Source organism: Trichosurus vulpecula, chromosome 5, assembly GCF_011100635.1.
Source record: "Trichosurus vulpecula isolate mTriVul1 chromosome 5, mTriVul1.pri, whole genome shotgun sequence".
Taxonomy (NCBI): Eukaryota; Metazoa; Chordata; class Mammalia; order Diprotodontia; family Phalangeridae; genus Trichosurus; species Trichosurus vulpecula.
In genome coordinates, this window is record NC_050577.1 from 93529676 (window position 1) to 93651571 (window position 121896).

Genomic DNA, 121896 nt, shown 5'->3' on the forward strand with positions numbered 1-121896 from the left:
ATCTTGTGACTCCAAGGCCAGTGCTTTTTCCCCTTTTTCCCATGGAGCCTTTTTGATTTGCTTATGTTTCAAACCAAGCTTATGACCAAAACCTGCCTTGACTTTTGCCATGACTTGACTAAGAGCTCAATATGCAAATTCTTCTTTTCATATTTAAATGGGTGCTAAGGAGGAAAGGGAGAGAGATTAGAGATTTGTTGAACATTAGGCTTAATAAAAAATGTGATATTAAAGAATTATGCAAGGAAAGTAGCCTCAGTATTCCTAAATATCTCCTGATAGCAAAGATTTTTTTCTAAGTCATGATCTGAGGAGCACAGTACAGCTTAGTCTTTGAGGTTTAATCAGACGGCCAAGTTATAAGATGCTTTGGGGGCTGTAGTACTGTGAAATGAGCAAATCAAAGTTTAAAAGTCATTTTACATGAAATACTTATACCACCTTGTATTTGGGTTAATTTGGTAATTAGGTAATCGTGGTATTAGAATTAAAGTTAGGAGTTAGATGAAATGCAAAGAAAAAAAAGAAAATATAAATCTAATGAAACATTTTGAGCCTAATCTTTACCAAATTATAAGATAATTTTCTTTAGGTGATATTACCCCTTTATATATTTACCCAAAAAAAGCCTAAGATATCATATAGTATAGGGAACAATTCCTACACTAAGATGGACTAGATGACCTAATAGGTCTTTCTTTTTTCTCTAAATTTCTAGGATTCTCATGCTTTGAATATTGATGAACTCTTTGACTTGAACATTTTGTTTCTTCTAATTGTTCATCTTTTCCTGATAATTATAAGGTACACCAGGAGGATGGAATCAACCGTACCCTTTCTAAAAGGTGGATTTTTGAAACAGTAGACCTTATTTTGTTATAGTCAAAAATGCCCCTAGGCCTTTCTCTTCTCATTTCTCCCTCCTCCTATCAACCCTTTAAAAATAGCCCACCTTGAAAGAAAAGTTATTTTTTAAGTCCTGTTTTATTCTCTGAGGCAACTAGCTCATCCATGTTTTCTAATGGACAAAAGCTGATAGGATTCAGAAGAGAATTCAGTGTATAGAGGTGGAGTGGTGTGAAGATTTATTTAGTTTATGCCTAAAACAGCCACCAACAGATGCTTTGAGTAGTAGGTATGTGGGTCCTTAATAAATAATATTTGATGCTGACAGCAGGACCCAAATAGAATTCTTAGCAGCAAAGGAAAATCGGTGGCCTACAGGTCTTAATTTCCTAAATAAACCTGTTGCTTCCTTCTTCCACCCACCTTTCTTTAGCCAATTAAGAGAGAGGGGAGAAAACTATATTAAGCACCATATTTTATTTAGTAATCTATAAAAATGTAATGGTATCAAGTATCAATACTTAATATTTTAACAAATTTGTTTGAAGAAAGGATATAATATTTATGGGTAACTTTTTTCATGTTAATTCAGACATCCAGTTAGATTGTTAGAAAAGACTAACTGCAATTTGCTTATACCTACTTTTTCACTCAAATCTGGGCATTTGAATACAAAGGCATATTTTGGTTTGCTAGAGCATCTATATTTATCTTCCTGTCTAGGTGTCTGAGATGCCAAAGCCTGCCTTCATGAAACAGAACCTAGATGAACTTGGAATAGGAACATACCACAACATTGCCTTTATACATCCAGACACTCCTATCATTAAAGCCTTGAATATATTTGTAGAAAGACGGATATCAGCTTTGCCTGTTGTGGATGAGTCAGGTTTGTACATTTAACCATGGTAATGTGAATAGAAAAACTTTTATTACCTACAAGTGGAAAACAAATGTTTAATTATTGGCCACTTAGTTCTCGGTATCCTTATATACTTAGTATATCAAAGAAAGATTTATTAAATCTATGTAGGACAGGAAATCTGTCAAGTATCAGATGAGAGGTGCTCACTGCCTTCTCATATTATATTGTACTTGTGGCATATTGCATGCCTCACTATGGGATGTAAGGTCTTTGAGGGCAGTCTATTTGATTTTTTCTTTGTATACCCAGAGCTTAGCGTAGCATTTTATACAAAAACAGTTTGGCGGTTCTTTTGGTCTATACCTATAATTTCAGCAGCACAGAGACCTCCAATGAAGAAATTCCCTCTACCAAAGCAGATTGGCAGCTGCTTTTTAACTTGCGGTCTTAAAATGTTGTCCAAGGTCCTGAGAGGTTAAATTGACTTGCCCATCCAAGGTCTTACAACTTGTGTCAGAAAAGAACCTTGAATCCAGGTCTAAATGATTCCAAGGTAGTTCTCCATCTCCAACCCTGCGACTTCACTGCCTTATGAGTACTAAATAAATGTTTAAGCAAATTGAGTTAAATTGAAAATCAGAATTTATTATGTGGTAAGTAAACCCTGAATCCAAATAAGATGACCAGGAAAAGGATATTAGCTCCTTATTTCCATATTCTCTACTAAGATATGTAGTTTCATGACCATTTAAATAGATTTAATTTTTTGTTCCTAGTGACCCTATTTTGACATATCATATTAAGAAAATGAGCTTCTGATTTGTTTCTAATACATTTTTCTAATGTACATCTTCACTTCACTTCTAGGAAAAGTTGTAGATATTTATTCCAAATTTGATGTAATAGTAAGTATTTTTTACTTTCTCACAACTCATATCTAGAATGCATTTTAAAACCTAATTTAGCCACTAATTTATGCTTTTTGCTGCCATTTACCTCTTTTCTAAATGAAAACAGCCACTTTTATTAAATGAAATAATGTTAAAGCCCATTTATTTAAAATTCCTATGTTTATGTTTGATAATCGGTCTGTCCATGCATTCTTTTTTTATATTCTTTATGAGAAAGGGTGGGCTAGCATATATGTATTCCATAAGATGCTGTAATGGCACACTATTTTTAGTTGCATTGTGGGTCTGTTTAACCAACAGAATGTTGTTGAACATACCTTAGCAGTTTGGTAACTGTAGGCCTTTCTGGCTCAACTCTGAGACAAGCATTCATCGGTATGGATTTGAACCAGGGTGAGCCTTAAAGACCACAGAGAACTGCCTCCAGGTGCTCTATTCTCCATTAGTCTAGGAAACCCCAGGGTGGTTATAGGCAGGCTTGTCCCTGTCCCATTGTTCTCCCACCACTGACATTTTGTTCACTTCTTCACTAAGAGCTCTCGAGAGTTCATGAGAAGCCTCCAAGCTCATTCAGGTCTCTGGGAATTTCCTCTTGTGCTTAGTCTTATTGTTGGCTACCTATGGTTCCCCAAGCCCTCCACAGTATAAACCATTAACCTTAGAACAGTCAAAATTAATCCTAAGCAAGTGAATGACCCTTTGGCCCTGTGACAGCCTTCTGGCTAGTTAAGTTAATCCTGTGTGTACCTACTGGTCCATTGGTCTACGTTCCATCAGAGTATGATACTTTACCAGCAGCCAGAAAAGAAAACATTACATTGGAATAGGGGGCACAGAGTTGCTTTAATATTAGACACAAAATCATAGATATTCTCTAGTTATTATTGATCATAGCTATGCAGTAACAAATAATTTTGGCTGTATTATAAATTGGTAGAAACATTTTATTCTACTTTGGTACTTAATCATCAAAAAGCTGTTGCATTGTAGTTTTGGTTGTTTAAGTTACTAATTTTTTATCATTAGAGTGATTTGAAATCATAGGATTTGACTCTTAATTACTTTATCATAGAACCTTGCTGCTGAAAAAACATATAATAATCTAGATATCACAGTGACGCAAGCCCTTCAGCACCGTTCCCAATATTTTGAAGGTGTTGTGAAGTGCAGCAAGCTGGAAACACTGGAGACCATCGTGGATAGGATAGTAAAAGCAGAGGTGAGATCAATTTGTCTCTTTCTGTAGAATGTTTTTTTTTAGGTTAGCATGCAGGAGGCAGTGCTAAATAGTACTTCAGTTCCTTCTGAAACAATACAGACGATGGAAGGTAACCGTCAAAGTCAGTTTAAGACAAATATCTTTTCTTCTCATACCACAGTTGAATCCAAAATATTTAAAAGATTCTTTTCACAGTTTTAAAAAAAAGCTTTTGAGGAAGATAGTTACAGCACATATACATTGCATCAGGATATTTAAAAAATTAGAAGACATAAAATCTCAGAATTGCAAGAGACCTCTGAATCTGGCTCCCACCTAAAACATAAATGCTCAACAAGTATTCATTCAAATTCTACTCAGAAACCTCCAGTAGTAGGGAGATATAATGTATATAACATTAACTAAGGAAAGAATGATCCAATCATCTTCTGTGTTCCCACCAGTTTCTTCATCTCTAAATCTGGTATAGTATACACTCCTGCGACTTATAAATTCCACAACACTCAGCAGGTGCCTGTAAATCTAGAGAACCTTTCGAATTTTCTTTCACTTCGGGGATTTTCAAAACACCACTCTTTTCATGTCAAACCTGAGAAGAAATTATTTTTCAATGTATCATAATTCTGTAATTCTAAAATTTTTTAAAGTGTACCACTTAGGAAATAAGACCTTGTCATCAGCCTTTCGGGGAAAGGAGAAAAGTATGTCTCATCTGTAACAATCCATTAATTAGACAAAACAAATAATAATAAGTGATGCAGTGCGCTGTTTAGTCTGCTTTGATATCTCACTGTAACTGTCTTCCCATCCCATTCATGCCAATAGTTTTACGCGGAGTTAACTTTTAAAATCTGTCTCTAAAAGTGGAACACAGAGCATATGCTTCAGACGAAGTTCAGTCATATCTTTTAGGAATCTTTTGTAATCCATCTAAAATCCTTTCAGCATACTTACGAATTTTCATGAATTAACAAATGAATCAAAGGACATTTTTTATAAAAAACTATGTGCCAAGCACTTGCGTGTCTTCAAGAACCTCAGTCCAGATTTTCTTAGTTTGAAGTAATTCTCATAGTCTTAAATTCATCTTCCTTAATGTATTTAATGATAAATGGTATGTGATTTTTTGCCTTTACAACTGGAATCCAGTACCCAAAGCTACTTATTTTCCATTAATTTTCAACTGACTAGGGTTGTTTAATTTTTCATTAATGTCCTCAGAGATAATTACATTAAAATAAAGAGAAGAAGGCATCTCTAACTGTAAAAGCAGTAGCTCTTTCACAGATTCTCAGAGTTGGAAGGGACCTCAGAAAACATCTAGGCCAGCATGACCCAGTCTGCAAACACTCTACAAGTGGTCATCCATCTCTGTTTGAGGACCTCCAGTACGAGGTAGCCCATCACTGCTCAAGGCAGCCCAGCCTTGGACACCTGGAATTGTTTGGAAGTTTTTCCTGACATTCAACCTCCATTTGTCTCCTTACAACTTCTACATGTTGCCCTGAGTTCTGTCCTCTAATGTGCAGCAAAAACAGATCCATCCTCTCTTCCATGTGGCAACCCTTCAGACTCTTAAAGACAGTTGATAGCTCCCTACCTCTGCCTCCTACCCCTCTAAGTCTTCTCTTTATTTTTAATTAATTGTTTTAAAATATTTTTCTTATTAATGTTAAGTATCCTCTGCTCCTTCAGACAGTCCTCCTGGGCAGGTACTGAAGGTTTTCCACTATTCTGATCACATTCCTCTCCAATTTAATATCGCCCTTCCTAAACTGTGGCACCCAGAACTGAACACAATATTCTAGAGGTAATATTACCAAGGTGGAGAACAGTAGCACTATCACCTCCCTGCATTGCACTTGTTTTCTTGGCTGCCAGATCAAACCACTGACTCGTATGGAGCTTGCAGTCCACTAAAACCCCAGGATCTTTTTCAGACCAACTGTCTATGCACACCTCCCCCATATTATGAGCTCCAATATAAAACTTTGTGTTTTTTGTATTTAATTTAATCCTGCTAGATTTATCCCAGTATTCTATCCCATCAAGATCTTTTTGAATCTCGATTAAATAATATTTATAGCTTACCTTAATATAATACTTCAAGGATTGCAAAATGTTTTTTTCTATATTATCTTGTTTGATCTTCACAGCCCTTTGAGATAGTGGCTGTTATCTTCACCTTATAGATGAGGAAACAGATTTGAACCTATCTATGTCTGAGACTCCAGGTTGAGTGCTCTGGCAATTATACCATGCTATCTGTCCTCCAGTGTGTTAGCTGTCCCTCTCAGCTTTAAGTCACTTGTAGATTTGATAAACATGCCAACTATACCTTTCTCTAAGTCACTGATAAAATGTTACACAACACAGAGCCAAGCACAGACCCCTAGAGCTCTTCTTGCAAATAGATAGTAAACAATTCATGACTATTCTTTGGGTCTGGCCATTCAACCTAAATATACCTAAGTGTGTTATCATCTAGTCTATGTGTCTTTAGCTTGTCCACAAAAGTAGCATAAAAAACTTTTTTAAATGCTTTGCTAAGATCTAGGTAAACTGTATCTGCAACATTCCCCTGATCTACAAGTTGAGTAACCCTGCAGTAGAAGACATCGTACTAGTTTGGTATGGATTGTTCCCATCAAAGCTATGATAGCACTTTGTAGTTCCTTCTTCCTTTTCTAGATGTTCCCTTTATTATATTTCAAAAATTTGCCAAGAATCAAACTCAAGCCCATTGGCCTTTACTTTGCAGATTCTGTCATCTTCCCTTTTTTTGAAAATTAAGTTATCATTTACCTTTCTCCAGTCCTGTGGGACCTGTACATTCTCCAGGGGTTTTCAAAGGTCACTATACTGGAGAATCAGCTTCTGTCAATCCTTTCATTGCCCAGGAGGGTACTTCATCTGGGTTGCATGACTTGAGCTCGTCAAGGGCAGCTAGCAGCTCTTTTTATCTCCCTCCTTCTCTAGGGTATAAACTCTCTTTGGCAGAGAAAACAGAAACAAAATAAGAGATGAGTTGCTCTGTGTCTTCTTCCTTGTCGTTATCATTCTATCCACCCTGAGCAATAGCAGCTCCTTCCTGAAGGTCCTTTGTTTTCTGAAACATTCTGAGTTTTGCCATTCCTGTCATGCTGTGTTTTTTTTATTCATCCTTAGTTATCTTGTTTCCATCTTCTGTACATCTTTAAGATCTAAATTGGTAAGAAAAGAGAAATGCTTCATAATTGGGAAAATTTTAATTTTTAAAAAATCTAATTTGGTAGTTGAATTTCCTGTGTTCGCATATTGTTCTCATTAGACTTTTTTTTCACATGAGAGTTGTTGCTCTTTGTGTCTTCAGATTTTAATTCTTGAGCACTTCCCACCCCTCCTGGGCTTGCTTCCCCTGTAGAATTTTTATCTATGGGATTCTACCTTTCCTTTCTTTGAATATTTTGAAACCTCCCCCAAAATAGACTAGCGCTAACTTTTCTCTATTACGAATTCTAAGTTTTACACAAGACTGCCATCATTATCACTGCAGCAACCAGTTTCTGCTTGTGGGTGAATTCTAATTGGATTTCCCCTTGTTGGTTCCTTTACCTTTTGAAGTATGCAATGATCATCAAGGCGAGTTAAGGAATCATTAGCGGCTCGTTTTGGTCAAAAGCTCTCACAGCTATCCAGATATTAAAGATGCCTCGGCTATGCCTGGCTCGTGATCTGTTTCCTAAAGTCATGTATTTTCTCTTTCTGCACAGGTATACAGATGATCACTTTGATTTCCCTTTCTTGATCTTCACCTAAATGCTCTCTCTAGTGTGCTTTTCTAGCTCTGACTGCTGGATTTTCTCACAAGTATCTCTCTTCAATATACAATATTCTTTTTGCTCTTCCCCCTCACCCACCCACTCTTCTATTTCTTTTGAATGAGGTATGCCTTTCCAGAACTGTATTCTAGTTATGGGCCTCATCCCACCAAGTCTCAGTGACACCTACTAGATCAAACTTGCTTACCTGCATTAAGATCTTTAATTCACATTGTCATCTACACATCTGGAGTCCCTGGCTTTTCTTTTGGCTTTTATCTACTATGAATTTCTGGGTATTTCTACCACTCTTTGTCCTCCTACATTGTTGCTAAGCTCTGTGATATCTAGCTTGGTGGACATATTCGTAGACATATTTCTCCATTTTCCTTCCATTTTCAGTTTAAAGTCTTTTTTTAAATAAGATTTGCAAGACTCTAGGAAAATGCATTTTTTACTAGCATTTGTTCCCTGGCCAGGAATCTGTATTAAGCATATTAAGTTTTTCAGTTGATGATTTTTGTTGTGTTTTATTTTGTGGACTTCTAGACTTTCTGCATGATAAAGTTGATCAAGAATAAGATATCTTAATAAAGTTAATAAGAAAGAATTGAATTTTTGCCTAAAATTATCAACAACCTTGTCTTTTACTGCTTTAGAATCTTTTCTTCACTCTTTTGATGAGCTAGAAAAAGTAACTTTGCAACAATAATTTAATGTCTAAGTGAGTTGCTTGATTTCCACAGTTTGAAATACCGCATTTCAACTGGCTAATTTACGTTCTTAGATATCTGTATTAAGACTGAATGTTTGGCCAACCTGTGAATATTTAATACATGTGAATCCGATATTATGAACATGGAAAATTCCTACGTTGGGTCAAAATAGGAAATATATTTTGCAGTCAGCTTTAATTAGTGACATAATAAATTCTCTAACTGGGACACTTACCTGGGACCCTTAACCTCCACTAATTGAAAGCATAGTTACTTTAAATAATTGTTATAGAATCTTCAAATAGTCTACTGTGGGGAGACAATTTAAAGTCTTCTTCGAGCTCTTCTGTCCTGTATTACAGTTATTGAAGAGCTTTAGTTTAACCTGACTTATTACTTTTGAAATAAACTTGAGAGAAATTTTATGGTATTTGGCATGAGAAAGATGACCAAGTGATTAAGTATATTTTACCACCACCCCCCCCAAAAACTATTATATCAAAAGCATCACCAATATTATTACAGAAAAATATGTAAAAAAGAGGATTTCCCCCTTTTTTTCCTTCTCTTTCCCATGTTCCCCATTTTGTATCATGTGGGTATGACTGTTCAAATACAAGAGAAGAGGATCTCTAAAGTACCCTGACTGGTATGGGACCTTAGTCCTAAAGTCTTAACAGCTCTTTGAGTCAGAACAGAGTCAGTGTTTTGTACTCATTGGTAAGGATTTCTTTATTTTGCGTAGTGTTTCAAAATATCGTCCAGAACCAGGAAAAATTTTGGTAGTTTTTTGTTGTTGTTGTTTGTTTTCCTAAGGCATAAAAATGGATGTTATTATGAACCATTTCACTTCATAATGATTAATCAAACCTCTAAACAGTAAATATCAGAGAACTTTTTCTCAATATTGAGTTTCTTGACTGAAAGGCAATGTAAAATCAAGTAATCGAAGATATTTTATTTTATTATTTACTATTTGAATAATCATTTGGACATCTTTCCCATGTAAAGGGGTATACTGCTGAAGCAAGATACTATTTCTTAGAAATTAATAGAGGAACACATGCATTTCAAAGGAAGATAACTATGTCTTCTTTGTTCTGTGTATGAAATTACAATGTTTATCTCCTTTGGAGTTTCAAGGCATCTCAAATATAAATGTCAACTACATACTCCTGGCTAATTTTCTTACAAATAATTCAAGTAATTAATCAATGTTATCCTTAGATCTGAAGCCCTTTTTTGTTCTGTGAGTTACTATGTTCCTCTGAGTTGGTGACAATGTGTTCACCAGAATGCACGGAACTAAGGAATTTCCTTTCATTATTACACATTTTAAAATAAAAAAGCGCCAACATCCATGAACCTTTTTTTTTCTAATTTACAGGTTCATCGACTGGTGGTAGTAAATGAAGCAGATAGCATTGTGGGTATCATCTCACTGTCAGACATTCTACAAGCCCTGGTACTCACACCAGCAGGTACAGATGCTGACTTTTGCCTTTTCTCATAAGTTTGCAGGACTGGATGTAGCATACCATGGTGATCTCGTATTGTTGTAGCAAATAACTTTCCCATAAATCCCACCACTTATTAGTTGTTACTTTATTTTAACAAGACCCAAGTTTTATCAGTCTTTCTCATTTCTTTTGAGTTCATGCTTTATGTAGATGTAAAGCAAAGACTTACACAAAAATTGTAATTTTCAAGTATTGAGTTGATGCCCAGTAATTCCTAGGTGGCCTAAAGTATTTTTAAGATTTCTATCATACCCATTTCCATTAATAACAACTCACTTTTATATAACAGATTAAGATTTACAAAACACTTTCGTTACAACAACCTAGTGACATGCATGGTGTACCATTGTCCCCATTTTAAAGATAAGACTAAGGTGAGATGATTCATCCAAAGTCATATACTTGTGATATAATTGTCAGAGCCCAGATTTATGCCTGCGCACTGACTTTCACTATGCCACTTAGATCTCCTCAGTTTTATTTCACTTAGGAATGAATACTAGTTAGAAAACATGAAAATCAACCCTATTTTTATGAGAAAAAATGACTTGGTATATAACCAGAATGTCTTAATACTAACTTTTTCCCCATAATGAAATTTAAGGTACCTCCTACCAGACCAGAGATAATTATTACTTACCTCAGGAATCAGTCTCATTTTTTGGAGTAGCAAATAAATAGAAGGGAAGTGTTAGATGAGAGTTGGTTTTGTCTTGTTCCCATAAATTTAAAAACAGAAGAATGATTTTAGTGGTCAAAAGACCACCAGATCTTTCTTTCCCCCACCTTCTCTACTCCTGTATCAAACTAAAAATAATATAAGACCATACTATGTCCACATTAGTTGGAATTGTAAACAAAACAAAAATACAGTGACATGACAAGAACTTCATAGAAGTCATGGATTTCTATATATTTTTATAGCATTGCTTACCATTTGTTAAGAGCTCAGTAGTAAACTCACTCAAGAAAAACAGACTCCTACTCATGAACAACTCCTACATGCAAATGGATGGCAAGGGAGCCCCAAATCTAAAGCCCTATTCCTAGTGGAGGCAGCTGTCTTTTTGTTGCCCAGTTCATAATAACTAGAGAGTAAATGACCCAGAAAGGTAGAAAGTTAACAAGTTAGTGACTTTCACCTGGAATTATTTACCATCCTTCTCATTTGGTAGCACTCAAAATCAAGGGGAGCCATGTGCCAATAGCTGGACCTTGAATGTATTTTTCTCTAAGAAACAGTGTTATGAAAAGTGTTTAAGTAAAGATAAAATGGGATTATTACCATTATTACTTCAGGTACGTTATGGACCAATTAGACTTTTGTGGGCTTAACTGGAAACCATCATGTATAACACCTCTATAGGAAAATGGGTTCCATGTTCCAAGCAATCTACTTAGAAAGGAACTTAGAGAGTAAGAACCACTTGTCAGTTGTGCTTTGTCCATGATGAGCCAGCAGTGACTAAAGTGTTTTTGCATGCCCTTTGGTGATATCATGGTTATAAATTTTTCAAAAAATATCAAGTACTCTGATAAGTGTGTGTGTAAATTACATGCTTTTCACTAGACAAAATACGTAACACTCCAACCTACTTCTCTGCCATAGGGTTGCTTGTATAGGGTAGCCAGGTTTTCTTTTCAGTTATAAATAGAATATTCAACAGTAGGGTAGGGCAGAGAAATTATTTGTCAAGCTCCTTTTAGGAATTAGTCAAGTCTTTTTGCCAAAAGATGTTGTACACTGTAGTAGCACCTTTACAGCATCACCAAAAAATCTCCATTTGAATGACAAGAAACCTCTTAATTCCTGAGGCCGTCCATTCTGCTTTTGAACAACTCTACTTGTTTGGAAGTTTTTTTCCTTTCATCCAATCAAAATGTATCTCAGTGCTGCTCCCTACTGTTCCTAGTTCTTCTCTGTGGGGCCAAATCAAGTAAATTTAAACCCTATTCCACATGACAGCTTTTCAGATACTTTATCAGCCATCATGTTCCCCTACTCAGAGCTCCTTTTCTCCATTCTAAACATTCCTATTTCTTTCCCTGATCCTTGTATGATTCAGTCTCAAGTTCTCTAATTTCCTTTGTCATCATCCTCTGGATTTATTCCAGTTTTTCATTGCCCTTTCTTTCTACAGTGTGGAGCCTCTAACTAAACACAACATTACAGCTGTGGTTTGATTAAGAAAGAGTACAATAGGACTATTACCAACTACCTCACCACCTTCCAGTTCAGGATGCTACTGTTCTATTTATGCAGCAAAGGTTCCATTAGCTTTTTGGAGCTATCATATTGCACTGGCATCTCATACTGAACTTGCAACATACTAAAAATCTCAGATCTTTAACACATGATCTATTGACTAGCTGTGCCTGCTGTCTCTTATATCTGAAATGGATTTTTTTAACCAAGCTGAAGACTTTTGTCTCTTAAACCCAGTCATTATTTCATTAAGGATTTGCTCTTGGCCCTGGGATGCTCAACGTTTTTTATCAATAACTTGATAAAGGCACAAATAACATTTGCCAAATTTTCAGGTGACACAAAGCTAGGAAAAATGCCTAGCATATTGCATCACAGAATCAGAATCCCAAAAAATCTTCACAGGCTAGAATATCTCAGTGCAAAGGATAGATCCCTGGGGCATTCTGCTAGAGACCTCCCAGCAGTATGAAAATAAACTATTAATAACTAATCATTGGATCCAGTCATGTAAATGGTTCTAAATCTACCAACCTATAATATTATCTATATCACATTTCTGCATTTTGTTCACAAAGATGTCAAATATTTTGCCTAAATACGAGTATACTATGTCGATGGCATTCTTATCTACTAGCTAGAGTGGCCTTATTTATGTCCTCTTTTAACAGAGTTATTAGATGTAATTTGTTCTTGAAGAACCTATATTTATACTTATATAGAACTGCTTCCCTTTCTGAATGGTCTGAAACCATCCCTTTATAATATGTTCTTTAATTTATATATATATATATATATATATATATATATATATATATATATATATGTATATATGATGCATATGTTACATATAAATAATTTAAATACATAATTATAATACCAGATAGGATGTGAAAGTATAGTAAGAGGATACAGAGTCCTATGGTAATTCAAAAGAGGGAAACATTACTTTCAGCTGGAGACACTGAAAAAAGTTTCAGGGAGAAGACAATTTTGAACTTGTCTTAAAAAAGAGAATTAGGTGGATGGAGCTGAAGTTAGTGAGGGCATGAGGGAGACATCATTCCAAATAGAGAGAACCATGTAAGCAAAATTATAAACATAAGAAAACATAAAGTTTTATTTTACAAAATGGGTGGAGAATAAAGTTGAAAGGGAGTCTGGGCCCAAATCATGGAAGGGCTTGACTGCCAGGTTTAGAAGTTAGTACAGTATTTGGTGGTAGTGGGGAGCTATTGAAAGTTTTTGAGCACGGATTGATGTGACTAGAGCCATGTTTTTAGGAAGCTAAATCTTGTAGAGAGACCATTTTGGAGGCTAGTTGAAATATCCCAGGTGAAGGGTAATGGCAGCTTAAATGCATATGTTGTCAGTGGGGAACACATACAAAGGGCTGGATGTGAAAGATATTGTGAAAGCACAAACAGAACTTATAGGATCATTGCATTGAATATGGGGGTTGAGAGAGGAGGGAGCTAAAGAGAGCTCCAAGGTTTGAGCCTGCGTGCCTTAGAGGCTAGAAGTGACATAAATAAATATATGTGTGTTCCCATTACTTACAGTCAAATCATCACAGATACTCACACTATACCATAAAACTCATTTTCCCTGTATAATAACAGGTGCCAAACAAAAGGAAAGTGAAGCAGAATGACCACGGTGAACAGAGAAGCCTTCAGTGAATGTAGGGGAACGTGAACAAAGTTTCTGGGTCAAGTTTTTGCCTCATGAACACTGACTGCAATAGAAGAGAGTATTGGTTATGAGAATGTTGATCATGGTAGAGTGATGGGTAATGAGTCTTTATTTTCCCCAGTGATGTCTAACCCAAGCATGACAAAGAGAGCTTGATAGGTTTAAAGATTGTCTTGTATTAAAAAAAATATATGCATATATATTTCCAGACCTTTTCTGAAAGATTTAATATGCTGTCATCCTTTAAATTGTACTACGTCCTGAAATTCTATCATTTTTTGCAATTGAAAGAGCTGATTGATAGCTAAGAACATGTAAATGTGACATAAGGTGAGTGTATGGCATATTCCTAACCTAGTGCCTTATGTCAGAATACAGCAATATGTCATCACTGTTGCCCATCACTGTTGGAGAAAGTATTTGTGTGAAGAGAAAACTGTGTTTGAATGTGAAAGTCTTTGAACCTATTACCAAATCAGTTTAAGTTTTCATTAGATTTGTCATAAAAGCTGTACTTTGAATATAAATAGATTTACTTTAAAACTTTAATGAGTTTTGTGTTTAAATGTTGCATTCTGGACTAAAATGTAAAACAAGACTGATTTTAAAAACAGCTTTATTTATTTTTACTTTCATGGCAATTTTTTTACACATCTTTTGGTGGATAGTTAAAACTTCACCATATCCATTAATAAACTGTTGATTGTTATACAAAAATATGGCAGATTTCTCGTTATTTGTTTGGACCTGAAGAGATATGGCTTCCTGAATAGCCTTTATTAGACTTAAAAAGTTAACAGTTTCTAAAAGCATGCATTAAAACTTATTACTCTGTACTGTATTGTAAATAGGCAGCAGTTATTGAGGAAATGAAGTGCCAGAGAAATGTCTATTTTTTTTCTTGTGTATTGCAATGTAAAATCATGATGTTTGTATGACTGCTGATACAACTTTGTTTTTGTAAATTTTATTGTGGCATATACAGTATTGTCATACAGTTGCAAGGAAAGGAACATTTCCTAATGTAAATGCTCTGAAAATGTTGAGACTATATAATTGTAGATTTTCCTTTGCAGATTGAAGAAATTAAAACAAGTCCTACTATATTATTTTGTTAGAGAAGTTCTTAAAAATAATCACATATTTCTGCATGTATTGAATAAAATTCTACATGCCTTTTTTCACTCAAATATTTACCTCCATTTAAAGCAGCATTAGTCCTTTTGTCATCACTCCCTCCATCAAAAGAACCTTTTGTTGATTCCTTAATTCATAGTTTCTTTACCTTCCCATTATAAAACATGACTATATTTAAAATTGCCAAGAAAATTTTCTTGTAACAAGGTGCCAGTTTTTCTTTTCTTAGTAGAGCAAATCTTCTATTTGTGTCTCTGTTCTTGGTGTTTGTGTTTGTCTGTGTGCATGTTTGCTCTCACCTACACATTAATGCTTTGGAAAATAATCATAGCTGTTTAGGCTGAACACCAGTTGCATCCCTTCTTCAACTCGTGCATCCCAGAATACCTGTGCTGCTCTTTGTGAAGAGTAACATTTTTGTTTGTACAATCTGGCAGAGGCTGTATGGTCCATCTTTCCTTCTATGAGAAATGGTAGAACTATGGGGTTTTCTTTAATTAGCTTCTTTTTTTTTTTTTTTTTGGAGAGGAAGAAGCAAGAAAGCTAGGAAGCTGACACTGAACAACATAGTCTTGAAGCCTGGACAGTGCCTTAATCCAGATTTACTTCTGTGACAGCATTACAGCATCCCTCTCCCCCACCTCATGCCCCGAAAGTGATATTACTCAGAGCCTATAGTTCTTGTTTTTGAGGAAAGAATGAAGATGACTTCCCACTGTTGCTTAAGTAGGGAAGACTCTCCACATCAGAAAAGAGAAGTTAGAGCCATCTAAAAAGAAATCTATTAGCACCGACACTTTCCTTACCTTTCACTCGACCATCACAGGCAGCAGAGGGCTTTTAGTTTCTCTATGTTTAGTCATTAGGTCTAGTAGTTAACAGAATGTCAGGCTCATGTAAAAGTATAATGAAGATTTGCAGAAGTTATTGAGAATTGTTTTTAAAGTGAAGCATCTTTTTTTTTTTTAACCATTAAGGTCCATATGACAAATAGCTACTATTTTCTTTCTCCAGGAGAAGTAATGAGGTGTGCCATATAAATGGTAAGGACAAGGCATTTTATTCATCTTGTTTACCTGTGCATCTCTGGAAGTCAAATGGGTGAGCCTGTAAATACTTGTGCTGCCCCGCCCCCACCCCCGCCATTGTTTTTATTTGGGTTTATGTACAGGCCTCTGTCCTTCACATGGCTAAAATTATGTTTGCGTGTTACAAACGATAGTTACTTCCACGTTTTAATTTTTTATTCTGTCATCATCACCTTTCTTAGGTGACTAGGACAGGGGTTCATAACCTTTTTTTGTGTTGTAGGTCCTTTAGGCATTCTCATGAAACCTATGGACCCCTTCTCAGAACCATGTTTTTAAATGCATAAAATAATATGTTTACAAAGGAAACCAATTACATTGAAATTCAGTCATTCAGATTTTTTTAAACAATTCTATGGACCCCAGGCTAAAAGCCCCTGGGTCTAGGGTCTTAAAGTACATGCTTTTGGAGACTTGTGCAAAACAAGTTACATGTGTATCAAATACATTAACAACTCCACAAAGCCAGCCTAGAGAGAGCAGTTGGAAGCCAAGTGGTGCAGTTTCCCAGTGAAACAGGGCTCTAGAGAGCATCATCCAAGTTCTTGTTACCTACCCACAAAGATGAAACACTGAGTCAAAAACAAAAGTTCTCACCATCACCTTTAGCCACAGAGCATAAAGAAACAGGCATGGAACCTATGCTAAACAAAGATCAGGTTACTCATGTGTCTTCTTGCACCCAGTCCAACCTCTAAAAATTATTTTTCCTCTTCACCTCTCTGGGTCTCAGTTTTCCCATCTTTAAAATGAGGAAGTTGTACTAGATAACCTCTTATGTCTCTTCCTTCTATAAAAGTCTGTGAATCCTGTGAATTAATGTTGTATTAAACTTCACTGAACTAGTTATAGTTTTGATAATACACATCAAATCAAAATGTTCTTAAAATAACATCACAGGGACACATACAAACCATGGCTTTCAGTACAAAGATCACTAGGCAGTCTCTGGGGAATGGCGTTGCACCCTAACTACTCAACTAAAAAAATTCACTTCCCCTTGGAGGGAGAGAGCTATCAGAGAGCCTCTAGAGGAAACGGAATCATTGTGGGAACAGGCCAGAGATGAACTATTTGGGTCCACAGGGCCCTAACCCCTTATGTGCTTTCCTGTTCTCTAAGCACTTTCACAGGATTCCTACCCTATGCATTTCTATAGAGAGACAAATCTTTCCCTCTAGTATGGACACACTCTTAAGAGAAAATTTCCATCTGCAGCCAAGGCCTTTGGGAAATATCTGGAAATTAGACAGCAAATTCCACTCGACAATATTTTTGCCTTCACGGAGTACTATAAAACAGACACAAAGATTGTTCTTTTTCACATGAGATTACATTGCAAGAGTTCAATTTGCTAATTTTTAAACAAAGTAGACTTGTACTTACATAGCATACTTTCAAAAAATTCCCTTGAAGTTTTTTTCCTCTGCATAGTAGTGATAAGCATAGTTCCCTTTGATAAAGGATGTTCATACTTTCTTCTTGGTTATGTCATTTTTTTTCTTGCACAAAACAGTATATTAAAATTTTTATCTTTTGATGGCCCCATTATTGTGATAACTGCTTCAAAATTATGTTGTACAAATATTCACTAATAAAGTGGAATGAATTAAAATTACGATAAAGCTTGTTTGGATTAATAAGTGTGAACAAATGTATTGAATTGAACCCAAAGAAGGTATCTAGGTTCCTAGAGGGAAGATCTCAGTAGATAGGAGGGGACTTCAGGAGGCTTTTAAAAGGTCTGACATAAATAGTAAAAAGGTTCTCCCTAGGTGCTACTGAGAAAAAGGAAGCATGGAAGAGTATCAGCCTTGGATAAAGCTCCACTTAGAACATTTTTGTAGGTAAAAGTCATATACCAGTCCCCTTTAAATGAAGTGTATTCTTCTGGTAGGCATCACCTGGCTACTGCCTAATGGCATTTTACATAGTCGAGGTCCATTTCCTATCCAAAATACTTTTCACCTTCTCTCAAATGGTAATATCTTTCAAAGATGCCTCAGATTTTTCCTTAGGTTCCCACTGTAAATGCTAAATATTGCCCAGAAAAGGAGTATTTGAGGTAACGTGATGATGATGGAAGTCAGGACTTCCTAGTGAATTGGTACCAGCTACACAGAACTACTTTCCGAGGAAGCTTTTCATCGGAAATTAGAGGTTCAGAACAAAGCAAAAACAAAAAAAAGTGGAAATCTCAGGAGACTATACCAGAATGACACATTCAATGAAAAATTTACCAGGCCTTATCAGAACCAGAACTATTTAGAGACATACTTCCTGCCAGCTGGATTACTGGATACCTCACTTAAATCCATACCCATCCCAGAGCTGTCATCTCCCCTCACCCCTAGTGATTATCAGGACTCCACCACCATTACTACATTCCCCTCATGACGTACCATGAGGAATGCCTAAGTCAAATTCAGAGATCACAAAGAGGGCATATGCTGGCTACACCAGAGGTTGCCACCTTTCTCCCCATGACCCTAATAGTAAACTCTTTACTACTCTGCCCTAGTCTGTTTCCCCAGCACTCCCTGTATTGGAGCAATGGAAAGATTACTGGATTTAGGGACAGACAATCTGAATTCACTTACTATCTTAGGCAGACAACCTTTTGGGAACTCACTTTCTTCACTTAAATAGCAAGAGGATTAGACTAGATAACCTCTATAATCCCTTCAACCTTTGAATTGATGACCCTAGAATCTATGATCCTTTGTTCCTTCTATATTCTGGTGCTCAATGAAACTTATCTTTCTCCTAAAGATACCACATTTTGTAGCACTGCCCCCTTGTCCATTCTGCCTCCACAACACCTCACATTGTCCCCTTATCTCCACTCTCACCACAACCCCCATAGTTAAGGCCCTTGTCACCTCTCCCCTGAGCTACTATAATAACTTCTAGTTTCCACGCTTCAGTTTCCAATCTATCCTCCATTCAGCACAGGCCATATATGCTATATCACCCTCAGCTTAAAAAGTCCTAGGTACTCCTCTGTTTGGTGATTTCTCTTCAGCTTAACTTTCTAAGATGTTATGCATTGACATAGTCTATGCCATTTTTCACCTTGGTGCTTTTGCACAGACTTTCTACTAGGGCTAGAATGTGTTCTTTCCTTACCCCCACCCACTTAGAATCCTTACCCTTTTGCAAAACTCAGCTTAAGTTCCTCTCACCCTCCCAGATTACCTTGTATTGACTTTGCTTTTATTTTGTGTTTACTAATATGTGTATGTGTTGTCTCCTTCTGTGCTGTATAATGTAAAATCCTTGAGGTCAGGGACTATTTCATTTTATGCTCTTTATCCCCAGAAAGAAGTACAGGGCTTGGCTATGTGTTTAAAACACCTAATAGCTGGTTTTGAAATGATTCTTGATTGATCGATCCAATGCTAATTGTACCTTTTCTCATACACCCCTGATAGCCTGGGTCAAGAGGAAGAGCTGATAGAGACGTTTTCAGATCCTCTGGCACCATCACCCAGCAAACACCTCTTTTCCTTTAATATTTGTTCTATCTAATGCAAATCGTGTTGCTGATACTTGTGGACTTCTAGATCATGGTTCTACCAATCTACCTCAGCCCAGGGGTATGCTGGAACCAACTCAAACCAGCTCTAGAGAGTCAATTGCTGAATTTTCAGTATGAACATTTACACATTGGGAATTGGCAAATGCAACAAATCAGGACTTGATGTATTATTTTGTTGATTTCTAGATTTAAAGTGATGGAAAAGATGTTAATAATGAAAATTAAACTTAAAAGTATGTCATGTGTACTTTTTTTTGGATAGCCAATAGTTAAACATTTACCAACATACACACCCGTCTCAACTACACACAGTAGTTAGTTCTACCTTAGACATTACCACCACCACCTCTTCCAACCCCCTTACCTGAATTTGCCCCAACTACCCAGAGTTCCTAATTACAACCCTGAACCTCTAACACAAGAAGTCTGAGACATGCCATTTACACAGATTAACTGTGTATAGTCAAGGTAAGAAAGAAAATCATAGACTCGGGAATCATAATACATTGTGTAAGTAACCTTTATGTGTAGGGGAAGAAGGCCTTTGCAGTTAACATCAAGGAGATTTAGGGTCTGTTAAGTTCCTGAGACCTACCTTGGTCTTTCCTTATCAAAGTCTGGGGCCAGTACAGTGGGATGAGATGCATATCCATCAATTCTGCTCCACCTTCTGGGGTTGGGGTGGGGGGGAGATGGGGAATGAAAACTGTCCCCTCTGCCAGGTGAAAAAATAAAAAATGGGGTTGGGCTTGGAAGCCAGGAAGACATGAAGGCAGAAATAGAGCCCCAAAGCTCCAACAAGGAGTGGAAAATTCGAAATGGCATAATTCATTTACGATCCTCTAGATTTTCTAGGAAAATGTTAGCATATATGCACTTCCCTTTGGTTTTATTCCCCCTTCTGTCCTGCTTCTTTTCTTCATAGCCTTCCTGGATCTCTGCATTAAAGATAGCATTATAAGAAACACATTAGCTATGGAGATACATTCTCATAAGAAACATGAAGATATGGGGGGGTGGGCCAAAGGTAGAAAGGGGCAAGTTTCTGAGGTGCTCAAGAAGAGTGTCCTCGTGGGCTGCAAAAGTTTCAGGAGTTTCGCTGGCTGGGGTCCATGGCACCACTTCTCTGTTATTCTTTACCATTCACCATCAATTTGGGCCAAATAGAGATGAATGCTTCAGTCAATCATTAAGCATTTATTAGCCTCCAACTACAGGCCACATGGACAAACAGCCTCAGAATCAGGAAGTCTTGGGTTTCAGTCCTTTCTCCCACACAGATGGATTGTGTTTTCTTGGATAAGTCCCTCAATAGTCCCCAGGTAATTCTCTAAAATGGACTGATAGGAAAATAAAATAGTTCTTGCCCTCAAGATGCTTACTTTCTATCAAGGATGTACATATAAAAGAATATACAAAACATATACAATGTAAATATGAGGTAATTTGGGAGGGAGGGCATGGGACAGCTGAGGGGACCAGGAATGTCCGCATGTGGAAGGGGTCACTTGATCCCATCAGATTCTCCTCAAAAACTTACTTATCCTTTGAGCAGGTTTAAGAAGGAGGAAGTATGCATCAATCCAAATTATGCCTCACCACTCTTTTCTTCCAATGGCTTCGACAGAAATATAAATTCTGACCATAAAGATCAAGAAAAAATGAAGAAGTATGCTTAGGTCTGGATGCAGTATTTGGAGAGCAGGATAACACAAATTTCCCAATCAACCTAACCTCACCTTCAAAAACAATGTTCGTAAAGTAGTCCCGAGATAATAATTAGTAACCGACCAAAGGAGAGTTAGGACTTGAGACTTTCATGTGGTAGAGGTCATTCCTTCCTTCTCTAGAACCACACAATACTAACCCATGTTTGTATAAACTTTAAAAGGTTTAAAAAGTGCTTTCCTAACAACAACCCTCTGAGTTAAGGAGTGTTATAAGTCCTGTTTTGCAGATGAGAAAACAGCCTCAGAAGAGGCCCCATCACTTAGCTAGGGTCACACAGCTGGTAGGTTTCGGAACTAGGACTCAAGCCCAGGTCTTAAGTTTGACCAGTGGATAAATTATTACTTTTTGACACCTTAAAAAGAGAAGTTGTTTAGTTCGCTATTTTTAAAGTGTTATTTTCCTGATGCATTACACCAAGTCAGGGATAGACCCCTGTCCTCAAGAATCAAACAGTTTGGATTCATTCAAAGTAAATGCATACATTGAAACACTTTTTTAATGAGGGATAATTTGGATACTGCATAACTGTATAAGACAGTGCACCTGGAAATTCCATTTATTGTCCTACAAATTAGGTATTATGTATTGAAGTATTATTTTTGACATGGGTGCAGAATGTACTTTCTCCTAGTATTGCAATAGGCCTGGGAAAAGGACATTGCTTTCTTTCAACTGTGGTAATAAAATTACAGTCTTAGTAACTAGGGAACAGACTTTGGATAAGATAATGAGATGCTGTTCTAGACAATTGTTCCCTCAATAACTGTTTCCTCCTGCTACAGAGATTGCTGCCAAAGCTGCAGCTTGCTTTCAATTGAGTAATTATTTTAAAATGTGAGCTCTGCTGATCTCCTTGGGTATGATTCATTCAGCAATAAAGAAACATTTAATATTAGCACTATCACTTTGTGTGACCTTGGACGAGTCACTTCATTTCTCTAGACCTCAGTTTCCTCATCTGTAAGATAAGAGGGATGGACAAGACGACTTTGAAGGTTCTCTTTAACTCATGCACAAGGCAAAAGGCACTGGGCATCCTGCATAGAGTGATAGCCTCAGAAGCAGGAAGCCTTGGGTTTAGGTCCTTCCTCTCACACACCTTGACTCTTCCTGGATAAGTCCTTTAATTGTCCTGGGGCAATCCTCTGAAATGGAACGAATGCTAGTCTAGGAATTCTATACCATGAAATCACAGGGCTGGACCAAAGTAAAAAGAAAAATGCATAAGGCTAGATATGTGGAGGGAAGGTCAACAGGAAATAGGTCAGCTGCACAAATACAATACGAAATAAAACCTGGTACATAGGTATGAAAGAGAAGTGAACAAGGGATACTAAAATGGTGAGGAGGAAGAAATCACTCGTGACTAATGAGATCAGAGAAGGCATTAAAGATGATGTGATTTTGAGCAAGGATTGGAAGGAAGAAATAGGAGTAAGGACAACTTACCAGGTGAGGTAAGGGAATGAGCAAAGATAAGTAGGTGGGAAAGCATTGGACGTGTTGCGTGTGTGGCAAATAGTCTAGTTTTGCTGAGACTGAGCCTATGTGTAAGGAAGTCAGGGAGGAGAAGACTAAAAAAATCAGCTGGAGCCAAATGATGGACAACTTCAAAAGTCAGTCTATTAGCATTTGGACCTTATTCAGTAGACAGATTGAAAATATTAAATGCTTTTAAATAGAAGGGTAACAGGATAGAATTATGCATTAGGAAAATTAATCCGGCAGTACTGCATAGAGCTGGAAAGATTCGTTAGGAGGTATTGTAATAGTCTAGGCAGCTAGATGGCGCCATAGTGCACAGAGCACTGGGCCTGGAGTCAAATGTGGCCTCAGACACTTCGTTGCTGTGCTACCCTGGACAAGTCACTTAACCCTGTTTGCCTCAGTTTCCTCATCTGTAAAGTAAGCTGGAGAAAGAAATGGCAAACGTTCCAGTATGTTTGCCAAGAAAACCCTATTGTTGCCATGGCAATAGAGAAAGGGGAGAGATTTAAGAAACATGTCAGGCATAGAATTGACAGGCTTTGACGGCTGGATGTGAGGGATGAAGTAAGAGTCAAAAATGATTCCGAAGTTCTAAGCCTGGGCACCTGAGTAAATGACACGATCCACAGAAATAGGCAAGAAGAGGAAAGATGAGGAGCTTTGTCTCAAGATGTGCTGAGAATGAGGCGCCAGCGGGACCCTCGGGTAGATGTGTCCAGGAGACAGCTGGAAACGAAGGCCTGGAGCTTTGGGAGAAGGTTAGAACTAGAGATATCAGTTCGGAAATCATCCACGTAGAGGAATTAGCTACAGCTATAAGAGGAGAGCAGACGAGATCACAAAGGGACAAGTAGAGAGGCTAAGATCATAACTTTGGGGAGTATCCACAACAAGGGGATAGGAGGAGGCAGAGGATATAGGGGGAGGGGTAGGAAAGCAGTCAGGGAGGTCAAAAGGGAACCAGGAGACTACAGCGTCACGGAAGCCAAAAGAGCAGATGATATTCGGGAGGTTCTGATCCATCATGTCAAATACTATGACAGGTGAAAGGGAACAAAGAATGAAAAAGGGCTGTTGGATATGGTTGGTGCCTTCAAGAAGAGAGATTCAGTAAAACGGTGGTAAAAGGAGCCAGGTTACAAAGGGTTGAGAAATGAGTGAAGAGGAAGGAGGTGGAGGCAGCATAGCCGTCTCAGGGTCTAGTACTCTCACAAAACACCGGGGAGTGAAAGGAAGGAGTACTGGACAGTGGCTTGAGGGAGCTGCAGAGTCAAGAACGGATTTTTTTTAACTTTTTATTATTATTATTTATTTAGTACTTTTAGTGAGGACGGACGTTTTTAAAATGGTATAGTTGTGTGAACATACCTATCATGGAAGGAAAAGAGATCATGGAGACAGAATGAAGTTACAAGAAGGAGGAGAGACATTGATCAGGCAAGGGCCTTGATGAAGCCAGGTCCCAAAGGTGCGAAAAGGAGATGAGTTCAAGTGGACAGGTAAAGATCTAAACCTTGGACAGAAGAGAAAGAAGATAGAGTGGGTGAAAACAAACAAAAAAAAAGCCAACTTTGAAAAGAAGGTTGAGGGATGACTTTGATCTCAGTAAAAGAGGAGAAGGCTCATAATAATAAAAGCTAACATTTTACAGATGAGGAAAGAGTCAGACAGAAGTGACGTGATTTGTCCAGGACAAACTAGCTGGTGACAGAGGCTGGATTTGACCTCAGGTTTCCCTGACTGTAGATCCAGGGTTCTATCCACTGCACTGCTCAACTGCCCCGTGATGTTTCAGCTCATCGGCTGAAATTGCCAGGGGCAGGGTTAGGATTGGGGATTTTAAGGTAGAAGAAAAGGTTTGGAATGATCCTGTGGGTAAGGCTAGGACTGGAGACTCAGGCTATGGCAAATTTCCTTTCGGACAACATGGGCAAAAACCACTACACCAAGTTAGATATTAACCCCACTCCAGTTTCATTCTGACGCCACGTCATGGCAAGAAGGTAACCCCAAATCATATGACTGAACATAAATTCTGGCAGGTTTCTACTAAAATGCTTACTAAGATCTAACGGGCCTAGGAAGTCCTCTTCCCATGCTCAGCTCAGCTGCGATGAAATCACACAGGAGAACAGGTAAGAGAGATGAGGTTAGAATGTGTTAAACAAAGTATAAGGATATGTGTGCACTGTTACCCCTTTCCCAAACGTAAAGGAATTTTCTCCAATGGAATTAGAGGGTTACCTTGCCATTGGCTGGCCAAACGATTAGTAATTCTCCCAGTGGTCTTAAAAAGCAATCTTGTCAGCCCCAAGATTGGATGGAAGCAGGAAGCAGCTTTGTGGGTGGTGACCTCTGTGCCTCTATCAGAGGGCAACAGCGGGGACAGGGATTTCTCTCTTTTCCTTTCGTCTCATAAATAATGGTGTCTTACAATGGCACTGCTTGACCAGTAGAAGACACTATAGGCAACTCTGAAGTCAGAGGGAAAGAGGAACATGACTCCCATCAGCAGAGCATTCTAGAGAGAGCTAGTCCTAGCAGGTGGCATCTACAGAAGACACTGCACCCTACAGGGAACAGTCCCAAGGAGCAAAGGAGATGGCTACAAGGCATGTGACCATTGGCATCGGGGAGAGAATCAGTTATAGAAGAAGAGAATTAGCTTTGTGGGCTGTGGAGAGGACAGGTCTGTGGAGCCCAGCTGAGAGACCTGTCTCCCAGAGATGCTAAACCCAAGGGGAAGCCGCATGAAGACCCCACAAGATCAGAAAGAGCCCTGGGGCCCTACAGTGCCATAGCACTGTTGCTTTAACCACGGGTGTTTCCACCTCACTTCCAGTGTACTCTGCCCACTCATTCCATCAACAGACATTGTGTGAATTTGTGGGAGAGCACGCCCCAGGTTCATGGGGAGAATGTTTTGTAGCTATTGTACTTATTACACTATCTTAACAACTGCCTGTGCTCTGAGCTCTTTGTATCATCTGGCTCTTAAAGGTAGGTGCACTATTGATGGAATTTGATGGAGGACACCCAGGCGTAAGGGCACCCAACCTGCAACCTGTGAGTGCCATCTTGGGGTGCTGCTCTTCAATTTGAATGTCACTTTATTTTTTTCAGAACACTTTCTTTCACACCATCCTTGCTTCCAACAAGCCAGGAGGCAGGCAGTTCAGGGATTATCCCCGTTTTCCTGGTGAAGAAACTGAGATAGCCAGTGAGGGGACTTATCCAATATCCCCCACCTTGTTTATGACCATGACCACAGAATATTAGAGCTGGAAAGGACCTTAGAGATCAGCCACTCTAACACCCTCACCTTACACTTAAGGAAAGTGGGGCTCACAAAGTGATTTGCCTAATGGCACTTATGACGGAGCCAGGATTAGATCCCAGGTTTCCTGACTCTAAGCGTACTGTTTTTCCTAGGACACAGTGATGCCTGCTCACTTCTACCCCTGCCCCAGGTCTTTTCACTCCTAGCTTTCTGTTCTTTTCTTTTCACTACACCACCCTCAGATCATTAAGACGACAGCTACATATTTTTAAATACTTTTAAAATATCATTTCCAATTTTATATAACCAAGGTCTTCGACTATTTGGAAAGAGCATACCTTCTTTGGACAGTCAACTAGCACAACGAGTTTTTGCTCTGTTCCATTTAAAGGCTTCCAGGCTTACTAAAACCTAAACAGAAGGCACTTATGATAGGGAATGTAAAGACAGTGGAACTACTGTGTATGTGCACGTGTGTTGGTGGAGACGGGGAGGGCAAGGAGAGGATGTTTGTGGACTTGAATATTGTCTTACACAGGCTGACTTCACAGCCAGTTACACTATGTGCTTCTTCTCCCAGTATGGCTTCTTAATACAGCTGGTGGCAGAGAAAAAGGTCCAACTTGGATATAGGACAAAGAGGGAAGGGAAATTTAAAACTAATCAGAGAGAAACTAAGAATGGCTGAAGAATTTGCCTAGTAATGAGTCATCTGAACTCTGTGTGCACTGAAGCTCTTCAACTTTGGTTCCATTGATGGGAGGCCAAATGTGGTATTTCAATAAAAACCCAGAAGTAAGAATATATCGCAAGATTGACAGTCAAATAGCTTTTACCAGAACATTTGTAATAATTAGAACAAACTAGTGAAATTAAGGCCTTTCTCCTATTATCCCCACCGACAAGTATGTTTAAAAGCTGAGAAATAAAAAACTGGGGAAAGAATTTTGGGGGTGTTTGAATTTCAGGCTATCAGGTCAGGTGGGATCTCTTTATCATTAATTCATTTCCTTTTTATTTATTTTAACTTTAAAAAATATTAACCGCACTTGTCATTCTGAAATTTTATCCCGAATCATTTAGGAAGAGTCTAAAACGTGTTTCCCAAGTAACCAGAACCTACAGTTTCAGGTATACAGACCACTTTTATTTCCATTCTCATTCCATCCAATATCAGATTACATCTAATGTAAATAACCTGCATTTAAGTATACTCAATTTTCCCCTGACCTCTGGTAGAGTCTGATGCTCCATGACCTCATTTCAGGTTTTCTTGGCAAAGATACTGGAATAGTTTGCCTTTTCCTTCTCCAATTCATTTTACAAGTAAGGAACTGAGGCAAATAGGGTTAAGTGACTTGCCCATAGTCACACAAGTAGCAAGTGTCTGAGATCAGATCTGAACTTAGGAAGATAAGTCTTCTTCATTCCAGGCGTGCACTCCATCCACTTTGCCACCTAGCTGCCTCATTCCTTGACTTTAAGAAACTTCAACCTCAGTTCTAAGTTTGTACCATCCCTGTCTCCTACCCTAGCACGGGCATGTTAACAGAGTATGCCGTTTCTCCACTATCTAGGAAAGCATCATGTCATGCTACAAGGTGTATTGAATTGGTATGGCTGCCACTAACAAGTCATGTGACCTTAGGTAGATCGCTTCAGCCCTCTGGGCCTGGGGTTCCTTTGTCTATAAAATAAGGCGATTAGACATGAAGAATGCTAATTTCCTTTTTCAAAAGGTAGAGAAACCGTTGTGAAGAACTGCTATGCTTGACCTGATTCTGACCATCTCTATTTTTTTCTTGACTTCTTCAATACTTAGCCCATACCCCTGCTTCTGTAGCTCTTTCCCACTCTTCCCAACTGCTAATGCCCATCCCCACTCAGATAATTCTCCATCTACTCTGGATATATCCTGTATGTACCTAGTTATTCCCGTGTTGTTATTCCATGTTATTTCCATATTTCCCTTTAGAATGCAAGCTCTTTTAGGAGAGGAAGTGTTTTTGCCTTTTTTTTTTTTTTTTGGTATCCACATTGCTTAGCACAGTGCCTTAATAAGCTCTTAATAAATGATTACTCAATGCCCAAATAGAAAAAAAATGGAAACTTTGGAAAGAATGTCATAGGATCATCATATAATCACAGCTTTAGCATTAAAGGGACTTCAGAGATCATTTATTCCAATGCTTTCATTTTACAGATGAGAAAACTGAGGTCCACATAGATGAAGTGACTTGTCTGAGGACCCACAGGTAGCAAGTAACAAGGCCAGTACTGAAATACTTTTATATTCATTCCTAATTGCTTTCATTGTCTGTACATGTCTTTCTGAAGTCTAATTTGATCAATGAATTCCCTTTAAATTTGCATCGTTCTCTTTAGACAGTTCTGCCTTTCCTTGCGCACTGGAATTTTTTGTATTTATGTTATCAGAACTTTGTTGTTGAGAGTATCTCATCCTTCTTGGGATTACTTTCCCTATAGAATTTTAGGCCATAGGATCCAATCTATATTTCTTTTAAACTCTTTGAGGTTCTCCCAATATCTGCAAAGTTTCCCAAAGTGGGCAATGCCACCCCCTAGGGGGCACTGGAACTATGGGGAGGGAGAGGGGGATGAAATAGTAGCCACTGGTGCAATTAGGGGGTGTTGAATAAAAATAAGGGATCAGTGGAAGCATAAGGAAAGAGAAGAAAATTTTGAAAAACCATCTGTACATGTTTCATCTGTTGTGTAACAGAATTAAAGCGGTAGCAATTGCATTATTTTCCAGATAAACACACAAAATGCAAGTTATAACTGATTAGCAGTCAAGTCTACCAACATATCTTAGCAAGCAAGTGTTGGCAGGCGAGCGTCTCTCTCACTCTTGGGAAGTCTAGCATGTATTGGCAAGTGCATGTAATTACTTGTTTATGATATGATACTATATGGCTACATGATGAAATATCACGTCATCAAAATTTCAGTGCAGAAAAAACCCACACATTTACAATAAATTGTTAAATTTAAGATGTGTCATTTTAAAAAATATTTTATAGTTTTTTGAAAGGGCACAAATTTTTTTTTAAAAAAACCGTTAAAGGATTAAAGAAAGTAGATTTCCAGGGGGACACTGAATAATTTTTTTAAATGGGGCAGTAGGCCAAATAAGTTTGGGAACCTCTGATCCAGAGTGTATATCTGACTATGTCCACCATTCCTCTCCTTATCTCAAATTCTAAAATGGAGTGCCAGTGTAATACAGTAGAAAGAGTGGTAGATTTGGAATTGGAAAAACTGGGTTCTAAACCTGACCCTGTCTCAAAAATCTGTGGACTAACTGAATGTAGTAAAAGACGTGTCAGTTCTGGAAAGCAGCTATGAGTTCTATTTTCTACTGCCAGGGTCATGAAGTTCCAGTACAAATGCAGACTCAGTAATTCTGAATTGAAATGACTGTTCTACTTTATAGACTGAGATTTCCTAACAATCATAGAATTCCAAAGAACCTCTCCTCTTTTGATCTCCTCCTTTGGTTCATCTTCCTCCTCCCAACCTCTAAGTGTAGGTGAGTCCCAAGGAGAGATCTTCCTCTGCACTCTCTCCCTCAACGATCTTATCTACTCCCAGGGCTTCAATTAGTGTCTCTAAGCAGATGATTATAATAATCCAGTCCTATATCGCCAACCACTTGCCAGATGGCTACACCTGGACTTCCTGCCCACATCTCAAATTCAATATGTCCCAAACTGAACTCATCATAAACCTGTTCCTAGTCACCCAGACTCAAAATCTTTGAATTATCTTTGACTCTGTCCTCATTCTCACTTCACACACTCATGATTATTGGTTGATATCAATTAGCCATCTGGTCTCAATTAGCTTTTAGAAAGAGGCAATTACTAAAGTGTTTTGGTAATAGCTGGTATAAAATACTCCCCTAGAAGTCTGTGACCCACGCTTCCAATAAGACATAGAGTCCAAGGGAACGGGGCTCAAGTTTAGAGGGCGTATGAAGCAAAGGAATAAACTCACAACTCCTGATCTGCTGGAATATAAAGTTCCCTTCAAGGCTATATGGTGAGGCTTTTCTTCAGGGCTCTTGGGGGAGCTTGGATTCCACTTTACTCATCTTAAGAAGTCTGTATTTGGCTCTGAGTGCAGATACTGACACCAGCTGTTCTAGGGACACTGCTTAGGGTGCTGGTTTAAAATCCTGTGGACTCTTCAGAGCTCACAAGATCTTATTCTAACCAAGGAAGTGTATAGGTGAACATGGCCAAGGCGATTCCTTTTCAGGGCAGCTCTCTCTCTCCCCACCACCAGATACTCAGATTTTGATTTTAACTGGTTTTTATGCTGGTTCCAGAAGGCACGAACTAGTCTCTCAGCAAATCTGAACAGATTTCCTGTCACACCTAAGGAGATCCGGCCATAGTTCATACCTAGTGAACATACGAGCTATATTGTCACTACGTAAACGAGTCAGGGCTAAACAGGGTGACTAAACAAGGCACACTAGGTGACACAGTGGATAGAAGCTGGACTTGGAGTCAGGAAGACTCCTCTTCCTGAGTTCAAATTTGACCTTAGACACTTACTAGCTGTCCCTTAACCCTGTTTGCCTCAGTTTCCTCATCTGTAAAATGAACTGGAGAAGGAAATGGCAAACCACTGCAGTATCTTTTCCAAGAACACTCCAAATGTGAAGAAGAGTGGGACATAACCGAACAATTTCAGTCCTATCCTTATAGTATAGAGATTCAAGTTGTGCCTAGCCAGGGGGCGCTAGGGGGCGCCACAGTGCTGAGAGGAATAGGTCCAGTTTAGTCGGCGCTCAATCCAGCCTCACCCTCATCCTAGCTGTGTGATCCCAGGCAAGTCACTTAATCTCTCTTTGCCTCAGTTTCTTCATCTGTAAAATAGGGAAATAATAGTACTTACCTCCCAGGGACGTTGTGAGGATAAAATGAGATGATATTTGTAAAGCTCTTTGTAAACCTTAAATCACTTTATAAATGCTAGCTATTAATGTTACTTCTGGATATGCCCAGGGGAACAGTCAGATAGGGCTGTTTCTTTTCTTTTTTATGTATGACAACGGTACAGTGGAAGCAAATATTTACTGGATGACTCAGGTGACATCTGGGGCACTGCACTCATGAAACCAACTCAGACTGGCAGGTAACCTGCCTCTGTAAGCCTATGGGGAAAAAAAGTAAGGGAGTGTAGTTTATAATTTTACACATCTGTTGTTATGCCTTGATGTCTATGCAAAAGATCCTCTCTGTACACACCCACAAGCAGTCCTAATCCTCCAACCAACTTGGTTTCAAAGAGTTGGGGAAAGAAGAAATTCTGGATGAGCCAAGCTCTGAATGAATCTAGGGCATCATGTGAAATGGGGTTCAGGATTATTAATATATGGCCATCTTTAAAGCAGAAGCCCCTCTTCTGCCTCTAGGAAATCTACTCTGTCCACTCTCTATACTGATGATTCACAAGCAATTCTCCTGTGGCCACATGATTTACTTAACATTGTAAAGTAAAATTCCAAATAAAATAACCACCTTGAAACCTCCTGCTCACCCTCTCATTCCTTTGGATGTGCTTAGGGAACAATTTCATACCACTTCCTTATATAAGTAATGAAGGGGATAAGGAAGGTATATCACAGGACCACTCTTGGGGGCAGGCATTGCACTAGAAAGCAGGGGAAGCCGGGGTGGGGGGGAAGTACCAGGGGTTAAAATTGTCTCTGAACCTTTGCCACAGTCACTGAGATTTTTGAGAACTACTCCTGCACACTATCCAGACTTAGCACTCCACACTCTGGTTCCCTATTGGCTCCTCTAGTTCCCAGTCAGATCCAGCTGTCTAGCCAAGGCTCTCAGCATGGACCAGATGGCATATAGAAACACAAATCCCAGTAACCATTGAGGAGGCCAAGAACTCCTAGGTGGACTTTGAAATTAGGCCTAGAGTCCTGATTCCCAACATCAGTTGCTATTATCCCAAAGGGGCCATTCAATGACTCACCTTCACCCAGCAACAGCTAAGTATATCCATACTACTACCACCACCCTCCACCCCAGCCAAACTCTCTACCCCAAGGAAGGAAGAAAGTACAGTCACAATCCTCAAGGGGAAACCAGAGGAAGGAGAGAACACCCAAACTGGGTGCAGTCACATACAGACTTTGACAGGACTTTGTGACCAACATTCAAATCTCTGCCTCTGCCCTCCACCATCCTTTCCCAAGATTTTTACCAGGGCCGATATATTAACTCTAAGACTCTTGGGTAGTGGGAAAAAATGACACCCATCAGAGCCCAGACACCTGATGGGGTGGGCGAAAGGGGGTGATTCTCAGCAGTATTCTGTCACTTATCTGTTTCCCCAAAACTATTATCACCTCAGGCCCTGGAATAAATGATAATTAGAGAGCAGATAAGGAATGTTGGCAGGAGCACCCTGGCATGGGCACCAGTTAATAAGCAAAGTAGAAAATGAATACTTTCTTGCTAGAGAAAAAGGAGTGGGTATTATGCTAGTCGCAGAGATACTCTTCATGGATTTTCTTTTTCTTCAATCTACGGCATAGGAAGGGAAAGTGGGGAGGAGCAAAAGGAGTAGGAAAGTAGACCGGAGAAGCTATCTGTCTCTTCTTATGGCTGAGAAACAAATATACCTCTGGTGGCTGATGAAAAGAAAGACTGGGGAAGAACAGCCAGAAGAACTGCCAGAAGCTGAGGACAGCAGATGCAAGTATTTTTAATATTAAGTTGGCCTGAAGTCTCAGGAAGATTTGACTGTAAGATATGGTTTAGAGGAAGTTAGAAAGGAGCATCACAATAAAAATCTGGAGTTACATTGCATTATAATACAAGCCTGGAGTTAATTAAGTGCTGATTGATAATGATTAACGATTAGTGAAAAAGGTACTGAATTATATTTAAAGGTTCATTTTTTTAAACAGCTTCTGTTATACAAAATCACCTATTTGGCTGTTTAATATTTATAAGCTTGTTTCAAATAGTTCTATTTTCATGTAGCACCCCTCCTTTAGACTACTCCCCCAGTTCTCCAATTGGGTTGCAGAGGGTGGCTGCTAAACACCTCAAGTTCAAAGACTAAACCTTTGGGTCTGCACTCCTAAGCCACTACCAGGGAGTTTTCCATTCACAATAAGTCAGTAAACTTAATTGGCTCTTAGCCCAGTATAAAAGTAGTTACAAAATATTCTGTTCATCCACACACGTCACCCCCAAACCTGGGGGGCACTTCCACAAATGTAGACGTCATCCATGGAAAGTGTGAGCTAAAAGCTTGAGTTCAATAGCAGTGAGACACACAAGCAGCACACATGTGGCAAATGCAGATCACAACTCCTGATACTGCAGGATCTGGGAATCCTTCCTCTCTTCAGAGGCCTTGGGTGCAGCATTTCTGGGGGGCTCATACAAGTTCTCAGGGGCTGCTTCTATCTATAGTCTAACTCTCCTCTCTGCTGACAGTGATCACATTCTTTGAAACTGTTAACTCCCTTGAGTGTCTGTCTGTCTGTCTGTCTGTCTCTCTGTATTCCTATCTGTCTGGAGAATATGTCTTTGCCCCCTGCTAGATGTGGTGTCTGAAGATGGTCCAGAAGCTCCCCCTTCAAAGTTATATGGCCAAGATGCAAGGAGAGAGAGAGAAGGAGAATTTAGTTCTTCCTTTCACAGGTGTCTCAAGGTCCCCACAGGTAGCTCTGGTTTGCTCTCACTCTCAAACTGCTGAACTTAATCCAGGGTTTAAGTAGTTAAAGCCTTCAGAGTTGTAGCTAATGCATTTCATCAACCAATCATATCTCTCCTTTCTTGACTCAATCAGAGAGAATCAACTATCTCATAAAGGGATGATAGGACATTTTTCCTTGTTGAAATCTCAACAGTATGACTATATTCTATGACTACATCAACTAAGGCAGGGGTTGTGGTTCGTGTTAGGGGTAAGAGAATAATCACCTCTTCCTTCTCTTACATTTACAAAAGAGAAACAGTGAAGAAAAAATCCAGCAGATTTCTGGTAAAACATGCATGTTGAAGTTCTGAGGGCTTGAAAGTAGCCACAAAAGCCACATTATAATAATCTACTCTAATTTCAGTAAATGTACCTGGAAGGTTGGGATGGGGAGGAAGCAGCCTCTCAGATGCTAAAACTGCAAATGTAAAATTATGAAGTGACAGTGTATTTTAATCAAATTCAAAACTTAAGAAATTAATAAATTAAGGTACAAATTCTAAGAATGAATACTCCTGAAATTTACAGAATTTAATGGTCTAATACTGTGTTATCATTCCTGCTACTAACTGCTAGCTAGATTGCCCAGTTCTCCATATTGGATATGTTATGGTTATAATTTCTCAATGTCAATGAACAACAGGCTTAACAAACAATAGGCCCTAATGAGGACATCAGCCATCTGTTAAAAAAATAAACTATTTGGTTGAGAACATGCCCAACAATATGGGCACAATATAGTAATTTCTACTCTCCAACATTAGCCCTCCACAACATGGCTCCAACCTAGCTTTCCATACTTATTTCACATTAATTCCCTTTCACAGTCATTATAGTCCAGATAAAGTGGCCTAGCTAGCTGTTCCCTGAACAAAGCATTCCGCCTAGCATCCCCATGATTTTCCATAGGGCTGTCTCCCAAGCAGGGTATGAACTCCCTTCTCCCTCCTGTATCTCAGAATCCTTAGCTTCTTTCAAGGCTCAGATCAGGCACTACCCCCTACACAAGGCTTCTCCTCAGGCTCCCATTAGTTATTGTTCCCAGGTTCCTAGAATAACTTTGTATTTCATGTTGTGTACATCCAGTAGACTATGAACTGCTTGAGGGCAGGGACTATTTTTTTCCCTCAGACATGCAGTACCTAGTACAATGCCTTATATATACTAAGTATTCAATAAATGTTTCTTGAGTCGATTTAGTCCTGATGCCCACAAAAGTCCTATTCTGAATGACGAATTGCAATGTGGAAGCAATGCTACGATCTCAAGGACTGATACTAGAACACAGGCTCTATCTAGCAAGTTCTACTAAGCTGGAAATGTTCCTAGTGACAAATTCTCTCTTGTATAAGGACCAAACCAAGCTAAATAAAAAGTTGGCCACTAGGCAAAAAATCTTTGCAACTCAAAAAACAAAGAGAAAATACAGTCCTGCCCATTCCCAATCCCTAAACCTCAAGAAGGCAGCATGAAAAAGAAAACAGTAGAAAGAACACTGACCCCAGAGTCAGAGGATCTGGGTTCAAAGCCTGCTTCTCCACTTACTATCTGTATGACCCAGGGCAAGTGACTTAACCTTCCCGGTTAAATTCCAGTTTCCTCATCTGTCTAATGAAAGCGCTGGACGAGATGACCTCTGAAATGAGGTTGAGCAATGAAATAAGAGTGCCAGTGCTGGGGTCAGGAAAACCTGAGTTCAGATGTGGTGTGTGACCATGGCCAAGTCATTTAACCTATGTTTCCCTCAGTTTCCAGCCATCAGTGTGTCAGCCTCGTCGTCCCTGGAAAGTATACTGCCAAGGGAACTGAACTTATCCACGGTATTCAAAATTCCTCCGTTTGCTGTAACCAATGGTTCCACATATGGATGATGTGGTGCTGGCTGGTGACGAAACTGTGTTTTCTTGGTGTTCATTAATTTAGGCCAAAATTAGCACAGCAACAGAGAATCGATCCATACTTTGTTGCATCTCAGCTTCAGAGGCTGCATTGAATGCACAATCATCTGTGAACAAAAAAATCACGCACCAACTCTCCCTCCACTTTAGTCTTGGCTCGTAGCCTTTTTGAGGTTCTGAAGGAAAGTGTGGGACAGAAGAGGTATTAGACTGACTACCAAACAGAAGGTCTACAGAACTGTGGTGCTGACCTCATTGTTGTATGCCTGTGAAACCTGGACAGTCTACCAGCGCCATGCCAGGAAACTGAATCGCTTCCATTTGAATTGTCTTAGGAAGATTCTGAAGATCACCTGGCAAGATAAGGTACCAGACACTGAGGTCCTTTCTCAAGCTAAACTGCCAAGCACTCAAACTCTGCTACAGAAAGCACAACTCTGATGGGCTGGCCGTGCTGTTTGAATGCCAAAGGTACCCTGGCCTAAAAGACTATTTTATAGATAACTCATGCAAGGCAGGCACTCACATGACAGTCAGAAGAAGCAAGACAAGGACACTCTCAAGGTCTCTCTGCAGAACTTTGGAATCAATTGGGAGACACGGGAGACACGGGCAAAGGACTGTCCAGCGTGGCACGCCCACATTCAAGAAGGCGCTGCGCTCTATGAGCAAAGCAGAACTGCAGTATTGGTCAAAAGCAATGTGAGATGGGCACACTTAGAGAGAGCTCCGCTCCAAATGTTTACATGGACTATTTGTGCCCAACCCGTGGTAAAGCCTTCTGAGCTCGTATTGGCTTGATCAGCCGCAGCCGGACACACCGTACCTTGACTCCAACATAGCGGTATCATTTAAGTCTACTTCGAGAATGAAGGACAACAACCAATCAAGCCACCTCAGTTCCCTCACCTATAAGATGCGGGTAACAATAGCACCCACCTAACAGGATCATTGTGAGCATTGAATGAGAAAGTCATTGTGTGGCACTCAGCACGGTGCCTGGTACACAGTAAGCACTCCATAGATGTTCATTAGTATTATTAATTTATGTGTTGTTTATTTGTCCAAACTAAATCTGTAATCCTACAAAAGGAGTCAGAGTATGCTAAGAATTCCAGGACTAAAACTATCTAGATACATACATTTAACTACTGTACCCTAAATGTGAGTTATCCTTGCCCAATGACCAACAAGTCACCCAGCTGGTATGCGTGAGAGGCAGGACTTGAACCCGGGTCTTTCTGACTCCAGCACACAGCAAAACCCTGGAGCTACGGAGCCAAAAAGTTCAGTAACATATTTATGAGAATGATCTACCTATAAGTCAAAGACACTCTTAATGAAAATATAAGAAGGGAATAGGCAAATTTTTAAAAACTATTTTCTTCAGCAAACCACTCAGTTCCATGATGATGGAAAGGCACAGAGAATATATCCAAGAACCTGCTGTGCTTATTATTTACTAATAACTTGGTATATTGAAATACAGTCTGAAAGATCCTCCTCTAAAAGTGGCCTCCTGTGCATATGTTTAAATAATACCTTGAAGAGATCAAACCAAACTGATAACTTGGTTCAGTGATCTGCTTACCAATATGAGGCAAGGTATCAGATACAGAGATGTATGCATGCTAAAGGTGTTCACCATTGACCTGAAGGATTCCATCACGGAAAGGTCCTCCTGTTCCTGTTCTGGAACGATATTATATAAGTCCCAGAATACGACAGGGCCTCTTCAATGAGTTCCGCTCAAATGAGTTCAACACAGGAAAAACCAAATGGATGATGAATGCTTATTGTCTAGACTACAAAATGCAGTTAGATGGGTAACCCATTGAATTAGGCCATCAGTACATTTATCTTAGGCTGCTAATGGACAGTGGGCTCAGAATTGAATAGAGGGAAGAAAGTCACTGGATTGCATTTAGGAAATTATACAGCAATCTTAATAATACCACGATTCTCCCTGACATATGCAAAAAAAATTCTTTTCGACAGCACTTTTTTCCTGATGATGCTGTAAAGCTATGAATCATAGAATAGTCTCTGAAGAATCAAAACTGCAGGCGATCCAAAGGGCCAGAGAAAAAAGGTAGGTTTCAGTATATTACCAATATTGTCTTGCATGGCAAAAGTGGCTTAAAGATATTATCTAGGAAATATATGATTAGAAAAAGAGATGGACTGGTCATTTAACAAGGAGGAACAAAACAACAAAAGTGCCACTTTGATATTCACAGAATATCAAAAAGCTAAAAGTAAGGCCTTCAGAAATTGGGTAAATCCTTCACAGAGGATTTCTGGGAGGATATGGACAAGAGATGTATGGGATGAGCTGCATGCAGGTGGTTCTAATCTGCATTGTTGCAAGAACTGCCCACCTGGAAGAGATCACAGATCGACTGAAATGTCAGCCTGTTTGCTGATAACTTCCCAGTACATTTTGATGTCTAAGCAAACATTGAGCAGCATTTCATTACTAGCTTTAGCACTGCCTATGATATCTAAGGTGTCTGTTCTGTTTGTTTGTTTCTTTGCTTGACTCATTCATTTATGATTTATAACTCTCACCTACTTCCAAAAGGATTTCAGATAACAAGTAGAGTCAAAACATATGAAATGAGTAAATTTCAAAACAAAAACACAACAGGACAAAAAACCATCCAAAAAAGCAAAGATAGGTATGTCAGACACCTGGAATGAGTTAGTTACTGCAGCTAAACACTGAATGTGGCTTTGAGCTTTCTGGAAGCCGAGGCAAGTTAGGTTATATAGTTTTTATTGCCTGTTAAAAAGGAAACATACAAGGAAATAAATCTGAGAGAAAAGCTACACGTGCTGCTGCATTGTTCAATGAAGCAACAAAGTTTAGCAACAAAATCCCCTTGTTCAATTATTTTACAGCTCAATGACTTACAAAGGTGCTTTTATGGCACACCACATGCCAAATTTTCTAGAACTATAGACAGTTGGCTAATATTTTACTTGCGATTAATTTTAAAAGTCTCACCTTTTGGGGACTGACAGCCAAAATCCTCATTTATACAACAGTAAACAATCTATAACTTCTTATTTGAAGCATATACTTGAAATCAAAACTAATATTTCATCTCTCCTATTAGTGTATAAGGGCACACCACTGCTTTCTATCCTAAACCTTTTCCTCATTTGTCGTTGACATTGGTAATCCTGGCATTTGACTCGGTGAGGATTTACAAAGCCAGCTTAGATCTGCTGATTTCAATGGAAGGCTCTTTGTATAGCACACTGAAGTCACACTGCTTTCTTCCACTGACCTTGTGCTGTCTCTAAGACATTTCTTTGGTTTCTCTCCAGTTGGCTGTACCCCTCTCCTCTCTATAGCTGGCTCTCTTTTCTTCTAGGCTGGCTCTTTTAAGGTCAAGGTGGTAGGAAAACTTCTATCTTTAGTAGCATAAGTTGGGACCTACAGTTTTTCCTCTGGAGCCAGAGGAGTGATTGATACCTGTTTTGTTTAGTCTTTTAAATAAATGAAAGGCAACACTTTCTTTATCAAAAATCAAAGGCATAGGAAACTTACATTGGAATAAAGCACTTAAACATGAAAACACATACACACCTCTGTAGACAAACTGACAAGAAATAAGATACTACTGTAAAGAGAATTAAGCTACATAGAATATTTTGAAAGCCAAGTCTAGAAGAGATCTCAAAATCACAGTGTTATAAGATTTACTAAGTCTCACAATTAGGGAGAATTCAAATATGTAAACCAAACCTTTCTAGCCTTTATTCTAATAATGTCTGGAAAATATCCAGTGAAGAAGTTATGACCTTCCTAATAAAGTGTTTTGTGAACTTAACTGACATAACAGTCAAACTGTTGCTTCAGTGTTTAAAAACAAATACCTTTTATTTAAGTTTGAACCAACCATATCTTGTCCTTCCTTCAGACTTGGCGAGTAAGTGACATGCTTTAATTCTACCCTGTAAAAGTGAGAGGTGATGCCTGTCTACAGACTTTACAAGAATATTCTCTCCTAACAGAGCGCTTAACAGAAAATCTTGACAATTGAGTTCAGAATGAAAATGAAGAATTCCACTTGATTTTCCCCCTAATATCATATTACAACTGCTCTAACCTTGGCTTTGTAAATATAAATTTGAAGACAATTTGCTCTACATTCCAGTTATTCTGGGGTATCACTATACTAGGAACTTGTTAGCATTGCTAGTTTTATGATCACAACCGTACTGCTAATCCTAGGTCATGAAAAGGACTGGGTGAGAGGCTATAGAGGATCAATGCAAATATGGCACTGCTACAACGAAAGCAAATGAAAGGTCACATCTGACTCACAAACATCCTATTTGTACACAATGGACAACGTACATTGTTGGATCAATTTCACTTATTTTTAATGAATGTATCAGACATGTTAAAAGTTAAAGTATAGTAAATCTACCACTTCCCTCCATATGCATGGTCAGTTGTTTTCTAAAACAAATTAAATTTGGCATTTTTTCTTTTGACCAACTTGTGTAGGCCATTAATTTAGCATCTTGCTATTCTTCAGTTCCTTGCAAAATGATTTTCCCCAAATTAATTGCTGCAGACATTAATTATAAAAATCTGCCATCTCATTTCATATTGTCTTTTCTTTTAAAAGTTATATTTAGTTAATACCTGAGATGTAGTTAATCTTCCATAAATCAATTTAATCCACACATTTTCATTTCCTGTGTATATAGAAGTGTGCTAGGTGCCATGGGGGATACAAAGAAGCCTTCATGTTCCCTGTTCTTAAGTGACTTACAACCTAATTAAAAGACAAAAAAGTAAAAAGTGAAATAACAACAAAAAAAGAGTAAACAACGATTAAGGGCAACAATAGAATAGAGCTATAAAACAGTACAAGATTAATTGCCAAATGCATTATATGGCTAATAGTTGTTCTAATTGGCACATAGTAGGGTTTTGATAAATGCTTTATCTATAAGAGGTTGGAGAAAGGAAAAGTCACTTCATCCTAGGAAAGCCTTTGCCTAAGAATAGGTATCTGAGGCATTCATTTTGAGAGATGGGTAGAGAGTTTGGTTAAGGAGGGGAAATGACATTTCAGGTGGGTGGGAGAGTTATAATAGACAAAAGCAAAGCAGCAGGAAAGTGGAAGTCTTTTCAACAGAGAGTGTGGATCAGCCAGGTAAAGAATTTGGGAAGGGGAGAACTGGAAAGAAATATGAAGAAGGCAAGGTAGAAGCAGGCTGGGCAGTACTTTGCTATGATTTAATGAACCCATTTTCAAAAATAACATTTTATTGATATCTTTTGTTTTCATATCTTGTATTTTCCAATGTAGCTATCTTCTTTCCCCCCTGCATTCCTTCTAACAAAGAATAAAAAAAAGGGGAAAAAGTTAATCAAAACTAACATGTTAAAAAAAAAAGTCTAACATTACACATCAGTGAACCAATTCTTATTAACACTATTGTGTAAATTTCGTCAGGCTCAGCTGAATTAAAAGAAATTGTTAAGCATGCTTACCAGGAAACATCGAAAGGAAAAAAAAAAAAAGAAACCTAAACATTATTTTGCAAAACAAAAGACTGATATAAAAAAAAAGGAAAGCTTTTGAATTGAGGGGGGAGGGAAAGGGTCCTAAGATTTAGGTAGAGGTTCCCTTCATGAGGGTATCTTTTTAATATAGGGCTAAGAGGTATTCATCTATCATGGATCACAGATTCACCAGAAGGAAAAAAAAAAAACCTCTCAATTAGGGGCCCACATATGTACAAAGCAACTTTTACTTTCAGTAACCATTTTTAAAAGTAAGTATATAATATTTTTGCAGCACATAGCATTTGGAACAGGTATCTTTAAACAACTTGAAGAATCATGTACAGGAGATAAAGAACAAAAGAAAGCATTACTACAGGCAATGTAAAACTTTGTTCAATAAATACAAAATTTAACATATATATATGTTTGCTCATGATTCCTAAAAGTCTTTGAGAGATAAACAAAGATAGAGAAGGAAAGAGTACAGTAATTACCCTAGTTAAGAATAGCTATTATAAATGTCTTAATCAAGCAAGCAATTATTAAACATCCATTATATATATATATATATATATATATATGTATGTATGTATGTATGTATGTATGTATGTCAGGCACCACACTCAAGTTAGGGTTAGAAACACAATTACAATTAGAATTTTTTTTTTAGAATCCACAGTAATTTTTCAGTACTTTTTCCCATTTAACCTCTTCTTCCCTTCCCCTTTGAACTGTCCTTTGTAACAAAGAAAATAAAACGACTAACAAAGCAACAAGCCTGACATTTGGTACATTCTACAGGGTGTCCCTAAAATCTGGACACATAGAAAATCTCATTAACATCTCATTAACCATTTCACCGAAGACTCTGTGTTATTCAGAGACTTCTTTTCTGGGGTATGCTAAAGGAGAAGGTGTACTCAATGAAAATCACAGATGCAACATACTTGAATGCATAAAGAGTGAATGTGCTAAAATTGATAGCAATGTGGGGTTATTGCATGGAAATCACATGAATCTTGTGAAGCGCATTAAATACCTTTACATCACAAATGATGGAAATAATATTGAAGATGTTATCTGTTAACATTCCAATTAAATAAAATGTTGTTGAAATTTTCATTCATTTCGTTTCGTGAAAATATGCATTTTTGCCTATGTGTCCAGACTTTAGGAACACCCTATCTCCAATCTTCTACTTCTCTATAAAGAGAAGAAAAGTATGTTACATCCTCTGTTCTTCAGAACAAGATTGTTTGTTCCAATTAATTTTAGTTGTCTTTTAGTGATGTTTTCATTTATATCATTGTCTTCTTGATTCTATATTTTTAAATTTGCTTTACTTCAAACAAGCCTTCCCATGCTTCTGTGAATTCCTTGTATTTGTAGTTACTTATGGTGCAATAATATTTAATTATATTCATTATGCTACAGTTTCACACAATCATAGAACTTCAGAGTTGGAAGGGATCTCCATGGCCATCTAGTCTAGCCTATACCTGACAAAGAAACTCTATTAAAATACTAACAAGTGTTCATCCAGTCTTTACTTAAAAACCTCCATTTAAGGAGGAATTCTTTATCTCCTAAGGTATCCTGTTTCACTTTTGAACAGTCTTTAAAGTAAACTAATACAGAATACTAGTAGGACTCCAAAGTGTTCTCCTTCAATGCCTTGTTGTGACAAGGAGATGACCTTGACTGACATCCAGTATAGCTAAAGATGTGGAGGCTCATCTCCAGCAGGTCAGCCACTAGGTGATGAATTATTTGGCCATAATGACCCTTAAAACAAAGCAAAATAAAAAAATATCAGTTCTTCATAAACTCCTCATACTTCCAGGTAGATTCATGGAAAATAAAGTGGTGAGTAATAAGGAGAGCATAACTTCGACACTGTCTCTAAAAGTTAGTTTAACTGTTACTATATCAGATGAGAGATCTTAGTCCAAAAGTGAACAGGTTGGCATGCTGATGAAAGAACTCAAATACATCTGTATCAACATTCTCATTATAAATAAAACTAGAAGACAATAAAGAAATTGAAACTAAATGCACGGTAGAATTTGTTTCATTGAGCACTTAAAGGCAAAGAGAAACCCATGACATGATACTTTTGGTCACCTCAAATAAGTGGAAAGGCCACTATGAAAACAATTGCAGCTTATGTGTCAATATCTATTGCAGAAGATGAAAGAGTAAATGTGCTCTACAAAGCACTCAACCTACAAATCTCTCTCTCTCGTTACTTGGTGACTTCAAAACGAATGTGAGCATGGGATGTGAACAATAGTGAAAAAAAATAAGATTTATAGACTAAGAAGTTTCATGCCTGCATGTCCTGAATATTTTCTTCAAAAAGATAGTAAGAAAGTGCTGGACATGGCAAACATCTTATTACTGATATAGGAATCATTTCCACATTAGCTGTCTGGGTGAAATCAGATCATCAACTAGTAGAAACAAAGGTCAAATACCAACATCAAATTAGAAGAATGGAAAAAGGAACATGTACAAGGTACCACTGTTATCTCAGGCTCAATGGGTAGTGTTTTGACCAATCACATTTACTCAACAGTGAACCAGTTAACAAGGAGCTCATAGAATAATAGTCTGCCTCTATGTGTAAAAAAAAAAAATAAAGAAGATGGAAGATTACTCATATTAATTATTGATCAGATCTGGAACTAACTTCTGAGTCAAATGTAACAGAAAATGAATTTATTAGTTTCTTAAGTGAGAGTTATGCAATGGAAAGCCCCTCAGGGAGGAAGGTAATACCTAAAATTAAGAAAATTAAAAGGCCGGAATTTAAGAAAAATTGATTCCAGAAATCTACAGACTAATACAGGAATCAAACTTCCTTAAAGGAAATTCATCAAAGTTGAGGAAAACTGTAGCTATTAGCATTCAGGCATCTATAAATATGATGAAGACATAAGGGTGATTTTAGTGTGTGATGATGCTAATTTTCTGGCTCCTGGTTTCAGCTTAATGCTTAGGTGCTGATGTATCAAGGAATGAAGATAATTCTAATGATCTCTAGTGCCACCAATCTTTATCAATCATTCAACAAGCACTTATTAAATATCCACGCTGGGCCAGGCACTGTTATGAGCTGGGAGTTGGGAGGAGAGCAAAATAGTCCCAAGAGAACAAATAGCCTAATATTATACTCAAATTTAGGTCTCTCTAATATTCAGGTCTGGATGAAATTTAGTGTAATTTCTGTACCAGTTCCCTTTTCCCCTTCCTCCACCCCCCTTTCCTTTCCCAGCCCCAAAATATAACATTCCATTATCCAAAACAAAACAAAAACAAAACCCCACCCTACATAAGTTAGAAACAACAACAAAAAAAAAGTTAGCTGCTTCCTTCAGATGTTTCAGTTGTTTAGATACATTGCAAGATTGAAGGGTTATAATTCTATATTCTCCAAAGAATGATTTTTATTAGGCAGTTTTTCAAGTAAGAATGGAGATGGCAATGATTACAGATTCTTCTTTCTCATTTTAATCCAGTATAATAAAGAAAGTTCAGAGAACTATCTCTTGGATTCTGGAGAACCATATGTTTGCATAGATTACAAGAAAATTTCAGAGGAAATTAACAGAATTTTTTCTGCTGATGGCTCCTTGCTACCCTGAGGGTATGTAATTACTCTGAAAGCAGCCTCCTAAACACTTAATGCCCAAGACAGTAAGAGGTCCAAAGAAAATCAACCAGAAGGTGATAGGAGTGAAGTACTTCCTGTATATCCTAAAGTTCTGTTGGTCCATCAAAATACATTTAAAGACTGGTATTATAAGATATTGCATTATGTAATACCTACTTACTGAAGATCAAGTATTGGCTTCTTGAGGATACATTACTTACTTTCGACTATAACAACAAAAATATTTATTGATCTTTTAACTCTAGTCTGCATGGAGAAAAAGCAAGAGTGGAAAATTTAAAGTGTCTAAGTAAAGGAGACAATCTCTTCTAGCTATGTGTTGTTTTTCTTGTCTCAGGGGTAAATATTGCCCAGCTAACCTCTGACCTGCATGGGCAGTGTGAGGTAAGATAGGGTAGAGAATAAACATGTGGATGTTGCATTTGATAATGGTTAATTTCTGAAAGTTTTAGTTTGTGTGTTTGTGTGTGTATGTGTGTGTTTATATAGACTTTCTTCTACCCTGAAAAAGTCACTACAACTAAAGACACAGTGCCTCTGATTTCTGACAGTTATGAATCTATTCAATTAAAAAAGTATTTATTAAGTATATAATATGTGCCAGGCACTGTGTTAAGCACTAGAAATACAAAGACAAACACAAAACAGATGGTTCCCTTAAGAAGCTTATATTCTATTGGGGAGAAATAACATGTATACATAAAGTTAAATACAAATACAAAGTAATTTCCAGGGAGAAGGCAGAGATCTAATATTAAAGGCTAATTTACTGACAATAGAATAGAAGTTATAGAAAGCATAATGAAAGGGTGGAGTGGGATAAGGACATGGGCGGAATGTGGATAATATGGATGAATATGAGGTAGTGGGGAGATTTCCAACCTAAGTGGTAGACAATAAAGAATCAGAATTACAAAGATTCTAAGTAGAGTCATAGTAGCAGTGGTAATGGTGAGAAATTATGTTGTATAAATGAAGAAATTCCAGCAGCCTGACCTAATTAAACAAGCTGTTGACAGCTTAAAAAAAAATAGGAAATGGATAAAAGACTATACATTGATTGAAAGTCATCATTTCCTAAGAAAATCTAACTAATGAAAATCAATAACCACAATAAGGAAACCAATAAGGCTAGAAACCATCTGACCCAGGAAACATTTAATGTCCTTGCCAATTGATGAGATATGGCAACCAAGGGTAATAGTGGTATAGTACCCTACCCAGGTTGGTTCCATGAAAGACACCATGTGATGCTACATCCTGCATACTTGGAAAAAGATATGATTCCAGACTGGCTGAGACACAATGGAGAGAAGAAAAGTGGAGTGAAAAGCTAGGAGAAAAAGGAGCATGGAACAAACTGTAAATGGCTAACGGGGTCCTCAGAGCCATAGGTACTTGGAAAAAGCTGGCATCCCAACAAATCCTAGTGCCTATATGCCCAGATACTACTAAGAGCTGACTTCTTGGGTGAGATTGTCCTCTCCTCAGTTGTGCTGAGACTTCATTTTGCTCTTGAGTCATAGAGCCTCTTCATTCCTATGTGTTTTATTGTCTAAACTAATCTAAATAATAATTTTCCTAGTTATTGTTTCACTGCTTTTTCATTTTCCTGCTATCCATGATTATCTTTTATGTAATATGTATTTGGTGGGAGGGGAGCTAAATGGGCCAAGATTAAACTAACTGTTGTTACCCTCTGGGCCTAGAGTGGGACTACTTCTCACCAATGCTTAGCACAATGTCTGCCAGATAGCACTTAATAAGTGTTTATTGATTGATCAATCTGAAGAATCAAATCCTTATACTGAAAATATCTGATAGGTAATTTTGTTGTTATTCAGTTTTCAGTTGTGTCCAACTCTTTGTAACCTATCTGGGGTGTTCTTGGCAAAGATACTGGAGTGGTCTGCCTTTTCTTTCTCCAGCTCATTTTACAGAAGAGGAAGCTGAGGCGAACAGGGTTAAGTGACTTGTCCAGGGTCACACAGCTGATAAGTGTCTGAGGCCAGAATTGAATTCAGGAAGATAAATCTTCCTGATTCCAAGCCTGAAACTCTATTTACTTTGTCATCTAGCTGCCCTCTAATTTGTTATAGATAGACACAATTCTGGTCTTGAAATACCCCTTTTGCAAACAGAAGAACAATGTGATAGTCATAACCATCTTACTATTTTCCATAAGGATGGAAATTGCAGTCTCCCCTGGGGAGATGGAGTGGGGCATTCCAGAACATATTTAACTAAACGAATCCCTGCAGCATAGCCTTGTCTAATCTCTATGGCCCTGTTTAAACTTTTACACTGATTTAGAATCACTGTAACAATCTTCAGGCTTCAGCTAAAGTAGTCCTAAGAGAAAAGACATTTTCTCTGAAAACATGTATTAACAAAATAGGAAAAAGAGGACTAAGTATTAGGAATACAATTTAGAAAGAGAAATTCAACAAATTAACAAACGTAAAACAAACATGAAAATATTTTTGAAATACATAGATAAAAATAAAAAATCCAGAGAAATAATAAATAAAACCAAGATTAATAAATTGATAAGATGTTAGCTAACAAAAAAAGAGAAAAATAAAATTATTTAAGTAAAAAAAGTGAACAAGGTAAATCCACAAAAGAGGAAATTATAATAACTATCAAATGCTATTACACACAATTTATGCCAGTTAAATTGAGAATTTAAAAGGAAATACATGATTATGTACAGAAATATAAAATACTAAATTAACAAAACAAGAGAGATCTTAATTTAAGAAAGAAAAATCAATTAAATCATAGGATAACTACTAAAGAAAGTTCCTCTGGACCATATGGACTTCATGAATGAATTCTATATATAAAGCCTTCAAACAATAATTCATACTTGTATTATACAAGTCATTCTCAATAACTTAGAAAGAAGGCACTCTACCAAACCCCTTTTTATGTGACAAAAAAATAGTCCTGATACTCAAACTGAGGAAATTACAAACCAATTTAACTACTTTTTTAAGTATAATCTCACTCATTTCCCAAATATGTAGAGAACTGAGTCAAATTTATAATAATACAAGACATTTCCCAATTGATAAATAATCAAAGGATAGGAACAGGCATTTTTCAGATGAAGAAATCAAAACTATCTGTAGGCAGAGTAAGGAGTGCTCTAAATCACTTTTGACTAGTGAAATGCAAACTAAAATATCTCTGAGATACCACCTCACACCTATCAGATTGGCTAAAATGACAAAAAAGGAAAATGATAAATGTCAGAGAAGATGTGGGAAAATTGGGACACTAATGCACTGTTGGTGGAATTGTGAACAGATCCAACCATTTTGGAGAACAATTTGGAACTATGCCCAAAGGGCTATAAAACTGTGCGTACCCTTTGATCCAGCAATACCACTACTAGGTCTGTATCCCAAAGAGACCATAAAAAAGGGAAAAGGACCTACATGTGCAAAAATAGTTATAGCAGCCCCTTTCATGATGGCAAAATATTGGAAATTGAGAGGATGCCCATCAATGGAGGAGTGGCTGAACAAGCTGTGGTATATGAATGCAGAAGAATACTACTGTGCAGTAATAAAGGATGTACAGGCAGATTTCAGAAAAACCTGAAAAGGCTTATATGAACTGCTGCAAAGTGAAACAAACAGAACCAGGAAAACATTGTACACAGTAACAGCAACATTGTGTGACGATCAACTATGAATGACTCAGCTCTTCTCAGCAACACAATGATCCAAGACAACAAGTACAAAGGAGTCATGAATGAAAATGCTATCCATACCCAGACAAAGAAATGATGGATGCTGAATACAGATCAAAACATATTTTTTCACTTACTTTATTCTTTCTCATTTTCTTCCTTTTGATTCTGTTTCTTCTTTCACAACTGTGACTAATATGGAAATATTTTTACACGATAGCACATGTATAAAATATAACAAACTGCCTACCATTTTCAAAAGAGGGGAGGGGAGGAAAAAGAAAAATTTGGAATTCAAAATCTTGTAAAAATGAATGCTAAAAATTTTCTTGACATGTAATTGAGGAAAGAAATAAAATACTATTTAAAAATAAATACAATCTCAGCATAAAGACTACAGAAATTTAAAAAACTCATGGAGGAAAGTTGTTGAAGATAATGAGTATTACCCTCATAAAACACTGAGAAAATGGAAAAATAGAATAAAGGGGAAAAAGTTCATAGAAAGCATGACAAGTGAGCCAATTAAGCAAAATCATCTAGAGAGCATTTAACAACGAAACTATGAGGACAAAAAATAGATTAAAAAGTGGAAATGATCTATCAAGATTACTATAGCAAACTATTTTTTCTGTCAATTACAATGGATCTATCAACACGTGAACTATAACATTAGTCTCCGACATACTGCAAGAAACAGAAACAGCACCAAAGAAAACAAAGATGAGAAGAGTAGCTGACTGGAGCAATGGTGAACACAGGAGGTCTATGCTGGAGGCAACACAATTATGAGAGTGTTAAGGGATCATTTTTCTAGATCTTTAAAAGAGGAGGGGATACCAAAGGTTTGGGGGAAATCTCAGACAATTTTTTTAAAGGCAACTGAGAAAATGTCAATAATTGTTGTTGTTGTTGTTCAGTCACATCTGACTCTTCATGAGTCTGATGGTTTGGGGTTTTTTTTTGCAAAGATGCCAGAGTGACTTGCCATTTCCTTCTCCAGCTCATTTTACAAATTGAGGCAAACAAGATTAAGTGACTTGCCCACAGTTACCCAGCTAGTTAGTATCTGGGTCTACATTTGAACTCAGAGTCCCGAGTCCAGACTCAGCACTCTATCCACTTCACCATCTAGCCACCTCAAAATTGTTTAGCCACATACTTATTTTCCCATTTCTGCAATTATAAAAATAAACACATTTTGAGGGCATCCTTGACGAAGGTAGTAGAAGGAGAAAAAAGGAAGAGGAAGGGGAGGAGGAAGAGGAGGTAGAGAAGGAAAAGAAGAAAAGAAGAATAGCATTTATATGGTGCTTTAAGTTTTACAAAGTGATTTACAAATATTATCTAATTTTATCCTCACAATAACCCTGGAAAGTAGGTGCTATTACTATCCTTGTTTTACAGAGGAGGAAACTGAGGCAAACAGAGGTTAAATAAGTATTTAAGGTTGGATTTGAACTTGGACTGACATAGACTTTTGCAAATGATATTTTATCAGTTCACATCTCTGTATTCGCTCAATTGACTGAAAGGTGCAAAGAAAATTCTCACTGTACTTGTTTGCTGACTATTTAAAAAGCATTGCATTGGCGGAGCCAAGATGGTGGTTTGAAAACAGGGACTCATTTAAGTTCTCCCCCAAATCCCTCCTAACACCTGTAAAAAAAGACTCTAAACAAATTCTAGAGCTACAGAACCCATGAAATAACAGAAGGAAACAAGTCTCCAGCCCAAGATGGCCTGATTAGTTGCTGGGAAGGATCTACTGCACCGTGCTGGGGGCGGAGCACAGCCCAACATAGGCCATGCCAGGACAGACCGAGCCATAATAGACCTGGTGGAGCAGGTCAGTGGGAAAACTGCTGAATCTCGGTGAGGGAAGTGCATGGTCTGGTCATAGCCCTAGGGCTGCAGAGGTGGCTGCAGCAGCAGCAGCAGTGGCAGTAGCAGTAGCAGCAGCAGCAGCAATAGCGGCAGTAATGGCGGCTGCTTCTGGAGCCCCTGGCCCACATGGGAGGAACCAAGTGGCTGATCAGAGCGGGAGTACAGAGATGGCTTTGCTGGAGCTGAGGCAAGGTTCTCGTGCTTTGCCCTACTTGGATATGGGTTGCGGTCCTGGTTGGTGGTTCTTCGGGGAGGAGCTCTGGTGTGGCAGAGCTTTGTGACGGCTGCGGAGAGGGAGTCCTCCTGGTGCTTACATTGCCAAAAGGAGTATCTGCACTCACAGACCACAGCACAGGCCAGGAGAGGAGCATCATACTACCTCAGAATAGAAGTAGCTCTGAAAATAGCAGCACAAAACCCCTGAAACTTGGGACAAAGTACCCTCTACTCTGAAAGCAGTCATACCCTGACAAAAAACTCAAAAGTCAAGTATTTGGCTGGGAAAATGAACAAGCAGTGTAAAAGGACTCAGACTATAGAATCTTTCTTTGGTGACAAAGAATATCAAAACATACAGCTAGAATAAGTCAACAAGGTCAAAGATCCTACATCAGAAGCCTCCAAGAACAATATAAATTGGTCTCGGGCCATGGAAGAGCTCAAAAAGGATTTGGAAAATCAAATAAGAGAAGTAGAGGAAAAACTGGGAAGAGAAATGAGAGTGATGCGAGAAAATCATGAAAAACAAGTCAACAACATGCTAAAGGAGACCCAAAAAAATACTGAAGAAAATAATACATTAAAAAATAGACTAACCGAAGTGGCAAAACAGGTCCAAAAAGCCAATGAGGAGAAGAATGCCTTAAAAGGCAGAATTAGCCAAATAGAAAAGGAGGTCCAAAAGACTATTGAAGAAAACACTACCTTAAAAATTAGAATGGAGCAAGTGGAAGCTAGCGACTTTATGACAAATCAAGAAATTATAAAACAGAACTAAAAGAATGAAAAAATGGAAGACAATGTGAAATATCTCATTGGAAAAACCACTGACCTGAAGAACAGATCCAGGAGAGATAATTAAAAATGTATTGGATTACCTGAAAGCTATGATTTTAAAAAGAGCCTAGACATCATCTTTCAAGAAATCATCATGGAAAACTACCCTGATATTCTAGAGCCAGAGGGTAAAATAGAAATTGAAAGAATCCACCAATTGCCTCTTGAAAAAGGTCCCTAAAAGAAAACTCCTAGAAATATTGTAGCCAAATTCCAGAGTTTCCAGGTCAAGGAGAAAATATTGCAAGCAGCCAAAAAGAAACAATTTGAGTATTGTGGAAACAAAATCAGGATAACACAAGATCTAGCAGCTTCTACATTAAGGGATTGAAGGGCTTGGAATATGATATTCTGGAGGTCAAAGGATGGAGGATTAAAACCAAGAATCATCTACCAGCAAAACTGAGTATAATACTCCAGGGCAAAATATGAATTTTCAATAAAATAAAAGACTTTCAAGCATTCTTGATGAAAAGACCAGAGCTGAATAGAAAATTTGACTTACAAATACAAGAATCAAGAGAAGCATAAAAGGGTAAACAGGAAAGAGAAATCATAAGGCACTTACTAAAGTTGAACTGTTTTGTTTATGTTCCTACATGGAAAGATGATTTTGTAACTCATGAGACCTTTCTCAGTATTAGGGTAGTTGAAGGGAATATACATATATATAAACAGAGGGCACAGGGTGAGTTGAATATGAAAGGATGATATCTAAAAAATAAAATTAAGGGGTGAGAGGAATATATTGGGAGGAGAAAGGGATAAATAGAATGGGATAAATTATCTCACATAGAAGTGGCAAGAAAAAGCTGTTGTAATAGAAGAGAAGAGGGTGTAGGTGAAAGGGAATGAGTGAATCTTGTTCTCATCAGATTTGGCTTAAGGAGGCAATAACATACACATTCAATTGGGTATCTTACCCTACAGGAAAGTATGGGGGAAAGGGATGGAGGAGGGGATGATAGAAGGGAGAGGAGATTGGGGGAGGAGGTAGTCAAAACCAAACACTTTTGAAAAGGAACAGGGTCGGCCTCTTCCTCTCGGTCCCATATTGAACCTGAGTTGGAGGCAGTGAGTCCAGTCTCAAAATGGAGGTAAAACAGCCATCCGGCTGCCCCTACGGAGGGGAGGAGGGTCATGATCCAAAGTAACCAGAGCAGTTGAGAAAACTGTTTATTGGTGGCTTGAGCTTTGAAACTAAGGATGATAGTTTAAGAGAACACTTTGAAAAATGGGGCACCCTCACAGATTGTGTGGTGATGAGAGATCCCCAAACAAAACGTTCCAGAGGCTTTGGCTTCGTGACTTATTCTTGTGTAGAAGAGGTAGATGCAGCAATGTGTGCTAGGCCACATAAGGTTGATGGGCATGTAGTGGAACCAAAGAGAGCTGTTTCTAGAGAGGATTCTGTAAAACCTGGTGCACATCTAACTGTGAAGAAAATTTTTGTTGGAGGTATTAAAGAAGATACAGAAGAATATAATTTAAGAGACTACTTTGAAAAGTATGGCAAGATCAAAACTATAGAAGTTATGGAAGATCGATAGAGTGGAAAGAAGAGAGGATTTGCTTTTGTAACTTTTGATGATCATGATACAGTTGACAAAATTGTTGTTCAGAAATATCATACTATTAATGGGCATAACTGTGAAGTGAAAAAGGCCCTTTCAAAGCAAGAGATGCAATCTGCTGGCTCACAAAGAGGTCGTGGAGGTGGCTCAGGCAATTTTATGGGTCGAGGAGGAAACTTTGGAGGTGGTGGAGGAAACTTTGGCTGTGGAGGAAACTTTGGTGGAAGAGGTGGTTATGGTGGTAGTGGTGGTGGTGGAAGCAGAGGCAGTTATGGAGGTGGAGATGGTGGATATAATGGATTTGGTGGTGATGGTAGCAACTAGGGAGGTGGTCCTGGCTACAGTAGTAGAGGGGGTTGTGGTGGTGGTGGAGGACCTGGATATGGAAACCAAGGTGGTGGAGGAGTATATGATAGTTACAATGAAGGAGGAAATTTTGGTGGTGGTAACTATGGTGGCAGTGGAAACTATAATAAAGGGGGACAGGATAGGATGGAGGGAAACATAGTCTTTCACAACATGATTATTGTGGAAGTGTTTTGCATAATCATACATGTGTGGCCTACGTTGAATTGCTTACCTTCTCAAGGAAGGTGGGTGGAGAGGGAAGAAGGGAGAGAATTTGGAACTCAAAGGTCTGAAAACAAATGTTTAAAAAAAAGTTGTTTTTACATGCAACTGGGAAATAAGATATACAGGCAATGGGGTACAGAAATCTACCTTGCCCTACAAGAAAGTAAGGGGAAAAGGGAAAGGGGGGTGGGGTGATAGAAGGGAGGACAGACTGGGGAAAGGAGCAATTAGAATTTATGCCATCTTAGGGTGGGGGGGAGGTAGAAATGGGGAGAAAATCTGTAACTCAAAATATTGTGGAAATCAATGTTGAAAACTAAAAATATTAAATAATAAAAAATAAAATAAAAAAAAAGAAATTATGAGCAGGCAGATTTCAGAAAAACCTGGAAAGACTTACATGAACTGATGCTGAGTGAAGTGAGCTGAATTAAGAGAACATTGTACACAATAACAGCAACATTGTACAATGACTAACTTTGATAGACTTATCTCTTCTCAGCAATACAACGATCTAAGACAACCCCAAAAGACCTGATGGAAAATGCCATCCATATCCAGAGAAAGAACTATGGAGTCTTGAATGCAGGTAGAAGAATACTATGTTCACTTTTTTTTTTTTATTTTCTGTGGATTTTGCCTTTTGTTCTGTTTCTTCTTTCACAACATGACTAATGTGGAAATATATTTAACATAATTACCTCCAAAAAAAAAAAAAAAAGCATTGCATTGAGCAAAAAAAAAAAAATCTCTCCTACAACAAATTTTCACTGTTGTATATGTTAAAAGAGAACAAGATTTTCTGAAAGATTCAACAAGAGATCACCTTCTAATTATCAAGAGCAAGTAAGGTATAAAACAAAAAGACATACTTATGACACAGGCATTTCCCACCTGTCATGAAGGATGCCCAGCAAAGATTCCAGATTGAAAAGGGATTCCCTATAGAGTAAGTTCCTTAAGATACTTCTGTTTATGAATGATATTGTGCTGATTATATCAAACTCAAGAACATTAAAGAGCCATCTAAATGAAATCAATAACAACTTAAAAGAGTTTGGCTTAACTATTCACAGAAGAAAAACCAAGTGGATGAAGAATGTCCATTTTCTGGACTGAGACATATAGTTAAATGGACAAGCCATAGAAGTGGTCCTTCAGTGGACAAATCCTGAGGATAAACAAGAGCTGGACATGGAAAAGAGCATACTGACTTTCATCTGTAAAACTACATGGCGCTTTTTAAGACCCCATGATCCTCCTTGAAACGAAAGGCAACCATTCTTAATAATATTGATATCATCCTTCAGTGATGCTGTGACTCATGGAATACCAGTTTCTGAAGATTTCAAATCACTGACCGTGCAAAGGACAATGTAGACAAGCTCTAGTGGGCATAAGCAGGCTATGGCATATTACCAGCAAAGATGTAGGCAGGGGAAGTGGTGTGAAGGTTATTGTCAGATTGCTATATGACCAGATGAGGATACAAAGAAAGAAGATAACTTATGGAAAATCTGTGTGGTTCACTGGTATCTATAGCATCAAGAGATCTAGAGGAAGCCCTCTCTTTCATGAAGACATGGACAAAAATTGCGCAGGACAAGAAAATACGCCTGCATTTACAAAACTGTCATTGGAGGGAGTACCCACCTCAATGAATTACAGATCCATTAAAGTATCAGAGAGTATTCACATTTTAGGAGAGTGGCTCTCAAGCTTTTTGGTCACGGGACTCCTTTATGCTTATAAAAATTATTGAGGACCTCAAAGAGCTTTTGTTTATATGGGTTATAGCTAGCAATAGTAACCATATCAAATTTAAAACCAATAAAATTTTAAAATATTTATTTCAGTTTAAATAATATGTATATTTTATTGTAAACATTTTTATGAAAAATATATTTTAAAAAATTCATGAGCTGAGTAGCATTGTTTACATATTTTTCAAAATGTCTTTAATGTCTGAATTAATAGAAGACAGCTAGATTTTCATATCTGCTTCTACATTCACTCAATCTCTTATGATTATGTTTTGGTTGAAGCACATGAAAAAAAGATCTGGCCTTATAGAGAAATGTAGCTGGAAAAGACAACAGTATATAGGCAAATATGTCTTAATATTTGTGTAAAAATAGTTTTGAACTCAAGGACCCTCTGAAAGGTCTTGGGGACCACAGACATCTATACTTTAAGAACCACTGTTTTAGGATAAAACTTTACACTTTATTGCTCTTGAGACTTCATATTTTTGGCTTTCCTTCTTTTATTCTTTACTTGAAGTATGTACTTCTGACTCATTTTCACCATACTGTCTCCTGTGCTACAAAAGAAAATTCAGTTCAATCAATTTAATTCCACAAACATTGAGCATATACAGAATGCAAAATATCCTGGTAGTGTCTAGTTTGACGCAACAACTAGCACTGATACAACTCTTTAGGTTTGCAAAGCACTTTCACCACATCCTGAAAAGATTATAATCTAGTTGGGGGCAGGGGTGGGGAATGGAAAGGGGTGATATAGGGGGCTGAGAAAAGAGAAGTACATAAATATTTGCATGCATAATAAATGCCATGAGAGGTACAAAATGCTTAAGGAGTCTCATAGAAGAGAGAGATGATTTGTGACTGCAGCTAGCATGGAGCAAGGAGCACTTGAACTGGACCTATGAAGGATAGATAGGATTTTAACACCTGAAACTTTTCCAACAGATTGTTAAGCGCTTCAATCCAAGGGAACAGCAGGAGGAAAGGTATAGAGATTGAAAAATGTTTTGGGAACAGTGAGAGGTCTGATTTAGGTTTACAATTCTGGAATGCACTTGGCACGTAATAGTGCATATATTAGGTATCTTGAAGATGGACACCGAGACCCATCTCAATTCCCTACTCCTCCCAGGGCCTGAAAGGGAGGTTTGTACGAAGTAGGTGGCGCAGTAGTTAGAAGGCCGGGCTTGGAGTCCGGCAGACTCAACTTCCTCACGTCACCCTGTTTGCCTCAGTTTCCTCATCTGTAAAACGAGCTGGAGAAGGAAATGACAGCCACTCCAGTATCTTCGCCAAGAAAACATCAAGTGAACAAAGTGTTTAATAATTTTTCTTTAGTTGTACGTGGGGGGGGGGGCATAAATCTAACTTAGGGTCATCTCATAAAGGTTCTTGGATGGCAGGTGCAGGGCTCCGCTTCAGTTTATTCGATGCTTCGGGAAGCCTGGTCTGGCAGAGTTGTGCCGGGGTCATCGGGGGATAAATGGACTCAAGGGCCAGGACACTGATTGGTGAGGCGGCCACCAGGCGCGGGTGAACGAGGCCTTTGACTGGGGATCGGCCCGGCTTCTTAGGTCAGAAAGCAAGGCCCCGTCCTGGAAGGCAAGGCTTTAGGGGACTTCCTGCTCGGAGCCAGGTGACTACAGGAGAAGCTATTTCCAGGCAGGCGCGCTAATAAGCCTAATGCGGCCGGCCGGAGCTAAGACCCACGTTTGTCGCAATGGCTTTCGTCAAATTATTAAACAGCGCCGTCGCATCCCCTCCCACTCCCCTACGCCAAGTCTGGCTCTCACGCTTCCACACGTAAACCGGCTATTTTTACAAGTCACCGACCGAGCAACCGCCCAATGATCCAGAGCGTCCTTATCGTAAGAGCCGCGCGCCTGGAGCCTTTTATGGACTCACCTGGCGCGCGCCGAACCAACCGCCCAACATTCCTCTCCAACCACCGTCGCGCTCGCTCCTCTCTGCCCCGCCCCCTCCGCTCTCCTTTCGCCAATCCCAGAGGAGCTCTCTTTTACCCCGCCCTACCCTCTCGCGTTTCAAAGCCTACTAACGCCACCGGCGCCCCACCGCGCGGCTGATGCCAGGAATTTATTTTTAGCTCGGAGGTGTCGAGACCAACTCACCGCCCAGTCCTCCGGAACCGCCTCCTTTCCGCTTGGCTTCCCCTAGCCCAATGGGAAAAGGAGTTTCCGTCGCGTCATTGCTCAAGTGGGTGGAAGGGCGCCCAATCAGCGCTCGGAAAGAAGAAGCGTAATTAATAAGCGGCGGAGAGGAGGGGGGTTGATGACGCAGCGAGTTTTGGTCGTGACTTTTTCTAGAAAATCTTAAGGAGCTTTTTTTCCTTTTAAACCCAGCCCACCTTACTTTTGGTGGAAAAGGAGCGGGCAGGGAAAGAACGATTGAGTGGGACTGTATGTGTATGTGTGTGCGTTTGGCGGCGGTGGTGGGGGAAGCCTGACACTCGGGTCACGTAGGGGAGGGGCCTAACCGGGAGGGAGAGGGTGGTGTCACGTGTGTGTGTTGTGGGGGGAGGGGGGTCGGTGTCTCGCGGTCGGTTCCGGGCGGTTGGGGGGGGGGAGTGAAGCGGGGGGAACTCAGGAGCGGGGGAGAGAGACCCAGCCCGAGCCCGCGCCAGCCCGCCCGCCGTCGCCGCCGCTTCTCCTCTGTATGTCGCTCTCCCCGGCCGCCGCTGCCGCCGTCGTCTCCAGCACCAGCAGGAGCCGCCGCCGCCGCGGTTGATGTGGTTTGGGCCGGGGCTGCGGAGTGTGAGAAGATGCCGCAGTCCAAGTCCCGGAAGATCGCTATCCTGGGGTACCGGTCCGTGGGTGAGTCAGTCGTCGATCTTACCCCCTCCCGCCTCCCGTTATGTCCCCCTCCCCCGGCCCAGTGTAGAGGGTTCTTCTCCTGGCGCCCTCCTCCAGCCCCCGATCCCCCCCGGAGGCGGCGTTGGCGGCCCCCGGGAAGTTTGCAGGCGCGGCGTGTCCATGTGCAGGGCGGGAGGGTGGGAGCCGAGGCCGCCTCCTGCCTCCACCCCCGGGCGGGGGCTGCAGCGCGTGTTTCATAACCAGGCGGCCCCGGCAACCACCATTTTGAGGGGAGAGTGGCCGCGGCGGCCCCGGCTCGGGGGGAAGGGGTGGATCCGGCCCGCGTTCCTCGGGTGCCCTGCACTTCCTCCCCGTCCCAGGGCCTGGGGAGCCGGGCAGCCCCGGGCCCCTTCCGCCTTTCCTCGCGTCTGGACAGACAGGTGGCGGGGCCGGCCCGGGTCGGCCTCGGGAGGCGGGGTGGGAGGAGGAAGAGGATGTGTCCGAGGAAGGGGTGGGTGTGGAAGAGGAAACTGCGGGGGGTGGGGGAGGGCGGTGCGTGGTTGGTTGGGGAGGGCCGGAGAGGCTCTCGGGCTGGAGCTGTCGTACTAGCATTTCCACCCCCTACCCACCCATCCCCCGGCCGCTCCTGAGTTATGGTGTTTCCCAAAAGGATGAAATCACTCTTACATTCTACGAACCCCTTCGTTTGGACCCCACTCTAAATTCCTTTTATCCCTGGCGACTGCTAATAACTTTTTAGATTTTAACAAAGATCTTTGTAAGTTGAAGAAAGAGACATATGCCCATTGTACATTTAACAAATTAAGTGATCTGAGACTTTAGTTTTATTAAATGGCCGTTGGCCCATTGTATTGGGCATCTTTGCAGGCCCCCCCCCCAAACCCTTTCTAGATTAAAAAAAATTTTTTTTTAACCTGGGAACTACTTGGACCCTACCAAATTCAAGACCTGTATAATGTAGAAACACTTAAATAGGAAAAAAATAAATTCTGGTATCCAGAATTAAAAGGTAAAATCTCTAATACCTTGAATGACACTAAAAATTATCTTTTCCTTAGGCATACTTTAATAAGGTCAGATAATTGTAACCAGGTTGACTTGAAATATTTCAAAAGTTATTTTTAAAAAAGAAGTTGACATACATTTGAATCTAGTTCTGGAAATTGCCATCTTTCTCAATCAATGAACCCACTTTGTGCTTAGGTGCTGAAGATCAGAAACCAAACACGATTTCTTCCTTCATAAAACTGACCTTTTAAAGTCAAAATTTTAGCATAGTTGTATATAGAGTATACTCTGGCTTAAAAAAAAACTTATTGAGTACAGAGTTTAAGTTCTTTAGTTTACAATAGTAACATTATCAGAAGAAAGCATGTAACTAGTTTATTGAATGAATTTACCTTGGTGACTGACATACTTATTTCTCTTCTCCCCTTTTTTTATTCTATTCCCCATCCATAGCTCTCTGGGTTCATTGGCTAAGATATTCTATTCATAGTTATTCACTTTTCACATTTTTTAATGAAAGTAACCCCCCTCCCCCCCATCATGGTGACATGGTGTATCATAGGCATTTAGAGGAGGAATTGATTCCACAGACCTCCTGTTTTTCTTTCACGCGGAAGTGTGACTTTGAAGGTGATGCATTGCCTAGTCATAGAAAAGAGCCTTAGGTTGCAGCCTTAATGAATCCCTAAAAAAATCTTTTAGTGCTCTTACTGCAATCAAGTCAGTCAAAGCACCTACCATGTGCAAGGTACTGTGCTAATAAGCTCTGGAAATACAAAAGGAGCTTAGGGTTTGATGGGAGAGATAATGTGCACACAGCTATGTACAGACCATCTGCCCTGAATTCTATGAGAACTGGGGTTCTAAATTTCAGCAACCTGAAACACTTAGATACCTAAAACATCCTTCTTTGAACTGTCATTTTCATCCTCCCTTCTCTCCTGTTCTCTCTTTCCCCACCCCTTCCATTTGAGCAGCGATTCTAGATTCTGTAAGTTGTGTTACTGTTACTTGTTAAATGACTTCTGGCTAACTCCCCCGTTTCATTTAACAATAATGGTCCAAAATCAGATGTGTAGTCTGTCTTGGGAACCACCTGAAGGTGACGTCAGAGAATGATGAAGTTAGAAGAGAACTCAAGCTTTTCTGACCCAGCCAGCTCTTTGCCCTGGAGCAAATCAGTGTCTGAATGATGTGCTATTGATGCTTCCTTCCCCCCCCTTTGGAGCACAAAGCCCTGGAACTTGTACAGTGTGTCTCTGGAGGCCATCTCAGGGTTTTAGCATGCTGCTGGTTAAGGACTTTATATCCAAGGGAAATATCTTCCGTTTCAATTTATACTCTTTTCTCTTAGTATTTAGTGAATATGTAAAGCCAATCCCCGTAAAAACTCAGATGGTTTTTCATTCTCTATTCATGGCATTTGAGAGCCTGCTGTTTTGTACAGTCCGAGGCACTATGAAGAATACAATAGGAGCTGTAAGACCTGTTTTCTGTCCTTTTTCGTTTTTGTCACATCGCTTGGGACAATCTCCAGTTTCTCTGCATCCTTTTTCAAGTTTGATGACTGAAACTGGATTCACTGTTCTAATAAAGTTCAGACTGATCCTAGCCCTTGTATTCAACTAGTGTGTTCACATCAGATACGCACTGCCGTCCCACATAGCTATTCTTGACCATGACCAACAAAAACATGTGATCACAACAAATGTAATTTTTGTGTGGCAACTATACCAAAAATAGTTAACAGCTATGGAGTTTGGGGGATTCACTGACACTATTTGCTGGTGATGTCATACCACAGAATTAACAATAGTAACACAATGGAACTAGCAATAAGGTAACATTGATTAGGAGTATTGCTTTAGGAATACTAGTCTTTTTAAAGGTCAGGTTTAACTAGTTAATTTCCATATAGTTTGACTTTGTTTTTAAGTTATAAATATTGTTTCTTAATGCATTGTTACTAATTATAAGGCACATAAGTAATTTAAACATTACCTTTTTTCTCTCCAAAGCTAACATTATATATTATATTTGATGTCTTTTTCTCAGTTCTCGTCCTTTTCTACTTAACTCCAGCATTTGATTCTTTTGGCTACCGCTCTCCTTCTGGATACTCAGTTCTCTGGGTTTTTATGACACTGCTCTCACTTGGTTCTCTTACCTGTCAAGACCTCTCTTCAATATACTTTGCTGGATCATTAGCACATCACCTAACTTTGGGTATACGTCATGACTATTCTGGGCTGACTTCTTTTTGTGTTCTCTGTGATCTTATCAGCTTCCATGGCTTCGATTATAATTTCTATGCTGGTGGCTCTGGTATTTATATATTTAATATTGATCTCTCTTCTGAGCTCCTGTTGGACATTTGAAAGTGGTTTTCCATAGACATTTCAAATTCATTATGTCAAGAGTAGAATCCCTTTTCACAACTTCCATGTTTCTATGTAAGGCACTAATATCCTTCCGGTCATCCAGCTTGTCATCCTTGAATTTTTACTCTTATTCAGTCCACATATCTGTTCATTTGCCAAATCTTGTTATTTCTATCTCTCCAGTATCTCTTAAATTTGTCCTTTTCTCCATACCAACACCATAGTTCAGGCCCTCGTCTGAGGAGCATGGGGGGGGCCCCCCTAGATCTTACTGTTCCTACTGTTACAAGCTAAGATTTCATTCTAATGCCCTATTTGGTTACCACCATAATTTAGGCCATGATCACATCTTGGCTTGCGTCTTGAGATAATATCATCTCTGTCTTCCCCCAATCCATCCTCCACATAGCTACCAAAGTGGTTTTTCTAAAGCATGGATCAGAGCAAGTGCCCTCCCTATTCAATAAATATTCCAGTATTTATTGCCTCTAGGATTAAACTCTTTTGTGTAGTTTTTAAAGCCTTTTACAACTTAGTCTTAACCTATCTTTCCAGCCTTATTATACATTACTATAAAGAAGTCTTCTTGCTGGTCTTGACACAGTATACTCTGTCTCTCATCTCCACTTGGAAAGTCTCCTTTGCCTGCAGTATACTCCCTTTCTCACTTCCCGTATCTTAAAATTTCCTCTCATACCGTTTCTGACCATACCGAGCCTTTTCTGAACTCCACCTCCAGTGGCTAGTAGTGCTTTTCCTCCAGCCTCCCTAATATTATGTATGTTGTATATACACTTAAATGTACATAGTGTCTCCCCAGGTAGACTGCAAGTTCCTTGAGAGTGGGGACTCTCATTTTTGTCTTTGTATCCATAGTGCCTGGCAAGTAAGTAATAGGGACTTAACAAATGCTTGGTTATTGACGTGTAAAGTTAGTTTTGAGGTCACCTAAAATTGTGGCTTTCAGCTTGTGCTTAATTAGTAGTTGCCAAATTTGCCAACCATCTTTAGTACACGCAAGTATTGCAGTACTTTTAAGTAGTTGACATCTTTCTAGGATGCATAGAGAATGAGTAGAAACAAAGCTTAACTCATTCTTTGGGTTTGTGATCTCCCTCATATAGGTACTCCAACCTCTGGAAATCATTTTCCAACTTTCCCTCCTTGACTCTTCCTTGTATTAAAGAAAAATAAGTAAAACAAATGGATAGAGCTTATTCACGTTTTTACATAACGCATCTATAGAGGTTTCACCCTATGTATTGGAAGCCTTTGTCTAGTACTTTGAACCAGTTTAACTTGTAATGAGGTTTATTAGAGAAAATAATTCCCAGAAATGTGAAAGCCAGGGCATCAAATGTAGTAAAATCCTTTTTTGCTTAATTCAGTTCGATAAACATTAAGTGCCTACTATGTGCCAGGCATTGAGCTAAGTGCTTGGGATTTAAAAAGAGACAAAAGATAGTCCCTGGCCTCAAGGAGCTTATGATCTAATGAAAAATAAGCCCTCCCTCCCTCCAAATTATTAAAATTATTAGCTTGCAAAGAAGACCAAAATGAATCAGATTGTAGGGGAAGCTGGGAGTAACTCTGACTCATTGGGTATTTTAATAGGGCCAATATTTTTGCATAGTACAGACTCTTCTGAAGTTACTAGGTGATGGAAGAGTACTGTGATCTAAACTCTAGCTTCTCCTTATCATGGAAAAGATCCAATAACTTGACAGTAGGTGTTTTTTAGAATCTCTTCAAAGTGTCTCATTTTTCATATTATTCCAAACCTTTCAGTTACATATTTCTAAAGTGCTGAGTGATATTTGGACGCCCTTTGTATAACTTCAGAGTGGGTCAGTCTTTATGCTTTACCTTTATGTGTAATAGTATGTGTTAACAGGAAAAGTTCCACAGCAAGACTCTAGTGTATTAAAATTAATCATTAATATTTTTCCAAAGTGTAGTGTGCTGTGATAGCAATTCTCTCATAGTTTCTTTGTTTTTCCCATAATTTCTTGATACTGTCATTTGTGGAACAACTCTTGGGATCTTCAGTTTTTCTTCTGTCATAAAGAAAACTGTTCATGTAGGCTTCCCTCCTCCCTTATTGACAAAAGATGTGACCTTTGGTACTAGATCTTAGATTTGCCCAAGAGCTAATCAGACAAATAGAAATACAGGTGATAGAAACAACAGTGTTCTGAAGGACTAGAAACATTTGGAATTTTTTTTTTAAATTGGAAAGTTGCTCTTAACTCTGCCAGCAGAATATTCTTTATATTGGTTGGTTGGATTTTGAGTGTTTTATTAGATAGTATTCATCTGATGTCTTTGTCACTATGTTAGTTTCTTAATGGGGAACTGAGAAGATACTGGCATTATGCTGCTGAGTATATTTACCTTAGTACAACAGTCCATACAATCAGAAATCCATCCTAGCTGACCCTTTTATGGTAAAAACTGGTCAAACATAGTGTACTATATTATCTGCTTATGTGTATCTGCCTAACTTCCTTGTTAGTATCTGCCAAGCTTCCTTTGACCTCCTACCCCTCTTCCCTTACTTTCAGAGTATTCCCAGCCCTCTGGAGGAGCCTTATACCAGTATCCTACAACTTGAGCAGCATTTCAGCCTGAAGTGCTTAAACTCCAAGTGTTAAACTTGAAAAGGAACTTGCCTTTTAAATAATTGCAAGTCATGTCTCGCTCAGATAGTAACTTTGTGTTCGTTCTGAATAGCAAGAAGAAATAGCCAAAGAAAGGGGGAGAATTGTTATCACTAAATTTTAGCTAACTTTCATTTTACCTCTGACTTCAGTGTAAATCTTGATGAGTTACTGTTCTTGGGTAAATGGGAGTAATAATCTCAGAGTAATAAAAATTTTCAAGGGTAGCACTAGAGTAAGACTCAATGTAATCTTCCTCTCCCAAGTTTAGAGTGAAAGTAATGGTGGAAAATTACTATGCAAAGAGAGCTGAGTTCAGAATCTAAGCATCTGAGTTCAAACCCTAGTCCTGCCATTTACTGTATGACATTGGGTGATTACCTTCATCTCTCTGGGCCTCACTTTATTCATCTGTAAAATTAGGGGGGTCAGACTGACCTCTGCAGCCCCTTTCAGTTCCACAATCTGTACCAGAGTCAAGTACAGTAATTTGATCCACACCTGAAAAGTGGGTGCGTCTGGCTAGGTCCAAGGATGTAAATTTGTGACGTCTTCCCACCAGGAATATCCAGCTTTCTCCTTGGTCACCAGAAACAGTCACCCTTCCCTCCTTTCCAAGTTAGTCCACTGAGCACTAAGTCGCTACTTTGTAAATTAATAGAGGGATATGAAAGAATAAAAAGCATACTTCTGTGTTATATGAACTGTAAAATCAGAATAATTTTGTAGGTCTTGTAGATTTTGTTGTTCAGTTGTGTTAGACTCTTCATGACCCAATGTACAATTTTCTAGGTAAAGATGCTGGAGTAGTTTGCCATTTCCTTCTCCAACTCATTTTTACAGAAGAAGAACTGAGGCAAACAGGTTAAGTGACTTGCCCAGAGTCACAGAGCTAATGTCTGAGGCTGGATTTAAACTCATGAATATGAGTCTTCCGAGTTCCAAGCCCAGTGCTCTGTTCTGGCCGCCTAGATGCCAGGACTTGTAGGTTGACCTTCTTAAATGTCTTCAAAATATAATTAAAAAGTAGTTAGGGTTTTAAACCCAGAAATATACCAGGGCTAATATATGAATAACTCAAGTTTCTTATGTTCTGTGCACAGGGTGCACATTTAATAGTGTTATGATGTTCTGTACAACTTTAATAAATGTTTATTGAACAGAATTTTTTATAAATGAAGATTAAGATGTGGAAGACATTTTTATAAATTTGTGGCTTTTGTTGGACAGTGGCACAATAGGCAGCCTAAAGGATGCTGATGATCCAATTTTAAAATCTCAACAGGCTGTAATAAAGCACTACCACCAAGAAAATGGCCTTTAATAGGTATAAATGCAAAAGCCTGCATTTGGATTTAAGAAAATGGGACTAGATAAGGGAGAACTTTTCTTGGTTTGTAAGAAAGATAGGTGATTTCAGTTAATAAAAACTTGCTTAATTCATTACATACTTGATAAAAGTGCCTCACTGTTCTGTTTACTTGGAACGTAAAAGAGAATAGTCCCTACTCTCAAGAAACTTAGATTCTACAACAATTTGGATAGTGCTTTATATTTTGCAAAACACTTTTGTACATGATTTTCATTTGAGCCTTGCCAAAACCTGTGAGATCGGCAGAGGTATGTCAAAATACTAACTCACAAAGTACTTGAAGGTTTACAAACCACTTACCTTATAACAAGCATTTATTAAGCACCCATTATGTACCAGGGATAAAAAAAAATAAATCTTTATTGACTGAAATACAAAAATGAGCCTCCCAGAACTTATATGAGGGAAGAAGGAGGAGGAGATAAAGACAGTCACAAATAAATACCACCTGTATATAAAGTAAATATGTGGTAAATTGGTATGTGATCTGGAGAAGAGCTGGGAATCAGGAAAGGCTTTTTGAAAGAATTGAGTTGAGCTGAGCTTTGAAGGGAGTGAGGGGTTCCAAGTGAGGAGAGTGTATTCCAGGCTCCACGTGTGGGACCTTTCAGAAGAAGTCCTGGAGGAGGGATATAGGGTGTAGTGTGAAGAGAACAACAGGTTGATTGGTACGTGGAGTGCATGATGGCTGTAATGGGCAATAAGCCTAAAAAAGGAAAGCTTCAGGAGCGATACAGATAAAAAAGTAGACAGTTGTTTCTGTTGAGCAGCTCACAAACTTAATTGTATGGACAACACATGAGGAGGGAATTCAGCTGCAGGGTAGATGCACAGGCTAGGAATCCAGAACCAGATTCTCTGCAATTTTAACCCTGGTCAAACCAAGGAATTTGTACGTGTGTACATAAACATACATAGGGGCAGTAGAGTGCCGCTGAACTTTCTTGAGCAAAGTCTGACTTGCCCTTTAGGAATATCACTTTGGCAGCTATGTGGAGGAAGGATTGAGAGTTGTCAAAGAAGAAATGTATTAGTATATTTCTCTTTAGCATAGGCACAAACCAGCTAAAATTTTTTTTATTAGTTTAACTTTCTAAATTCAAGTATTTGTAACTTAGAGAAATGTCCACTCCAACATAGTCTCCTTCCGTGTCTTCCCTCACCCTACTCCTCTCTGTCTTAAAGTTTTGAATTAATGTTTTAGAACAGTGGCTGCTAACAACAATCACTTATCTTCAGCAAGAACTAATAAATTCTTTGCTTGACCACTCCCCTCAGGAATTGAAAAGGTCTCCTCCTTGGAATATTCTGAACAAAAAAAGGTGTTGTGGAGGGGAACTTCCTTCTAAATGGAAAAGAGGGTACTTCTCTACTTCCTTCCCTCTAGGTTTTCATGACATTGCTCTTGCTGGTTCTTGCTTATCCTGGTGGTTCTTCCTTTGACCATCCCTTCTCAAGTCTCCTTGGTTGGATCTTCAATATCCAGGTTATGGCTCCATCCTTGAGTGCCTCAAAAGGTTTTGCTTGGGTCCTCATCTCTTTTCCTCTTTCTTTTTTGGCTTGGTGATTTCTTCAGCTGCATAGATTCAGCTAACTTGGCCTTTTTGCATTCTAAGTGCATAATAGTGTCAAATTTGTTGACTTGGGTAAGTCACAGGCAAAGGCAAGGTTCTTAATGATATAAGGGGTGCTTTCCCCCTAAGTTTGTTTTCCAACCTTAATCCTTTTGTTCTTGACCTAACCCACCTTCCTCAGGGGAAGTATCTGGAAAGGGTTTTTTAATTAGAGAAATATTTATTTCTTGATTATTTACAGAGAAACTGAACAGGAGGTTTCCACAGAGAGGATGTTGGGTATGGGAAGACCAATTAAGAGGCTATGAGTATATCCTAGGTGAGAGTTGAGGAAGGCATGAAGTAGAGTGGTGGCCCTATGGACGAAAAGGAATGGATGGGAGAGATGTTGAGGAGGTAGAATTACCAACAGGTAAGTAATATGAATATCACTGTCATGATTATTAAGATGAGGAAGTTGAAACTTAGAAATTGTGGCCTGTGTATTACCACCTAGCTTGTTTCTTGTTAGAGCCAAGACTCAAACACAGGTTTTCTGACTCCAAATCCTGTGTTCTTTCCACAAAACTCACTGACTTACATTTCTGTACAGGTGAGGAAACTGAGGGTCCCATCTGTCAAGAAACTTACACAAGATAAGATAGCCAGTATGTGTCAAAACTGGAACTGAGTCCTGGACTCTGTTCTCCCTCAGAACTACTTGGTGATTTCATTAGCTTCTATTGTTTCAATTATAATTTTTATACAGGTGACTCTCAGATTTATATGTTCAGTCCTAAACTCTCTCAACTTCTGGTCTCACATCTCAAACTACTTATTGGACGTTGCACTCGAGGTGCCACAGACATCTTAAACTCAGCATGCCCCAAAATGAAACAATGTCATTATCTTTCCCTCCAAACCCTCCCCTCTTTCTAGCTTTCCTGTTACTGTTTAGGTTACCACCAGTCCTCTAAGCTTGAAACCTTAGGTGTCATCTTCAGTTCTTCTCTCCCATCCCTTCCATATTCAATCTATTGCCAAAGCCTGTGTATTTATCTTCATGATATTTCTCATGTATAGCCCCTTGTCTCCTCTTACACTGCCACCACTCTGGTGCAGGCCCTCATTCCCTCACACCTGGACTGTGGCTATTTTGATAGTGCCTACTTACTGATCTCCCTGCCACAAGTTTCTCCCCATTAATGGTCAGGTCTGATTATGTTACCCTGCAACTCAATAAACTCCAGTGGCTTCCTATTATCTCCAGGATCAAATATGAAATCGTCTGGCATTCATAGACCTTCAGGACCTGATCCCTTCCTATCTTTTCAGTCTTCTTACACCTCTTTTACCTCCCTCTAACTGCTCTTTAATCCAGTAACACTGGCCTCCTTGCTATTCCTTGAACAAGACACTCCTCCCAACTGGGAATTTTCACCTTTCCTCTCTTTGCCTCCTAGCTTTCTTCAAGTCTCAGCTACCTTGTATAGGAAGCCTTTCCTGATCCTCCTGTATTCTAGCACCTTCCTCTGTTTATTTCCAGTTTATCCTGTATCTATCTTAGTTATTCATAGTTGTTTGCATGTTGTCTCCCCCATTAGATTGTGATCTCCTTGAGGGTAAGAACGATTTTTTCCTTTTTTCATTGCTTAGCACAGTGTAATGTAGTACTTAATAAGTACTAGTTGATTGACTAATTCTGACTTAAAGTCCAATGTTCTTTCTACTTATTATTCATCATTTGCTATTTCAGGCTAAGTTAATACATGTATTAACCTCTAGAACAAGAACTCTTAATTTTTATCTGTCATAGACCCATTCATTAATCTTTTGAAACATATGGATGCCTTCTCAGAATATTTTATTAGAAATTTCACAATTGAAGAAAATGCAAAGTTTAATTAGAGGTCAGTGAAAAATAAAATATCTAATTTTTTTTTCCCATCCAAGTTTATGAACCCCCTCCCCCCCCCAAATCTGTTTATGTGTCAGTCTGTGGATCCTAGTTACAAACTCATGATCTAGATCATCCCCCTGTGCATCACCATTTCCCCCATCCCTCACTGCCCCAGTCATGAGATGGCTGGACAGGAAGTGCTTGCTACATGGCAATTCTATAATCCTAGTAAGGTGGAAGACCACCAGCTGTCCTGTCACTGGGTCCATTCACTAACTGTCATCTGTCTCACTGCAGCAGCCTTAGGACTGACTAGCCTTTCCATCCACCTCGCTGGTGAAATCTCTCATGTGTTGTCCTTTTTTAAGGTCCCCACCCCACCTCCCCAATTAGGTATGAGCTAGAAGATAGGAACTTTAAGAGATAGGAACTAACTCACTTTTTTCTTTGTGTTCCCTACTCCCTCTTCCTCCTCTCCCTTTACACAGTGCTTGGTATGTAGTAAGCACTTAATACATGCTTTTTAAATTCATTCTTTGAATTCCCACTGTTAAGTTTCTAGTTTTCAATCATAGACTTTCCTTTTGGGGGTACTAGTGTGCACTTGAGATACCATCCTGTTGTTTCATTTTCCATTCATGACTAGTCCATTTATGAGAAGACAAGACGTGGAGTGATTTTGGTCTATATTGGTGTGCACTAATGCTGATGAAATCAGGGATGCTTGTAAATGGTAACGAATTTTGAACTGTGAAACTCCATATCTCTTAATAGTAATAGTTTACATTCATATAGTGCAGTGCAATGGACAAGAATCTGTTTAGTACTTAGGTATCGAGCACCGTACCAGGCACTGAGAGTACACATAAAAAAAAAAAAAAGCCTCTGTTCTCAAAGAGCTCACATTCTAGTTGGAGGAGACAACCCACTGGAAAGTTCAACTGCAGAGTACCTGGAAGGGCCTGGTGATCTTTAGGCCACAGGTGATGAGGCCCAGTCGTTCTTGGGACTTAGATTTATAAACTCTTCTCCCTGCAGTAGGTATATGGTAAAGATGATTGGTCCAGGACTCCCCAGAGTCTAACATAATACTTTATACAGTAGGTATTTATTATAAATGTTGGTTGAATTAAATGACATAATTTGAAGACCTCCTTGTTCTTTTTTCCCTCTTTACTCTTTCAATCCAGCAAATGTCATTCTTTTGTGTAACTAAAATGTTTAATTTTTAGAATAATGGAGCTGGGAAAAATCTACAGAGATTATCTTGTCCACATTCTTGGCAAGCATTCATCTTTATTATCTTAGATGACTGTCTTATTTTAAAGGCTCTGGGAAACAATTCCACATTCGTTCTTGACAGTCTTTTTTCACTGTTTAACAAGATTGACAATAAAATTCTTTTTCTGATCTAACCTAAATTCTTCATGCTTTAGTGTAAACTCATTCCTTTTATTTTCCCCTGAGGAACATAGTATACTGGGTCTACTTATGTTACCAGGTATTTGGAGGTACTTCACCATGGTGCCTTAGGTTTTTGTTCATCTCTGATAATCTGAGCTCTTTTAATGTTTACCTCTCATTGTATTTTTCAGCCTTTAATAATTTTTCTTTTGCTCAGTGGACAGATTCTCCACATTCTTTTGAAAAAAAATAGCTTTTGTTTTCACGTTCCTCTTCAACTCATTAAAAATAGAGGATTATAAAGCTGGAATTTACCTTAGAAATACCCTTTACTTTAGAGAGAAAGAAATTGAGGTGTATGTAAATAACATTTATGTTGTGCTTTAAAAATCACAAAGTATTCCTCACAGTTACCTTGTGAAGTAGATTTTTTTATTATCCTCATTTTACAGTTGAAGAAACAAGCTGAGAGAAAGAAGTTAGGTGACCTGTCCAGGGCCACAAAAGTAAGACAGGATTTAAACCCGGGTCTTTTTGATTCCAGATTCAGCATTGTAGCCACTCTTCTACCTAGCTGCCTCAAGTGCAGGGAAGTTAAGCGAGTGATTTGTGGTAGCTCTTTCCCTGAAAGTTCCAAATAGATTGGTATTTTAGTTAAGGACTTTATCAACATTAAGTGTAGTGAATTACCTCATCATTCATCTGTTTACATAGCTCATTGTTGCTTTTTGAAAATACAGAATTCTGACTTACATAGCTCTCTCCAAAGGAACCCAATCTATCTCTTCTCAATTCCCTGCAATTTCCCCCATTGGCCCATTATCTTTTGGGTCATCTGTTACTTTGATTATAGTGTTGTATGTGTTGTAGCCTCCTCACACCCACTATGCTTCCTTGCTTATTCTTCAAAGACTGAAGTGGGCTAGTCATTTATAAAACATAGCCCAAGAATGTCGATATTAATAAGATGCTACAGATATCATCTTCATACATCATAGAGGGGAAAAAAGAGGCTCAGAGGTTGTAGACTTGTCCATTGCCCCAGTCAGTGTCTGAGGTGGGAATTGAAACCAGGTCTTCCTCATTACAAAGCCTGCAGTCTAAACTCTAAATAATAGCTAAGTGGTAGGCAATTCTAAAATACTTTAGGTCTGGACAATTGGCTTTTCAGATTTTTGTCTATTTGGTAAAATTTAATTAACTTTGAAAGCCAGCTCTTTGCATTACATGCATACTCTTGATTATCAGAGCCTAGAGAAGGTATAGGTATTTAGTAATTGATGAATATGAAAATGTAAGTGGTTATTAATGACACTTTCTCTTCCCCTTTCCTTTTGTCTCAACACCTCCTAGGAGAAACTTCTGCCTTTAGATCCCACTCTTCTAATTGATAATTTGCTAATTGGGCCACCATTTCAAGAAGGACCCAAACATGCTTCATTAGCTTTACTGAAGCTTGGACTCATTCTCCAGACTTTTCTTTCTTACTCTTTACCCCTTAGCCACCTTTGAAAGCTCTTACATGTGTTGTCTTTCCCCATTAGAGAGAGTTGGCATTAGCATGTTTGATTTTTTTTTTAATTTAAATTTATTTATTTAACATATTTGGTTTTCAGCATTGATTTTCACAACAGTTTGAATTACAAATTTTCTCCCCATTTCTACCCTCCCCCCACTCCAAGATGGCATATATACTGTTTGCCCTGTTCCCCAGTCAGCCCTCCCCTCTCATCCCCTTTTCCCTTCCTTTCTTGTAGGGCAAGATAAATTTCTACGCCCCATTGCCTGTGTATCTTATTTTTTAGTTGCATGCAAAAACTTTTTTTGTTTTTGAACATCTGTTTTTAAAACTTTGAGTTCCAAATTCTCTCCCCTCTTCCCTTCCCACCCACCCTCCCTAAGAAGTCGAGCAATTCAACCTAGGCCACGCATGTAGCATTATGTATAACCCTTCCACAATACTAATGTTGTGAAAGGCTAACTACATTTTGCTCCTTCCCAACCCATCCCGCTTTATTGAATTTTCTCCCTTGACCCTGTCCCTTTTCCAAAGTGTTTGTTTTGATTACCTCCACCCCCATCTGCCCTCTCCTCCATCATCCCCCCCCTTTTATTTTTTTTTTTTATCTTCCTCCCTCTTCTTTCCGGTGGGGTAAGATACCCAACTGAGTGTGTATGGTATTCCCTCCTCAGGCCAAATCTGATGAGAGCAAGGTTCACTCATTCCCCCCTCACCTGCCCTCTCCCCTCCTCCCACAGAACTGCTTCCTCTTGCCACCTTTATGGGAGATAATCCACCCCATTCTATCTCTCCCTATCTCCCTCTCTCAGTATGTTGCCCTCTCATCCCTTAATTTCATTTTATTTCTTTTAGATATCTTCCCTTCATCTTCAACTCACCCTGTGTCTGCTCTCTCTCTTTTACATATACATATACACACACACACACACACATATACATACATACATGTACACATAGATATATACATACATATACATTCACATATATATATATATATATGCATATTCCCTTCAACTACCCTAATACTGAGGTCTCATGAATCATACACATCATCTTTCCATGTAGGAATGTAAACAAAACAGTTCAACTTTACTAAGTCCCTTGCAATTTCCATTTCTTGATTACCTTTTCATGCTTCTCTTGATTCTTGTGTTTGAAAGTCAAATTTTCTATTCAGTTCTGGTCTTTTCACTGAGAAAGCTTGAAAGTCCTCTATTTTATTGAAAATCCATATTTTGCCTTGGATAGCATGTTTGATTTTAAGTTCATCATCTTATCTGTTTTCTAGAAACTAGTATAAGGAACCTTCAGAAGGCAAAAAGGTATTAAAAATTATGCTATTGAGATATGAGAATATCTTCTCTACTTCAATTGATTATAAAACATTAAGATAATATCCTTAGAGCTAATTGATGAAATTTCAAATTGCTTTAAATTTTGCCTAGTCACTTAAGATGACTGTTTTGGTAATGCTAAAAATGCAATTTTTTACACAATGACCACATTTTTAAATGTTCCCCTTTTGGCCTTTAATTACTAGGATTAATATATTTGCTGTTTTAATTAGCTTTGTCAGGGAGTGGTAGGAAGCATTCATTATGACCCAGATTAAATTATAAAACTATTTTCAATTCTTGCGATGCCAGGAATTGTACCTTCTGAACCAGCAACAGAATGTTTGGGGTGTTTTTCAAGTTGTCAATTTAAAGATGAGTGATTTTTTTAAAAAAAAACTTTTTCTTTACTCATTGGAACACATTAGAAAAACTGGGTAAAAAAAACTATGTAATTGCTTCATATGAATAACTCTTATCTTTATTAACAAAATTTTTTGTGTGTTTTTTTTTTAATTTTGAGTTTCAGATTCTCTCCTTCCATTCTTTCCCTTCCTCCACCTCTTCCCATACCCACTGAGAAGGCAAGCAATATGATATCAGTTATACATGTGAAATGATGTAAAATTCGCTACCCTGTTAGCCATGTTGCAAAAGGTTGGGGGTGGGGAGCAAGAAAAATAAAGTGAAAAAAATTATACTTCAGTTTGCACTCAAGCTCACCAGTTCTGTCTCTGGCGGCGGACAACATTTTTTCATCATTAGTCTTTCAGAATTATATAGATCAGAGTAGTTAAGTCTTTCAGAGCTGATCATCATTACAATATTGTTACTGTGTTACAGTGTTCTGGTTCTGCTCACTTCACTCCGCCTCAGCCCATATAAGACTTCTCAGGTTTTTCTGAAACCATCCTTCTCATCATTTCTTATAGCACAATATTATTCCATCACAATCATATACCACAACTTGATCAGCCATTCCCCAATTGATGGGTATCCCCTCAATTTCTGATTGTTTTCTACAACAAAAAGAGCTGCTATAAATATTTTTGTACATGGTCCTATTAGAACTTCCTTTTCCTTAAAAATAGATCTCCTGTAGCTCTACTGTTTGGCCTCTGTACTTCCCTAGCTTTTAGCGTATCAGATACGAACCCATGCATTGTCTGAGCTAGCTCAGTGTTTGGGAGGCTCTGAAGGAAAGTATGGGAGAGAAGACTGATTACCAAACTGAAGGGCTGCAGAGCTGTGGTGCTGACCTCATTGTTGTATGCCTGTGAAACCTGGAGAGTCTACCAGAGCCATGCCAGGAAACTGAATTGCTTCCATTTGAATTGTCTTAGGAAGATTCTGAAGACCGCCTGGCAGGTCCCAGGCACTGAGGTCCTTACTTGAACTAAACTACCAAGCGTTCAAACTTTTGCTTCAGAGAGCGCAACTCTGATGGGCTGGCCATGTTCGAATGCAAACCATGTGCTTGCCTAAATGATCTTCAGATACAAAACTCAAGAGAGACATAAACGGAGGGGGGGAGGGGAAAACCCCATAAACCTTATTAATCAATAAGGGCAAATTATTTATATCTTTATGTAGGATTATATCATCTTATGTATTTATATATATATATATGTGTGTGTGTGTGTATATATGTGTATATATATATATGTATATACGTCAGTCTTGAGACAAGTACACTTATTATGACAATTGAAAGGGATAAACATAGACTGTGGATGTCTGTATAAAATAACTGATATAAGGACAAAATACATAATTAAGCGATATAAAGGGATGGTTCTGGGAGAAGAGGTAAGGCTGTAGTAGAAAAGGGTAAATTACATCAAATGAAGAGGCACAAAAACACATTGTAGTAGAGGGAAAGAAGGAAGGGAGAAGAGCAGTATTTGAGCTTTACTCTCATCAGATTTGGTTCAAGAAGGGAATAACATGCCCTGATAAGTATAGAAATCTAACTCTCTTGCAGGCAGTAGGAGGGGAAAGGGGGGAAAAAGGGAGGGGGGTGGTCAGAAGGGAAGGGAAGGAGTAGCAGGTGGAAAATGGTAAGATAAGGGAGGGGAATCAAGAGGGGAGGGTAAACTGAGGAAGGCGGCGGTCAAAAGCAAAACTTTGTTGAGGAGTGGAAGGGGAAAGGGAGAAATAAAAGCATAAACGGGGAAATAGGATGGAGAAAAAGGCACAGATAGTAATCATGACTGAATGTGAATGGGATGAACTCTCCCATAAAATGGAAGCAGCAGAATGGATTAAAAACCATAGTACTACAATATGCTGTTAATAAGAAACATTTGAAACGGGGATACACACAGGATAAAGGTAAACGGCTGGAGTAAAATATATTGCGCTTCAGCTAAAGTAAAAAAAAAAAAAAATGGGTAGTAATCCTAATCTTAGACAAAGCAAAAGTAAAGATAGATCTAATTAAAAGAGATAAAGAAGGACACTACATCCGGCTAAGAGGCACCATAAACAATGAAGCAATATCATTGTTTAACATTTATGCACCAAGTGGTATGGCATGCAGAGGAGAGGTTAAGGGAGTTACAGGAAGAAATAGGCAGCAGAACTATAATAATGGGAGAACTCAACCTCCTATCTCTGAACTTGATAAATCTAACCTCAAAATAAATAAGAAAGAAGTTAAGGAGGTGAACAGAATTTTAGAAAAGGCAGAGATGTTAGACCTCTGGAGAAAACTGAATGGGGATAAAAAGGAATATACTTTCTCTTCAGCGGTACATGGCACATGCTCAAAAATTGACCATGTACTAGGGCATAAAAACCTCACAATCCAGTGCAGAAAGGCAAAAGTAGTCAAAGCATCCTTTTCAGATCACGATGCAATAAAAGTTATTTGTAATAAAGAACCATGGAAAAATAAGCTAAAAATTAATTGGAAACTAAATAATCTAGTTCTAAAGAATGAGTGGGCCAAAGAACAAATCATAGAAACAATTTATAACTTCATTCGAGAGAATGACAATAATGAGACAACATACCAAAATTTATGGGATGCAGCAAAAGCAGTTCTTAGGGGAAGTTTTATATTTCTAAATGTTTACATGAATAAAATAGAGAAAAAGAAGATCAATGAATTGGGCATGGAACTGAAAAAGCTAGAAAAAGAACAAATTGAAAATCCCCAATTAAATACCAAATTAGAAATACTGAAAATCAAAGGTGAGATTAATAAAATTGAAACCAAGAAAACTATTGAGTTAATAAATAAAAGAGCTGGTTTTATGAAAAAACCAATAAAGTTGATAAAACTTTGGTCAATTTGATTAAAAAAAAGAAAGAAAATCAAATTACCAGTATCAAAAAGGAAAAGGGTGAATTCACCTCCGATGAAGAGGAAATTAAAACAATAATTTGGAATTATTTTGCCCAATTTTATGCCCATAAATTTGACAACCTTAGGGATATGGATGAATATCTACAAAAATGTAAATTGCCCTGGTTAACAGAAGAGGAAGTAAAATTCCTAAATAACTCCATCTCAGAAAAAGAAATTGAGCAAGCCATCAATGAACTCCCTAGGAAAAAATCTCCAGGGCCAGATGGTTTTACATGTGAATTTTAGCAAACATTTAAAGAACAATTAATTCCTATACTTTATAGACTATTTGGGAAAATAGGTGAAGAAGGTGTCCTACCAAATTTTTTTTGACACAAATACCCAAACCATGTAGAGTCAAAAAAGAGAAAGAAAATTATAGACCAATTTCCCTAATGAATTAGTGATGCAAAAAATTTAAATAAAATACTAGCAAAAAGATTGCAGCAACTTATCACGAGAATAATACACTACGACCAGGTAGGATTTATTCCAGGAATGCAAGGCTGGTTCAATATTAGGAAAACGATCTGCATAATTGATCATAACAACAAAACTAGCAGAAACCATATGATCATCTCAATAGATGCAGAAAAAGCCTTTGACAAAATACAACACCCATTCCTGTTAAAAACACTAGAAGGCATAGTAATAAATGGAGGCTTCCTTAAAATTATAAATAGCATCTATCTAAAACCATCAACAAGTATTGTTTGTAATGGGGATAAGCTAGATGCATTCCCAATAAGATCAGGGGTGAAACAAGGATGTCCATTATCACCCCTACTATTCAGTTTGGTACTAGAAATGTTAGTTGTAGCAATAAAAGAAGAAAAAGAAATTGAAGGAATTAGAATAGGCAAAGAAAAATCTAAATTATCACTTTTTGGTCTGGAGCAGCTCCGCATGCCGAGCACTCTCCAAGCCTACAGATTCGTGCCTTCGGCCTTTCAGACTCTCCCGGCTCAGAAATTTCCCCCACGCAGACTGCTCGCAGTTTCTGACTCTCTCAGATCTGCTCAGATTCACTTTTTTGTGGGAATCTGACAGACCTTGTGAGAGAGCTCCGGTAAGATGCTGCCTTCATGCGGCCATCTTGTTGTGGTTCTTTGAAGATCTTAAAAGCAAACTTATTTTTAATAAATGCCTTTCTTGGTCTGATATTACAAAATATATCTGATGTTTTCCATTACTTTTAAAAACTGCTATTTCACTTGAATTAAGTAACTGAGTTCAGTCTTCTGTGATATATGTTTGGCGCTGATTTATTTTCTTGCTTTTAATGTGGTTTGGTGAATAAAAACACTGAGCTGAAAGTAGAGAGATTGGGTACTTCTATATCATCTGTGGTATAATATTCAGAGAGAAAATGTCTAGTCTGATTTCTTCTATCTGTAAAATGGAAATTTCCTATAGTTATGCTGTGAAGAATTAATTAGTTAATATTACAGAGTATTTGGTATGCTTAAAGAGGTAGAACATACTCTTTGGCTTTATTATTAGACTGTATCTTCTGTCACAGGTCAATTCCAAGAAGTCTCAGTTAAAAGTACTTGGAGAAGATAAACCTTGGGTCAAATACTCCAGACACTTAATAGCAATATGATCCTGGGAAAGTAACTTAACCTCTTTGTGCCTCAGTTTCCTCATATATAAAATGGAGAGAGTTGGACTAGGTTGTCTCTGAGGTATTTTTCAGCTTTCAAATTTTATTTCTGTAAGACAGATCAGCTATATGTACATTCTTGGAATTTGACATTTTTCTTTAAATAAAAAATCAGTTGAAATGAGTTATGATGAGTCCATGTTAAATTGTCATTAGTATATTCATGAAAAGGGAAGCTACAGAGATATATGTTAAATATGCAAGCTTATTGGTGAGATACCAACTTAATTATAAATCAAGATTTGACCATTTCAAGAAGTCTTAGTATAAAAAGGAGGTATAAAAATTGGTAATGTAGTGTTAGATTAGACAGGAATACTTGAGTCAAGCTCCACTTCTTATACAGACTAGTTGAAGGATCTTGTATAAATCATTTAACATCTGAATGTCCCAGACTCAACTCTGAAAATTCTAAGAAAAGTTGCAAATGTGCAACAAGAGAGGGTGTTCCCATACTAGAGACTTCATAGACTTGGACCAGTTGAAAAAGTCTTGACTTATGGAAATTTGTATTTGAATTTTTTATGATTCGATGTATTCTATGGACCTTGGACATTTAATGCTGTTTGATTTCCAGTTTCTTTTCTGAAAAATGAACAACTTGCACCAACTAACTAACTCACAGAGTGGTTGTGGGGAAAGTGCTATAAGTCTTAATGAGCTATTTAAATAAGTTGATGATAAATCTCTATGGTGATATAGAGAGGAGTTTAAATACCCTGTATAGGAAAGGCATCATTAAATGGGAATGATGTCATTATTCTTTAACAGGCTACATACTAGCATTTCATTTATTAAAATTGCAGTGTAATAGTGGGGCAGGTTGGCCTAGAGTAGCTCTTCTCAAAGTTTTTGGTCTCAGGCTCCCTTTAACATTCTTAAAAATTGAGGACCTCAAAGAGCTTTTGTTTATATGGAAGAAATACATACATGCAGACACACATGTATGTATATGTGTATAGACATACATATACACATATACTTAATATATGTAATACATACAGTATTAGAAATGAAAACTGATTTTTTAAAAAATTCATTTTAAAATAATGATAATAAATCTGTTACATATTAATATAAATAATATTTTTATGAAAAATAACTCCCAGAATAAAAAAAATTAGTGATGAATGGCACTGTTCTACATATTTTTTCAAAACTCTTCCATTTTTGGCTCAATAGAAGATAGCTGTATCTTTATATGTGTTTTTACATTAAGTTATGACTTTTTTTTTGGTTGAAATATATGATGAAAATCTGGTCTTATAGAAATGATGTTAGGTGAAAAAAGGAGTGGCATTTTAATAGGCAAATAATGTACCACGTGTGTGTTCCTAAAGCAAACCAGCAACTGGGCGAAGTATTGTTATGAAAGGAAGGTATAAAAAGTTGGCAAATATATACATTCTGGTGATTATATAGGAGTCAGAAAAAAAATTGCCATCCGTCTCAAATGAAAGGCCTGGGGTACCAGGGTAATTAAATGTCAGGGCTTTACTAGAAAAATTGCTGTAGTATGGTCCTACATCCCTTCTTCTAGGGGTATGACTAAAGAAAGTATAGATGTAGATTTTTCTTGTTATGTAGAGTTCCTTGGTCTCTGATAACCAATATAGACTTGGAGGATATTAGACTAGAAAGTGACCCACAACCCCCTCACTTTGAGGAAGACAAAATTGAAATCCAGAGAGAGAAAGTAATGCTCCAGCAAGCATCTGCTCAGTGCTGGATGATGCCATGAGAACATATATGAAATAGGTCCTATTTAAAAGGAGCTTACATTCTTTTGGAGGAGGTAACATGTCCACATAATAAAGATAGGAAGATAATTTTCGAGGGCAGATAGTAGTAGCTGGAAAGATCCTGGAACATCTTCAGTTGAGGTGACTTTTGAACTAAACTTTGAAGGAAACTTTGGTTTCCAAGAGGCTTTGGTATGGAGGGAAGCCCATTGTCAAATCTTAACCAGAACCAGAACGGCTTCTGTCTCCTAGTCCAGTGTTCTCTTTGTTTTACAAAGATGCTTGTTAGATAGTGAACAGCTTTACACAGAGACATACTATAAAGGAGACATTCCTTTAGATTCAGGATTATTTATAGTCAGAACTGACAAGACTTACTCTTCCGACACTAAGCAAATAATTGTCCTGCATATGGACTCTGGGAAGGAATCTACTTTTGTTTCCATTGAGCAGAACCAAAATTGGTTGATGTTTCTGCTTCTGTGAAAGGGACTAACAAAAATGTCCTGTGGGTTCTTGAAAGGCAGTAGTAGTAAGTTTGGCTTACTCTGCCTATTGGTGTCCATCACTGTTCCACTAATTCTGAAGCATAATAACTCTTATCTCCCAGAAAGGCAAACATTTTCACAAAAAGTGCCCTGAATTTTTCAGTTGATTGCTACACTCAATACTTGGGACAGTAGTAGTCTTATTTTTAAAGCCAAATCTGAATGAGTATATAGGTAGAATAACATTATTAGTGTCGTCATGTATTTTTTCCATGTCCAAAAATTGCCCTTTCTCTAATATGCTTGGACAGAGGCTTGGAGAGACTTTGTTGATTTATCCACTTATTTCTGGGTCACTGAGAACTCTTTGAGTTCTAGAAGTTCCTGGAAAACCAGTTGGACCAGTATGTGCCTTTTCACTACATAGTTCTGATAGATCCTTTTCTCCCAAGAAGTATAATGCACTATGATGAAATAAAATAGGTCATTCTGGGGTATCAGAAGTTGATTTTATACATATATGTGATACAACAGTTAACTGCTTTTTAAATGTGCCAGGAGTTAATGATAACTGTTGTTAATTAGTTTGATATTTTGAAAGATTGATGATTTCATTAGTGTGGATCCCATTCAGTTAGCAGCCTCTTCACATTTCATGAGCACTGTGACTGAAAATTTTTTTTATGGTTGCTGACTTTTGATGACCCTTTCCATACTTGTCTGGGACAGTCCTCCAACTCACAATGTGTCATTGGCCCCATATTTTAAGTTTTGTAAAATGAGTACTAAATACTGTTATACCTGCCAGAGCTTTTGCTCGTCTAACTTAACCTTTGAGTAGCCAGAGTCAATTCTACACCACGAAGTAACACTGTCTTTGGAATTTAGAACAGGGGTTCTTAATCTTTTTTCTGTATTTGGTGGTCTGAGGCTTATGAATTCCTTCTCAGAAGAATGTTCTCTGTAGCCATTATTGAAGAAATCTTAAATCTTAGTCAGTGAAATCCAATCCAAGTTCACAGACCCTCTGAAAATCTGTGGACATCTCGTTAAGATTCCCTGCTTTAAAGGATAATTACTGCATATTCCAATGAATATTGTGCCTGTGGGGGGATTCATTGATTCAAGTGATCCATGCTGCTGCTGTTCAGAATGTTTCAGGCTTGCCTTTAGAGCCTATTGCATATTCTTTGAAATTTCTTCACTGGTGGCAAATTTTTATCCTTTGGAAGTGAATATCATTTTTGTAAACAACCAAAAGCTATTCTTAGTATAGATAGTATAGGTAAGGTATGTAATCAAGCCAATTTTAGTTTAAAAGAAAAAGTTATGAGGATCAGCTGGATACTTAATTTTCTTGTGGTTCTGATACCAAGTCCAAAAGTAGAGTTCCAGGGACAAGCAGTGGCAAAATTATTAGAATAACTGTTTAGCGTCCCGAGGAGGTCATACTGTATTTTGAAGTAAATGACACTTATTTGGGAAAATGTGTTCGTAGTGTATTTGTTTAAATGAAAAGTAATCCTTTTGGGACTGCTGTGTGGAGAACAGATATTATGCTCTTGAAAAACCTTATTTTAAAATTTTGTTAATATGAATTTAATCTTCCGTCACAAATAGTTAAATATACAAAGATTGCATCTGAAACTTTGTTGCCTGCAGTCTGTTTCAGAAAGTGTATGTTATATTTAACAAGGTTGTAACAAAATTGCCCTGTTTGCACTGCCATTTGGACTTTTGCTTTCTTCTATTTTTTAATTGATGTTTTTTACTTTATTTCTTCTCCATCACATCCCATGTATTTATCTTTTCAAACCCCAGTAGAAACCACTTTTCTTTCTAACAAAGGAGTTAGATAGTGAGCAAAAAAACAAAAACAAGGCTTTGTGCAGAAGATGGTGTTTGAGCTGCTGCTTAGAGGGAAGGAGGAAGTAAGGAGAGAGTGCATTCCAGGCATATGAGGCAGCCAGTACACAGTCACAGAGGTGGGAATTGTAGTGTCCTGTGTGAGGAACAAAGAACAGGCCGGCTTGGCTTACTGAGTATGAGAGAGAGTATTTTGATCTCTAGTGAAGCAAAAAAAAAAAAACAAAAAAGAATAGGTTGGGGCCAGGTTGTGGAGTTTAAAGTTAAACAGTTTGTTTCATTCTAGGAGCACTAGGAGTAAGTCACTAGAGTTGATTGAATAAAGGAATCCTGTAGTCAGATCTGCCCTTTAAGGAAGATCATTTGCCAGCAGTGCATCATCGTTTATGTAGCAGTGTATAGATAGATGGACTACAGTCGTGAGAGACTCAAGGCAAGAGGAGTCTCTTAAGTGTAATCTAGGCTATGCTCTCCCCTCTCTCCCTCACCATTTATTCCTGGCTCTTCAGAAGACCAGTAAGTCGTGCTTGCTTCGGCAGCACATATACTGAAATTGGAACGATACAGAGAAGATTAGCATGGCCCCTGAACAAGGATGACACGCAAATTTGTGAAGCGTTCCATATTTTTGTTTGGGTCCACTTGTTGCCATGATATTAGCAAGACATAATGCAATCTCTTACTGGCTAGATCTTATGGGACCATTCAGTAGCTTCAAAGCTAAGGAGACACACCCAGATAGTCTAAGGGCAATCTATGGAACAGATGACCTAGGGAATGCACTTCAGGGAAGTAAAAATTTTGCTGCAACAGAAAGAGATTCGATAAATGTTTCCTGAAGTAGTTATTGAGCCCATCCAGTCTGGAGATGCTGCTAAAGATTACCTGAATTTGTATGTAAATCCAGCTCTGTTGGTGGGTCTCTTAGAGCTTTGTAAGCACAAACCAGCAGATCCGTTTATTTGGCTGGCTAATTGGTTGCTTAAAAATAATCCCAACAAACCTAAGTTCTATCAACAAGAAATTGTGGAAGAATCTAATGAAAATAAAACATACTGAAGAACTTAAAAAAAAAAAGACCAGTAATCTCTCCTTGTTCTAAAGAAAACATAAATCTTTATAGTTACTATTCAATCAGGGGGAAAGAATTGCTCTGTTTCCTTCCCCTAGACACTCTGCCTAGGTAGCTGTTTCTGATTTTTGCTTAACCGTGAGAAGATGAGGAACTTCTTGCTCTTTGATAAGTCAGTCCTAAAAGGTGCACTATGAACGTTTTAGTAAAAGGTTTCTTAACCTGGGGTCTGTGAACTCTACTTTTTAAATTAAAAAAATTTTTAATTAAATAAAGTATAAATAATTATTTTTTTAAGAAAAGAGTAATCTAGGCTCAAAGTAGTGAAGGCCAGAAGTAAGATGGTAGCTTGTGAATAGAGACAAGGGGTCTTACATTTTCGATGTTGTGGAGGGAGAAAGGGCAAGATAGGGCAACTGAATGTGTAACCTCATGCTATGCAATTTTGTTGTTCGGTTGTCTCAGGTCTGTCTGAATCTTCATGACTTGGGGCAGCTGGGTGGCGCAGTAAGTAGAGTACCAGCTCTGGAGTCCGGAGGACCTGAGTTCAAATGTGGCCTCAGACACTTGACACTTAGTAACTGTGTGACCTTGGGCAAGTCACTTAACCCCAATTGACCTGCCTTCCCACCTCCAAAAAAGAAGATACTGGGATATTATTTCATTTTCTTCTCAGGCTCATATTATAAATGAGGAAACTGAGTCAAACAGGGTTAAGTGACTTACTCAGGGTCACAGTATCTGAAGCTGCATTTGAACTCTGGTTTTTCCAGCTCCAGGCCCAGTGCTTTATCCACTGTGCCACTTAGCTGCCCTTTTGCAATTTTTACTTTTTATCCTCTTGTAATTCTTCCAGAGAGCACCCCCTCGTTATGCTGAAGGTCTTGCACTGACTCCTTCTAGTGTTTTAAAGCTATCAATGAAGCAGTCAAGAAAGTGATCTCTTGTTATACATGACCTTGCTATCTTTTATGCCACTTTTAATTCACAAGGCATCATTGGTATATACTGCGATCTACTGTAACTCACTATCTTTTTCTTGTCCTTTGGACCACTTGCAATTTAGTTTCTTCTGAGATTGTACTATTATATTATCTATAGTCTTATATCATCATTAGAAGAATAAGTATTAGAGGATATTATGGCAGGGAATGGAGTGGGGCCTTTGAAAGCACTGTTCAGTTTCTAAGTGCAATCCAGCTTGATCCTGGCAACTGTTTTCTCTGGGTGTAGTTCATGTTATAGTCTAGCCATAGACTTAGTTCAAAACATGTGTTTGTGTTATTTTGGATGAACTAAGTGAGTTTTCTCTTTAGTTCAGGTTTCCTTTGTAATCATGTATATTTTATTTTATACATCTAAAGACATTATTCAGAAAAGGTGTCTATTGGTTTCACCAGACTGTCAAAAGGGGTCCATGACACAAAAAAGGTTAATGCTTGATCTAGTTGCATCGCATCATTTGACAATTTGTAGATGATGAACATAGGAACCCAGTTTCTTCATATATTTCCCAGAATTGGTGACACTAAAACCTAGGAGTCATAAGAGTAACTTAAAATCCTTTAATTGTAACTGAGTTTATTTATTAGGGCACTAATTATCAGCTGACACTGAAATTAGAAGGTTCAATCTCAGTTCCACCCATGAAGGACTAACAGTTCTCTCTTTTAGTGGAGGTGGGGTAGAAGTGATGAACAGCAGAAAATAGACATTCTCTATCAGCTCTTGTCTCTGCTGAAATGTGGGAAAGAGCAACCGTAACCTTCATTTCTTCTTTTAGTTAAATGTATAGTGCTAGCTCCTTGAAGGAAAGACCAAAGGAAAGGAGACTAAAATCCTATTCTATGTCACCTGGACTCAAATTGGTATTGAGAAATGTAGGTCATTCTCTCAAAAAAAGATCTTGTGTTCCTGTGGTCTGATTCATTCATGAGAAATTCTCATTAGCTCATCATAACAACGTGATCTCTGTTAGGGTGGATTATCTCTTGTGGCTAGTATTGCTGCTTATTGTTTTCAGGTTATAGGCTTGATTTTTGCTTCTTGAGATCTAACAGGCATTAGAACCTTCATCTTCCATAGGTTCATACTTAAAAGGATTATGTAATGAAATCCTTATTTTGGCACTGAAATCATATGCAGATTTTCATTATTTTCTCATTGTCTTGTACTTGTCCCAAATTGGAGAGTGGATAATGTTTTATTGAAAAACTCACCGAATCCTGAACATCTGATAGGTAAAAAAAACTCCTTTGTAGTAATGACTGATATATACATTATTTCTTCCTACCTGCTGAAATGGTTCTACAGAGCTAATGGCTAGTCTTGTGAATTTTTCAATCTTAGGTTTCTTCTCTACCTCTTTCTTTCCCTTCAAGATAATCTCAAGTATGTTAGGTTCTCTTCCTTCATTCCTCTGTGCCTTTTGCTACTTAAATTCTACCTAATGAATTCCTTCTTGTACATACACTATCTTGTTTAACTCCTTCATCACTTTTCTTGTTTCTTACCCAGGTTTACTACATCAAAATCTATTCTCTGTCTCTATCATTCATTCCTTTCCCGTACCTTCCATTTTGTGGACAGGTAAATGCAAATAATCTTGACTCTCTGGTATCCTGTTATAAGAAAGCTGAAAGTTTTTAAAAGTGAAATTAGACATAACAAAAACCAGGGCCAGTGGTCTAAATTAGGTCTTTCAAAGTGGCTAGAAGTGACAGAAGTTAGCCTACTGGTCATTTTCATTTTTTTTCCTCAGTGGAAGAAATTTAAATGAAAACTATTCAGCTCTATTTTGGTTTTCTTCTCTTTTTCACCGAAAAGCCATCAATCAACAAGCATTTATTATGTTCTGGGCACTGTGCTGAGTGCTCGGGCACACAATGAAAATTAAAAACAGCCTCTCCCCTCAAGGAGATTACATTCTGATAGGTGAAGACAGCATATATAAATTAATACGTGCAAGATAAATGCAGAGTAGGTAAAAGGTAATTTTAATTGAGATTGTTGCCAGAAGCTAGAGCTGGGGGAGAGACTGGGGCTTTCTTGGAGGGGGAGGTGACAGGAATTAAAGGGAATTAGGGATTCTAAAAGTTAGAGGTTGGGAAGGAGAGAGCATTCCAAGTATGGGGAATGGCCAGAGCGAAGGCATGGAGATGAAACGCGCAAGGAATCACAAGTATTTGAAGCAGCATTAGTTTGAATTTTGTTGGCTAAGCTATAACTAACCCAGATTTATAACATTTAATTTTTTCTTCATTCTTCTTGTTTTTGTATCACCTTTGTTTCCCAATACATTCCTCTTCTCCCTTGCCTCCCAGAAATCCATCCTTATGGTAGAGGTTTTGGGTTTTTTTTTTTTTTGAGGGAGGGAGGAGGATAACATTGTTTAATGGGAAGATAAATAGAATTTGGGGACTAAATGTTTTATCAGTGGTTTTGCATTCTATCATTGTTGTTTTTCAGTGACTGTCTCCCTTCAAAAGATGTTGAGGTCGATTTTCCAAGATTGTATTTATCCAGTAAGATTAGAGGTGTAGCATGTTAAACTCAAATAAAAAATGAGGGCCTCTAAATCTTATGTAAGGATCCCTGTGAGTTGCATATCGACTTAGAAAACCACATAATTAACATTATCTATGTATTTTTATTATCTATTATCTATGTATTTTTATTTATTTTGTTAAATATTTTCCAATTACATTTTAATCTGGTTCTGGCTACATAGGCCCCTATGTTTTGATGCCTCTGGTGTAGTGGATAGAGAGCTAGCCTTGGAGCTAGCTAGACATACCTGGGTTCGTGTCCTGCTTCTGGAAACCTGGGAAAGCTAATTAACCTTCCAGTACTTTAGGTCAACTCTCTAAGAAGGTTAGGTTGCAGAGAAGGTTCCAGTCTGCTTTGATAGAAGAAATTGTTCCATATAAAAATTACAGGCTGTCTCTCTGAATAAGAAATTGTGATCTAAATTTTTAACTTTAATGTGAAGATAGTCTTGCAGCTTCTTTTTAAAAGCCCAATTTCAATTTTTGTCTCTGTTTTAGTCCCTTAGCATAATATAATATCCTAATTGAGAAGAAAGGATACTTCCGTACTATCCTTGTCTCTCCTCCCCTTTTCCTTCTGGGTTCCTTAAAGATTCAGCTCAAATTCTACCTTTCCTAGTTTCTCCCTCCCCACCCCACCCCACCTGTACACCTGTTCCTTCCCTTTGAGATTACTTCACGCTTATCTTTCATATTTGTTTGCATGTTATCTCCTCCACCCAGTTGGGAGATCTTTCAGGACAGGGGCCGTGTTTTTGCTTTTCTTCATAGCCCTAGTGAATTCTGGCACATAATAGGTGCTTAATAAATGCTTGTTGACTGTCTGCCTGCCATCATTTCAGAGCTTCCTAGAACAGGAGTTTGCTCTTGATAGGCCTGGAGAATGAGTGGTTATTGGACTCTAGGTAGATGGAACGCTAGAAACAGCAAAGAGAAGGGTTTGAGAGTATATTCTTACAAGACTGGCTTACTTACTATTCCCTGTACGTGACATTTCGTCTTTTACATCTATACTTTGCATGGAATGCTTGGAAAGCCTACTTTCCTTCAAGGCTCAGTTCAAGTGCCATCTCCTTCAGGAAGATTTTTTTGACTCCCTGGATTGATATTTGGACTGTGCCGTAATTACTCTATATGAATTTTGTATAGATTCTGTATCATCTGTGAATGTTTATTCTCTCTCCCTGATCCCTCTATCCCTGTCCCTAGACGGGGACTGTCTCACCTTTGTATTTGTGACCCCGCAGCCTGGCACAGATAGATGTTTAATAAATGCCTCTTTATTGATTTATAGTGAAAGGCTATCATTTGCCAATTTATGGGGAGAGGTGGCACCGCCATCCTTAAGGTCACCTGGGTTCCTGTCCTGGTTATCATCCTGGACAACTCCTCTCTCACACACACCTTCCCCCCGCTCCCCCAAAAAGTAAGTTGTTAAACGCTGTTGTTTCCCTCTACACAGCATCTTTTTTTAATCTGTTCACTTGTATTCACTCACACAGCTACCACTCTAAGTTCAGTCCCTTGTCACATCTTACTTGCACTGTTGCGGTAACCTCTCCATTGATCTTATTTCTCCAAATCCATCTTCTGCACAGCTGCCAGAGTGACTTTCTTCAGTGCAGGTCAGATCATGTTACCCCCTTCTCAAACTGCAGTGGCTCCCTGTTACTCTAGCATCAAATATAAACTTTTGTCTTTGACATTTAAAGCTCTTCACAACCTGGCCCTGTCATACCTTTCCAAATTATAACATTTACTCCCCTACAGAAGGCTGCCATGCCAGCCTTCTCACGCTTGTTCACATTCAGTATTCTATCTCCAGGCTCTTTTTTGGCACTGGCTGTTACTGTGTGTCTGCAGTACTCGTCGTCCTCCTTTGACCTGTTGTAATCTCTAGTTTTCTCAAAGATCTCAGCCCAACTACTACCTTCTGCTTAAGGCATTTTCCTGTTTGCCAAAAAAAATCTTGTATCTGTTTTGAGTGTGTTTTTTTACATACATACATATACGCACATACATACACACATGTACAATATTCATATGTCTCATATAGAATATAAACTCCTTGAGGGTAGGAATTGTTTCCTTTTTGTTACCCCACCCCCACTGGCGCATAGTAAGAAGTCACTTAATAAATGCTTGTTGATTGAATAATGCTTAATTCTGTAGGATATTGAGGAACTTTATGATGGAATTTCACTGTGTTTTAACTTCCAGATTCATGTAATTTGTCAAACATTTCCATCAGTTATATGAAATTGAACTATTTTCTTGTATCTATTAGATTCTAAAGTATAAACTTTTAACAGGAGAACTCAAATTGTAACCACAAGAGGAAATTTCACTTTTATAAATGTGTTTTGAAAACATGAACAAAGTTCTAATTCTGTTCATCTTCAACACTTAATGTTGGAATTGTTACAGGAACTAAATGTGTTCAGTTAAATTTGGCTCTCAAGTATTGCCCATATAAGCTGACTCATGAAGGAAATGGCACAAGTTAGAGCTAAAATCTCCAGTGAAAATAGGGAGTAGGACTTAATTTGCAAGAATTTAAATTACAGTTGCAAGATACTAGTGAATTGTTAAGGCTTTTACAATAAGTATTTGGTTTTATTTCAAAACATGAGGAATCCTAACATTTTTCTCTTAACAGCCATCTTAATAACTAGGCCTTATTGAGCTAAAAAGCTTGGTTTATATTCATAAGAGTGATAGTTCATGCTATACAGTCAAAATAAACAGATAATGATGTGCACGATTTTAGACATGCTCCTCAGATTGTTATTCAGACTTAAAAAGCTGGTTTATATTTCATGTAGGCTACTTGAAATGCCTGTCAGTCAGAAGTCTTTAACTTCATCTAAGTTTAATGTATCAGCTATGATATATTTTTAAAAGGTTTTTTTGGTTACCTTAGAACCAGGTAAGAAGTGTAATTATTTGTTGTTACATGTTTGCATGGAGTTATTCAATAAATGATCATAAAATCTTCTGATGAGCTTATCTTCATCTTTTTATTAATAATGTAATGATAAACTAACTGAAAAATAGTAAAATACAGCTCAGCATTTTTTTGAAATAATGAATTATTTTCTTTTGTAGGGAAATCCTCATTGACAATTCAGTTTGTTGAAGGCCAATTTGTTGATTCTTATGATCCAACCATAGAAAACAGTAAGTAGTTTTTGTAAGTATTTTATAAAATGAGAAGCCTTTTTTTGGTACATGATTCTGATAAGAGCCATTGTTACCTTCTCTGTAAAATGGGAATGATAATACCTGTAGTACCTATCTTAAAGGAGTGTTAGGGTCAAATGTGATTCGCAATACTAAATGGCAGCATTAATTAGGTATAAGGGAGTGAGAGTAGGCCCTGACTTGGACAGAAAAGACCAAATGGGAGTTACTTGGTTTATCTCCTCCTTTTAGCACCTCAATTTCTCTGTATTGGTCTTGTTTATCTTTTCTTTCTTAGAACATAGTCATATTCCATTACATTCATGTATCACAGTTTGTTTAACTGTTCCCCCAGTTGACAGATATCTACTTTGTTTTCAGTTCTTTGCTACTCTAAATATTTTGGTATATATGGAGCTTTTCTTTTTTTGTCAGTGACTTCCTTGGAGTTATACCTAGTAATGAAATCTCTGGGTCAAATAATATAGACATTTTAATTGCTTTATTTGCATAATTCCGAACTGCCTTCCAAAATGGTTATACTCATTCAAAGTTCCATTAATAAAGAATTTGTTATTTGAAAGTAAACCTCAGGGTTTGTTTTGATTTATGTTTCTTACGTTATTAGCCATTTGGAACATTCTTTCATAAGGTTATTAATAATTTGCAGTTCTGCTTTTGAGAACTGTGCATTTACATCCTTAAGACCACTTAGGCCTTTTGGTCTTGGATGTTTTTGTTAGGTGTCTATATACCTTGTATAACCAGCCCTTAGCCAAAAAATTTCATACAAAGATTTTTTTTCTAGTCATCACCTCCTTATCATATATGTATTATTTTTCAATTTCATGTTATCAAAAATCTTCCTTTAATTTGTTTTTGGTATTGATCTTTTATATCTAAATCAAAATCTGTCATGGATCTTTTTGCAGTGTATATGTATGGTACGGATGTTGATCTAAACCTAATTTCTGCCAGACTGCTTCAGATTTTTTTCACTTGTTTTTAATCATATAATGAGCCTTACCCCTCTAGTTGGAGTCCTTGGGTTTATTATACTCTATGTAACTAAGATAGATTGCTTCTGGGTCTTGTGTGCCTAATTTGTTCAGCTAATTAACTTTTCTGTTTTTTTTTTTTTTTAACTAGTACTGAATAGTTTTGTTGACAACCACTTTATTCAATGGTTGGACATTTTGTAATGCTAGGCTCCATTCCTTTCAAATTTTTTTTCCTTATTTCCCTTGAGATTCTTAGCCTTTTTTTCCTCCAGATGAATTTTATTATTTCTGACCTAGGGCACAAGTTTTTTGGCGGCCAACATCCTTGGCACAGGAGGCACATTTTAATTGTAGTGACCACTGTACTGTTTTTCCCTTACAAACTTGGGGAAACTTGGGGGAAGATGGGAATTATTGAGGTATTACTGTGAAAGCAGTTCCATATCTCTTAGGTAGGTAGATTTTTTTTAAGCTATTTTTTTCCTGCCTAATTCTTTTTACTACAAAATGAGCCAATTGGGGTAGGGAATGGAATATCCACAGAATCTCTGGTTAAAAAATATTTTCGAGCAGTATTACTTTTTGAAAATAAAAGGAGCCATATTTTACTTTTTGAAGTTTCATGGACATAGCAAGATGTACTGTGTTATGGCAGTACAGTGGTAATAAGATTATAGATGATTTGTTCTAAAAAGCATTGAATAACCACTTTTTTCTATTGTGCAGATTGAAAAATTTTGTGATTAGTACATTAAGGATCTCTGAATCCATAACTCTTCTAAGAACAGGATTGGGCCAACATTTTCCTTAAAGGAAATCTATCTTTTAAAAACACAACTGAATTGTATCCCCCAGATTGCTAATCAGTTTGGGAAAATTATTTTTCCCCAAAGTCATTATGCCCCAAAAATCCTATTTCTTGTACAAAATTTGTATCTTTCATATATTTGTTAATTCCCTTTCTAGTTAGTCCCACTTACTGAGGTTTCTGTTCCACTTTCAACAGAAGTATTCCTCAAAGATTCTCCCTGTTTATGTATGAGGATCATGTGATCCTCAAACTCATAGTGGTTAGAGGACACTGGCTTAGGAACCACTGCTCTAAAATTGTTTCTGTCACCATACTATGTGTGTGACCAGAGACAAGTCACTTAACCCCTTGGTTATTTTGTCAGACTGTAATTTATAGATGAGTTGCTTAACTGCGTTAGTAGAGAGAATTTCTACTCAGGGAGTTCCCTACCTTGCTATAATCACAGGTCTAGACCAAAAAACCATTTTAGAGATGAGGAAACAGTTATCTTTCTGTTGATACTGTAGATAACACTGAAGCATAGGGCTATCCATTTAGTTATCTTTTGAACTCCATAATAGCCTATTTTTCATCATATATTTCTCTAATAACAAAAATTTACGCTAGTTCTTGAAAATTCTTTGTTGTCAATTATCGTAGCCTTCTTATGTGTATATATACCATTTCATTGCCCTTTGGATGATCCTCAACATTACTTCTTAGGAGACTAAGGTATTCTGTGTCTCATATATTACAGTATCAATAAATTTGGAGTTTAAAAGATGGGCCTTTCAGTGAGAAGCTTTTGGCCATTAACGCAGGTTCCCAAGGGCAATCCAAGGATACTGTCATTCAAGGGACAATGGTACTCAAACAGTAAATTTAAAACTGAGACTTGAATCTCAGGCATTCTGACTCTAAGATGAATCTGACTAGCCTTTTGTATTGAGGTGTACAAGTCAACAATTTTTTGTTCCACAATTCTTTTTTTTTTTTTTTAATTTTAAGTTCCAAATTTTCTTCCCCTCTCCCTGAGCAATCTGATATAGGTTATATATGTGTGCAGTCATTTAAAACATACCCATAGTAGTCATGTTGTGAAAGAAGAAACAGACCAAAAGGAAAAAAAAAATAAAGAGAAAATGTTTCGATCTGTGTTCAGACTCCATCAGTTTTTTCTCATAGTATTTTCCATCATGAGTCCTTTGGAATTGTCTTGGATCATTGCATTGTTGAGAAGAGCTATGTTGATGATCCACAATGTTGCTATTACTGTATACAGTGTTGCTGGTTCTGCTCACTTCCTTTTGCATAGATAGCTCCTTTCCCCTTTTTTATGATCTCTTTGGGACACAGATCTACTTGTGGTATTCCTGGATCAAAGGTATGCACAGTTTGGTTGCTCTCCAGAATGGTTGGTTCAGTTCACAACTTCACCAACAGTGCATTGGTGTCCCAATTTTCCAACATCCTCTCCAACACTTACCATTTTCCTTTCTTGTCATTTAGGTATGAGGTGATATCACAGAATTGTTTTAATTTGCATTTCTCTAATCAGTAGTGATTTAGAGCATTTTTTCATATGACTATAAATAGATGCCTTTGATTTCTTCATCTGAAAACTCCCTGTTCATATCCTTTGACCATTTATCAATTGGGGAATGACTTTTCTTATAAATTTGACTCAGTTCTCTATATATTTGAGAAATGAGGCCTTTATCAGAGGCACTTGCTGTAAAAATTGTTTCCCAGCTTTCTGCTTTCCTTCTAATCTTGGTTGCATTGGTTTTGTTAGTGGAAAAACTTTAATATAATCAAAATTGTCCATTTTATATCTTGGAATGCTCTATCTCATGTTTGGTTATAAATTCTTCCCTTATGAATTTAATTTCTAGTTGGGGAATTTACAGGTACATTGGCCTCTGGTTGGAAAATGATAGTTTTCATGGGAGGCATTTGTCACAAAGATTGGGAATTTCAGAGGGGAAAATGTTTTTAGAGTAGGCACTTAACCAGAGATAGTATTGTGGAGGAGGTGTAAGTTCAACTGGACCTTGAAAGATGCCTAAGCTTTCAGAAGATGGATAGGGTTTAGGAGAGGAAGGGAATTCATTCCAGGAAAAGAAGGAGAGAGACAGGAAAGCGTGGAGTATATTAGGGTATGGTGTGTCATTTAGTTGTTTTTGGAAGTTACTATATTTAAGGTAACGAAAGGCAGGAAATTAATGTTAAAAAGAAGGTCAGATTATAGAGTGCCTTGAGTACCAGGTTAAAGAGTTTTGGCTTGATTGACCAGTGGGTAAACATTAAACATTTTTTGTTGTTGAGCTTACATTGTGTAATTTCGTTATTGTTGTTTTTAAGTACAGAAGTGACAGTTATGCTGTAATACATTGTATGATGGCTTGAAAAAAGGAGAGACAACTAAATCCTTGGGTCATTTAGTGATTTAGAAGTCATTGGTGACACTTTTAAGGAAGCAGAGTAATGGGAGCAGACACCAAATTGTAAAGGCTTCAAGATAGATAGATGGGTAAGAAAATGGAGGCAGCCGGTGCACATGTTTTCTTTCAAGTTCCTGTAGCATTCAAGTGGACATCAGTGTGGGAGAGTGGAGAAAACATAGGCTTGAGAGTCACAACCTGTGTTCTCATTGTTACTTTGCCCCTAACTAACCTTGTGACCTTGAGCAAGACACTCAGATCCATCTGCTTCACTTTATTCATCTGTAAAATGAAGGATTTTTTTAAGAAAAAAAATTAATATTGTACTCTGTTTTAGGCACAAATATGCCAGAAACAATTTTTATTAATTTAACAAGTATATGTTTCTTAGAGAAATGTCTAAACTGATATAGTTCTCCCTTGCTTAAGACGTTTCTCTACCTCAAGACAATTTGAGGTAACATAAAGAATCTTGAATAATAAAAAGGTCATAATATATTAAAATCTAGTCTGTGGTTAACATTTTACTCTGTAGAACAAGTTATTTAAAAATTTTTCATTTCTTTCTTGACCACACTCCCATCAAAGATTGAAAGTCCTTACTTCCCTGAGATCAATCTTATTTAGGGAAGGCTGTGATCTTAACCAAAGAAGAATTAAATTGGGTTGCCACCCTTAATCCCTAATCCTGGAATCTTAGCCCTTGTTAGTGACCTTTTACACATTTTCATAAAGGGAAAAACCTGGAAAGAACTTTAGATTAAAGAAATATTTATTTCTTAATATTTTCAGTTGAACTAAAAAGGAAATTTTAGAGTATGCTTCTATAAGGGGTTGAACCTTGGGGTTGCCCTTTTCAGCTTGGAAACTCTAAAGTCTGAGATTGAGGATTTTTTGTATATCTTTTACAAGATGAATAGTTTTGGAAAAAATCTTGAGCGTTATTTGAAGATAGATGTTGATGAGAGTGATAAAAATATTTATATAAATACATTTATTTAATATTTAAATAGAAGGATTAGATGATATCCTGCAGGAGACAAGGTTGACTTTAGAAAACACATGTTTCCTCTGAGTGGGGAGAAGGGGCAGAGAGGGTAAAAAGAAATTTCGAAGAGTGAAGGAGAGGGAACTTGAACTTCTCACTTGATGACCTGGTTCTCAGTACAAGAAGAATCCATCCTGTTTTCCTTCTGAGTTCAAGGAAGAATGGGGAATATGGTTTGGGATTTGAGAAAAACAGAAAAGGAATGTGAAGAATGCCAGTAGGATGCCAGTGAAATGAGTAAAGAGATTGCCTAGCAGCCATGAAGACCCAGCTGAGGTTTACATGAATTAGAAGTGAATGCCATCAGCACAGTTTTACTTTAATGGTACATGAAAATTTGAATAGAGCAAATAAATGGTAGGATTTTTTTCAGGGTTGGTGATTGGCAAGGCAGGTGATAGACAAAGAAAAAAATGATAGATTCTTGGGGTGCTAATTAAACATCATTGCAGTGATTGGCCTTGGGGTCTAGGCTGGGTGAGAAGGCTTAGGAAATCAGAAAGGGAATGATGGAGTGGGAGAATAGGTAGGAGTTTGGAACTTTGAAGGTCATGAGGAGGGTCAAAAGTGGGTTTGATAGGAATGAATGAAGTGGGAGAGATGGAAAGTAAAGACATTGAGGTCAGAGAAGGCAATCTCAGATCTTGGAGGTGGAACTATTCTACATGATGACAAGGTCCAGGGTACAGTAGTGCTACTAGTTGATGGTGAGAGAAGGAGCTGCACTTGTCAGAGAGGGTTTAAGAAGACATTAGTAACAAAGGGAAAGCCACATTTCAGCTGAAGTGAAGTGGAATGAATGCTTATAGAAAAAAAGGTGGAGAGATTAGATGAGTTTGCTCACAAAAGGTTGGGGGGTTTATCTATGACATTCATAGTTTGGTTCTTCAGTTACTTAAGAAACAGTTTCTTGGTGTAGATCAGCAGGGTATCTAAGTTTAAGAGCTATTTTGAATGGATTTGAACTTGGAGCACAAGACTGGATACTTACTTTGATGTCAGCAAGAAGTTAGTCATAAGTTATTAAATTTTGCTTTACATCTTGTTACTGAAGCAACAAAAGTGAGGTCTGTCCTCATGACATGGGAAATTCCATCTTCCTGCTTTATGAAGGAGAAATTCTAAACTGTTTATTTGCAAAATTATCAAGAGCTTATTAGTGTTTTATATTTTAGGTTGCATAATGTATATTTCCATCATTGAAGTCATGTAACAGCCATTTAAATATTTGACCTGACTTTTGAATATTGATTTAAAGGATCACTGTTACTTTTTTTAATAAACTATGGTTAAACAAAAAATTCAAGCATATTTGTTTATATTTTTCCTCTTCTTTCTATTAAGTAAACATTTCTCAGCCTTTTCCTATTTCAGGAATGGGGTTAATAAATTTATTAAGCCCCTACTAAGTGCCAGACATTATGCTAAGTGCTGGAGGTACTAAAAGAGACAATAGACAGCCTCTTGACCTCAAGGAACGCACAATCCAATGGGGAAGACAACATACAAACATATATATGTTGGAAGAAACAGGATGGAATTGCATTGCTTGAGCAAATAGAGGGCTTAGGTAAGGAGTAAAGCCGCCTCATTATGTGACATAGGAGGAGATAGTGGCAGAAGGCAAGTGAGTGATATGAGATAAAGAAGAGGGAAGATGAGAGAATTCATTTCAAATGGCCTCAGTTTTTTCCTGTAAAAAAAAAGTGTTTGTCAGCTGAGAGGATAGGGCAGAGGGGGAGCCATGAGAGGTGTGAGGAGGGGTGTAAAGGTTTGGAAGAAACACTGTGGAGTTAAGGAAATACGTAGTAGGATCACCTAGGAGTAGTAAGGGCCCAGTTGAAGTTATGTAACATAAATTTGTAGTGCACTAGATCGGAACATTTACATGGTTTTCTCCACCTGCATTCTGCAGCACATGTATAGGATTGAAGGCAGTAGATGGTGAGAGTGATAAAAGGCTGAGGCTTGGTAGAGTGCAGTTGGTAATGTGATAAGGGGGCCAGAGACTCAAGAGAAAAGGACTGTGTAGTGGTTCACCAAGACAATGAGATGGGGAAAAGAGGAAAGAGTGGCCTGTGTGAGAACCGAGGGGCCAAGGACCTACATCCACTTGTATAATATACTTCAGTATCCGTGCTTATCCCTTATCCTGCATTGAAATGCTGCAGTGTGCTCTATGGAGAAAGGTCTCATTGAGAATGAGAATGATTCTATTGTGTCCTGAAAAATGTAAAGAGCCTTTAAATCGGTACTATCTTCACCTTTGCCTGTTGAGTTCATTTTCAGTGTTGGCTGTGGGTTATAAATTAGCCTCATAATGTTAACGAACCGTGACTATCATTGAAACTTTCTCACTCTGTAAATATACCATCTTGGTACTGGAAGATTCTTTTATACTTACTGATGGTTTCCACATTTCCTGGAAGTGTTGAAAGCTTGGAGACACTGCTAGCTTGCTGGCTTTGGTTGGTTGTCACTTGAAAGTCAAGACATTATGGCCTAGCTCAAGGCTCTTTTTGCTAGGTGGAGCTTACCTAACGCTAAAGTCTCTCATTCCTTAGAAATCAGAGCTCTGTTTTTGCCCCTGCATCAGTTAACTGGTTTATCCTTTGTGATATTTCATAATTATAAAGATAACAGCTAGAATGGCAGCTTGTAAGCACTTTGCGAACATTGCCTCATTTTATTTTCATAACAGCCCTAGGCAGGAGAGTATGCTAGTTTTATTCAACCTTTTTACACATGAGGAAACTCAGGCAGACTGAGGTTAAGTGACTTGCACAGGGTCACAATCTATGAACTTAAACTACCCCTTGAGGTCAGGGGCTTGTACTTATGCTATATACCTCATAGCACGTAGCACAATACTAGGCACACAGGAAAGACCTCATCAATATTTGGTGCTTTCTCCTTGCAGTTATATATCATGCTTTTCATCTGAGGTGCAAACTCCAATTAAGCTACAATTTCTTTTTAATCTTAATTTTAGTTCTACCATAAAATGACTCGATATATAACCATGGAGCAATTTATTTTGATTCATTATTTAATCTGTAAACTCTCTAACTAGCTTAAAATAAGGTTCTGGCTTATTGAATGTTTTATTAAGGTTTCAGTCTGGTTGAAATACTTTAAAAAATATTAGTGAAAATTCCCTTTCTTAGTTTAATTGAATTTTTCTCTTGGGGATAATTTTGCATTACTTTAAGAATCCTCATCATGAAGATCAGTTTCAAAGTTTTACGTGCAGATATAGGTGTATGCTATTAGACTGAGGGCTCCTGTTGGTTCTGATTAACTGAATTTTATAATATATTGACTAGGCCTTCATGGGTTTAAAACTGTGTATATTGTTAAAACTATATTGGAATGCAAGGTGGCAAATAAAACAGACCTTGACTTAAAGAACAACTTAACACCTAATTGACTTGGGAATAGCGGTTCAAAAGTCTCTATGTTACAGTACCACCTTATTGCTTCTGGAATAAAATAGAAACTCCAGCCTGGCATTTAAAGCTTTCCGTAATCTGGCTTCTTTTCAGATTTATTTCATTTTCTTCCCCTTAATGAACTCTCTATTCAGCCAAATTGGCATTCTATCTCCGGTCTTCAAACCTTCACACATACTTTCCCTCCATGTGAGGAATCCTTGAGCAGGTAGACGGCTTAGGTAAGGAGTAAAGCTATTTTCATTTCCTTCATTTCATGTCCTTTTTCACCTTAGCCTCTTAGACTGTCTAGCTTCCTTCAAGATATAGCTTGGATATCAAGCCACCCACTTCCTTCTGGAAGCCCTTTTTCTTTTCCTACCCCCTGAATCCTATTAGTGTCCTTTCCCTCATATTCTCTTGTATTCATTTGTCTGTGTATGTTATCTCCTCTGAACCTCTTTCCCCCCCGCCCCCCCTTACCAAAAAAAACAAAAACCTACTTGAGAGCAGGGACTGTGTTCATTTTGGCTTGCTCCCTGTACCTAGTACAGTACTTGCCTGTGTTAAACAGCGAGTAAATGTTTTAATTGCACACTGCCATATTTGAAGCAAAAGGCACAGTAGTAATAATTCGGTTCTGAAGAATATAGGTTATGAAAATAACCTCTGATTAGTCATCCTCATTAGCATTTATTGAGTGCCTTTTTTGAACGGTGCCTAGAAGTATCAGTTTTGGTAATATCTATTTTTCTTAATCGTTTGATAACAATATGCCATTTTATATTGTTAACATTCTTTACCCATCATTTTAAAAATCATTTGTTCCTGCCGTACAAATTAATGTTGAAATCTGATTGTCCTTTGTATTCATGTTCATTTCATTACTTGGTGAATACTGGTTTCCTGTCCAACTTTTTCTCTATATTACCTTTTCACTGTGAAAGCTGTTCTAGCATTAGAAAGAATTCTGTGCAACATGCAAATTGCTTAGGCATAGTGAAATTTTGAGTATAACAAACGCTTATTCTGGGCACTGCTCTTTTCTAATGAGTAGAAGAAATAACCCCCCTTCCTTTACTGTCTTAGTTCTCCCCCTCCTCACCCTTATTTTCTTCTTTCTAGGTATTAGATCTTTCATTTTTGTTGTTGGAAGTAGGGCGTTGGAAGAGAGTTGTCATTTGTTAACAGAATGTAGCAACTATTAAACAGCTCATATATTCTTTTTCAGTTTACTGACCCTACTTTGCAGTAGTGGTTGTTACAGCGCATTTCCAAATAATGATTTTCAGTTTCTGTCTGGAAGCTCTGATTTTCTAAAATTTTAACTGCTCTTTAAACTGATTTTATATCAACTTTTATTTGAAAATCAAAATGAAGCTATAGGATCATAGGTTAATTATAGTAGAACAAGGATTAAAATCTAACTCCAAATCCAGCACTTTCCTTACTATACATTCCCAACATGACAGTGGAACTTTAAATATTTGATAATTGCAGATAGAAAAATAGAGATGTTACTGGTTAGTATTTTCCTTAGAATTTTTGATTTTTAAAAATGTACAGGTATTTTAATAAATATTCTAATTTTTTTCCTTGATAAAGAACTGTGACAGAATGTTTGGTGCCATAAAGTTGAGTAGAAATGATAGCCATAACTCAAAATTTTAATTCCTTTTGCAGTTTTATCATATAGTGAATATCTTTAATCCTTTTTTTTTGTACTGAATGTTTAGTGCTTCAGTTAACATAGAACTTCATGCTTAGAAACCAGACTTGATATTAATGAGGAGTTTTTAACCTTCTGAATTAAAATCAAATTTTTTCTTTTATGTGAAAAAGAATGCCCACAAGTAACTCTTTATTACTTTTATGAGTAATGCATTGGCCCATAATTTGCAAACCTTTAAAAAAATTTAAGGTTTTTATGAGTTCATTGATGACTTGATATGTAATAATGTCTTCATGGTAAATGGAGCAAAATGATGAAAACTGGGAGGAAGGATGGTTTTCCTTTGTGTTGAGCTCTTTTAAGTATTTTATGCTTAATCATTCATCACTGCTGAAGCTTTAATAAATTAAGTGTTCTGGGTGGAGTTTTTTTTTTTTAACTGCAGATTAACATCTAATTCCTTTTGGTTTTTTTGTAGCATTTACAAAATTGATCACAGTAAATGGACAAGAATATCATCTTCAGCTGGTAGACACAGCTGGGCAAGTAAGTAATCTCTAGTGGCTTAAAGATCCACACAATAAATTTGTCCATTTTGGCACTACCTTTGATTGTTTAATGCTCAAGAATTTGGAAGTTGTTTATTTTGAACACATATTAATTGTACAATATAAATTTTTATATTTCATTTTAAAGAAATTAAGGTTTTTCCAAAGTATGGAATTTTTGTGCCTTTCAAAATCTTTAACTTGTCCACATAGTACTATATTCTTGTGGTAGTCTTGTGGTAAACCTTGTGGTAGTCTCAATACCTTTGTAAATCAGCTAGTCTTATTTAAATGCATGTAGAGGGTGATCTATACTAATAGATGTGGTTTCTTCATAGTTATATACATGTAATTGTTCAGTTAATTGAATATTCATAGCTTTTTAGAAGAGCTTATATTTACTATGAGATGTATAGGTGTGTATGTAGGTGTGTGTGTGGAGTATAAATTTACTAATAATGCAGTTTCCATGTTTTAGTTCATTTGTGAGCATCTACGTCTAAAGGCTCCCTTCCCCCTCCGTACATTTGATTTTAGTTTCTTGGCGCTATGACCAGGCCAGGGCATAGAATCAATGCCATTTAGATCCAAACTTTCATTTTATAAATGAGAAAACTGGAGCCCAAGGAATTTGTAACTTCTCCAAGGTCCCACAGGTAGTCAGGATTTGAACTTGGGGCCTGTGACTCCAGGTTCACTTAGTGCTCTTTTCACTGAACCATTGAGAAAACTTTGTATTTAATTTTATTATTAACACTTTTTTTAATTAATGTATTTTTTTTAATTAATGTATTAGTGTCTTTTGCTCTAGGAGTTAGGCCTTAGCAACACTATCCATAGTACATAAGACACATAAGTCCTTACTTCAGATTAGCCTCTCCCTTCTCCATTTTTCCAATCCCCTGCCCTCCCAGAAAATCTCAGGTATTATAACTAATTTTACTACCAGTCAGTGGCAATTTTTAAAATCACCTATGAATAGTCTTTATGGGGAACTAATTTTCTATAAATTACATGATCTTTGTAAGACTTGAGGAACTAAACCTACTCTAAAAGTGATACTCCCTGCCTTTTACTAAGAGTACTATTCAAGAATATTAAATTGGAGGGTCACAAAACAAAATTGGCTATACTTTTGCTTTATATTTGGGTCAACATTTTGTAATTGATTCTGTAATTGTGACTGATACTTTTTAGGTTTAACGTTCACTCATCAAATCTTTAGTAAATGTCCACTATGTACACAACCCAGTATTAAACACGCAGCCTCATTACGTGAATACACATTTACCTATTCTCCATAGCAGCTTCTCACTGTGCTTCCCATCCATCTATTGTAGGCTCCATCTGCCATGCCCCCCTGTCTACGTGGTGCTCTCTCCCACTGTCTGCTTCTTTCCACCTCTTGCTCTAGAAACAGTTATCAAATCAGTACTACCATTGCTTCTAAGAAGAGCAGGACGGTGGTTTCACTCACCGTTCCTGTGATTCTCCCTCTTCCTTTTCGCCTTCCCTAGATGAAAACTCCCTTTGCCCCCTGCTCCCTGATGGGATTTGTCATCTCTTACTCTTGGAATCCTTGAAGGCAGAGACTGTTTGACTTTGGTATTTGTATCCTTAGTATCTAGCCCAGTTTCTTACACAGTGTAGACGCTTAACAGATGTTTCTTCACTTACATAACAAGCAAGATGTCATTCCTCTCATAGGCAGAAGAGATACCTTAAAATAACAAAAGAAATGTAAATTGCAAAACAGCAGGAAGTAAAATGCAAGATAACATGGTGAAAAACTAAAGGGAATGATCAGAGCAGGGTATTGATAAACATTTATTAAATGCTGTCTATCTTCAGAGTGCTTTATTAGGCGTGTTGGAAGAGGTATAAAGTTTATATAAAACAGCCCCTACTCTCCAGAGTTTACAGTCTAGTGGGGGATTAGACATCGGAGATAGCAATGATACACAGCCTGACATGATAGCTACATTAGGAAATATGTGAGGTCTGAGGAGGTAGAAGGGTTAATAGTTTTGTGGGCAGTAGATCAGGAAAAAAGGTATCATTTGAGTTGATCTTTAAAGGATTTATAGGAAGGGTCAGGGGATGGATGGTTCTTTTTTTCTTTTTGGAGTGGGGAAGCCAGGGCAATTGGGGTTAAATGACTTGCCCAGGATCACACAGGTAGTAATTGTGTCAAGTGTCTGAGGCCAAATTTGAACTCAGCTCCTCCTGACTCCAGGGCTGTTGCTCTACTCACTGCACCACCTAGCTGTCCCCAGGGGATGGTTCTTAAAGGGGCTGGAAGTGGTAGAGAGAGTCTGCTAGATAAGGGAAGAAATGTGAAAGCAAGGATGCAGTTGGGCCATCTTGGTTGAGAACATAGATGATGAACAAAACTATAGCAAAGAAGCCAGTTTAAGTGCCAGGTTTTGTGAGTGAATAAGTGTGGTGTATCAGTTGAAGTGGATCTTAAAATACTAACCTAAGAACTTGTGATACTAACTGTTCTTGTGACAGTATGAAAGTGAGCAAAGCTCAAAGACAAATATGGTGTGGGTGAATAGAGGTGTAGGATTAAGGAGATATTGGAGTGCTGGAAGAGTAGGAGTAAATCTCTTCGACACCTTAAATTTCCCACTACAGTGTTACCATTCCAATGGGAACCACACCATTGACCTAAATTAAATCAATTACAAGTTATCATACCTAGAGATAAACAAAAGGGCTGAGGTTTTACTAGACTCCAACTATCTGATTCTTATGAAGGACAGGTAAGCAGATTAAGATTGGCTTAGATATAAACTGGAGGTCTTCCTTTTTTCATTTTTTGTTTTAGACTGAAAGATCCGATTTGATTGTTCCAAATGTCTTGTTGATTTAAAGTCATAGTGGCTGATTTTGGTTCTTGTTGTTCAGTTGTGTCTGACTCTTTGTGACCCCATTTGGCATGATCTTGGCAAAAATACTGAAGTGGTTTGCCATGTCCTTCTCCAGATCAATTTACAGATGAGAAAACTGAGGCAATCCAAGTTTATGTGTCTTGCCCGGGGTCACACAGCTAATAAGAATCTTGAGGCCAGATTTGAACTCAAGAAGATGAGTCTTCCTGATTTCAGGCCCAGCATTCTATCCACTGTGCCATCTAATTACCTTCTGGCTGATTAATATGATGCTATTAATAAAAACCTGAAGTCAGCTATTTCTCCTTTCTTCTCTGCTTTTAGGTTTAAAATGAATTTGAATTGAGGGCATAATTTTTTGTGGCAGCAGGTCAATGGCCATTTTGAGTTTTCTCAAAAACTAGATTGAGCATTGGGGCTGAGGGGAGAAATGATTTCAAAATTTGGAGCTCACTTTCTAGAAAGTTACAGAAATAGCAAAAGCTTAATTCCATGCATATGCCACTTATCATTACATGTCCCCTTGTCACTTATTCGTATCTACTATGACCTCCCCGACACATAGTACCTAACTCATCATGTTACTATATTGAGAAAAACATTTTTATTGTTACATGCTGAGTAGGCCACCTCATTTCTCTGTATTTCTAGTGAGTGAGAATTTTGGTTCATAGAGCATGAGCAGTGTCTCTTCGAGGGAATGAATGTATATACAGAATTTAGAAGACAATGCTGAAGATTCATTTTTTCTTTGGAAGAAAGCATTTAAGCTTTTCGTGTTACATTTTATTTAAGAATTTTAATCTTTCATGTGTAGTGTGATTCATTGTTACTGGGACTGTGTGCATTTCTTACTTTTGTTTTCTACTGCAATTTATTCATTAACCATACAAGAAGACAGGGAAAACCTTTTTTGGTGACGCTGGGTTATGGTTATTGCTGTGGAAGATAGAATTGACCAGCTAGTACTGGCTTCTTTCTGTTCTCTCCTTCCTTCTGGATAGGATCAGAGCTCCGTCTTTCCCAGGCCTTCCCTCTTTCCTCCCGTTGTTTCGGGAGAGTTACTCAGCCATGCCCTGTTAACAACAGTTTGCTTTTTAGCTTGAGGGCAATAAAATGGCCCTCTGGGTCCCAATCACTCCTGTTTTATGGAGTTTATCAGACAAAAAAATTATTAGTACAGTCTCAATAACTCTGATCCCCCAGTTAGGACAGCCTGGCTCTTAAGGCTCTCCACCTAATTTTTCTGGCCTTATTTCTCATTTTCTTTCTATTCTTATCCTTTAACTCCCATTCCAGCTAAATTGGACTAATAACTGTTTCCTCACCTCAACACAACCTCCTGCTTCCATTCATTTGCACAAACAGTTTCCTGTACCTGGAATTATACTATCCCTCCATTTCTGAATCTTTATTTTCCTTCAAGCCTTATCTTACCTCTGGTTTTACCTCAGGGAATTCATTATCCCTGTAGTATGTTAATATGTCAACTGTCCTCATATTACCCTGTATTTACTTATCTCAGTATATGTTGTAAAATGCAGGCTTCTTAGCATTAACTAGTTCATTTTTGTATTTTAATTCCCAGTACCTAGCTGTCATTCAATAACTCTGTACTGAACTCTTGAAATGGTACCTTTAAAATGGTACCCTTAAAATATCATTTTCTAAGTGTCCATAATGCAGGTATTAGGTTGATAGTATTGACTAGTATTCCATCACACAAAGTTCTGCATGTTTCTCTTACAAAAAACTGAATTTCTATAGAAATGGCTTTAAGACAGTTATTTCCATATTGAATTCTAAAAAATAAGTCACAATAAGGAAAACACCAGAAATGGCAGTGATTATCATATGTAGTGATGGTAAAGTGAGATGTCATAAGGAGAACAATAGGTTTACCTATCCTTAGCATCTTAATACTTTTTTTCTGTTTACCAGTGGTAAAACACTTAGGTTTAGTAGGTATGTATATAACATTAGATACATTGTCAGTGCACTGACTATATATAAACACTATGTACCAAGCACTATATTATGCACTGAAAACACAATAGCAAAGAAAATCTCTGGCCTCAAGGAGCCTACAGTCTAATAGGAGGGGAGGGGGATATGTTCAGGGATGGTGAATGGGGCCATAGCGTGTGCACCCCATCCAAGAATAACAGAGTTGATTTGATCTTGGTTCTAAAACTTGAGGAAGTATGGCTACAAGGCTACAAGTTAGGCTGTTTGAGAAAAAGGCTCCGGAGTAAGAAGTGAATTAAAGCATGGCTAGGGCCTATTTGAAGTAGTGAGTGAGTGCTGCATTTGCCATTCAGGACAGTGGGGCCCCAAGGCAAATGTTGTAACTAGCTTGAGATCATACAGCTAGTTAATGGCAGGACTGAGGCTAGAAATGGTAGTTTTCTGACCCCCAATCTGATTTTCTTCTTATTATACAATTGTCATCTCTTTCGCCATAGAACTTATTCATTTTTTATTACTTCCTTCCTCTCAGAAATTTGGGGAGAAGTCAACAAATTAACTTATCTTAACCAGTTAGCAAAAACCAGTTTTGTAAGATAGGATATAGTGGTGGTTAGAGTGCTAGTTTTGGAATAGAGATGACCTGGGTTAGAATACACAGTCACTGGGCAACTCACTTAACCTCCAAGACTTCGTTTCCTCACATATGAAATGGGAGCATTACCTCTCGTTAATATATTGCTGAATTATTGTGAAATTTAGATGGCCATTATGCAAAGCACTTTGCAGACCTAAAGGTGCTGTATAAATGTCAGTTATTATTAATTATCTACCCAGGCTAAGGACACTTGCTTTTAAAATAGGTCCTTCCTCACTCCCCACACACATTCCTGACCCAGCCTACTCTAGATGCATTTAGTGAGTAGAAATGTAACAGCATGATTTAGTAGTCTTGCTTTAGAGTATAGTGAACTAAATGCGTCCATTTATGTGTTTGTTTTGGTGTAACAGTTAATATCCTTTGGAGAAATGTTGATGGTGATTGCTTTTTATGTTACATGATTTCCTTGAATATAATTGTGGGTTTTTTTCCCCCCACAGGATGAGTACTCCATCTTTCCTCAGACGTACTCCATAGACATTAATGGTTATATTCTTGTGTACTCAGTTACATCAATCAAAAGGTAATAAGTATTCATTGTTATTATGTTCAGCTCTACTTGATAAACATAGCTGCTATTAGTCTTTTAGAAAGAATTCATTTTAAAGGTTGTCCCTGAAAAAAAGCTTATGTGGGACTAGTACAAAGGAACCATTAGAATGATCAAATGGAACACTTTTTTGTCCTTTGAATCAAATGGGCCATTAAGCAAAAAAGATAGATATTTGTTGTTCATATATTCAATTTGAATCATAGAATTGACAAGAAGGATTTGTGGATTCTTCACATCATTTGCCTCTCTAGTCTCATGGAGCAGAATAAATAATTAAATATTGATTAGACAAGTTCTTTCCTGCTTTGCTAGTTTGAACAGTAGAAATTTAAACCAGCTTTCTGTTTTTGTATTTAATGGCACAAAAAGTCTTATGTTCTCTTTACGCACCTTATGGAATAGATTGTTTTAAAATATTTTGCAGCAGACAAAAAAGAATGCTTTGGGCCCATCAAAAAGTGTAAGGCATGTAAGTTGGAGTTAGGATGTAATAGTGTGTAGAGAAAGAATTGAATGAAGTTAAGTGGTCCATAGAAGGATCCAGTCCAGGAACTTAGCTTTATTGTCATGGTCTTCCAACAAGCCAAATAGACCTGAGTTTATATTACTGTAAAAACATGTATTATAGTCTTATTTCAATTAGCAGTACTAGTGGAGGGAAACATTAGTGTAGCTAACAAAAGCTGCAAATGCCTTCTTCCTAGCTTATTGGAGAGTGTAGCCTTGTTTACCTAGCACAGGTAACATTCTTGCTATAAGGAGTAGGGTTTTGACCTTCGTATCATCTTAAGGGCCTGGCAGCTTGGGCCACAGGAACTCCTTGGCAGACTTTCTCCTCCCTGTATCACCCTATAACTCTTCTTGTTAGATAACAGCTGAATTTGAAGATGAGGATTCCTGGTGAGTTAGCCTGTGTGTCAGGGTTCAAAGTGCTTCTCATGTAGTATTTGAGAGGGGCATTGAAAAGAATTATTTTAAAATTACTTTTGATTTAAAAACAAAACAAAACCCAGAAGTACTATGTTCATCAGTGTTAACCCAGCATCTGAAAGGCAAGTCCACATTAAAACATTGTCATTCCATTTGGAACTCTGGTACTACAATCTTGCCAAGTATTGCCACTTTTTTTTAACCACTCTTCTCTCTTGCTAATCCATGGAAAATTGTTACGAATATGTCCTTCAGTCCAACATCAGTCTCCTTTGAGAGCCAGCATGGTGCTAAAAATTTTTCCAGGGATTCCTATTATCAACTTAAGTAAAACTCAAACTTCTTAGCCTAATACTTAAGGCCTTCTCCTTTCCATCTTGCAAATCTACCTTTATGCAACCCATTCTCCAGCTCAATAGGATTGTGCACTGTTGTCCAGCAATCTAGTACTTTCCCACTTGTGTGCCTTTTGTCTACAATACCCTTCCACTCTTCCCATTTCCCCTCAGATCTACCTATCTGATTTTCACCTTCTTTTCAAGTTCCAATTGAGATGCCTTTTCTGATTGTTCCTCTTCCAACTTCTAATCTTTCTCTTTTGAATTACCATGACGTTGTCCCTTTTTTTGACCTTTTATGTTCTATCTGAGATTATACTTGCTCTATATACATGTCATATCCTCTCTGTTGTCATCCTAGGGCCTTTCGGACTCACAGTCTGTGAATCTGGTCACCCACATTTATGGGTATGATTGTAGCAATAAATTCTGAGAATATTTTCAGTTGTGCCTGTTGAATACTGTCCAGAATTTACTTACTCTAATGTGGATAGTAATAGAAGACCAGATGACTTTCTTGCTATTATTTAACACCATATTTGTTTGGGAAACTATCATTTTCAGACGTCATTGTATCACATGTTAAATTTGTTTTGTATATTTTCCCCTTCCCTCCTTATGTTAATTACTGTGCAAGCCGTATCCTGAGAAAACTAAAATGTTAGGTAGATCATTCTTTCTTCTTGATCAGTAGTTCCCTCTTCTGGAAGGGTCGTATTGTCAAGCCTGTATTAAATAGGACTTGGGAATCAAGCTGAAAATTGATGTATTTTTTTGTTTCTGGGAAGACCTTAAGAAAATGAGCAATAGCTAAACTAGATTTAAAAACATGGATAGGCAATTACCTAGGGAAACTAGAGCCTAATAGCTAGTATAGCTCTGGATTTGGAAACTGTCTGTCATGGACTTAGGTGCCGTCTTGGATAGGCAAGTATTTTTTTAAGATTGTTTTTTCTTTCATCTGTATAATTCTGAGGCTTTATGGGCATGTTAAATGGCAAAATATCATGGAGTCCAAGAAGCAGCGGGTGGTATTATTATTTTATCTGTATAAATTGATATCCAAGCTGTAGTAGGTCCAAAGGGTACTTGTGAGTTTCTGAAAGACTCTCTGTGGAAATGTTTCCAAGTTGTCAACCTGTGGTCTTTTTTCATGACTCCAAGAAATTGGTTGAAATTATTCTCAGCCTGAATCATAATCATGGAGCATTATTTTGTGAAATGAGACAGTGCCAATGGTATACTTTAAACAAACAGGAATGCTATGAAAGCCAACATCTCATTCTCTAGGACTTAATTTCAAATGTAGTGTGACAAATGAAGATACTCTTAACACTCAAAGGATCTCTGATTTCATTGGGGTGGGTATTCCCTCCACTGACGGGGAGATCATACCTCTTCTATAACTCAACAACTCTCAAAGACCAAAATCCTATTTTGTCACACTCTGCCCAGTCCAGGGAGGAGCCCTCTCAAAGTTAGCCAGGCTTGTCTTTAGTCAACAAGCATTTGTTACCGTATTTCCCCATGTAAAAGATGCTCCCATGTATAAAATGCGCCTTAATTTTGGGGCCTGAAATTTGGAAAAAAAAAAAAAAAAAAGGATTACCTAAAGTTATAGAACTCAGGTTTAACTATTCATCTGCTCGTAGCTTTCAGGCATCTTTTGGGCAAGTCTGGTGCATGTATGCATGCTTGGTCCATTCTGTTTCATGAACCTGAAGCACCCATTGTGTTCTCCTTTGAAATCAGTAACTTCTTTTTCATCAGCAATTCTTCTTGCCTCGTGCTGAACCATCTTTGTGGACACAGGAATTCCAATTGCCCTTTGCTCTTCAATCCATATCTTCAGTTCCCTCTCCAAATCAGGCCATTTTGCTGACCTGCCTCTCATGGGTTTCTTCTTCCTGTAGCCAGTCTTGGATTGTTTTCTCAGTTGGAGGAGGACCAAACTTAAATTCAGCAGCACGATTTCCATTCACTTTTGCAAACTGGATCACTTTTAGCTTGAATTCAGCAGTGTACGAAAATCTTTTCTGAGCCATTTCTGAGCAGAATGTGGCAAAATGTAACCTAACACACCGGTAACAAACACGAAACAATGAACACAAAGACAACAAATGCAAAAAAGCGGGAAATGCAGGTAAAAAAATCTACAACAATGAGCGCAAAAACAAGCATGAAAAAGCGGGAAATGCAAGTAAAAAAATCTGCAACCACTGTGTAAGATGCACCCAGTTTTTAGACCCCAAATTTTTTGGAAAAGGGTGCGTCTTATACGTGGGAAAATATGGTAAGTGCCAACTATGTTCCAGGCACTGTGCTAAGTGCTAGAGATATAAAGAAGCCCATATTCAGTCTTTGCTACCTGGTAGGACTCACCAGAGCCTGTGTTGTTGCAACATAGTAGGGGCACTTCCTGGACAATGACCAACCTACTGAACTGAATGCCCAAGTCCGAATGTGGCCGCTCAGTTGTCTTGGTGAAAAAAAGTGTACTAGAAAAATATTTTCTTTTTTGTCATCGTTGTCTTCCAGTTTCGTTCTTAAGTGTCCTTGGCATGACTTGATTGTGTCTCTCACCAAGCTTACTTTAAACCAAGTTTTCCCTCCTTTGCTTCTGGTTTTTGAAGTGTTATTACTTATGATATTCCATATTTCTCTGTAATACTTCATAAATGAGTTTATATGCTAAACATATGTTTCCCTTGCTGTCTTTCTCTGCTTAGAAAGTATTTCCTGACTAAGGCAATTTTGATGCAACATATACACAGTTTTTGGGTCTGTGTTATGGGAATTGACTTACGTTGGTAAAACTTCTAAAACAGTAAAACACTGATGAAATTGTTCTAACTGGTGTTATTAATTCATTTAAATAGATCAGGGTACAATTATTTTAAATGTATGCCATACATTTCACATCTATTCTTTTGCCTTTGTTTAATTTTTATCTCTGCTCTAACAAGCTGGTGACTTTATTAGACACAGATAACCAATTCAGAAATGTCATATCAGGCTCTGTTATTTCCTGACTGTTAAAATATAATAAATCTAATTTTTTGTTTTGCTGTGTAGCGCTTGCCATACCAATGCCTTCTGAATTCTTAAAGACAGTATTCACAATATAAAGGCATGGAGCTTCTGTGTGGTCCTCAAGGCTTTGGCAATTGTGGGGTATTGATCACTCAGGGTTGTCTTTATTTGTACATGGTTTTCTGTAGCCAAAGAATTCATTCCCTCCCCCCCCCCCCCCCCAAAACAAAACAAAACAAAAGAATTCATCTCCATTTGTAGTTAGGCTGTTCCTTGGAAAATAATCTGTTGGCCAGAAGCCTTTCCAGTATAATCTAATCAGCTTGGGATCACCTCCACATATTGAGGCATCAGAAGAAGAATCTGTGAGGATGGTCGGGGTGTGTGTATGTGTCTGTGTGTGTGTTTCCGATTTTAAATTTAGCAAACATCAACAGAAATAAATAAGCAAATGTAACAAATTATTGCCCCCCAAACCATAAACTTCGAATTATTTACAACTTGTTCTTTTAAAAGTTTTATGCCCTTTGTTTGGTGGTGGTTTTTTCCTTTTAATATCAGTGATTTCCCAGTGTACCAGGCCTCCTTCCCCCTATAAAATGCTCCCTATTTTGCTTATTTTTCCTTTCATTAAAGAAAAGTCAACAAAGCAACCACTTCTTATACCTCATACTAGTAATCCCCCAGTTTTCTGAAAAGAAGGGAAATGGGGCTTGCTTGATCTTTTCTCAGAAATGGATCATTACAGCTAATCTCTGTTCTGTTGCCTTTTAGTGTTATCATTTACATTATTGTACTTTTATATTCTTTTTCTGGCTCTGCCTTTGATTCACATAAGTTGATACCAGTTTTCTGTGTAAGTTCTTTTCAAATGATGGTTTTATTTTTATATTTGTATCTCTGGAGCCCAACACAGTGCCTACAACATAGTAGGGGCTAACTTACCTAAGCATATTTGTCACCTTTTATGGAACCAATAATATTCCATCTAATTTACATACCATAAATCTTCTAGTCAATGGGCAACTTTCAGGGTTTTTTTTTTACCACAAAAAGTGCTGCTACTACATTTATTTATTTGCTTTTCTTATTTATTTTACTGGACCTGTGTAGGGAATTCAGGCGAGGAAGTTCCCTTTGCCAGTGCAAATGGACACTCCTCTGTCCCTTATGATCTTTGTGTTTCCTGGAGTACTGAGAAGTGAAGTGCTTTGACCCAGGTCTCAAAAAGGCAGGACTTGAGCCCAGGTTGTCCTGATTTTGAGGGTACTTTGCTATAAATATTTTAGTATACATGGAATATTTATTTCTACTTTTGTCCTTCTTACAGAGATCTATATATCTGATCTAAACCTAAGTGTTTTTCTGGAAGGTTGGAGCAGATAACATCTCCACCAATAGTATATGCCTTACTATGTATACTGTACCTTTCCACCACTGACTATCCTCCTCTTGTATCATCTTTACCAATTCGATGGCTATGTGGTGTAATGTCAGAGTCCTTTTGAATTTGCATTTCTGGGTCATCTGTTTTAGGGAAAATTGGGCAGAATTGCATTCTTAGGTGCTTGAAAGTAGCAAATTTGCCGTTGTAACAACAAAATACCCTTTATTATATTGTAAAGTGAAATGTTTTAAAAATCTGTGGAAAATATTTTAAAATTTAGGGCAGTTTGGTCTTATCCTGTCAATATTCAGAAGTTGAAAGGAAATGCTGTCTTCTATTTCATTTAATGCCCAGGTGTGTTAACTTAAGAAAAAAAGTTAAATACACATCTGGCTTTACACAGTTATTTCCTCAACACTGTCATTTTTACCTTTTGAAAATTAAATCACAATTTTGTAAAACTTTATATTTTAAAAGATCTTATGGTTATTTTTTTTAAACACTTCAACATTAAAACAATAACTAAGCTTTATTTTGTATATTGGGTATATGTTCTTCATATCATTTAGTTTCTCATTTGTTTATTAAGATTGTACTTGGTTTCTAAATGTCTCTCTGTTAAAAACAAGTCAGAGAATACTAAAAATAAGAATTTATCAATTGATCAATAAATAAGTGCCTGCCATGTACAAGCACTATGCTAAATGCTGGATGTGCAAAAAGAGGCAAAAGACAATGCCAACCCCCAAGGAGCGCACAGCCTCTGATGGGGACACAACCAGCAAACAAGCAATATACAGGATAAATGGGAAGTAACTGACAGAAGGCATTAGAGTTAATAGGGGATGGGAAAGACTTCCTGTAGAAGATGGGATTTTAGTTGGGACTTTAGAGAAGTCATCAGGCAGAGATAAGGAGGGTGAACATTTCAGGCATGAAGGACGACTAGGGAAAATGGCCAGAGGTGAGAGATGGAGGATCTTGTTCATGGAACAGCCAGGAGGCCAGTGTCACTGGATGGAAGAGTCCATATCAGGGAGTAAGGGGTGAGAGGCCTGGAAAGGTAGGACAGGGTGAGGTTATGAAGGACTTTGAACCCAAACTAGATTCTGTATTTGATCCTTGAGGCAGTAGGGAGGCACTGGAGTTTGACTAGGGAAGTAACAAGGTTGAATCTGGGCCTTTGGAAAATCACTTTGATTATATTATATATAGATTGGAGTGAGGAGAGACTTGAGGCAGACATACTCACCAGCAGGCTGTTACAATAATCAAGGCCTGAGGAGAATCAAGGGCCTATGCTAGAGTGGTAGCAGTGTCAGAAGAGAGAAGGGGGGCATATTTGAGAGGCGTTGCAAAGGCGAAATCAGCAGGGCTCGGCAACTGCTTTGATGGGGGTAGGGAAGAACAGTGAGAGATAGTGAAGAGTCAAAGTCGTATTATATGTCAGACAATATATAAATTCTGAGGATACAAATATAAGCAAAAACAAAAACAGCCCCTGTCTTCAAAGTGCTTGTTTCTAATGGAGGGAGACAACACTGAAAAGAGTGGGGAAGGTATAGAGGAAGGAATTAACCTGAATGTGGAGGCATGGTGGCTAAGTCTGGGCAATGAGATGGTTTGAACCCTTCCCAAAAATGGAACTTCCAGGAAAAACTAAAAAATGAGACTATCTAGCTTGTTTCCAGGTATTATGTCCATTCCAGTTTATCACAAATTAATCAACAACTATTCTCTTGGGGGGAATAAAAGGAGGGAAGGATGAGTAAGAGAACTTACAAAGTTTCAGATATTATATCTGTTCTTGTAGAATTTATAATCATTTATGATTGGAAAAAGACATAATAATAATAAGTAGTATTTATATAGTGCTTTAAGGATTGCAAAGCACTGCCTATGTTGTAATCTCATTTGATCCTCACAACTTTGGGAGGCAGGTGCTATCATGATCCCCATTTTACAGGTAAGAAAACTGAGGCTGACAGAGACAAAATGACAAAGGGTCACACAACTAGCAAGCATCTCAGGGCATTTTGGAATTGAGAACTTTCTTACCTGCTGTACCACCTAGCTGCCTCAGAAAAGCCAACCACTTCATTTTACAGCTGGGGTGTTAAATGCTTTGCTGACAATCACAGAGAGCCACCTGACTACTGATACACTGTTTATGGCTCTAGATGATATGTGTCAGCTGCTATTATTGTTGTGCTATATTGAGGCTTACTTCACACTTTACAAATATTCTCTTTATCCTTAGTCCCTGTGAGGTAGGAACTTTCCAGTATTATTGGCCCCATTTTACAGATAAAGAAACTGAGGCTTTAAGAAGTGTCTTACCCCATGGTCACATACACATAGCTATTGTCAGAAGCAAGATTTGAGCCTAGTTCAAGTGCTCTTTACATGATGCCTTGAAAGCCATACTACCTCTTGGTTTAGATTTTCCAGTCTCACTTAATTTCTTTTGCAGTGATCTGTAGGTACCTCTGTTTTCAAAACAACAACAACAAAAACCTTTCTGTAAAGACACAAGCTCTTCTTTAACCACATCAGAAGCAAAATGAAATTACTATGTTAATACATTCTTGATTCAAAAATCACGAAGTTCTTTCCAGTAGGTTAATGTTGATTAATTAAATGTCTGATTGATTGAACTCAGTGGTATTTCATTTATCTCTTGTTGCTTTCCACAATAGGAAGTCTGCACTTCTGAATAAGTTTAGTGAGTTCACCAAGCTAGTAAAAATGCCTAATCTCATTACAGCTAATCTTAGCTTCCTAAAGAATGGAGTTTTGTGGTGATTTTCTTATTATGACATGGTTCCTAAGGTGTCCTAGTATGCTGTGAGTAGAACTCCTCAAAGAGAAAGGGGGAGGAAAGATGGCTTTGCTTTCTAGGAAATCACCAGAAAGCAAATGAGTAATATTATAGGATATAGCAGTCAGTGATTGTTTGCATCATTTTCTTTTTTTTTTCTTTTGTTGTGTTTATTGTCTTTCTTTGTCTTATGTACTATTTGCCTTTATTTGCTGTTCTGATTTTTGAAATTTGGAATACAAATCATTGGTGCTTTTTTTTTGCCTCCTAGTACCTAAATATTCTTAAGACAACCTTTGATTTGAAATAACAAAGTAAGGTCTATTAAATTATTAAAAGGTTCCTGTCCTTTCCCCAAAACATGGAGAAAAGTTTTGGGGCTTCACAATAGAATTTTATGTTTCCATGTAACTTAGGAGAGAGGCAATGTGGAGCTTTAAAAAGGAACCTTATAAGCTGCAGAATAACTAATGGTAATACTGTACATTACCAAATAATGTTGGTTAGTATTCTTTTATCTTCCCTGTAGTACCTTTACTACTGAACTGAGATCTCAAACAATGGTGTGGTGAAATAAGATCATTTGTTCTCCCAAGTTACATCTGAGCTTTCTCCGGTTTTTTTTTTGCAGGAATTTGTAGATTGTGTACTCAAAAAAACATTGAATAGACAGACTCATTAGTCATATTTGTCTTTTGTTTGGGAAGATGTAAAACTTATTTCACATGTTATCTTTAAGGAAGAGTGGGAAGTAAAACTTTGGAAAACAGGATGCAGTTTTTGTTCTGTTACTGTTTTTGCTTTTTCCTGATCTTATATGAATTACTTTTCTCAAGTTTTCCATCAGAATTATTTGATTACTTATCTTACTTAACATGCACATGTCAAAGTGCTAGAGGCAGGGTGGAACTGTTCCAAGGTAAATGCTATAGATCTCAATTTAAGTGGTTTCCAAGTGATTTGGGTTTTTTCTGGATGGATTTGGAGTTTAAAATGTAAACTACTTTATGGCATGTCTTTTAAATACCATAACCCTAATCAAATGAACGTGTGCTTTCATCTTTTTTATTTTGTAGTTTTGAAGTGATTAAAGTTATCCATGGCAAGTTGTTGGATATGGTGGGGAAAGTCCAGTAAGTAGTAAATTTTGGCCTGTCTCAACTTAAATCTTCAAAGTAGTATGTATTTTCAAGATAAAATTTACAGCTTCAGTAAGTTTTGCTCTCTTATTTTTCTTAAATAGGATACCTATTATGTTGGTCGGGAATAAGAAAGACCTACATATGGAACGGTATGTAATTAACATCGCTTTATGAATTGCAAGTTAGATGTTAGTTTCTAGAACATTTGTACTTTGTGTTCTCAGATCAAGAAATTGTAATAGTTGTGTTTTTAAAATTCGAAATTTCTAAATTTAGGGAGCTATACACAGTAGGATCTAAATTAAAATTTACAAAGTACAATTAAAATTTTAAACGTACTTTTCCTTTATTCATTTTTATTCATATTCACTATTATTCATTTTTATTTGTATTTCCTTTATTCATAAATACTTGAATAGGGTGTTCAGATCACACATTACTGGAAACCACTATTACTGTGTTCTTTAGTTTTGTTTTAAACTAATAAAATCTCATGTAACTATCTATAGATGTTGGTAAAACAAAATTTTATTGCAGGAATATAGTTGGAAATTTTGCCTTTCATTGTATTTACAATGAAATTTACCTTGGATATGGCTGGGAAATACCATTGTGTAAATAATGTTCCCTGTTAAAATGTAAGTTTAAAATGTTAAAATGTAAAAATACAAAATCCTTTGGCTTATTGTATTAGTTCTGACTGCCAACTATTGTAAGAGTTTACACCTAAACTTAATGGTGCTGAATATTAAAACTGTTCTGCTTTTTAAAAGAATGTTGGCTCCGTAACTCATTGGCATATACTATATCTTTATCACTTGCTGTCTTTTCTCTCTTCCACTCTTCCTCCATCTAGAGTGATCAGTTATGAAGAAGGGAAAGCTTTAGCAGAATCTTGGAATGCAGCTTTTTTGGAATCTTCTGCTAAAGAAAATCAGGTGCGTATTTTTTTTTTTTTAGTATACTGACAGCTTCAGATTTTATTGTAAATAAAATCTTAATCACCATAAATCAATTTTCATCTTATAATAAGAATTTATAAGTTTTACTGACACTTGAATGAAATATTCCTTAAACAAAAAAAAAAGAAAAACTTTGTTTTCAAAGTCATTGTTTCCGCTAATGTAATAATACATTGCACACAAAGGCAACTAATAGGTACAAACTCCTATTTTAGATACTTTACATCCGTCACAAGAAATCTGCTTTTCTAAGCTTACTTACTGTCCATGACTCCCCTTCTTGTATTCTCTGGTTCAGCCAAACTGGCCTCTTGCTGTTCCTCATACACCACATTTTCCTGTCTCTGTATCTTTGGACAGTCTGTTCCCCATGCTTGGAATGCATTCACCTGTGTGTTTTCAAATTCCTAATTTCCTTCAGAGTTCAGTGTAAGTACCACCTCTTATATGCCCTTCCGGATCTCCCCTCTTCCTAGCCAGTAGTGCCTCCCTCCAACCTCATTACTTGGTAGTTATTTTGCATTTGCTTTTCTGTGTATGTATTGTCCCCCTGAATAGAATGTAAAGTTCCATCACAGCAGAGATTTTTTTTTTAACTTTGGTCCTTGTGTCCAAGTTGCTGACTCAAACTAAATACTGTTCTAGTGGCCCAAAGTAGTTTAATCTTCTTAAATCTCCAACTTCATACAAAAGTATTATTAAGGCTTTGGGTTGGGAGGAGAAAGGAAGGGAACAAGCATTTACTAAGAATGTACTATGTGCCAGGCATTGTGTTAACCATCTTACAAATATCCCATTTGAAGAGAGTGGAACCATAAGAGTAATTAGTAAACTATTATTCTAAGCACAGTTCTTGGTTTTTTGTTTTTTTTTTTTAAATTAAAAAAAGTATACTCAGTTATTCTTTTACTATTGGGTGTTTCCCCTGAATACTTAAGTGAATGGAAGTTTAGGATATATCTTTACCTATCGTTAAAATAACCATTTTAAACTTTCATGTGTATTAGACAAGTAATAGAATCCATTGAATTCTCAGGCTTTTCTTAATTAGTTTCTTAGAGAAAATATATTTTTATAAAATGGAAGATCAAGTGGCTTGAATGAATCAATAGTTTATATTCTTATCACATTCCTTCGAAACCCAACATCAATCTATTGAATTTTTGACCTCTTTGAAAAGAAAGTAGTAAAATCATGGCTTTTTAGTGTGAGTAGTTAAAATTGGGACTGTGTTTATATGAAATATATACCTTTAGAAATACATTATTGAAGATGTTGAAAACAAGGACTTATTTCAGAGGCAGCCTTATACAGTGGAAAAGTTACTAGATTTTGGGCCAGCAGATTTGGTGCAGTGAGTAGAGCACTGGCCCTGGAGTCAGGAGGACCTGAGTTCAAATGTGGCCTCAGATATCTGATACACTTGCCCAAGTCACTTAACCCCAATTGCCCTGCCTTCCCACCTCCAAAAAAAGGAAAAGTTACTAGAGTTGAAGTCAAAGGGCCTGGGTTCAACTCTTCGCTCTACTACTTGATACCTGTGTGGCCTTGGGAAAATCATTTTACCACAGTGGGCTTTAGTTCCTCATTTGTGAAGTTAAGGGCCTGAACTAGAGGGCTTCTAAGGTTCCTTTCAGCTTTCAATCTGCTATGATCCTTAACACAGTCCTCCCTGCCTGAAATGGGAAGAAGAGGAGAAATCAGATGTGATCTCTTGAGTCTTTTTCAATATTGAACATAAGCCCACATTGTTAAGTGTGAGACATTTATCAGTGATGGTTCCATTTGTAATATTGAAATGGAGACATTTTAATTTAACTCAAAAATAAGTAAAATTAAGTTATGAGAGCTACCATTAAAGAAAACGAAAGCTGTGATGAATGACCATAGGTTTGGAGCTAGAAGGAACCTTGAAGATCACCAAGCCCAGCCCCTTCATTTTATGGATGAGGACACTGAGGCCATCTCTCAAAGCCTTTCACCATAGTAGGAAAAGATGGAGCAAACTGAGCAGCTGAAAGATTTCAGATGGAAAAATGTCTGTCTACTTCATTATTAATGTTTCCTTTCCAGTAATGGAAGGTTAGGTGATTCAGTAAAGGAATATTAACATAGCAAAATTTAAAGAAAGAAAGCCATCTGGATACTCACTCTAATCTAACATCCTTCATTATACATAAATTTAAAAGTACCAACTTAAATCCATTCATCTATGTCATTTATGAAACATTTTTTACCCAGAAAATTGGAGCTTAAAAACACCTGCAACATATGCTTGACTTTTATTAGTATCTATGCTTTTCCATTCACCACCTTGCTCACTTCTCAGTAAGTTAATAACTACTAAATTTGGCTATACCTGGAAGCAGTAAATGTGTATTTATCAGAATTCTACTTCAAATTAATAGTTATTGCTTTCCTCTTTTCCAGACTGCTGTTGATGTTTTTAGGAGGATAATTTTGGAGGCAGAAAAAATTGATGGGGCAGCTTCACAAGGGAAGTCTACATGCTCAGTAATGTAAATTCCACTGTAAAACCTGAGGACACTGGGAATATAGTCTACCTGAAGAAGCAAACTGCCCATTATCCTTTAAGATAAACCATGCTTCTTTTTTTCTTCTGTTAACCTTGGGTCAGAGCTTTTTTTTTTCCCCTTCCCTTCAGATTATGTTCAACTCTGACTTATGTCCAAATGGCTTCACTTCCATTTTCAAATTTTAAGCAATCATATTTTCAATTTATATATTGTATTTCTTAATATTATGACCAAGAATTTTACTGGCATTAATTTTTCAGTGTAGTTTGTTGGTTAAAATAATGTAATCATCAAAATGATACATATTGTTACACTACTCTTAACTAGGCTTGGATATCAGTGTTTCTTTCATTGTGTTAAATGTATACTTGTAAATAAAATAGCTGCAAACCTTATATGCTTCATTACTTGATGTGATTTTTAAAGACAAATGCTGCTCTATTCAATTCCTACTCTTGACCTCTATGAAATGTTTGGGTTTTTTTCCAAAAACCTATTAGGAAGAATGAAGGAAACTGAAAGAAGAAAAAACCTATCTTGACCACAGCGGAAGGCATCACAGACAGCTTGATGAATTCTTGGTGATACACTATAGAGGAAGAACAGTTTCTGTTGACAGCTGGATAATTTGAGGAAAATTTAGAAAATTGGGACGAGTAACTAAAAGCTTAATTATTAGTTTGTTTTAAAATAGTATTTGCCATATTTTCTACTCTTCATTTATAAAAACCTGAAAGTTGATTTTAGGTATTTAATTAATATTGTTGTGGTTGTCACTTTCAGATGATACTGAATAGGCTTTTTTTTTCCTTCCTAATAAGCTTTATTGGAGATTGTTAACCATTCATATACTAAATGTTTTCTGCCACTAAGTTAGGGGGTCATTTGACATAGAATATTTTTCATTTGTTTCAGTAGTCAAAAATTGTTCTTTTGGACATGGAGCGAGGAACTAATGGCGATTTCTTGGTGATAAGGGGAGCTTGAATTGTTACGTTGGGGATCACCATCCTATCACCTAAGAGTGCCAGGCTCTAGTAATGAATATATAGAGAGTACTTTTTCTAGAGGTGCTTAAGCCATAAATATTTGTCGTGAAGTTGAATCTTGGGAATATCATCCTTTCACTTAAGAGCACAGCACATACCTGATTTGTTACAGTGTGTAAACAACTAGTTTCTCACTGAGAGTATCTGATTTAACATGAGAATTGTGACTTTAGTTCATATGGAGATTTGGGATCTTAGTAATTTTGTCTACAATTTATAATCTGAAACTGTTCTTTACAAGATGAAAGTTAAGTACTTAAAAGACCTTTTCTGTTGTAAAATCTCAAAATATTGGGCAAACCAATCTCAAC

At 37.7% G+C, this 121896-nt stretch overlaps 2 protein-coding genes, 1 non-coding gene and 1 pseudogene across 4 annotated transcripts in view; all 4 read left to right on the top strand.

The window, feature by feature from the left end:
* Positions 1 to 17794, top strand: part of PRKAG2 (protein kinase AMP-activated non-catalytic subunit gamma 2) — a 459590-nt gene extending 441796 nt beyond the window's left edge. For both annotated transcript variants that reach the window (XM_036758525.1, XM_036758526.1), the window contains 5 exons: positions 1570 to 1735; positions 2579 to 2616; positions 3695 to 3841; positions 9745 to 9838; positions 13706 to 17794. In XM_036758525.1, the coding sequence (XP_036614420.1) occupies positions 1570 to 1735; positions 2579 to 2616; positions 3695 to 3841; positions 9745 to 9838; positions 13706 to 13737 (477 nt within the window). In that variant the 3' untranslated portion in view covers positions 13738 to 17794. The remainder of the gene's footprint in view (positions 1 to 1569; positions 1736 to 2578; positions 2617 to 3694; positions 3842 to 9744; positions 9839 to 13705) is intronic.
* A 34866-nt stretch (positions 17795 to 52660) lies between these two features.
* LOC118850924 lies at positions 52661 to 53632 on the top strand (annotated as a pseudogene).
* Positions 53633 to 57524: 3892 nt separating this feature from the next.
* Positions 57525 to 120931, top strand: RHEB (Ras homolog, mTORC1 binding). The gene is made up of 8 exons (XM_036762017.1): positions 57525 to 58316; positions 90296 to 90367; positions 101238 to 101305; positions 107274 to 107356; positions 116972 to 117028; positions 117139 to 117186; positions 117894 to 117975; positions 120430 to 120931. Exons 1-8 carry the CDS (start codon positions 58265 to 58267, stop codon positions 120520 to 120522), a joined length of 555 nt encoding a protein of 184 aa, XP_036617912.1. The 5' UTR covers positions 57525 to 58264; the 3' UTR covers positions 120523 to 120931.
* On the top strand, positions 83091 to 83197 carry LOC118852510. The gene has a single exon (XR_005010582.1). It is a non-coding gene; the product is annotated as a U6 spliceosomal RNA (small nuclear RNA).
* Positions 120932 to 121896: the final 965 nt, after the last annotated feature.

Bases quoted from the DNA above. Each gene is read 5' to 3' on its own strand.
- RHEB (XM_036762017.1), top strand. From the start codon at position 58,265: ATGCCGCAGTCCAAGTCCCGGAAGATCGCTATCCTGGGGTACCGGTCC. The intron at 107,357-116,971 runs GTAATAAGTATT...TTTATTTTGTAG, and splicing joins TCAGTTACATCAATCAAAAG to TTTTGAAGTGATTAAAGTTA. The intron at 117,976-120,429 runs GTGCGTATTTTT...CCTCTTTTCCAG, and splicing joins CTTCTGCTAAAGAAAATCAG to ACTGCTGTTGATGTTTTTAG.